Source organism: Homo sapiens, chromosome 12, assembly GCF_000001405.40.
Source record: "Homo sapiens chromosome 12, GRCh38.p14 Primary Assembly".
Taxonomy (NCBI): Eukaryota; Metazoa; Chordata; class Mammalia; order Primates; family Hominidae; genus Homo; species Homo sapiens.
The window spans coordinates 87,599,946-87,744,124 of NC_000012.12; the positions used below are offsets into that span (position 1 = coordinate 87,599,946).

Here is a 144,179-nt window from a genome sequence, read left to right on the forward strand (position 1 = left end):
AGGCACACAGAAAGATGAAGCTAGAGTGAGATCAATTTCAGAAACCCACAAAGTACTACCCCATGCCTTCCACTTTGAAGCCCTCCTAGGTACACATGGCTCATGCAGGCACCTTAAACCCTCTCCTAGATCACTTCCGAAATATCCAACATTCCATTTCTAAACAACATATCATATAACCTTTCTCTCTGCTCAGCTATTCATTCTTTGTCGTAGTGTTCATTACAGGATATCTACCTTTCTGCACACATATTCTTTTTCCAATTACAGTCAAGTTATAGCTATGATAACAAAAATCTTAAAAGCAGTGGAATAAAAAGAAACATTAACTTACTAAAAGGAGTTTGAGGGAAAAAATAAATTATTCAGTTTTTATGGCTGTAATTATAGAAAGGACAAAAAGAAGCAGTAAAATGCAAAATATTAGAAATGTGTTCAGTAAGACAAAATTTTTTATTGATATATGACTAAAAATTCTTGAAGGTGACATTCCACCAAATCGTTTAGCCAGCACATTGTGTCAATTCCAAAATTATATTGTAAATTACAAATAAATATGGTAAATTATAAAACACAAATTATGTTTTGCATAATATAATTACAAAATAATATTTGAAAACATAATTTACAAACAGCACCACACGTTTTCACAAAGGAACCTCCCTTCTTCCATGCTATGATTTCATGCTGCAAAGCATTTCAAAATGGGTCCTGTTAAATAGCTGATCTTTCCCTTCAGCAAGGATTAGATGATCAGAAAAACCTTAATTATCCCATCCCCTGAATCTCTCCATCCTGTTTTTAGATATATTTCCCATTTCAACTCACACTGGGGAAGACATCACCTATAGAGAAGGATATGCAAACGTTTGGGCAGCTTGATAGCTTGTCAGAAATATAGCTTGCATTGCAAGACAGAATGAGAACAACAAAGTTTGTCTGGCATTCACCATCCCAGGAGCTAAAGGAAGATGTAACTTTTTCTGTTGTGGTTGTTATTTCTCAGGAGACAGAAAGCCTCTTCTGACTCAATGAATCTAAATGCTTCCCAGAGACCATGCAACAGTGTATCATTACAAAATGAAAAATTGGTTTTTAAAGGAAATTTTTGATTGGTTCCAGTTTTGCTCTACTGAGTAAACTAGACCTCATCTTAACTATGAGAACTTTCTTGTGTGCAGCCTGCCTTTAATGATAGAAATCCGGAGTCTGAGGTTTTACAAACTGTTTTCTCATTCTTTCCCTACCCTTTCTCCACAGCCCTGATAACTTAAATGCTTTTACTGCAAACATAATTAATCAATTGCAGTACAAAGAAAAAGGATCATTTATATGTAAAGATTAAAACATTTTATTTGCTGGAAAACCATTGAAAAATGCCTTCTTATAGTAAAATCAGTCATTTATATAATGACGATAAATTGGAAGGTGGAGAAAGACCATAACTTACCTATGTTTGAAGTGATCAACTTGAAATTGAAATAAAACTCAGATTCTACAAAATGCCGCTATCTATACAAGTCACGCAAATTAGACCAAAAGTGCACAGCAGGAAAGAAATTATGTTTGTCTAAGGACAAATATAGAATAAAAGTAAAAATTACTAATATAAATGGAAAATGTGCTTAATATTGTATCACGTTTTACTTATGCCTAGCACTAGCAGGTGCACTATTACTAATACTTTGGTCACAATGTGAGGAGCTGATTAAAGCCTTGCCATTTATTCTTTCCAGATGATTGATTTTAGTCTCTGACTTATCTGAATAGGACACTAACTTTCTAAGTAGAAAAACTTGATCATGGATTAATTGCTGTAAATTTTCCATAAAAATAGAAATAACTACCTTTTTAAAATTTCTTTTCTGCTCAACTGTACCCTTTCTTCTCCAAAATGAAATGTATACCAAACTTTTTGGGAGAAAGGTTTTATGCCATACTATCCTGGGATCTGTGTTGTTATTGTTCTTGTTGTTTTCACACAACACTCTAAAATAGAAAACATGCCCTAATGTTTCTAATTCCTATAAATATGAAATGGGAATTCCAGGTCCAATCTGTGGATATAAACTTTTAAAATGTGTTTTGACAACTCTTTTGTTTTATCGAATATTTATTCTTGAAAATCTCTTTTGAGAGGAGATCCTAAACTGTACAGATGACCACCCACATGGTATTCTCTGAATGTCTCCGAAAAGGACAAATGCATTTTACTAAATGAAAGTCAATTGCCTCATCTGTAAAGGTGAAAAGGAGACAGTTAATATGAGAGTCTTACTGAATATGACTTAGTTAATAATTGGAAAGCTCTCAAACACACATTAAAAAGAAGAAAAAGATTTCTTCAGAATGTCTGTGGTGTGTTTTGCTAGTCATCTTAATTGATTTTCTCACTTCAAAAAGCAAATGTGCAAAGAAGACAAAAGCAAAGAGCTACACCTCCGACATTATGCATCATTAGATGAACACTGCTCCATTTTAATGTGCCTATAATTGATTTTGCAGCACCAGAAATGTACAAAGAGCAACGATTGTGGGTTTCAAGAAGCACTAACTTCTTGAAAAATACATATACCCTATGAGCACTTTGGTTTAGAAGAAAACATTCCGTTGGCACTTCATCTTCAGCTGTAAGTGCAAGTAAACCTGTAACTGAAGTCAATGGGCTCTTTACTTCCCTGGTCATCAGGGCTAAATTCATGGTGAGAAATTCAAAGCATACAGTGTCCTTAAACACTTTGTAACCTTCAGAAAAGAAAAGGGCAACATCTTAATTGACAACTTGATCTTTTTGCTCAATGTTGGAGCTATTTTATATAAGCCATCACTACATAACAATCTCTATATCTCACATATTCTTTCTCCTAGGTTTATATTAATTTATTTATTTTCAATTACATGTCTTGTTATAATCTGTTTTACAGAAAAGAAAAACACAACCCACACAACACAAATAAAACAGAAATTCTTGCTTTTTGAAGTTTACAGTGAAATACAAGCTATAAGAAATATTAGTATATTCACAGCATCTACCAGTTGAAAGTTTTTATGACTGCTTCTCAAACAAATTTGTATTCAGATTACCAATTTATAAAAGTCCTATTGTTTTTTCTTAGAGGATTGGCAATAGCATAAAATAGAGACTGCTGCTTTCAAAGGAAGTTCAATATCAGTTTAAAATATAATTCAGCAGCAGTGTTAGTATTCCAGATCTGTAGTTTAAAGGAGTGTGATTTTGTATTCCATTCCTGTATTGCTCACATGAATTTTTCCCATTCTTTCTTTTTGACAGACAACTTGCCTTTACTTTCTGTGTTTGTCTAGTCAGACTAACATTTTTGTAAACTGATGATTTCAGCTCCCTTATTATTCCACATTGCACTGCTGCCGAATGCTGCACATTACGATTTTTTTTCACTCCAGCTGTGTTGAACCACAAGTAGATATGAAGTAATTGACCTTGTTGTTCATTGACTTGTACGATGCTTTGCTACCTACTGTTTTGTGCCACTCACTTCACTTCACACATCTTCTAAAGCCATGACCTTTGCAGTAGATATTACTCTCTAAGCTTGTTTTAGGAAAGCAAAACATTAAATACAATATGGCCAGCATTATGAAAATACCAAAGACAAGCAGAGCTTTATTAAGAGTAAGGGAATGCAGACCCCCTGCTTTCTAAAAAGAACACAGAACAATAACTTTAGACAATTTGAAAAATGTTGTTGTATATAATAATTTTTCATATTTTTTAAAAGTATTAACTTACCTGTTTGCTTATTGATTTGGTGTATACACAGTTAGTACTTTCTGTTCTGTTGACTCTTCTATTGGATGGTCAGATGGTGGTGATAGGGTGGATTTCAAACATTCAAAAGAAGACATATATGATATGCCACAAATAAGCATATGAAAACGTGCTCAACCTCACTGATCATTAGAGGAATGTGAATCAAAACCACAATGAGATACCATCCCACACCAGTCAGAATGGTTATGACTAAAAAGTCCTAAAATAACAGGTGCTGACAAGGCTGTGGAGAAAAGGGAACACTTATACACTGCTAGTGGAACTGTATATTAGTCCAGCCACCGTGGAAAGCACTTTGAAAATATCTCAAAGAATGTAACACAAAGCTACCATTCAACCCAGCAATCACATTATTGGGTATATAGCCAAAGAAATATAAATCGCTCTACCATAAGGACACATGCACACGTATGTTCATCGCACCACTATTCACAATAGCTAAGACATGGAAACAACTTAAATGCCCATCAGTGGTAGACTGGATGAAGAAAAGGTTGTACATATACACTGTAGAATATTACACAGCCATAAAAAGGAAGAAGATCCACCCTCTTGTTAACTTGGTATTCATATACACATCATTTAACCATATTTAAGTCTAAGGGAACACAATAAAAAAGTTAGATTTCCACTAGAAGAGTGTAACTCTCATTCATGAAACCAAAAATATAGTAACCCTCTTCTCTAAAGATACAAAATGTCTGTATTTCTTTTTTCCATCTTTGAGTGCTGTTAGTTCTTTTCTAAGCAGAACCTGTACTTCTCAGGGAGTTTCCTCATTCTTTCCTTCTGATAGACAACTTGAGTGGTAGTTCTTCTCTAAGTGGGTACATACTTGCCTTCAATATCCTATAACTTATATATTGAGATTTAGGGTTACTGTAATCAATTCATTTTTTTTTAGATAAGAGGATAGTGCAAGAATAAATGAAATGCTTAAGGGCCTGTATTACACCATTTTCATGCTGCTAATAAGGACATACCCAAGACTGGGTAATTTATACAGGAAAGAGGTTTAATGGACTCACAGTTCCATATGGCTGGGGAGGCCTCACAATCATGGCAGAAGGCAGGAGGAGCAAGTCATGTCTCACATGGATGGCAGCAGGCAAAGAGAGAGCCTGTCCAGGGAAACTTCCCCTTATAAAACTATCATATCTTGTGAGACTTATTCACTATCACGAGAATAGCACAGGAAAGACCTGCCCCCCTGATTCAATTACCTCCCATTGAGTCCCTTCTACAACACGTGGGAATTGTGGGAGCTACAGTTCAAGATGAGATTTGGGTAGGGACACAGCCAAACCATATCACGGCCTCTGAATATCTTCACAAGTTTAAGTCTGGGAATTCATTAGGAGGCCTTAACTCTAATTTGTGTTAATTCAACACAAAATTCTTTTACAAAACATAGATTGCTTCTGCTTCTATAAATCAAATAAAATGCCACAGTAGACTACCCAACTATTTCAGTAGTGGAAACACCATAAACAACTAGTCAAAACCAAAGGCTTTATCAAACTATTCTGATTAAATAGTTCAGTCATCATGCCTACATTTTCACTGCAGGTTAACTGTTGCCAATTGGTCCCTGACACTCTGGGTTCCCATGATTCCTATTGAATCCAAGGAGGCCATTTTAGTGGCAGCTTCTCCCGCTGTCACTGCTAACCTAATAGACAAGAGCCACCACAGAACTCTTCAAGGATGCCAGTGCTCCCCTCATCAATGCATGTGTCAAAGTCTCTGTACCCTCCTGGGGGACAGGGAAGGAGACAGAAGAGCAGAGCAAGCCAAACAGCAATGACATCCTAGCATCCAATCTCCCTAAATTTTAGTATGTCTTCCTCTACCTTACATCAAGGAAATTCTGACACTTCAACTTAATTTATCATAGTTCACCTTTGTGTCCAGTTTCTAGTCAACCAATCCAGGAAACTGTTGGAACCACTTCAGTTTGATCAACTTAATTAATTGAATCAGAATTGCCAGTTAAGTATGCCCATATCAGCCCTCTCCAACATCACATCTTTTCATCTCTATCCAACTCCTCTAAGATATATTCTCATACATATTCCTCCTCAACTATAAGAGTCTTGCAATAATTTTGATGTGTAAGATACCTCCTACTAATGACACATTGAACCTAGCCTCTTGAAGCCTAGTAGAATTTGAGTTTGCCTATAGTTTTACAAGCCACAGAGGTACTGCGAGTATGTCTTTAACAAGTACAGCATTCTTCTACTGTATTGGTTTTCCAAGGCTGCTGTAGAAAAACTACCACAAATGCGTGGGTTAAAACAACAAAAATGTATCTTCTCACGATTCTGGAGGCCAGAAGTCTGAAGTCAGTTTCCCTTGTTAAAATTCAAGTATCTTGCTCCTTTTAGAGCCTCTAAGAGACTATCTGTCCCTTGTTATTTCCAGCTTTTGCTGACTGCTGAAATACTTTGGTGGCTGCACTACTGCAATTTCTGCTTCTGTCGTCACATAAACTTCTCCTTCGTATGGTCTTTATTTCCACTGTATTTTCAATGGCAGCAGCTACATAGTCATCCAGAGTCTAGCCTTCTGCAGGCACTTGACTCCTGAGAATTAAAAGTGATTATTTCAGTAACTATTTTGACACTAAATGCCATGGACATTCAATGTCCCACCTACCTCTGGCAAAGGGGATCATTAATGTCTTTTACTCTAATCAGATCAGAGAACCATTCCAGGATTATAGCCTTAAGGTTCTGAGTCCTTACAACCAATACATAAAATAGCTATCACTTAGGGCAACCAGAGTCCCTAACAATATTGTGAAAGTAAGTAGTTTGCTACAGGAATTATAACATACACAAATATAGGAGGAACTAAGGAAGTTCCAGAAGAGAGGGATGTTGGAGGATCAGAGTCATTAACCATGATACCTGAAGCAGGGGTCTTTCAGAGCAGATCTGAGCTTGCAGGAAAATCTCATGAACCATACAGTTATATCTGCATAGTAGCAAAAAGGATAATAGAGGGATAAGTAGTCATGCCGAAGTCCTTGGAAGTTGTTTTCTGTCTACAAAGTGCAATCAAGCCCTTGGTGATTAGCATAAGACCTCTGTTTGTTGCCAGGGCCTTTCCGTGGGAAGAAAAACTAAAAGCTGAAGTCTGCTGACACCATATGAGACAACCATAACCTTGTGAGACTAATGACTTCTGATTTAATTTCACCTTTCAAATACTGCACAAATTGTTTTCTTGGCTAACTGTAACCTACACCACACAGGAAAGAGGACTCTGATAAATATAACTCCTAGACATAGGCAAAAGAGGTGATCTGTTCACAAAACGGATTCTAACACACTAATCATATTAATAAGTAGGGCTTAAATTGTGGGAAAAAAACTAACAAAAAAATCTTTCACTTTGAAAGCAGGAATTGATAATAAATAGGCAATTAGGTAGTTGTTAATAAGATTGGTTCCATTGTTTTCTATCCATTTACTTCCATGCTCAGTAGAATGTGTAAAAAACAAAATAATCATTCAATTCTCTTTCCAAATTTGAAGATAAAACACACAAAGAGGTAGCAAAACAATGGGAATATGTGTAAGCTATAGCAAAATGAAATGAGAGTGGGATGATCTAAAGGGAATTCATACCTATTTTAATTGGAATTCTCAACCTCTTAAGTCTCATGCAACTTCCCATGACAATAATGTTTTCTGAGCTACCTCAATATGAGATGCCCTGGTGGATATACATTGTATTTGGGTCATAACTACTTGTTCTTCTATCTTTTTAACTGAGCCACAGCATAGAAGTGCTAAAAATTCTCATTATTTTCTTAATTATTTTCTTAAGTTGTTTTACAGTGATTCCTCAAAGGTGTTAACTCTGAGCAAAAGATACGTCGATCCTCATCTTTCTCATGAAACCATGCAAAAAGGAGCAAGATACATCTACCTTATCCAGTTCTATTTGCAATTTCAGCACTATTCCAAAATGTTCAACTGTCCCTACTCACAAGCTTGGGGAAGGGACTGTCTAGAAATTTGCCTTGTGGTGGCCTCTTGTACTATTTTACCTTCTAATTATTCTTGGTTCATGCCAGAACTTATCCTGTTAGCAAGGAGGAAGATGTAATGTGAACAGGTGGAAAATTTCAAATGGTAAGAACTGACTGTTTTGGGATACAGCAGCACCAGAGATAGCACTAATTTTATGCTTCCCAGTCTAATATTAGCTAAATATTATCATCTTGACAATATAAATTTGGAAGCAGGAGGCAAGTCTCTTTCCTGGTCTTCACTTTCTAAAATCAAGATGAATATCAACACTGTACATGCAGAAGACATGTTTCCAGTAGTTCTGTTTTCACCCTACCATCTTTCTTCTTTGATACTGCGTGCCTTCACTCCTGCCCCATGATTTTCTTGTCCATAGAAGGAGCCTAGCAAATGGAAATCTCAGGGATTGGAAAATAGTCCAGGAGTCAATATTTTTTGACGAAACTAATTTTTTCAATTTCTTAATGCTAAGAAACTTATTGTAGCTATACTGAATTTGTGATCTTAAGCCCCTTCTATGATCCTGAAAATGTGCTGCTGTTAGCAGTCAAATCAAAGGATAGAAGGCAGAGTTTTATAAGGAACAAAAAATTTGAGATACTTTGAACATCAATCCTTCTTCTTTCTCTCTTGTAGACCATGATGAAAGTGACATATTTGAAATCTTGAGGCATTAGTCCCTATGCCCTCTGTAATTTTTCTCTCTTTTTTCACCATATCTGAGGCCTTGATCTCTGGCCATCTGCTTATTCTCATGCTGTGGTGTACACCTTTCATTTGTACTTCGGTCACCTTCTTTTCAGGCGTGCACCCTCTCCATCTTACCTCTGAACTAAAACAGTTTTTGAAAAGCCATGAATCTACCAGGAGCTACAGGAAGGGAAAGCAAAGGGAAGTTCACTTAAAATAAACCATAGTATTTTTCAGATAAAATTTCACAGAAGCTTTTTTGATTTTTTATAAACTATCTTCTGGAATAGTATATACAAACTGTAAAGAGTTCTCTTTTGTCTTTCCTCATTTCTAACTAGATGGTTGATATAGTCAAATGCAAGTTGTTGTGATCAAGCAGAATATAGACAGGGATATACAGCTAAATAGCTAGGATAATGACGTTAATTAGCCTAAAATAGTGGTTAATAGTAATGCAAATGTTTTAGAGTTTCTTTTAAAACAGCTCTTTCATATCGGACTTAAGTAGGGAAGTGCTTTTCCAATGTAGCAAATACAATAGGTGTATTTCATAATATTATTACCCTCATTCTAAAGATTAGAAAATAGCCTACTTATAGACCCCTACAGATAGCAAGTAACATAGCATTCTTACAACCAGTTTACCTCTCTATGGGAATTCAAGAATGCATATTTAACTAAATTTAATTTAAACTTAGGTATTTTTTCCAAACTATCACTTTTTTCATAAAGAATGGAGATACACAGGCTCTCAATTGAGCAGTTGTACATTCATTGATTTATGCAAAAATATTGAGAAACTAGTGCTAATCATTTATTTGCTAGATGATGGGGATACAAAGGTTACTAAGACAATAAACAAAGGAGAAAAGATGATAAATATTGTAAGTGAATAGGGTGACAAGATAATGCAGGAGAAGATGGTAGTTCCTTTACATGTGGTGACTGATCAGTAAAGACTCTCAGAAGTTATTTAAGCTAAATCCTAAAGGACATGAAAAAGCCAGCTATACAAGAAGGGGAAAGTATTTTAGGTAGAAGGCACGTAAATAAGAAGGTAATGAGGCAGGCAACAGCTTGGCAAGGCTCTAGTGACTTTTCGGAAGACCAGCAGGGATTTAGCACAGTGGGTAAGAGTAGCTCAGTGAATTGGAAAAGGTGGTCAGGGATCCTGCAAGCCTCCATGGGCCATCAAAGTGAACAACATGAAAGTCATTAGTGACATTTTTTTTTTTTTGCCAGGAATTGTAATAACATGGCAGAAAACACAAACTGAAGATATGTAAGTTTGAATATGAATTAGAAGTGAGAAAGTGGCAGCAACATCTCTGTGTAGACAATTCTTTTAGAAATGTTTGCTATAAAAGGCCCTAAAGGACAAAAAGTTCAAGCAGATATGCATTTATAATCAGGGTTCTGTTAAATTGTATAGCTGAACAATATAATATAAAATATATTCAGTGAATTTATATAGAGAGGAATACATCTAAAGAAAAGCACTTTTTATATTCAAAATTTCAAGAACTTATATGGGGTTTATGAAGATGAAAAAGAAATACTGTAATTTATTGGCTTGGTATTAAAATAAATAATAGAATATCTGCTACATATATTTTCTTAGACTTTCATGTGAAAATAATTGCCCATGGAGATAAAGACTAAACAAGGAATTACTTTGGTCTTAGGTCTGACATAAAACCTGTGGTCTTGAGCAAGTTCCTGTGAGATTCAATTCTATAATCTTTAAAATCAAAGAGTAGGAATAAGTGAAGCTAATTACTTTGTAGACCCTAAAATCGATTATTTTATCAGATCATAAATAGATATTTGTTTCCATCTGTTTCTATGATTGCAAGTAACACAGACCCATAAAGTTAGCTGAAGCTGTTTGTTTCCCCTGAAGATTTTTGAGCAAATGGAAAAATAGACTACTGTTTAGATAGGACAGCTCAACATCATAAAGGTGCTAATTCTTTCTAAGACAATTTATAAACTTAATACATCACGATACACATAGAAACAACTTGAGTTTGTTTCATTTTGTTTCTTTATATCTAGATAAATTAATTTTACAGTTCATATGGAAAAATACTATTTCCATACTGTCACTTTAATAGGACTTGGAAGTAAATTGAATAAAATATATGTGTTTATTCCATGAAATTAAGCTAGATCCCTCCTAAAAAGACCAAACTCTTAAGAGAGGAATGTGTTTGAATCAAGTCATTTCTCTGCAGCATGATGTAGAACATACTTTATTAATTGATGCTTCTTGTGTAAGAGGACCACTACTGGCCAAATAATCTATGGTCAAGAGAAAACATTCATGTAGGAAAAACATGGATACTCCTCCTTTGCAGTACCATGGAAGGGAGGGTGGAGGATGGAGCAGGCATTGTGGCAGTGTAAGTATAAAATGGCCATGAAATGAGCAGGAAGGCAAAATAGCAGAAAAAATAAAAGGTAAGTGATCACTTACAACTTAAAGACTTTTCATCATTTTGTCAAGTGTAGTTTTACTTTCTTTTTTTTTTTTTTTTTTTCCAAAATGACAGCCCAGTTTAACAGTAAGTTTGGTCTGAAATTCCTGAAAACTTTTTTCACTTAGATTGGCCTTTAGAACAATGTCTAAACTATCATACCTTCTTATCTTTAAGTGACATAGAGCTTCAATCACTTTATTAATGTCATTAGTTATGTTTTAACTTACGTCTTTGCATTTTAACTCATGTCATGAGAATGCTCATAGTTTTTAAATTTGTTCCCCCTGACCCTAAACTTTGCCATGCTCATTAATAATATTTAAAGTTCCTTGGTTACATTTAGATTTGGAATCGTGTCAAATCATTCTATACTCTTATGTCACATTCAGCTAATGGCAAAAAGCATAGATGTTTCTGTTGAATACTTTGCTTTCATTTCTTCTTCATTTTCCTAGTCATATCCTGTTCTAGTATGGACCCATACTCTTCTGCTCAGATTAATGGTATCAGGAGGTGCTACTCAAACAAATATGACCACCTCCTGCTTTATATTCTCATGTTCAGGAAAAATATTCTGAAAGGCTGCTCCCCTATACAGGTGTGTAGTGACTTACTGGAGAGGATAGGCAATTCAGGGATTTCAAATTTCGAATTAAATTGTTACTCTTTTGTATCAAAGAAATAAAAATATAACAAAAGGCAATATCAAGGTAACTTAATTCAATACATTTCTCACTTAAATGATGAAGGGCTGCTCACAGAGTCAGTTTATTTAGCAAAAGTTCTTTTTTTAAGACACAGTACTCTCAATCAACAACTACATGGCTGTTGCATGAGTGCCATGACTTCTTAAAGGCATAGTACACTCAATCAACAACTGCAGGACTGTTTTTATTTCCGACAATAGACTGAAGGCAATAGAACCATGTTCATAAACCAACACAACAGGGAGATTTGTTTCCAGGAAGTAAATAATTTAAAACAGATTTTATTAAAATAAGAAGATAGAATAGAATGCACAATCCACATGAATATTTTAGAAGAAGACATACAATTATAAAGAAATTTCACATTTATGGTTAGTCTCTTGGGGATTTACTCACAAATACCCAGGGATATTCATGTTCTCCTCTTTGTTCTTTCTTATTGGTTGGGGAAGTTTGTAAAGTATTGGTCTAACAAAAAAATAAACTATTTTCTTTAAAATTAAATATGCAGGGAATTCAGATTCATGCAGACTCAAGTTAAGCATTTTTTTAAGTTTTAATAGAATGCTCAGATAATTTAAGAATGTAGTAGCTCATAGAGGAAGAAGCATAATTTTTCACAGTCATATTATTGGGTGGTTTTACCTGAAATTTTAGGAATACTTTCATAAACATTGATATTTGTGAAAAATCAAACCTGATATCGGAGAAGGAATTTCCAATTCATGTTTAACCTCTCTTAGATCAATTGCATATCAATATTTTAAATTCTTAGGTAACAATGAGAATATTTCAAGAAAGTTGATAGACATTATTTAAATTATATCTATAAGAAAATAGCTCAAGCTTTAGAGTCAGTTACAACTTTCATACCCTCATATTGTACCAGTGTGAAACTGAACAAGATATTTTTCTAAGTTTCTAATTTTTCATGGGTAAAACACAGATACTAATACCTTTGTTAATAGTAGGAATACCTCTAAGTGGTCATCTATATACTCTGTGGGTTACATAAGTAACGCAGAGATTGAGATATTTTAAAACTCCTTGTAAGTAGTTCTTTGTTTTGTTTCATTTAGGTTTGGTTTTGCCTTCTTTCATTGACAAAGAGGAAGATATGCAAAGTTCAACAGACCACTTAGCTTGAGTGCCTTTTCATGTTCTCTGGTGCTCCTTCCTTGGTGCTGTTAGGAAATGTCACATCTTTAACCTGAATTACAAGAAAAGCAAAAACTAACCAACAAACAAAAAACATCTATGTATTCTTAAACTATTTTATTACCCTCTGATATTGCCTATACTCAATTGATCTAATTTAGTATCCCCAGGTTTAGATTCTGTAAAATTTCCCTCTCCATATAGAGTCTTGCCATCCTGCATTCTGTTATTTCATCACTGATCTTAGGTCCTACCCAGAATGATACCATTTTCTTAGGGACTGAAAAGGTCTGAGGAAGAAAGAACAAATGCAGGATAGCAAAATGAATGCATGTACAATGCTGGGCTTAAGAGATAAGCCGTGGTTATGGTGATGCGTACACTGTACATGCATACTATACTTAAGAGATAAGCTGTGCTGAATTGTAATATGCAGGGTTTGAAAGATAAGTTATACAACAGTTTGAACTAGAAGTAGAAAATCTGTGTGTAGGCTAATTGAACTTTGCTTAAATGCATTACAAAAACAGAAACAACTGAAATGGACATTCAGTTCATATTCTGGCCATTCAAGTAAAGCAACACCTACTGTCATTTCATAGACTAAAGATATGGAACTATGTTGACATTGTAAAGGTTTTAAGTTCAGAGGTACATGTGCAGGATGTACAGGTTTGTTACAGAGGTAAACGTGTGTCATGGGGGTTTGTCACAAGGATTATTTCATCACCAGCTATTAAGCTTAGTACCCATTAGTTATTTTTCCTGGTCCTCTCCCTCCTCCCACATTTTACCCTCCAATAGGCTCCAGTATGTGTTGTTCTCACCTATGTGTCCATATGTTCTCATCTTTTAGCTCCCACTTATAAGTGAGAACATGCAGTATTTGGTTTTCTACTCTTGCATTAGTTTGCTAAAGATAAGGGCCTTCAGCTTCATCCAGGTCCCTGCAAAGGCCATGATCTCATTATTTTTATGGCTGCATAAAATTCCATGGTGTATATGTACCACATTTTCTTTATCCAGTTTATCATTGACGGGCATTTAGGCTGATTCCATGGCTTTGCTTTTGTGAATGGTGCTGTGATGAACATTCATGTGCATGTGGTTTTTATAATAGAATGATTTATATTCCTTTGGGTGTATACACAATAATGGGATTGCTGGGTTGAATGGTACTTCTGTCTTTAGGTCTTTGAGGAATCGCCACACTCTTCCACAATGGTTGAACTAATTTACACTCCCACCAATGGTGTATAAGTGCTTCTTTTTCTCCACAACCTCGCCAGCATCTGTTATTTTATTGACTTTTTAAAAATAACCATTCTGACTGATATGAGATGGTATCTCATTGTGGTTTTGATTTGCATTTGTCCAATTATCAGTGATGTTGAGCTTTTTCATGATTCTTGACCGCATGTATGTCTTCTTTTGAGAAGCGTCTGCTCATGTTCTTTGCCCGCTTTTTAATGGCTTTTTACTTGTAAATTTGTTTAAGTTCCTTATAGATACTGGATATTAGACCTTTGTCAGATGCATAGTTTTCAAAAATTTTCTCCCATTCTGCAGGTTGTCTGTTTACTCTATTGGTAGTTTCTTTTGCTCTCCAGAAGCTCTTTAGATTGTCATTAGCTTGAGTTTGTGTTTTTTCTGTATATTTTTAATGGTACCTGGAGAGCTGGACCATTTGTTGAAGGGATATTTGATATGCCACTGTCTAAAATGCAAATCCTATGATAACACTTACCTGCTTGCAATCTTTCAGTCTCCACACAAATCCTTCACAACAAAGTCAAACTTCATGGGAAGATCCATCATGGTAAGGGCCCCTGCAAATGTATCTAGCCTTATTCCAACTATTTCTCTGACACATACACATACATGCATACACACCACACTTACATGTATATATACTAGTTACATTCAATATGTACACAATTCTTGCAATAGGATAACTTTTTATACCTATACATTTCATACCTTCACATAGGCCCTTTTTAAAACTTAAACTCAGCACAAATATTTTTCTTGCCTCTACAATCTGGGTGGAGTACACCCGCTTAGTGTTACAATACCAGCTTATTCATGTATATACCATTATGTCTAAGTCATTCTACTGTAATTGGAGGTATACATCTTGATGATAGGATCATGAATTATTAGTTTATGGTGTTCAGTACATAGAATATAAAATATGTAAATATATAGGATAAATGAATGAATGATTGAATTAATGGAATTTATTTCTTGACACTATATACAGCAATTGATATTTCACTTCTGATTTATAGATTTTTATTTTTAAAACATTTATAAAATGCTTTAAATACAAGCACAACTTAAAATAATCTTATATCCTACTATTCAAGAAATAAATGTTAGCATTTTGCTTTATTCCCTGAATTCATTCACATATCCACATGTCTATAATTTAAAATAAAAACAGAATATTCTAGAACTGCAATTTTGAATCATTTATCTTTAAAATGAGGCAATAAGTATTTTAATAAGTTGGCTAAATCCATTTAAATTCTAAGAAAGTAGTGGGTTATTTTTAAAGAAAAAGACCACTTTTTTTGTTTGGAAGAAATGTTAATGAGCCCTTTAGTTATTCTAAGGAGAGACAAGAGTAGATTGGAGAGGCTAAGACAAATTGGAGTTAATTTGCCCAGTGAAACAATGTAAAAGAAACTCTCCTTTTCACATTATCACAAAATTGCTGATATTTAGCTGGACACATGGCTGCCTAGAATAAAAACATTTCTCAGTCTCTCATGTAGTGTGACTGCACAGTAATACATAAGACAAAGCTTCCTAGAACTGTCCATAAATGACAGCTGCTGTATGTTCCTAGTCCTTTCTCCTTCATTCTGCTGGTGTGACAGTTGGAACTCTACTTATATATAAACAATTTTATAATGACCTAACCTGAACATGAATCTGATACATGTATCTGATTGTTTTGTAGGGGAGCATTTTTAGAAAGAGAACCTGTGCTTAATGTATTCAATACAAATTGTCAAATTGCACTCTGAAATAGTAGTGGCAAAATATAATCACATAATGGAAGAATGTCTGAATTCAAAATATTCTGAATATCACTGAACATTCTTAACATTTGAATCTTTGCTAATTTTTCAACAAAAGCATTTCACCAACATTTTAGTATATATTTTGTATTACTAGTTAGGTTAAATTTTACTCAGGCTTATATTGGCCTTATGTAAGTTTTTGCTCTTGGTCTTTTCTTTATATCAACTTTTCTGTTTTAGTTCATCTTATTCTCCTAGTAATTGAAATAGTTGTGTATTTTAAATTTTCATTATCTCTTCCCTTAAAAGTGAAAATACTTTTATCCTAGTTTGAAATCTGTCTTTAATTCTCATTATGGTATGTTTTAAGGTACTAAATTTTAAATTATTGATAAAAATATGCTTCTAGGCTATTGTTAGTAAAGGGGGAAACTTGGATAGTTTATTGTTTTATTTTAAAAAAAACTTTTTATCGATGTATGTTTAAACACAGAGACAGAATAGAAAATAATGTCTAACATAGGCCTTAACTTTAAGTGGAATCTTCTAATCCACATTGAAAACAGCTTGCCTTCATCCACACAGCTTAACTGGATCAAGAACTCAGCAGTTGTAATTAACAAGACCTTACCATCTTACCATTCAAAGGAATTCTAAGTCAGGAAGACAAGTAGTGGCAAACTTTATTATTTATTTCAGAAACTTTTCAAAAATTCATTTTTCTGAACAATATATTTCTCTACTATAACTCTCTTAGGACAATAGAATCTTTTTATGGTAAATAGTCCTCTTCTCCAGGTATAAATCACTCGAGTGGGCAAACCACTTGCTTATCAAAATAATTTACTCATCAAATGCTCACTTCGTTGTGTCCACCAATCCTAAATATCTCTATCATGGACTCCAGCCAATCCTAACCAAATCTCTCTATCAATCAACTTCGGCCTAATACCAGATCCCAAAACCCTATGAATATGTGGCTTTGACCTTTACACACTTCAGAAGCACTATCAAGAAAATATATTGAGGTGGCAAGGTAAAGTCTCCTTACTGCCAGTAGGTGATAAGCTTGGTTTTCATTCAGTGACAGATTATTAGCAGGTTATTTGGTGATATTTTTGGAGAGTTGACAATAGATGATACAGACTCCCCAAAAGGCTGAGTCTTGTATTAGTTAGGGAAACAGAAACAACTCAGAGAAACAAAACCAATAAATATATGCATTATACAGGAATAATGTATTCTATATTATATATAAATCTCTTTTTATATATTATTTATAAACCTCTATATATTATATATGTACATATTATTTATATTTATATATTATATATTTATGAAGAAAGAGAGTGAGAGAGAAAGATTTATTAGAAGGAATTGGCTTATGCTATTATAAACGTTAAGAACTTCAGGCCCAGGAGAGTCAACGATATACTTCTGTCTGAGTCCAAAGGCCAGAAAAGATCAATGTTCAGCTCAAATCCAGGCAGAGAGAAATGATGTTTTTTGTTTTAATTTTACTTTAAGTTCTGGGATACATGTGCTGAATGTGCAGGTTTGCTACACAGGTATACATGTGCCAGGGTGGTTTGCTGCACCTTTCAGCCCGTCATCTAGATTTTAAGCCCCACAAGCATTAGGTATAAATTTTTTTAACTAGCTTTTTTTTTTTATTAAGGCCTTAAATGGATTAAATGAGGCACACCCATATTAGGGAGGGCAATCTGCTTTACTCAGTCCATAGATTCAAATATTAATTCTATCCAGAAATACTCTCACAGACATATCCAGAAATAATGGTTAACCAGATATACAAGTATCCAGTGGCTCATTCAAGTTGATATATAAAATTAGCCATCCAAGTCTACCCTATGTCAACTTGGCACTCACACATATTTCCTTAAGCCATACTCAATCTCTAAACAAAGGCAATAATAAGGTCATAATTCTGCCTAACATGATACAACTATTCAGTGTACAACCCAAATTCACAAACCCTTTCCCCAGATAGAGAGGCAAAGTAGTTATATTTGCTCATCTCCTTCATATTCCATAACTTAAATAGTATGATGTGAAATAAATGAACCATGCCTGCAAAGTACTATCCCTTCGGTGATATAACTGAGACTTCAAAAGGCAATTCCACCATTCTAGCAAATTGACTGCTTTAGAATAGTGGGAAATAAGATAAGACTAGTGAATTTTATGAAAATGGACCCATTGCTACATGATTTTTTCTTTGAAGTGAGTTTATTTTTTTAAATCAGAACCAATGCTGTGTGGAATATCATGAAGGTGAATATAGGATTCTGTAATTACATGGGTTGCAGTTTTGACAGAAACATGTGTCTGTTCTGGTAAGAACAAAATGCTGCTCTTTCCTTAGTGGAAGCAGTCCAATGTGCTCAACCTGTCATCAGGTAGCTGGCAGATCACCCTGGGAAATGATGCTACATCAGGAACTCAGTGTTGATCTCTGCTTCTGGCCAGCTGTGGTAATAGCCATGTCAGCCTTGATGAGTGGAAGTACATGTTGCTCAACCCATGCATAACTTGCATCACTACCACCTTGGCCACTCTGTTCATGAGCCCATTGGGCAATGATAGGGGGTGGTATGGAAAAATAGGGTGACTGATATCTACAGAATGGGTCATCCTATCCATCTGGATATTAAAATTCTCCTCTGTTGATGTTAATTTTGTGAGCATTCACATAGGACACAAACATATTCATGTTCTTTTGCCTGTTCAGACATATCTATCCACATATCTCTTCCCAAAATTTTATTTCTACCAGTTTTCCAATCATATTATTTCCAAGTTCCTGACCATCTAGCCAAACCATTGGCCACAGTCCATGAATTGTAATCCAATCGCATGTCTGGCCATTTCTCCTTCCAAGCAAAGTGGACAACCAGGTTCAGTGCTTGAAGCTCTGCCAACTGGGAGAATTTCTCTTCACCACTGTCCTTCATGGATGTCCCACAAAGGGGCTATACAGATATAGCTGTCCAATTTGAGGTGGTGCCTGCATATCCTGCAGAACCATCTGAAAACAAGGCCCAAGCTTTCTCTTTCTCTGTCAACTGATCATAGGAAATGCCTCATTAGGTCATGGATGTAGGCTGACAGAAATAAGGCAGGGTAGCAGAAGCAGGAACCATAGGCATTTGGGCCACTTCTTCATGTAACTTACTTGTACATTCAGGGTTGCTCTGGTCCTATCATGTCTATACCACTTCCATTTGATGACAGGGTGTTGCAATGCATGCTCAACTTTATGGCTTGATTGGTCAGATCATATCCCCTTCATGATGGGCAGCTCAGATTTCATGGTAACTTGGTGGTCAATGGTTAACCACTTAGTCCCTCCTAAGACCCAGTGGTGAGCTAAGAGGTGTTTCTTAAAAGGGGACTCGTGTGGGTAAGACGGTAGGACCTTAATCTAAAAACCTGAGAACTTATGTTGTTATTCACCTATAAGGGCCTTCCAAAGGCTCCAATCAGTATTTCTGTCTACCATAAACGCTTCAAGTGCCATTGGATTGGCTGTATTAGATGGCCCAAGCAGCAGACCAGCTTGCACAGCAACCTTGGCCTGTTGCAAAACTGTCCCTTGTTCTAAGCCCCACTAAAACCTAGCATATTTGGGGATCATTCATTAAATGGGCTGGAGTAATGCACCAAAATAAGGAATATCTTTCCTCCAAAGCCCAAAGAGGTCCACTAGGCTCTTAGACTTTGTATCCTCCACTGGATTCTTAGAAATTGTATCGTGGTAGAAGGCTCATGGAATTTTGCTAAATTTATTTCTCACCTTCTGACAGGCAAATGTCTTCCTAATAAGCCTATGGTAGTTGCTAATTCTAGCTCACTAGGTCCAATCAGCATAATGGCATCAATATAATACATCAGTATGATAGCTTGTGGAAGAGAAAGGTGATCAAGATCCCTGTAAAATAATGTATGACATATCGCTGGAGCAAACTCTCTGCTGGAAAGCAAACTGTTCTGGTGGTCTTCACTCACAAGTATCAAGAAACAAAGCATTTTCAGGTTAATAACTGGATACCAGGTAAAAGGAGACATGTTAGTTTGGTTAAGCAATGAAGTCACATCTGATAAAGCAGCTGCAATTGGAGTTACCACCTGGTTAACTTAAGATAATCCACTGTCATTCTCCCAGATCCTTCTCTCTCTTCTGCACAGGTCAAATAGGTGAACTGAATAGGGTTGTGGTGGGAATCACCACCCCTGCATCTTTCAAGTCCTCGATTATGGTACTAATCTCTGTAATCCCTCCAGAAATGTGATATTGTTCTTGGTTTACTATTTTCTTATGTGGAGACAGTTCTAGCGGCTTCCACTTAGACTTTCACCCATATTAGTCCTTGACCCAAAGGTCAGGGAACCAATATTGGGATTTTACTAGCTGCTGAGTATGTCTATTTCAACTGTACATCCAGAACTGTAGAAATAACTATAGGATGGGTTCAGGGAACAACTGGATCCACGGTGAGAAGACAGAGCTGAGCTAAAGCGCCATTGATCACTTACCTCTACAAGCTCCTATTCTGACTGGTAAACTATAGTGATGTGTTAGGTCTCCCATAACTGGTGTTTATGTTCAGTAGTTCTCCAAAGGTCCAATTATTTTTATTTCCTACATGCACAGTTAACCTGGTAGAAGACTATAGGTCCCTTTGGAGTAGTTTCAGAGAAAGATTAAGAACATAAACATTTATCCTTCCACAGTGTACTGAGTCCTTCCTTAAGGTAACACAGCCTCTTCTTTTTAGGGACTTCTGGTACTGTAAACTCGTTCAAATCTGGAAACTGATTGAAGGGTAATGACTCTGTTTTCATGAATCAAATTACACCTTTGTTCACCTGAGCTAGAGCCTTTCTGCTTATACAGATCAAGTAAGAAGGCTTTCAAGTAGTAGGCTTTCTATCTATTTTACTTCTAGGAACACCATGATCACCTAACCAATGCCATAAATCTGTACAAGTCAGACTATTCTAATTTCTGCATTGAATCTGCTGACCATTATGACAACCACCGCACCTTGCCTTTGGCAGTTGTCTGTTGCCACTTGGCCTCTGCCACAACATAATCCAATTATTCCTATTGCATTTAGGTTTTCCAATTCAGTGACTGTAGCCCCACTGTAAAGTCCACCTATGGATAAACATGATCATGGAGCTCTTTGAGGATGCCAGCCCTTCTCTCACATATTTATTCCTCATAGGAATGGTAAAAGGTATGTCTTCTGGACCTCCCAGTGTAGGTAAAGTTTAACTACAAATTATCTCTAACATTCCAATCTCCCTAAGCCTTTGAATCCATATATATATATGGATCCATATATATATATGAATCCCTATACATATGAATCCCTATATATATATATGAATCCATATATATATATTTTTTTTTTAAAGGCAGGTCATGTATTTGTAATTCACTCACTTTGGGTTCATGTTTCAGCCAAAACTAAACAGTGAGAACCCTTCCAAACTCCCTGAGCTGAAACATTAGATGGAGAATCTACTCTTAGACCATAGTAGTAAATTCAGCCTGATGCAACATTATGATACTTCTACCATTATTCCATGTTTTAAATATTCATCTCTGTACATGTTCCCCCAACTTCCGTCTGTATAAATTGGAAAATTAAAACATTTCTTTTAGAGTACAGCACACCACATCATGGGTCCCACTTTGTACCTTACCTTCTATGTCCTGCTTGGACTTGTATGTAGTTATAGGTATAGAAGCCCAAAGAGGTGTTGGAGGTAGGCCCTGAGGAGAAAGTACATTGTCTTGCATGGCCATGTCTTAAAAGAGGCAATTATGCTTTCCTCAGGCAATGCAGGTTTCTCACATGGGAGTGGAGAGGCAACTACCACTCGGGGTGGGGAGACCATGTCTACTGGAGATAGGGGGCCTCTTCCACTGGCAAAGAAGACTCATTAGAATGTTTGGGCTCAGTGACCCCAGTTGCATCAAGGTCTTTCCGCAAGCCCCATTTCAACTTATAGGATCCCATTCTCTCCCAAACAACACTCTCATTTAAAAAATGGATGCCCCATGAAACTAAAAGTTCAATTTGCACTGTGATCAGCAGCAACAGGATAGGATTTGGGGTTTAATTTTCAGTAATCTCAGTTCTGGGGCTGGAAGAGATAGGGATCTCCTTCAAGGTACATATGGAAGTTTTCAGGGCAATTATGCAGCCCTTGAGCTGGGAAACCAAATCCCTGAGCTCATTCTTTTCTTTCACTACTTTGTCCAGTGATAATAGGAGCAACTATTCTACCTACTTAGTTATATTGAATTATATTTCCAAAAATATGTGAAAGTATTACATACACGCTCATCTCCCTGCTTCTTGCAAGCAATTGATTAGGAGGTTTCCAATGGAGCATTTTACATATCTCTATTATAAAGATATTGGAATATTGGTGCTTTCTTTACAACTGGAAAGTCATTAGCATCTTTAAATCTAATCAGATTAGAGAGTCAATTCCAGAAAACCAGAAACCCAAGAATCAATTCAGAAAACTGATCCCTAAGTTTTGGTCTGTTTAGAACCATTCTTGGTACCAAAATCTGTATTACCTTCAGGGTTGTCCCAAGAAACAGATATGAAAGGATAAACAGATAGACAGATATAGATATAAAGATTTATTATAAAGGATTTATATAAGGAATTGTGTTATAATATAGTCAGCCCTTTGTATATGCAGGTTCCACATCCATGAATTCAACTGCAGATAGAAAATATTTAAAAAAATAAAAAAGAATATGAAGTACAGCATAGCAACTGTTTCCATAGCATTTACATTCTATTAGACATAGTAAGTAATCTAGAGATTTTTAGAAGTATACGGGGGATATGCATAGGTTATTTGCAAATACTAATCAATTTTGTATGAGCAACTTGAGCATCTGTGGATTTTGGCATCCGCAAGGTACCCTTGAACAAATCTCTCATGGATATGCAGGACTACTCTATATGTATATGCACACACGTGCACACACACCCACACACACAGACACACACACACACACAGACACAGAGAGACACAGAGAGAGAGAGAGAGAGAGAGAGAGAGAGAGAGAGAAACACATACAGAGAGATTTATTGTAGGGGATTGGCTTATGCAATTACAGAGGCTTACAAGTCCAAACCCAGAAGAGCTGAGTATATAATTCCAGTCTGTCCAATGGCAAGAGAACACCAATGTCCCAGTTTAAAGACAGGCAAAAACAAAGAATTCTTTCTTACTCAATCTTTTATTATATTTAGGTCTTTATAGGATTGAATGTGGCCTACCTACATTGGGAAGAACAGTCTACTCAGTCTACATATTCAAATATTTCTCTTGGCCAGGTGTAGTGGCTCACACCTGTAATCCCAGCGCTTTGGGAGGCTGAGGTGGGCAGATCACTTGAGGTGAGGAGTTCGAGACCAGCCTGGCCAACATGGTGAAACCCCATCTCTCCTAAAAATATAAAAATTAGCCAGGCATGGTGACACAGGCCTGTAATCCCAGCTACTCAGGAGGCTGGGGCAGGAGAATTGCTTGAACCCTGGAGGCGAAGGTTGCAGTGAGCTGAGCTCACACCACTGCACTCCAGCCTAAGTGCAGAGCGAAACATGGCTCGAAAGAAAAAAAAAGTTCATCTTTTTGATAAACACCCTAATAGACACGCTCAGAAATAACATTTAACCAAATATATAGGCACTCTTTAGCTCAGTCATGTTGACACACAAAATTAACATCATAAGACTTAATGTGTGGCTCTTCCCCATTTAATACTCCCTCCTCGTGCCTTACTTTAATATATATTTTGATGTCAAAAGAGGATATTTTCATTTCTAGTCATTGGAAAATTCATATCTCCTTTAAAGATGGTGTCTGCTTTTCCTTTTACTTCTTTCATCTCTTTTACATCTCTGACGCTAACAGAGACTTCAGTTCTTTAGACTCTTTAAGATCCATTCTTGGATGTGTGGGCTTTAGGTAGAATGGTGAAGGGGTCATAAAGAGAGTGGAATTACACAAATGTAGAATTATCACAAAAATGAGCTTTTAAAAACACTATATTTCCAGTTAGTTAATTATGCTTCCTCTCTAATGGTTCACATTCCCTAATTCCCCATTTTTTAACTCTGAGATAAATTTGAAGAGTTAGAAAGCTACATCCCATCATTTGTAGTGTTGTTCAAACTTCATAGATTCTATGTCTCTGAGCCATTGGGTAGACAATGAGAGAGACCCAAAACACTTCTTTCCATTTCTGCAACCTAGAATTTTTCTTTCTGCCATTCCTTAAGTGTGTGTCAGTCACTAACCTTCTTTGCATTTCAGTATTTCAACAAAGAATTTCATCTGTATTTTGGCAACAGGTAGATTGCCAACTTGATTTGTCAAAAGCATTTTATAAGTTTTGAAGTGCATGTTTCATGTGTTTATTTAGATCTTCCTAAAGAGTGTTTCAGTTTTATTGATGTGCAATTGTAATGTTTTTTGAGTTTCAAATATGTTAAATTAGTTGACTACTGTCAGCACTTTCATCAATCCTTATTTTATCTTGTCTCATCATTCAGGTATGAAAATAAAATTTTTATGTTCTATAAATATAATTTTTACATCATTAAAAAAACTTTTTATCATCCATAATTGTACATAATTTTGGAATACATGTGATATTTGATATATGCATACAATGTATAATGATCAAATACAGGTAATTGAGATGGGGTATCCATCATTTCAAACATTTATCATTTCTTTGAGTTAGGAACATTCCACCTCTTTCCTTTTAGCTGTTTTGAAATATACAATAAATTATTAACTATAGTTGCTTTATTGTAATATTAAACACTAGACATGACAAAATATTTCTATAAAAAATAGGAAGATTAATCAGACATGGTGGTATGCGTCTGTAGTCTCAGCTACTCAGGAGGCTGAAGTGGGAGGATGGCTTGTGCCCATAAGGTAGACGTTGCAGTGAGCCAAGATCATGCCACTGCATTCCAGCCTGGGTGACAGTGAGACCCTGTCTCACAAAAAAAGGAAAAAAAAATGTATGCCTGAGTAAGAAGGTATCTCCTTATTCTTCCGTTTTCTTTTATAAATATAATGTACTGGATATAATTATAAACCTGTGTCAACATTCAACTCAAAAAAATATTTATTGAAAACCGCCTATGTGTAAGATACCCTGCAAGAAACATGTTAGAAGTAAAACAGCTCTTGAGTCAAGGAGCTACGTTGTCATATGTGAAAAAGAGCTGTTAGCTAAGAAAGCACTGGTATCTAAAATGCTGTAGGAGATGATCAAGGGTTTTGCTCAGATTTTTGGTAAAAATTGAGAAATTGAATTTGGACCTTACTTTATAGCAGGGGTCCCCAATTCTGAGGCTGTGGACCAGTACCTGTTCGTCGCCTGTTAGGAACTGGGGTACACAGCAGGAGGTGAGCAGCAGCTAGTGAGCATTAGCACCTGAGCTCCATCTCCCGTCAGGTCAGCTGCAGCATTGGATTTCATAGGAGTACAAACCCTATTGGGAACTGCACATGCAAGGGATCTAGGTTGTGTGCCTCTTATGAGAATCTAATGTTAGATAATCTGAGGTGGAACAGTTTCATCCATTCCCCGCTAACCACCCCCCCCACCAAGTGTGTGGAAAAATTGTCTTCCATGAAACAGGTCCTTGGTGCCAAAAAGGTTGGAGACAGCTGATTTACAGGATACCGAAGACCTAGACCAGTGGAGTTGGAAGGGTACAATTTGTTGATGGGCTGTGGAAAGAGAACATTAAGATCCACAGTGCCTTTTGATAATTGACACAGATATTCTCATCTTTCAAAAACATTTGCTGGTTTTGTTGTCATTTTTTCTATTGTTTTTAACATGACATGCATTTTGTAAACTTATGTGTGATGGGCAGATTATCTTTAAATGGCCTACCAAACTCCCAGGAATATTGCACAGGAAGAAGGAGAGGAAAAGGGACTTATAGTTGAGCACAGCTGTACTGCAGAACATGAACAAAGCAATGATTGACAATAAATCAAAAAAATTATTAGGCTGTTTTATGGAGAATTTCACATGAATCTTAAGGGTTGTACCACATTAGATTATTGTTCACAAGATTATTGTTGGGATAATAATGCATTGCAATTGGCTTTATTACCAGATGTTTCTGTTAAAAAAGTTGGAGAGCTGTCCTGTAGTCATATGCCCAAGTTATTTTTTTTTGTTTTGAGATGGAGTCTCACTCCATTCTGTCACCCAGGCTGAGTGCAGTGGTGCAATCTCGGCTCACTGCAACCTCTGCCTCCTAGGTTGAAGTGATTCTCCTGCCTCAGCCTCCTGTGTAACTGAGACTACAGGCGTGCACCACCACGCCCTGCTGAGTTTTTTTTTTTTTTTTTTTTTAAATAGAGATAGGGTTTCACCATATTGGCCAGGCTGGTCTCGAACTTCTGACCTCGTGATCTGCCTGTCATGGACTCCCAAAGTGCTGGGATTATAGGCTTGAGCCACACAGCACCCAGCCCATATGCCCAACTTCTAAGGCCCAACCCGGGATAAGTGAGACTCCTTGTCAGAAAATGATTTTTTGTGTGTTTAATTGACAAATTATAATTGTATGTATTTATGGATATATGATATTTGATATATGCATATATTATAGAATGATTAAATCAAGCTAATTAACATATCACCTCACATGCTTATTTTTGTGTTACATTTAAAATCTGCTTTTAATGATTTTGAAATATACATGACATTGTTTTTAACTATAGTCACTATGCTGTGAAATGGCTCTCAAAGAGTTATTTCTAACAAATTTTATACCTTTTGGTCAACATCTCCCCATCTGTCCCCCATCACCATCCACCCACCTCAGCTTCTGGTAACCACTATTCTACTATCTGCTTCTATTAGTTTGACTTTTTTAGATTCCACATATAAGATTCTGTAGTATTTATTATTTTATTTAGTATAATGTCTTTTGGGCTCACCCACGTTGTCACAAATGACAGAATTTCCTTTTTTTAAGTCTCAGTAGTATTCCATTGTGTATGTATACCATCATCTGTTGGACACTTTAATTGATTTCCTATCATAGCTATTGTGAACAGTGCTGCAGTGAACATGGGAGTACAGAAAACTCTTTGACATACTGATTTCAATTGCTTTGGATATATACTCAGGTGTAAGATGCTGGGACATACGTTAAGTTTTTATTTTTCTTTTTGAGGAATCTCCATAATGTTTTTCATAATGGCTGTACTGATTTACATTCCCATCAACTGCATACAGAGTTCCCTTTCTCCACATCCCCACTAACTTGTTGTCTTTCATCTTTTGGATGGTAGCCATTCAAACAGGTATGAGGTGATATCTCATTGTGGTTTTAATTTGCATTTTCCTGATGTTAAGCATTTCTTCATATACCTATTGGCCATTGGTGTTTGCTTCTGAGAAACCTCAGGCCTTTTATACATTTTTGGATATTTACCCATTATCAGATGTGTGATTTGTATATATTTCCTTCCATTGCATAGGTTGTCTCTTTACTCAGTTACTGTTTTCTTTGCTGTGTAGAAAATTTTTAGTTTGATGCAATAGTATTTGTTTATTTTCACTTTTTTTGCTTATGCTTTTCAGGTCATATCCCAAAAACTATTGCCCACACCAATACTGTGAAGCTTTTCTCCTATGTTTTCTTTTAGTAGTTTTATAGTTTCAGGTCTTATAAAAGTATTTGTTTCTGGTTGATTTTTATAGATAGTATGAGATAAGTGTTTAATTTTATTCTACTGTATGTGGATATCTAGTTTTCCCAACCCCATTAGAGACTTTTTCCCCATTGTATGTTCTTGGTGACTTTGTCAAAAATCAATTGATAGTAATGTGTAGGTTTATTTTGGGCTCTATATCCTGTTCCATTTGTTTGTGTTTCTTTTTTTATGCAAGTACCATGCTATTTTGATAATTATAACTTTGTAATATATTTTGAAATCAGGTAGTGTGAGTCTTACAGCTTTGTTCTTTTTGCTCAAGACTGATTTGGCTTCTTTGTGGTCTTCTGTGATTCCACACAAATTTTAGAATTGCTTTTTATATTTCTGAGAAAATTGTCATTGAAATTTTGATAGGGATTGTAGTAAACATTTAGATTGTTTTGAGTAGTATGGACATTTAACAATATTACTTCTTCCAATACACAAATGTGGGATACCTATTTATGTCTTCAATTTCTTGCATCAATATTTTATAGTTTTCAGAATGTAGAACTTTTATCTTCTTGGTTAAATTTATTTCTATGTATTTTATCCTTTCTTTCAAAAGATATTTTTGATATCACCCTTTAACAAAGACAAATGCTTGCTTTAGCTGCTAACTAATTCAAGAACTTTTCTCTAATTCTATTTAGAAAATTATTGTGATTAGTCTCTGGATAAAATTGCATGTTCTGATCAGGCATCTCAGTCATCTTTATAACAGCTGAATTTTAGTGTTATAGGCAGTCAGCCATTGCTCACTCTGTATTTTGTTTGTGTTAGCCAATTGTAGCTTTATTATCTGTAGAGGATAGAGCTATGTAAGCATGCTATAGACATAACTTTGACTGGCAAGGAGACTAGGTAACAAGTGCTGCGTAGCATTCCCTCTCTGAAACTTCTACAAAGGATTAGATCTTGGAAACAGAAACAGTTCCAAGAGATGGGGCCTGATCTGGTGTTCTTGGTAGGCAATGTGAAGAAATTGAAATTTTTTAAGCAAGAGAATAATATGATCTGAGCTGAACACTGCAGAAAGCAATTTGGCAATAGTGTCAAAGTTGTATTAGAAGGAAAATATAAATTATTTAAATAGACCAAGTACAAAGCAGTAAAAACCAGCAGGAGGCATCAAAAAGGCAATGAAGAGATTTAACAGACAGAGGTAGAATGCACAAGACACTGTTACTAACTGGAAGGGAAGAAATGGTAAGGGAGTAAAAACTAAGTTTTCAAGTTTCAGTGGCTGAGAAAATAGTTTTTAGACAGAGGCATTCAGGAGAAGAATGTAGTTTTTGTGGTGGAAGCATTCAAAATTGGGTTTGTACTCAACAGGGAATATACACAAATATGTCCAGAACAAAGAAAAATTAGATATAACTTATGAAAGAGAGATGAAAATCAGATTCAGAGGCACTGACTTGGTTTATATGTACAAGATGAAAAATCCCGACTGCAAAAGTTATAGTGAATCTCTTATTAGGAAACATGTTTGTATTTGGGAAAGAAACAGCAGGTGGTTATTGCAGATATCTAAAAATATTCACTTTCAAACAAATCTTTCCTACTTATTAAAACTATAAACACGATGCTTAATTTTTAAGGGTAATATTGGGATAAGAAACAAAGAAAAATATAAATGGGACTAATATGCAAGTTTTGGGAAGTTCTTAGGTTACTTTTAGTTTAAAATAACTTAGAAAAGTAAAAATAAATTACCCTCAGGTTTCACATATTGATGCCCATTATGCTTACTTATATCAGCAAATCAATTTATAGCTTTGAGTTCAAGTCTGTTGAATCAAAGTAGGAACATTCACAATGAAAATATCTACAGATATTCTTATATTTTAAATCAAGCACACATGAAGAATTGCAAAATATGTATTTTAGCATTTTCAGCCAAAAGTTCAATTTTTTTATTTTATTTTATATTATACTTTAAGTTTTAGGGTACATGTGCACAATGTGCAGGTTAGTTACATATGTATACATGTGCCATGCTGGTGTGCTGCACCCATTAACTCGTCATTTAGCATTAGGTATAACTCCCAATGCTATCCCTCCCCTCTCCCCCAACCCCATAACAGTCCCCAGAGTGTGATGTTCCCCCTTCTGTGTGCATGTGTACTCATTGTTCAATTCCCACCTATAAGTGAGAATATGCAGTGTTTGGTTTTTTGTTCTGGCGATAGTTTACTGAGAATGATGATTTCCAATTTCATCCATGTCCCTACAAAGGACATGAACTCATCATTTTTTATGGCTGCATAGTATTCTATGGTGTATATGTGCCACATTTTCTTAATCCAGTCTATCATTGTTGGACATTTGGGTTGGTTCCAAGTCTGCTACTGTGAATAGTGCCGCAATAAACATACATGTGCATGTGTCTTTATAGCAGCATGATTTATAGTCCTTTGGGTATATACCCAGTAATGGGATGGCTGGGTCAAATGGTATTTCTAGTTCTAGATCCCTGAGGAATCGCCACACTGACTTCCACAATGGTTGAACTAGTTTACAGTCCCACCAACAGTGGAAAAGTGTTCCTATTTCTCCACATCCTCTCCAGCACCTGTTGTTTCCTGACTTTTTAATGATTGCCATTCTAACTGGTGTGAGATGGTATCTCATTGTGGTTTTGATTTGCATTTCTCTGATGCCAGTGATGGTGAGCATTTTTTCATGTGTTTTTTGGCTGCATAAATGTCTTCTTTTGAGAAGTGTCTGTTCATATCCTTTGCCCACTTTTTGATGGGGTTGTTTGTTTTTTTCTTGTAAATTTGTTTGAGTTCATTGTAGATTCTGGATATTAGCCCTTTGTCAGATGAGTAGGTTGCGAAAATTTTCTCCCATTCTGTAGGTTGCCTGTTCACTCAGATGGTAGTTTCTTTTGCTGTGCAGAAGCTCTTTAGTTTAATTAGATCCCATTTGTCAATTTTGGCTTTTGTTGCCATTGCTTTTGGTGTTGTAGACATGAAGTCCTTGTCCATGCCTATGTCCTCAATGGTAATGCCTAGGTTTTCTTCTAGGGTTTTTACGGTTTTAGGTCTAACGTTTAAGTCTTTAATCCATCTTGAATTGATTTTTGTATAAGGTGTAAGGAAGGGATCCAGTTTCAGCTTTCTATATATGGCTAGCCAGTTTTCCCAGCACCATTTATTAAATAGGGAATCCTTTCCCATTGCTTGTTTCTCTCAGGTTTGTCAAGGATCAGATAGTTGTAGATATGCTGCATTATTTCTGAGGGCTCTGTTCTGTTCCATTGATCTATATCTCTGTTTTGGTACCAGTACCATGCTGTTTTATTTACTGTAGCCTTGTAGTATAGCTTGAAGTCAGGTACTGTGGTGCCTCCAGCTTTGTTCTTTTGGCTTAGGATTGACTTGGCGATGCGGGCTCTTTTTTGGTTCCATATGAACTTTAAAGAAGTTTTTTCCAATTCTGTGAAGAAAGTCATTGGTAGCTTGATGGGGACGGCATTGAATCTATAAATTACCTTGGGCAGTATGGCCATTTTCATGATATTGATTCTTCCTACCCATGAGCATGGAATGTTCTTCCATTTGTTTGTATCCTCTTTTATTTCATTGAGCAGTGGTTTGTAGTTCTCCTTGAAGAGGTCCTTCACATCCCTTGTAAGTTGGATTCCTAGGTATTTTATTCTCTTTGAAGCAATTGTGAATGTGAGTTCACTCATGATTTGGCTCTCTGTTTGTCTGTTATTGGTGTATAAGAATGCTTGTGATTTTTTTACATTGATTTTGTATCCTGAGACTTTGCTGAAGTTGCTTATCAGCTTAAGGAGATTTTGAAAAGCACTAAACATGGAAAGGAACCACCGGTACCAGCCACTGCAAAATCATGCCAAATGGTAAAGACCATTGATGTTAGGAAGAAACTGCATCAACTAACGAGCAAAATAACCAGCTAACATCATAATGACAGGATCAAATTCACACATAACAATATTACCTTTAAATGTCAATGGACTAAATGCTCCAATTAAAAGACACAGACTGGAAAACTGGATAAAGAGTCAAGACCCATCAGGGTGCTGTATTCAGGAAACCCATCTCTCGTGCAGAGACACACATAGGCTCAAAATAAAAGGATGGAGGAAGATCTACCAAGCAAATGGAAAACAAAAAAAGGCAGGGGTTGCAATCCTAGTCTCTGATAAAACAGACTTTAAACCAACAAAGATTGAAAGAGACAAAGAAGGCCATTACATAATGGTAAAGGGATCAATTCAACAAGAAGAGCTAATTATCCTAAATATATATGCACCCAATACAGGAGCACCAAGATTCATAAAGCAAGTCCTGAGTGACCTACAAAGAGACTTAGACTCCCACACAATAATAATGGGAGACTTTAACACCCTACTGTCAACATTAGACAGCTCAACGAGACAGAAAGTTAACAAGGATACCCAGGAATTGAACTCAGCTCTGCACCAAGCGGACCTAATAGACATCTACAGAACTCTCCACCCCAAATCAACAGAATATACATTTTTTTCAGCACCACACCACACCTATTCCAAAATTGAACACATAGTTGGAAGTAAAGCACTCCTCAGCAAATGTAAAAGATCAGAAATTATAACAAACTATCTCTCAGACCACAGTGCAATCAAACTAGAACTCAGGATTAAGAAACTCACTCAAAACCACTCAACTACATGGAAACTGAACAACCTGCTCCTGAGTGACTACTGGGTACATAATGAAATGAAGGCAGAAATAAAGATGTTCTTTGAAACCAATGAGAACAAAGACACAACATAACAGAATCTCTGGGACACATTCAAAGCAGTGTGTAGAGGGAAATTTATAGCACTAAATGCCCACAAGAGAAAGCAGGAAAGATCCAAAATTGACACCCTAACATCACAATTAAAAGAACTAGAAAAGCAAGAGCAAACACATTCAAAAGCTAGCAGAAGGCAAGAAATAACTAAAATCAGAGCAGAACTGAAGGAAATAGAGACACAAAAAACCCTTCAAAAATTAATGAATCCAGGAGCTGGTTTTTTGAAAGGATCAACCAAATTGATAGACTGCTAGCAAGATTAATAAAGAAGAAAAGAGAGAAGAATCAAATAGACACAATAAAAAATGATAAAGGAGATATCACCACCAATCCCACAGAAATACAAACTACCATCAGAGAATACTACAAACACCTCTATGCAAATAAACTAGAAAATCTAGAAGAAATGGATAAATTCCTCGACACATACACCCTCCCAAGACTAAACCAGGAAGAAGTGGAATCTTTGAATAGACCAATAACAGGCTCTGAAATTGTGGCAATAATCAATAGCTTACCAACCAAAAAGAGTCCAGGACCAGATGGATTCACAGCCGAATTCTACCAGAGGTACAAGGAGGAACTGGTACCATTCCTTCTGAAACTATTCCAATCAATAGAAAATGAGGGAATCCTCCCTAACTCATTTTATGAGGCCAGCAACATCCTGATACCAAAGCTGGGCAGAGACACAACCAAAAAAAGAGAATTTTAGACCAATATCCTTGATGAACATTGATGCAAAAATCATCAATAAAATACTGGCAAGCCAAATCCAGCAGCACATCAAAAAGCTTATCCACCATGATCAAGTGGACTTCATCCCTGGGATGCAAGGCTGGTTCAATATACGCAAATCAATAAATGTAATCCAGCATATAAACAGAACCAAAAAACAAAAACCACATGATTATCTCAGTAGATGCAGAAAAGGCCTTTGACAAAATTCAACAATCCTTCATGCTAAAAACTCTCAATAAATTAGGTATTGATGGGACATATCTCAAAATAATAAGAGCTATCTATGACAAACCCACAGCCAATATCATACGGAATGGGCAAAAACTGGAAGCATTTCCTTTGAAAACTGGCACAAGACAGGAATGCCCTCTCTCACCACTCCTATTCAACATAGTGTTGGAAGTTCTGGCCAGGGCGATCAGGCAGGAGAAGGAAATAAAGGGTATTCAATTAGGAAAAGAGGAAGTCAAATTGTCCCTGTTTGCAGATGACATGATTGTATATCTAGAAAACCCCATTGTCTCAGCCCAAAAAGTTCAATGTTTATAGGCCTCAGGCAAATGCTCAATGCCTTCCCAAAGTATTAGGAATACAGTCAAGAAGGAAATTCACTCTCCATTGGAGGTTACTAAATCAACACTTGTTATATGAAATTCCTCATCTATTTCTACTGCTTAGAAAATTGAAAGACTAATCTTAATGTGAAAGCTCAATATAAAAACTACGTGTTATTTATGAAGCAGAAATTATGGTAAATAGGGCAAATCAAAGAGCAGTTATCAATCATGACTTACTTTAGCAATCTAGACTAATTTAAAATACAAAAATGTTGAATAAAAATATTTTATAATTGAAGGGATAGTCCTAAGAGATTATTTATACCAAAAGATATATGACTGAATTCTGGGAAGACATAAAAGAAGCTTGAGTTATTCTATAATTGTTTATTTAAACTTTATTTTTAAAAACTTGTGGTACCATAGTAATATCATACACCAGATATCAACACACTATTTCTCATTGGTTTTGAATTTATACTTTGAAGGTAATTCAATTTAGAGAGGAACTTGGGACAAAATAGCTTCTGGTTGTGTATTTAATTGAAGAATATGAAGAAATTTCAAATTCAGGTTTAAAATTGTAATCACACAGTAGAGAATAGCAAGCTTAATACTGGATCCCCTACAAACAAGATGGCTAAATGTAAGTTGTTTAACAATTTTAAGGGCATACGAAATAATAAATGTAAAGGGCAAATAAACAAAATAGAAAATAACAAATGATAAAGCTATAATAAAGTGGTGGCATATCTTTAACTCCCAGTTTAAAATATTTTCATACTCTTCAAAACTGATTTTTAATCTAAGAGACTGACTTTATAAATACTATCTTATAAATTGTACATATGGAATTTAAATATACAAATTTTGCATTTCATTTTAAACACATAAGCCTTTCCACCTATAGGTATTTGATCAGGAGTATCCAATGACAATATTTTATGTATCTCTATTTCACATTATACCATAAACCACCAGTGCCCTTGTTACCACTGGAAACAGAACCATTATTACCTTTAAACCTAACTACATTAGAGAATCATTTCCCAAAACCCCAGAATTCTGAAAACTTACCTTTAAGATCCTGTTCTTGTAGAGCTACTCTTAGAAACAAAATCTGTATCGGTCAGGATTCTACCAGAGAAACACATATAATATATACACACAAATATGCATATACAGAGAGAGAGAGAGATTTATTTCACGGCATTGGTTTATGCAATTGTGGGGTCTGGCTTAGCAAGTCTGAAATCTGTAGAACAGAACGGCATGCTACAAGTTCTCAGGCAGGTGTTAATGTTCAAGTCCACAAGTGATGTTTCTTCTTATTCAGAGACATTTCAATTTTATTCTTAAAATCTTTCAACTGATAATATAAAGTGCACCCAGATTACCAGTGATAATATCCTTTCCTTAAAGTTAATTGGTTATAAACGTTGGCCACATCTACTCAATACATACAAAAAACACTTAAATTAGTGTTTGGTTAAATAACTCAGGCATATAGCCAAACCAAGGTGACACATAAAACAAACTATCACAGGCAGTGAAATGAACAAATTAAGAACAAATGGGACAAATAGAGAAAAAATAATATGGTAGACTGAAATCCAACCTAGTAAGAATTACATTCTATGTTTTTTACTTTTATGTTTCAGACTTTTTGTCTAAACACAAATTAAAAGATAAATATTGTCAGGCTTGATGTAAAATAAGACCAAACTATATGCTATCTATAAGAGACAGCTTTTAAAAAATTCTTTTATTGTTTACAGACAAGGCCTTACTCTGTTACCCAGACTGGTGTGCAGTGGCACAATCATAGCTCAATGCAACCTCTTGGGCTCAAGTGATCCTTCTGCCCCAGTCTCCTAAGTAGCTAGAACTACAGGTGTCTACCACCATACCTGGCTAATTTTTTGAATTGTTTTTGTAGAGATGGAGTCTCACTATGTTGCCAGACTGATATTGAACTCCTAGCCTCAAGTGATCCTCCTGTCTCGGCCTACCAAAACACTGGGATAACAGGATTTGGGATACAGGATTGCATACCTAGTCTATAAAAGACAACTTTAAGGAAAAACCAGAGATAAGTTAGAAGTCAAAGAAAAGACACCGTTTATCATGCAAATTCAGATAACAAGAAAGTTAGAGAAGTTATATTAATTTAAGATAAAATGGGCTTCAGGAGAAAGATTACCAAAGATAAAAAGGGGCATTTCATGATAAAAGTGTAAATTCATCAAGAAAACATATCGAGCCTATATATGTATGCAACTAGTAACAGAACTTAAAAATAATGACTAGAACTGGAAAGAGAAAAATGGATAGCTGCACAATTACAATAATACTTCAGAACTGATTTTGCAAAATTGATAAAACAGGTAGAGAAAAAGGATAAAAAACACTTAATAACAAACTTGACCTGATTGATAATCACAGTACAGTACACCAAAAACTACAAAATATGCATGATTTGCAGAAACAAAACAGTCTAATAAATTTACAAAAGTGGAACTGATACAAAAATATATTCTGAGACTACAATGTAATTAAATTAAAAATTCATAACTAAGATATACTAAGAAAATCCCTAAAATTGTATGTTAAACAAGCATAGTTTAAAATTACACATGTATTAAAGAATTTGCAAAGGATAATAAAAATATTTTAGTTGAATCAAAATGAAAATGCAAAATACAAAATTTCTGGGATGTAGCAAAAAGTGTTAAAAAAATGGATAGTTCAAGAAAAGTTCAAATTCAATGACCTGATCTTTCACTTTATAAAAGTAAAAAAAAAAAAGAAGAATGTTGCCAAAATGAATAGAAGAAATAAGATAGGAACCAAAAAAAAAAAAAAAGAAAGTATATCAACAATAGAAAAAAAAGTCAACAAAGAAAAAAATTCTCTAGCTAGCTTAAGAGAAAACACACATCAACAATATCTGGAATGAAAGTGGGAACATTTCATCCTATAAACCTTAAAAAATATAAAATAATATTATGAACAACCTCATTTTAATAAATTCAATGCATAAGATGAAATGTAAAAACACCCTAAAAGACAAAAATCACTGACACTATTACAAGAAAAAAATGTAAAATTCTGAAAGTAATGCATTAATTAAATAAATTAAATTTGCAATTGAAAACTTCTCCACAAAAAAACTTCATGATTAGATGTTTTTACTGGTAAGAACTACTAAACATTTAAGAAAAAAATGTTACAACAGCTATAGCAACTCTTCCAGAAAGTATAGGAAAATAATAATTTCCATTTCATTTTATAAAGCCAGAAATACCCTGCTAACAAAACTAAAAGCATTATAAATATTTAAAAAAAAGAAAAAAAGAAACAAAATGCTATAGCCTCAAATCTTTTGTAAACAGAAACACAGAAAATGTTTTAAAAATATTTGCAGATTGAATCCAGCAAATATAGAAAGGATAAAACATAATGCTCAAGTGGGTTTTGAAGATTTGAGGTTGGTTTACCATGCAAAAAAAAAAAATTCTTTTATACAATCTTGACAGAAAAAAAATAGAGAAACCATGTGATTAACTCAACAGATAATGAAATGGCATTTGAAAATATGCAACACTTATTGATAAAAATTTTCCAGCATACTAGGAATAGAAATTCTTCACCTACAAAAAGGCATCTACAGGTAACTTACAATTCACATTATACTTGCCAGGGAGACACTTCGTGCTTTTCTCAATAGGAGTGGAGTGAGTTTTCTAGTTTCTTGTTCTAGCACAAAAACACTCTTAGTTCTCTATCCAGGCAACACACATCCTTTATTTTTATAATATCCTAATTATAATGAAGGACATTTAATTATAATGGAGCATTTCCTTCATGCTAGCAGGCAATTAGAAGTAACAGAAACAGAAAACTAGAGCTGGATTCAAGAAAATCAACTCTTTTATTTTGGTGGTCATAACTTTTTGTCCTTCATGTTCTAGATATTTTCATTAGAAATATACGGAGTTTGTTCCTGTCCTTGCTGATATCCTAGGAGGATTCTGCAGAGCATTTGCATAAACCACTTTGCCTCATTCAGAAGACAAGGATTTTTACAGAGAAAACATTATTATTGTTTCCTTTATAGTACAAGCCATGTCACATGATAAGTTCTGCTTCCCAAAGGATTGTCTATTAAAAGGGGAATGAATTTCACTTGAGCAGGAACACAGGAAAGGCCTCTCAGTAAATACTGCTTTGAAATTCTGCCCTTAGTGATCATATAATTTTGCTGCATTTTCCCACTTTAAAGCTAGCATTGTAACGTTTCTTATAAACTGACACTCTTTTGCCAGTGCCAAAATTACTTTGCAGAATCAAGTCATACAATACAGTGAAATCATATCTGGTAAATAGTTTTGCGTATAACTAATTTACTTTCAATGTGACTGGTAGACACAGAGCATTTTCTATTTTCCTAGTCAAGGGTAAGAAACAGTTTTTAACATTAAGTGTGACAAGCATGTGAGAGGTTAGAAATGGCAGCAGTGGACTCTTTCCCCTCCCTGTCACTTACTGCACACTGAACTAATCTCAGCGTAAACAAAACGCACACCAAAACAAGGGACTCTGGACACAAAAATAAATGAGCTTTAAAGAGATATTTTGGGAAGAAAATGTGATTTCCACATGATTTCTAAAATCCCAAAGTGTTAATTAACATTGACATCTCAACACAAGTAGAAATCAACTTGACTGGCCGGGCGCGGTGGCTCACGCCTGTAGTCCCAGCACTTTGGGAGGCCGAGGCGGGCGGATCACGAGGTCAGGAGATCGAGACCATCCCGGCTAAAACGGTGAAACCCCGTCTCTACTAAAAATACAAAAAATTAGCCGGGCGTAGTGGCGGGCGCCTGTAGTCCCAGCTACTTGGGAGGCTGAGGCAGGAGAATGGCGTTAACCCGGGAGGCGGAGCTTGCAGTGAGCCGAGATCCCGCCACTGCAGTCCAGCCTGGGCGACAGAGCGAGACTCCGTCTCAAAAAAAAAAAAAAAAAAAAAAAAAAAAGAAATCAACTTGACTGACAACACTCAAGCCCCATTGATGTAATAGTTGCAAACGTCCAACCGATTAATATAAAGCATGTAAAATGTATGCATTGCTAAGCTTTCTCTGATTTAGTTTATATGTCATTTGGTTTAAAAGGTTGTAACACTGACAGACACAAAAATGTTATGAGAAAGGAGATGCTGTTGTTATGATTCACAGATTTCATTTTATATTTGGATTAGAAAAATAAGTGACATTCTGTTGTCAGGTGGTGAATGGTGTTCTTCCACAAACAGGAAATATTGAACAAGAAGGGGAGGGAACAGAAAAGAAAAAGACACCATGAGCATCAGTTCCACATGCTTCTGGGGAAAAAATAAACCAGTTGTTGGGCTATCTCATTTCTATCCTGTAACATAAATTTTTCACAATCAAACACATATTGATATTCACTTGCTCTCTCTGTCAATGTCCAGGGACAGAAAAGTGTTGCTCAATTAAATTCCCATTGACTTTTATTAGAAATCTAACAGATACCAGAGGTTTCTACATATCAGACAAATTAGTTTAAAAAATCTAGTAGAAATGAAAACTACAAATATTTGAAGTTCTAAGTCATGCTTCTCATACTTTAGCATGCCTGGGAATCACCTCAAGGGCTTACTAAAACAAAGACTCCTAGGGACCAGGTCTAGATTGGGCCATGAGAATGTGCATTTCTGAAAAGCTCCCATGTGATACTGATGCTGCCAGTTTGCAGATGATGCTGAGTAACACTGCTCTTGTCATCACCTGATAATATGTATGCCCGGGCAGATTAAATGAATACCTATATTAAATTCTATTACTATTAAAAAGCCAGATAGGTTCAGCCTATAAATTTTTAGCAAAGTTGTCTTTTCTTATACAGCTATCAGAGACAACTAGGAAAGCTGGAAACTATTTTTCAGGTTCACAGCCCTAATCAAGGATCTCTGTCTTTATAAAGTACTTAGATGGTAGAACAATGGGCTTCATCAGAAAGATGACCATTACAAAAAGTGAGAAAAACATCAAGTGTTACATAAAATGTTTATCTCATAGTCACCAATTTCACAGCTGCATATCTATATCTAGATTTGTTAAATTTGCCCCTTCTGACAAAACAGTGTACTGGTCTTGATTCCATTATCATAAGTGCAGAGGCTGAGAGGTGGAGTCAGGATTGTGATATAATCAAGACATCTCAAAATCTAAACTACAGCTTTTTATAATAATTTTAAAGTGATTATTCTGAAATTTCTATATGAACTTTGACATTTATCCATTTATTCATCATAGCAATCTGAGTCTAATCAGGAGCTAGAAATCCACAGTAGGCTATACAGGGGAAGTTTAATATAAATTATTATGTATAACAAAAGTGTAATTATAAGGAAACTCTATATGGTACCCTGGGGCTGAGGGAGAGTACTCAAGGAAGGACAAATCAGACCTTTTGGAAGTATGGTTCAGCCACAAGATAGCAGAGAAATTCACTGGTTTAACCAGGCCAGAGTTAGTCTGAAGTTACTGAGTGAGCAATAGCCTACTTTCCAGGATTCAGAAAATCAGCAATTGATGGCATGAGCATGCAGTGGAAGTTCTGGTACCAACAGGGACAAATGGCCTTCAGAGAGTGCAGGCCACATGAAGACTTATAGGAGTAGCACTGAGGTACATCTCCCTCTTTGCAACAGGCAGCTGTGAGCAAGTTGCATGGTACTTACAGAGAGTCTAAGTGGCGCTTGCTTGAACAGGAGACTGTCAGAGTGCACACTGTGCAGAGGCTCTGATTTCTGTGTCCAGGGCACTACAGAATGGTTATCTCCAGACTAACATCATGAGCTCCCATTTGAACCATATTTTGGGACCGACTGGGACAGTGCTTCATCTAATGTTGTAATATTCATACCCTCCCCTTCCTATACAGCATTTGTTTGTAAAGGAACACCATTCCCCACCTGACAACAAAAATGTCACTTACCTTTCCTAATCCAAATATAAATTGTAATGTGGGAATCCTAAAAATGACATCTCCTTTCCTATAACATTTTAGCGTCTGTCAATGTTATAACCTTTTAAACCTATAAACAAAATCAGGGAAAGTTTAGTGATGCATACATTTCACATGCGTATGTATATTAATATGCTGGGTACTTGGGACTGTTACTTTGAGAAAGCTTGAGTGTTGTTATTCAACTTGATTGTTGCTTATTTCATTGATTTTTCTCTATCTTAATATAGTTATTTCTTTTATTGTTACTTGGTATTGTGTACCTCATTCCACTTTTTTGGATTAAATGTACTTTTTGTTTTTTTAGTTTAAGGTGTTAGAAACTTAGATCACTGGACTCAAACTTCTAAGTACCTAAAGCATAAATTTTCTTTGAAATATTGCTTTTACTGCAACTTACAAATTTTAGTAGGTTGTGTTTTGATTTTCACACCATTTCAAATATATTCTAATTTCCTTGTAATTTTCTCTTTGACCTATGGGTTGTTTGAAAATGTTACGCGAAGTTCTGAAATATTTGAGCTTTTCAGATATATTTTAATTGATTTCTAATTTAATATTTTTATTTTCAGAGAACACTCTGAATAATTTCAATTCCTTTAAATTAATTGAGACTTTTACAGCCAAGCATATGGTCTATCTTTGTAATGTTCCATTTGCATTTGAAGGTAATATGCATTCTGTAATAACTGGGTGTACTGGTCTATAAATGTTAATTAGGTTACATTAGTTGAAAATGTCCTTCAAGTATTCTACTTCCCAGTTTTGTGGTTTTTACTTGTTTTGTTACTGACAGAAGAGTATTAAAATCACCAACTTTAATTGTGAATTTATCTATTTCTCCTTTCTGGTTTATAAGTGTTTGCTTTAAGTGTTTTACAGTTTTTTTTTTTGTGAATACATATTTAGGCTATTATGTTCCTGATTAATTTGCTTTTTTATCATTGGGAAATGTCATCTTTATCTTTGGTAATATTCCTTGCACTAAAATTAATTTTGTCTCATATGAATATAAGCATTTAAGCTTTCTTATTAGAGTTTGTACATTATATCATTTTCCATCCCTTTAGTTTTAAATCATCTATCTTTATAATTAAAATATGTTTTCTGTAGAGAGTATATAGTCTGGCATTGCTTTGTTTTATACATCATTTTTGTGGATTACTACCTTATAATTGGTATATCTAATTCATATACATTTAACGTAATTATTGATATAGTTGAATTTAAGTCTTTGTCATTGATTTTCTATTTTTCTCATAGAATATTTTCTTTTATAATTTAAATTAATTGAATATTTGGAATATTAAATAATATATTCTCTTCGGCTTTCTTTTCATTATTTATTTTTTTACAAGGTGATCCATTGGGCAAATAGGCATCTAACTTATCACAGTCCCTGGACGCATCCATTTTGCAATGATTGTCATAAATTTTACTTCTCTGTATGTTAGAAAGCCCTTTTTTTTTTTTTTTGCATTCACCAACATGTTTACCATTTGTATAGATCTTCTGTGTAGATCCATCTACTTTATCTTAACTCCTTTGTCATGGCCTGAATTATCTTTGGAATTTCCTGAGTTAATTAAAAGGCCTCTCTTCTGACTGGCTAGACTTGAGGGGCTCTCAGCCTTGTTCCAAGTCTGATAATTATTTAGTTTGTAGGATCCCTCATGGTGGTTCTTTCTCATTTCTGTTTCTTTGTATGGGCCTGTAAAATCTTATCCTTTCCGTGTATAACTTAGTACTCAGTAAAAAACTCAAGGAGATCCCTATGCAGATTTCTGGAGTTATTTTTCTCCATAGTTTAAACAAAAACTGAAGCTGAACTCTACCTACCACTACCAAAAAAAAAAAAAAAAAAAAGGCTAGGCTAACTATTTAAATTTAGTTAATCCACACTTAATTTGTTTACTCTTTCTTCAGCATCTTTTCTATCAAATAAATCAGGAGTATGAGTAAGGGGGCCACGGCAGTAAACCAGGTGATGGACAACAGTCTTGTAGTAGGTGATAGTGATGGAGACGAGAAGTGGTTGAATTTGGACTATTATTTAAAGGTATTACAAAATTTGTTTAGAGAGGAAACATGAATTATTACAGATCATGAAGAGTCAAAACAGACTCTAGGCTTTCTTGGCCTGATTAATTGGTAGATTCACGGTATCATCTATGAGGGAAAGCATCATGGGAGAAGCAGGTTTGAAAAGTGGAAGACATGAATATGATTTTGGAGGACATAAGTTTAGTGAACCAATGAAGAGTAGAAGCTGGAAGTATAAGAAACACAGCAGGAGCAATATCCAGGAATAGTAAGTGGCAAGAAGGTGGAGGGAATAAACTTAGACAATCATTTAATAGGTAAGAAAAGAGAGTGTGGAGATACAGAAACAATAAGTTGATAAATTTGATGCAGAAGTTTGTGTAAGTTTTCTTATGATCACTACTATTTTACTAACGTCAGGAAGGAAGAGGAGGTGATTTTAAAGTCGATTAGGGGTTTTCCAGGAATTCCAGGTGAAAGAAGATAATTCTGGCTAAAGACATGGCCCACAAATGCCCTAAGTATGAAATATTATCACTTGCTGGATTTACAAAGGCATGCTCTAACGTAAAGGCAATGTTGACTTAGTTAGATATTCTTAAATTCTCTAAAGATCTAAATTGACTTTAAAGTAACTTTGAAACAAAAATTTTTAAAGATTAAAATTGATGTATCTTTTTAGCTATTCTTATGATAGGTAAGTTTTGTTTTTATAGAAAATGTAAATAATGCAAACTGAGCTTCCTTATAATTACTAATCAGAATACAGAGTCATCCTGTAGAGAAACACTTTGGGATTTCAGGAAATTAACCGATTTATAAACTTTGGAAAATTTATAAAGGTGGAAATGTCTTTTATTCCTTAATAGGTTGCTAGAGAATAAAACAGGAGTCTAAAAATTCTCCAAACACCCTCCTGTACAATTTCTGAAGGTGAATTCATGACCTAAGGAAAATGGGAGAAGAATACAAATGTTGCCCTGTCAGTAATGAAATTAAAACAGATGAAACAAAGACTGTCTCCTGACTCTTTTTTATTCGGGTAAGAAGGTTAACATGAAGATCCAGGCCAAGATGAAAGATAATGAACAATCATAATTAGAAATCTATTTGATATATTTTCTTTACTTTGATTCTGTTTAAAAGGAATAATGATTCATAATATATTCAGAGACTGGGTTTTTGCTGCTAGCTTATGATTCCATAAGGAATTAACTTATGATGGCAGCATAGCCTACAGAGCTGCTGGTACCCTATTTGCTGGTTTCTTTGAGATTTTGCTTTTTTCTTCCTTATTTTTTAAATAAAATAAAAGTGTACATGCTCAAGGATTTTTAAATTACATATAACCTTCAGATTTTCATTTCAGCATTTGTATTTATGAAATAATTGTTTTATGTGTGTGGTGAGTTACACAAAGATAAGTGAAATTAAACAGAGTACATTTTTGTGAAAGCATATGTTTGGGGACTGGGAAGTCAACAAGCTCCCTGAAGTGAACAAAGCCTCCAGGATAACATGGAATGGGTATTTCCCACATTACAACCAATGGAGCAGGGAATGGAAGCAGTTTGCTCAGAAATCAGTTGTAAAGAATAATTATTTCACAACGAGCTACTCTCCATGTCTCAGACATACTTAACAAAACTAAAGAGTATCCAACCCACGCCTAACCTCAATAATATGAAAATAATTATCCATATATACAGAGAATATGATTAAACCTATCCAGATAACTCAAATTAATAGCACATTTCCAGAAACAGGTTGCTGTGGTCTAAATGTGTCCCCCCGGCCAACTCCAAATTCATAAGTTGAAATCTCATCACTAATGTGAAGGTACTAGGAGGTGAGGTCTTTTGTTACAGCAGCACAAACTAAGACACAAATTTGTCTAGATAATCACTTAAATTCTTCACTTCTTTGACATGATTGAAACTGGATTCATAAGATTATACTGGAAAGCAGTGTGCAATAAATTATCTGGGCAATATCAGTAATAACCCAAATTCTTTACAAGGTTGCCCTGAAGACTCCCATAGCCATCCCCCATGCTCCTGTCATCCAGTTTTCTAATATTGTAAGAAGTTCAGAAATAGACTTTTATTCCCAGCTTCCAAAAGTTCTCTATGCCTTTCAAAAAAGATTTTTTAAAACAATAGTTATCCAATAGCCATTGTTGAAAAATCAGTCAATTTATAATAAACCTTGTCTACATTTATCAGATTTAATTTTTTTCCCAGTTACTAGAAAAAGCAGTGATTTTTCCCCCTAACAATCACCACCTCTATGGCATTTGGTCCCAACATGTACCTCCAAATGAACTTTTTCCCAGAATTCTTTTAAGTCATGCTATGATGAGTGATATCTGTAATTAAATCTTATCTTATTCAAACAGTTATCAAAGTCTTTCTCTTAATTTGTATAATATAATTTGTATTTATATGTTATCTATGATTCTATGCTTTCTTAAAATATTAACATATTGACAGATTATTTCAGGTAATAAAATCATAATTTCTTCTTAGAAGTGTAACTGTTTCCCAGCAGAATCTGACTTCTCAATCATATTGGTATTTAGTAACATAGAGCCTTTTTATATAAAATTGACTTTTTATTTTCACTCTGTTCACTTTGCATTTCCAAGTAATTCTAAATGTCCACCCTGCAGGGCTGATTCTGGCCAGGATCCATGGTCTTGACTTTTCCTAAATCAAATATAAGTCTGTATCTATCAAAAGCTGGGAAAATCAAAGGGAAAAGGGACAACAAAAATGAATCCTTAAGGATGTGGTGAATTCTGTAAACCCATTTCTTAGAGTCAAAACCAAAACTTTGGCTTTTGGTTAATAATTATGTTGGAGGAGAAATTTCTGGAGCTTACGCAGTGAGATGATTAGGTTGAGAAGCTGAGGATATTGTAATGGCTATCCAAAATTTGTCTGTGATACAAACAAAACTAATTTTTCTCTGCCTGAACATCTTTCCATTTCTAGTAACCCTCACAATATGTACCAGGCCAATCAAAATACATTCTCTTGTCCAATTGATTCTTAAAAAGAAAACTTATTTATTGGAAAATTAGATTAGAAAATGTCTCTGCATCGCATGTAACTTTCCCTACCTCCTCAGTAAAAAAATAACTGATTTCCTATTAATGGAACTCCATAGGCTTATGGGTCCCACTGATGTAGATAATGAAAATAGCTAATACAAAAAAAATCTTAAAATTAGCCTTGATGCCTGAACATCACTGAGTCCTCAAATTTATTTTCTGAGGAAGCCTCCTGAATTAGGAGAGATTAGGCTTGGTAGTGCTAAAAAAATTATTCTGATACTTGTTAAACTGATAAGGAAGACTTTATTCAAGACTATTGCAATAGGTATCAAGATGATCACAATAGAGAAAATAAATAGAAAAGATAGCTGAGGATCTATAACCAACTAGCGGAGAAAGGGGGATCAATAGATGGAAAATTATTGAGACATTAAGGGTAGAAGAATTCTTTCTAAACTGACTTAAGAGTCTTGCTTAAGACAGGTCAAGGATTTATACATCAAAGGTGGGAGATGAAGAACTTGAACATTTATAGAGGATTATCAGATATCAAAAGTTGAGGGGAGTCTCACTAAACTGACTTAGCAGGATTCTTGCCCAGAAAGAACAGGACAGAAAGGAAGGCCAAGGATGAGACCTACTCAAGAAGAGGACTCGGAGGAACCTAAAGTTGGTCAAGAAGAGAGTCTGTCAATAATATGTTTTAGGGTCCAAAATGACAATACTTCAACAAAATATAGATTCATTTTCCTTTAATCTCAGCCTGGGGCTAAAATAAAGCTTCGTCACTTAAGGAAAACAGGCTGTTTTTAGCGTGTGGCTCTCTCATCCTGAAGACATGGCTTACAATTCATGGTTCAAAATGGCTGCTTGACTTCTAGCAAAGAGGATACACATTCCAGCCAGAAGAAAGAAGAAAAAAGTGAAGAAGTCTACTCTTATTCCATAAGCTTATTTCCTGGAATTCACACATACTTTATCCCCTTATAGTCTCATAATCAGACTATAGCCCAATAAACATTTTCATCTTCAAAAGATGCTAGGGAATATAGAATTTATTTTGACTAGCTGTATCGCCAGCTAAAAGAGATGAGGAATTCTACTATTAAGAAATAGAGGGTGAATATATATTTGGGAAAAGAGTTAATGGATATTTGGAGACAACTAGCTGCTTCTGTTACAAAATCAAAAACAGTGGTAGAGAAAGTGCCTTCAGAACAAGCAAAAGACACCCTCACTAACAGTTCTTTTTCATAAACTCAACAAGAGCTTTATGCATCAAATATTTGCCTTTTTTTTCTGAAAACCTGGAGCAAAGAATATCAACTGAGATGAGAACGGAAGATTCAGTGGTTTACCAAGATAAACTCCACTTCTGTCATCAACAAAGATAAAAGTTTCCTGTTACTGGCTTCGATTTCACTTTAAAATCATGATAAGTGCTTTGATACAATGTCTTCTGTTGCCCCAATAATATTATTTTGTAGAAAATACAAGATGCAGGCACAAGAACAGACTTAAAAATACATTGAATTGAGGGAGGGGAGTATCATCTATTATAAAAAGTCTATCTCATAACTTTTCTTATAATTTCAATGATCTATGCTACTTAACAAAACACTCTGCAAACCTAATGACTTAAATAATAGCCACTACCCTTATTTGATCATTACACATTGCATACCGGTATTAAAATATTACATATAACCCCAAATAAGTACAACTATTATTTATGAATTAAAACCAAACAATAGCCATATTATTTGCCCATGATTCTTTGGTTAATGAAATCAGGCAGGACTCAGCAGTCTTGATTCATCTCTGTTCCATTTGGTTCTGGCTAATGTGGCTATCCTGGGGCAGGAGGATTCAACTTGACCTCACTCCCCTATCAGCCTGCAACTCTGGGGCTGGTTGCGAACTGGGACACCCAAGCTCTCCTCTATCTACATAGTTTCTCTCTCATGTTTTGTCATCTTCTAGGTTCTCTGTATGTACATTTCAGAAGGATAACCCAAACTTCTTCATATAGAAAGCATCTGTGAAGAAAGTGCATATGAAGATGAAAGAATTCTTGACGCATTAAACCAGAATTCAAACAGTATTCTTGCACCATATCTAACTGGTCAAAGCAAACTACTAGGCCAGCCTAGATTTACGGGACAGGAAATAGATTCCACCTCTTGCTGGGAAGAATGGCATATACATGTAAGGTTGGATGCAATTGGTAGTGGGCATTTTTTGCAGATAGTCAGACTTGTAGCCACAATAGTTTATAACCTTATCCCCAGTCAGAATACACTGACTACCTCCTAAAGCGACAAAGTCTCACCCAATTAGTCAGACTTGAGGTCCAGTATCTTGTGATCTACATCAAGTCTGGATGTGACTATGGCTTATCTTGATCTGATAACCTAAAAATAAAAGTTTATTTCTCTTCTCCTGACCCACACAAAGAACATGCAAAGGGCAGTGCAGCTCATCTCTACTGCACATATAAGTGGCTTGAATGGTTCTACCATTGTTGGATTATTCAATATGGCCTCACCTACTTATCTGGGGGACTTGGTGCTAGTTTTGTATTAGGGTATCTTGGTTCTTCTCCTGGTGCCTTTCTCCATCCTGTGATCTCTCACCCTCTAGGGCTTTTCTTTCTCCACATAGCCACATAGGAAGAAGATCCTAGACTTCTTTATAAAAATGCTGGTTTCCAAAAAATAAAATAGAAAACTTACATGAAGCCAAAAAGTCATACGATATCACTTTCACCACATTCTTTCTGTCAAATCAAGTAAAGTCCAGCCCAGACTCAAGAACAGAGGGAGATAAATGCCTCTGCTTGATGGGAGGAACACTGTCAATATATAGAAATGAAAAGAATTGTCAGCAGCCATCTTTGCAGACAACCCACCAAGTTAATCTTCAGGCCTTCATGTTCACTCAAAAAACTCTATATTTTTTTCACTTTTGCCTAAAAGAAGACTTGGGGGGCCTTTTCATCATTTCCTCTTACACATTTTTGACACAACCCAGAACCTCTTTATATACTCTATGTTTGATCAGCACCATATCATTGGGGTTTTTTTTTTTTGCCCCATCCCATATTGATTTACCTATCAAAGAATATTTCAAGACATGTATGCACAATGATTAATATTTTAATATCAAATTCCTGTATAAGAATACTCATTAATGTAAGGTACTAAGACAAAACATGATAGAATAAATAGTGAGGTATATGTAAAAGGAGAGAGCTTCTGAAAATTATTTGCATCCCATTATAGCAGTTTAGGATTATATCTTCCTTAGAGAAATATAGTAGAATACCAAATTACTCAACTTATAGGAATTTCAAACCCATATTTTAATAACTTACTGTAATAGAACATAATAAGGGCATTAAATTGCATTATTGGAACTAAAAAAAGTTATGATGTAAACTTAAGCTACCTTAGTCAGAGTCATGTCCACAGGCCAAGAAGAAAGATTTCCTCTGAATTTTGTTCTGTTCAGAGTACATATGTAATATTTTGCCAAGTCCTAGGATTATATTCAAAAAAGAACACGGATAATGACAAGATGGTCACTGAGGTAATCTTAAAAGAATGTGTTATGATTTTTGCATTTGAATTTATATTACAGAAGAATGAGAAATAAGGTAGTTATATTCTTACTTATAGGCTTATGTAAATAGTAATACTGTGTGTCGTTTCAGAAAGTTAGTGAAAATCAGTGGTAGAAATTTCAAATCAGTATATTGCCTCTCAAATTAAGGAAGCTTTAGACCACCAGAGGCACAAAACAGATTAGACTTCAGGTAATAATTTAATAGTCACAAAAGCTATATTTCTAGTTTGAAAACTGGCATGGCATAGAAATACGTACATATATATGTATGTATACATTATATGTATGTAATACATACATATTATACATATGTATAAATTTGTATGTATGAAATAGTGAATACCCACCTAAAAGGGCAAGATGGGAAAAGAATTCCTCAATGAGCAGTAGGAATGAATAAAAATAATGAGTAAAAATAATGAAAATAATCTCTAAATTATTTCCTAACTTTGTAATCCTATGATTTGCAAAGGAGACAGAGTCTCCTTGTATCCCATCTAAAAATGTTAATCAGTGAAAGAAACAAAAAGGTCATGTTATAAAACCGTCTAATATTCTGCCAGTCTGTGCCTTTGAGGAAATTATAGCACACCACCAGCACAACAGCCATGAAAGGAATGTTGGAATAGTAATGACGTTTTCTTCATACTATCTATCATTTCAATTCTTCTCATGATTTTTTTTCTTTAGATGTGTTTATAATAAGGTGTATGCCTTTTAAAATTTTTATTCCATTTTCATGCTTATTAAAACTCATGTGCTACCAGCCAATGACCATATCTACTTTTCTCTATATTAAGCTAAGTAAAAACCAAATAAATGTTAACTCAAGATTATTTAAGATTATTTTATCTTAGATGATTATTTCAGTTTTTCTATAATGTCATGCATTAAAACTAATATTTCAAGCCTGGATAATTCAATATAAGAAGATGCTTATTATCAATGTATAAACACATATACATTCTCTTTCACACATTATATACATACCGTAATTTCACAGATATGTGATTTCACAGAAGAAATGGATCCTATCTTTCTCCAATCTCTAACATTGAAGATATTAATTTAATAGCAAAAGTGAAATTAACCATACAATATCTCAGAAAAAAAGAGACCCATTAAAGCTCATGAAAGTTTTATTCTGAAATAATTTTTGGAACTACAGGAGTCTGGATTAAAATAAATAAGCATTTGAGAAGTGCCAGCTTCATCTTTCAGATGCACAGTTTTACTTTTGTTGTGGTACATTGTACTTAGGTAGAGATAACTGAGAAATTTTACTTTTATGGGTCAATATTAGAATTCTTGTCCATCATACATGTAGGCATACATAATACTGCTCCTTGGATGCAGAAGATAATAATAATCAATATTTACTCTTATACCTACTATCAATATTTCAAACTGAAATTTCTTGGAGTTAATGTAGGGAAGTTTCTCTTTTCTCCCCTGTGAAAGGATAGCATTTGTAAATACACTTGACAGATCATTGGCAGTGTACCACCTATAAAACTGTCTTTATAGAAGTTATGTTTGCTTTACCAACCAACAATTTATTATTCTTGTCAATAAATTTCCATTAAAATATTTTCCTGAAGTTGAAATTTTCAAAGCAGAATAAAGACTGTTTTATTGACCCATTCATTTATACTATTAAAACTGGTATCTTGACTGGCATGAATCAAATAATCATTTATCGAGTAGAAGAAGCATAAATAGGACATTGCATAATATATATGAAACACTTTAAAAATAAATCAGTGAATTTAAACCTCATTTAAACTATAAATTAGAGCACTCATCATCAAAAATCAGAAAAAGGGGTTATTAAGTAATTTTAGTGTAAGGTTAAAAGCACAGCCTCTGAATATGAGATAAAATAGCTCTGCTTCTTAAAAATTATATAACCCTGGGAAAGTTCATTTCTTTCAGCCTTAGTTGCTTGAAATGTCAATATGAAAGCCAATACTAAACTCTTAGGTCATTATGTGCATTAAATTAGATAATATACATATGTTGCTAAACTCAAAACATGGCAAACAATAAGCTCTCAATACATGGCAACCATTAGTAGTAGCAATTCAAAATTGCACTATTCTCATAACAAGCAAGTAAAATTATCCAGCTAGTTATAAATAGAAAATGAATTGAAATATTGCTAATTTAGGCTAGTTCTCCTGAGATAGTCCATTTTTGCCTAGGTTATCTAAACACAGCATCCATATTTCACTTTACAGTCCTAGCTAATGGCATAATTTTAATAAGCTGTTTCAAATGCACTTACTCAGCTCCACTCCTGAATTCACAGGACAGAGGTCAGTTACAAGGTTATGGTGAGAAACTACCCATGGATTTCAGCTGGATTACCATAATTTGCCTTCATCTCTACAAAAAAAAGTAAAGTACGGATTTTTACCTCCTTCCTTCCTACAGAGAAAATATTGTATCACCCTAAGGAGCCAAAAGAAAAATAAATGTCCTTTTGTCTTTTCTTATTAGCAACTTTAATTTCAGGGTTAAAGAAAGATTGGTTGGGCAAAAAAGACACTCTAAGTAAAATGATTTTAGAAGATATTGAATAAAAAGTATATTTTCCACAAAATATTTAATGACATCATACATAAATCATCACACTAAAACCCAAATTGTAAATCAACTCAGGGGAAGTTACAAAGGTTAGAGCTTAGACAAGTAATAAATGAGGAGAGTATCTTCATTACCTTAAGGGGAGGTGTTGTATCACGACGAAGGTTTTCTGCAGATCTGATTTATTAGTGCTTTCAAGCAAAAATGTACTAAGAATCTTGTTCATAAAATTCTCCAGCTGTTAATTCATGCTGTTCTATTTGCATGGATGCTGTGTGTGTATATTTGATTCCTGACCACAGATTTTCCATTAAAAGTAACATGCAATCTTTTTCCTAAGTAGCAGAGAATCACAGTGATATGGTTTGGCTGTGTCCTCACCTAAATCTCATCTTGAATTGTAGTTTTCATAGTCCCCACATGTGGTGGACGGGAACCAGTGGGAGGTAACTGAATCATGGGGGCAGTTCCCCCCATGCTATTCTCATGATAGTAAGTTCTCACGAGATCTGATGGTTTTATAAGTGGCTTCTCCTTTCACTCGGCTCTTACTCTTCTCCTTCCTGCCACCATGTAAAGAAGTATGTGTTTGCTTCCCCTTCCACCATGACTGTAAGTTTCCTGAGGCCTCCCCAGCCGTATGGAACTGTCAGTCAATCAAACATCTTTCCCTTATAATTTACCCAGTCTTGGGCAGTTCTTTATAGCAGCATGAGAATGGACTAAAAACATAGGAATTTTACACATCATTGTTCTCCGTTTTAACTCTGTTCAAGAGGGTTACTCAATATCTGTATTTCAAATTCTGTAAGTACTGTGGTGTGCAGCTGCATTTCACATCAAAATGAAAGAAGCCACCATCTCTCCTTGTCACCCAAGCTCAAAATGTTAGAATTATTTTTTATTCTCTTGCAACCCCAACCCCATTTAGCTATTTGTCCAGTCTTGTCAATCTCACCTCCAACACATCTCTCATGTTGACCCTCTCTTTTCCAGGCTGTCTGAAAAAATAAGAATGCAGATCACATGACCTTTTGCCTGTTATTACCATGGTGTCCTAAGTGGTTTTTCTAACATCCAGCTTCCCCTTATCTAGCACATTCTTTTTACAAAGTTTAGTCTTCCTAAAATACCTCACTGATCACACCACTTATCTGATCCAAAGTTTTTATAGGTTCCCTGTGGCGGAAAAGAGCTTATTATAGATTCAACACGTAGTCGGAGCTCAGAGAAATTAGGAATCTATAAGCCTCACATTATTTAATTCATACAATAATTCTGTGTCAGGAAAATACAAATGTTAACATATGTATTATTACTTAAGGTTGTAAACTGGATGTTTATGGAGGTGATAATTAACTTGCTATGACATCACTGAACTAGAGCTAATTAGTTCACCCTCCGTCAAAGGACTTTGGATACTCTTTTGAACACAGGTGAGGCAGAGTTGTGAAAAAAAGTGCTTAAAGGTAAAATGAACATATTTCAATAGATTAATATCAAATCAAAAAGCAGAACTTTCATTTGCCAACACAGCTCTTATGACACATCTCAAATCTAAACCATTTCCTAAATGCTCTCCTCTCATTCTTTTCAAACAGTATCATGATACCTTTGTACTTTCCTCTCCCAGATGTAAATTTTAAGGGAAACACAGAATTTTAAACTAACCCTATATATAGAAGAGAAAGCAGGGAAGGTCCACATATGTTAAGTTTGAGATTTTGGTTTCTGGTTTGACTTCTGGTTTTGCTTGCATATTTTTCTTCTGTTTTGCTTTTCAGTGAAATTTCTACTGCTATTAGATAGGTTATTTAAAATGTTATTATGCAGAATTAGAAGAAAATAAGAGAATGAAGGGAATAAAAAAACAAGAGACTGCTTGTGTAGGCACATGCCTAGACTGCTTGTGTAGGCTAATGTCTAGGAAAGGAAATGACTCAAGAAATTTGGATAAACTAGAAATGTAACAAAAGTAGATGTGACAATCTAGTTTAGTGGAATATGTTGCCTGAGGTCTCCTTTGGACTGTTCTTCTGGAACTATCAACAAAGATGCCTTCTCTTCTTTCTGGAATTATACATTATAAAGCCAATGTAAGCTTGAGCTGCATGCAGCTATTTTCCCTGATGGCACAGACCTAGCCCTCTTAAATTGGAGAAGATGAGACCATGCAGAGAAAATGAGGCCAGGGATGGAGGGAAAACCCCCAAAACATAAGATTTTTCAGTCAACTATGTGGACCAGTTTATCCCATTGACTTTTCAGTGTAATGAACTAAAAGTAGTTCAGTGTAATGAACTATTCTTTTACTTTTAAACTTAACCTGTTTTAAATTATTTTTCCGGATCCTGTAGTTGAAATAATTCTAATTAACACTGAAATAAAAAGACACTTGGGTGTTTATTACAATGGGTGTGTGTATGAATTGAGTAAATCAAAGAGAAATGAATTATTTTGAATATATTTTTCATTGCTGGACTATGTTCCATTAATAACAGCACTGCTCTGGGAATAGACCTTGCAGATTAATGTTTTAGTAAAGTTAGAAATTAGATATAGTCTAATTGTTAAAGCATAAAACTTTTATTTAACAAGAGTTGGGGTTGATTTCTGGCTCTCATTTATTTGTCCCATGGTGTCATGAAACTCCCTGAACTCTCCAAGGCACAGATCTCTAAAATATCAGATAAGTCCAGGAAGTTGCACTAGACAATGGCCAATATTTTATTGAAAAAGCCGCTCAATTATTATTTTTTTGCCTATTTCAAAGCATTTTTTTCTAACAAAATGTTAAAGAAATTTTGCCTTATTAGCCTATGAGGAGTTACTAACATGGGAGCGCTAACCATCTTTGAACTTTGTAACTCCTGTTTTATTATCCTGAAGTTCTCCCTACTTCTGAAACTAAGAAAAGCAAGGTTGGTTCTGTTCTCCATAATGGCCTCTGAAAATGCAAAGTTTCCCCATGACTATAAGTATTTGCTTTTCTGAGATCTCTAGATTAGTTGATGCTTGTAGCACTGATAATTCCTCATTCCTGGAAAATTTGGCTTTACCATTTCTACACCCATAACAAAAAGTATTAATTGTTTAGTGTAACAGTCTTCTGTGACTGGTCCCAACCTATCTTGCCAATCTCATGTATCACTGCTCTCCCTACTTTACATAAACTTGTGTAATCTCTGTTCACAGCACAAATCCCGGGCTGTCCCGATTGTCAGTTTTCATGATGTTCCGTCATTCAGAATATCCATTTATTCACATCTGTACACATAAGAGACTGGTCACTGGAATTTGACCTCCTAGTTAAAAATCCTGATGCTGTTATTATTTTTTCGTAATTTAACCTCTCTGTATCTCAGTTTACTCATTTGTACATGAGAATAATAATAGTCCTTCTTCAGAGGGTCCTTAGAATTGAGATAGATAATAAATTGCTGGCACCTAATTAACACTCGTTGTTAGCCATCATCATCATCATCGCTGTTATTATTCTCCAAGGCCTAGCACAATGTCTCACTTAAAAATTTTGCCTTTTTAAATGGAAAGAAAAAAAGCTTTTGTCTAAGAATCCTCATAGTTCTATCGTTCTTAGGCAGGGAAATCTTATTTGAAAAGATGGGTAAGAGGTATAAATTCAAAGATCTTTCAGCAAAGTAGCTCTCCACTCCTGTCACCCCTTTCTAAAGTAGAATATAACCTGTATAATAATTACAATAAATATATTTGACTTTCCCTTGTTTTTCTACTAGTTCAAACCATGGTGATCATAATCTTGGCTGCCCTTTGGACTCACATGCTGCCACTCAAATCTGTTAGTCTCAGGTGTTTTTATTTGTTGTTTTCATGTATCTTTTTTGTGGTCTGATGATTATTAATCTCATCTTTATGGCACAAAGAAAATTGAAAGAGAAGACTACAATCCAGTATTTTTAGTTCTCAACCAGATGCCTACCACTGCTATAAGTTGAGGGAGACATGGAAAGGAGTTATTCTATCTAAGAACTCCAAACATCAGGGTAGTGTCCAGGTGAACCAGAGTGAATCACAGAAAGCTCTGGTTGAGTTAGTGGCAGAAATTTTCTATTACCAAGGAATGCCATTCTTTTGTATCTCTTGTATACAAGTTAAGGGTTTTTCATAAACTCCTCATTTAAAAACCCTGTCCTAGGCCCTTAGCTGATCATGGCCCTCTAGATGCCATACTTCAAATGGCAAAGAAAAAGAGAAGATGAGTCCCAAGACCTAGGATTAGCCAAGCTTAAGGGAGGCACAGCTAGGCATTTCCAGGTGGGGTTAACCATCCCAAGCAGAACCTGGGTAGTTGTTTCCATAGCAACCAGCTGTGAGAAGCCAGAGCAATCTGAAACCTGTGAATTCCCAAACACTACATCTAAATGTTCATGCTGCGAAGACTTCATGGCTTCTATTCTCTTAAAATGAATCACTCTTTCATTTGATAAAAATTTATTAAAGGCAGAGTTACCATGCTAATAGGAGATAAAATAGTGAACAAAATAGACATGATGATATACATACTCACAGGGCATATATTTCAGGAAGGAGTTAGACAAGGAAGCTAGAATTTACTTTCAGAAGAGTGAATAGGGCTTTGACAAAGGTACATACAATGCGGTACAAATTGAGGACAGAAGGGGGTCAAATAGCAGAAGCAACCAACCACGCCAAGGAGGTTTAAGCAAAGCATTCTGGAGGAAATGCCATCTAAGTTGAAATCTACTGAGCACATAAATATTAACGCAGTTAACCTTGAAGGAAGAGTAAATTATGACATAGAACAGGGATAATATGATCAAAGATGCTCATATCCCTAAACATTCTACTTGTCACAAAATGGCCCTTTAGCCTTTCCCCACATTTTACAGTTTTACTAATCTCTGAAGCATTTATAATAAGAAACAGAGTAGGGATTAACATTTTTGCCTGAAGTACAATAGAACTTTGGAGTTAAATTAGCTGATATAATTTTACAAGCCATATCATAGATTTTTAGGTCAAAGACTAAACCCACTCACCAACATTTCAAGAAGAAATAAATGAAGAAAAAATGTTTGCCAATAGGATAGTGGATTCATATGTGTTTGAACAGGACTGTTAATAAACTGTAGATGTTCTCTCATTTGATAAGAGCTTGTGGCTCTGTGTAGTAGAGCTGTGACTCTACTATAAGTTACCTAGTTCAACCCAATGAGTCAGAAAGGCTGGTAAATACTGGATAGTCAGGGATAGTGATGACCTTCATTTTTCTTACCTGATATGACCATAATGGGATTTCCACTATAGTAAGCTCCTTGGCTTGTTTTCAACATATAACACACCCCCTGCCAAAAGATACACACACACACATACCTACAAACACACACAAAATTCTCATAGTAGAAGAAATAACAAATGACTCTGTCGTGGTGAGTTGAGAAAAACAGCTATGTTCAGCCCAGTCAATTTTTCACTCCTTAAGGAGAGTACATTCTAGTCTTCTTGGGACCATGTGGCAATTTCCCTGCCCCTATGAACCATGACTGAGGTGGCCTAGCTGTCTCCATGATGCAGCCCAGGAAATAGGGGGAAGGAACTATCAACAAAGGGATACAGAGAAGGGAACAGGGGTATGCACTTTTCTTGGGAGCTCAAACAGGTTATGAACAACTGACCTAGAAACCACTGCAGATTTATTCTGTGGCAGTCTTGTAAACCTTACAAATGCTAGCAAAAGATGAGTTACAGAAGGAAATTTGTGAATAGCTTAAATTTTGAAACTTTAAACAGAAAAACCTTGGGAAAATTTCTGGAGCATCAGATGCTTTCTAAATTTAGAGGTTGTTTCTAGTCGTCCTTAGCAGAATAAATTTCCATTCATTTTTACAATAAATATCTATTTTAATATTTATTATTTTTCCTTTTGTGTTTCTATCGTCTGCCAGATATTGTCTTAGGTATTGGAGATAAAGCAATAAACAGATAAAAATCTTCATACATGTATGTGTAGGCATAGATAAGTGTGTACACATAGTGTTAGTGATGAGTGCTAAAGAGACAAAAATAATATGGAGAAGGGGATTATAAAGTGCTGGAGATGGGGTGTGTTACTGGGAATGTGGATCTACAGTTCTTGTCTTCTTGGTGAAAAGAATTAAAGCAAGAGAAACACAGCAATAAAGATATCAGTGCAAGGCAGTTTATTGAAAAAGCAAAAGTACACTCTGAAAGCCAAGTCAGAACAGGACATTTGAAGATGAGATGATAGTGACTGACACTGGGGAAAATTCCCTTTATGGGAGTCTTACATGATTATTCACCAAGTGGGAGAAAGAGGTGTTACTAATAAGCATGTTCTGGGTGGTCCTCTGGGTGCACATGTGCTGTAGCTGTACATGGCAGTACATATATTGTATGTTCCATTCTTATCTTTAATCTCCACACAGGGGTGTGTTTTTTTACTATTACCATGAGTGAAAGGTCACTCTTAGAACAAGCAAAAGTTCAGGTATTTCTTCATAGCAATGCAAGAACAGACTAACACAGAAAATTGGTACCAGAAGTGAAGTACTGCTATAAAGATATTTGAAAATGTGAAAGCAGCTTTGGAACTGAGTAATGGCAGAGCCATTGCACTCCAGCCTGAGCAACAAGAGTGAAACTCCATCTCAAAAAAAAAAAAAAAAAAAAAAAAAAGCATGTGGTACCTCCCTCATCTCTTCTTCCAGCTTCAGCCATGTAAGATATGCCTGCTTCCCCTTCACCTTCCGTCATAACTGAAAGTTTCCGAAGGCCTCCCCAGAAGTCCTATGCTTCCTGAACAGCCTGCAGAACTGTGAGCCAATTAAAACTCTTTTCTTTATAAATTATACAGTCTTGGGTATTTCTTTATAGTGATGCAAGAATGGACTAATACATTGCCTGACTTACCTATTTATTTGGCTCTGGGTAAAAGTATTGAGTGATGTCTAGTTTCTATTTCAAATGAACATGCACAAGGAGCATCTTCAATCTGGGAATAGAAGTAGGATGTAGGGAAGGCTTGTCACACAAGAAAGGAAGATAAATACAGGTCAAAAATTCACCAGTTTCTAATCTGGTCAAGTTCTATCCCTGTACATATAATTACTAACACATTTTTTCATTGGATATCTCTAAGTTATGCTAAATAGCCCTTTTCTGTGTCCTAGTATTTCTTTTTACATGAAATTCTAGAAAGTGCACCTCTATATCCTATTTTCCACAGGCATATGCCTCTGTTTATTTACTGCCAATGTATTTGTTTGCTAAGTAGAAAGAGTCATGATGATGGCTTCCAGCTTTGCTTTATGTGCAGCTTCAATTATCAATTGCAGCTGGTGGAAAGCACCTCTTACACTCCCCCATCCATTTTTTCCAAGCAAAACTTGTAAATTTTAGCTCTCTTACTATCAAATATACTAAAATGATTACTTCTTTTTTATGTCTGCCTTTGCATTCACAGCAATTTCTTAACCTCTTTTGTAAATTTGCCAGAATGTTAATTGCATTTGAAAGGGCAAGCAAACTAAAATGTATGAAACAGTATACCAAAAATAGACATTTGAGGAAAGAGAAAAGTAAAATGAAACAAAAAGAGGAACATGTAAGGCTCATTTTAAAAAAAATCCAATTATCATATTATAATATGGGTAAAAAACTTCAGTTGTCTGCAGAAGAATTTTAAAAATTACACCACATTCTTAAAATTCTTAAAGTTAACACTTTTAAAGTAGTTCTCTATCTAGTTGGTTTAAATCCTGATAATTTAGTGTTAATACCAGAACAATTAACGAGATAAGTTACTCAGTTTTGGAGAGTCTGAAAAAAATTTCCTAAGAAATTTTAGTTAATTCCTAAATTCTTAAAATTTTATTATGTAAATCTTCCCTGGGATTTTGTTTTACATTTCATATCTTCTACATAATAAATTTTATAATATTCAGTTTGATGTGTAAAGAAAATATTGAGGAATACACGCAAGTTCATGGAAAAAAATGAATGTTAAAAAACCATCAACAACCATCTTTCTCTTTTTAAAACAGAAAGGTGTTGAATCAGAGTAGATACAGGTCCTACATGATTCATAATAGAATAACTCATTTATAACAAAACATCTAATATAAAACAGCAGAAAAATTTAAAAATATCAAATCTTCATTCCAAGCTGAAAAGATATATTTGCCTAAGAGTAAGCATTCTTTAGAGTTGGTTTGAAACTTAACATCTGAATGAGAATATAACTTGGCTATAAAGACGCATTCCAACTTTTATATCTTGTGAGCTAAGAAAACCTAATTCTAGATAACCTTCCAAGAGCTCAAAGTAAAAGCCAAGTAACATTTGTAATTATTTTAAGTCATGTTATACTAGTTCTTGTAATTTAAGCAAAATCTGATATCCTTAAAAATCACTCAATTATTCATCATTAGTCATTTCTCATTTTATATTTGAAGGGATGAGCCCTTAACGATCTTCACATTTGTAATAATATGAATTTTTAAGTTATTGCTGTGATTGGAAGCTCTTAAACTAGTAAGCAAGTCTTTTAGGATCCCATTTTATCAATTAAGATTTTGTGTTTGAAAATGACATAAGAATCAACCCAAAGTGGATGAACAAAAACAGTTCAGATAAAGCTTCATACAGTTTTATCTAAGACTCAAATTAGGTGTGGTAGCTAGCCATAAAGATGACCCCAAATACTTCTAGCCTCCCAGCATTTATGCCCACCCATAATGAATCAGGGAATATTTGCATCATCAAAAGAATACTACAGAAATTCCCATGCGGAAGTTTCAAGGCAGCTCATAAAAGACACAACACCTCCCACACTGGCCTGTGGATAACACTTTGAGAGAAGCCTGCCACTATATTGTGAGAGTACTAAAGCAGTCTTCTGGAGAGAACCACCTAGAGGAAAACTTACACCTCTTGACAATAGCCAGCTTCAACTTGCCATCCACGTGAATGATCCTGCCTGGAGGCTCAGTAGATCCTCAAATGGCTGCAACCCTAGCCAACTTATGACATTACTACTACAGGAATCTCATGAGGCCCATAGCCAAAACATCCCAGCAAGCTGCTCATTAATCCTTACCCACAGAAACTGTGACAAATAATCAATTATACTGTCATTCTGTTTTCAGATAATATATTAGGTAACCATAGATAAATAGCAAACTCTGCTACCAAGTACAAGTCTTTGTACATTTCTTGATTCTGTGTCTTCATGTTAGTGGAAATCTCAGGCCACAAAAAATCTCAGGATATCTTCTAACAACTTGAGAGTGGTGGGACTTAAAATTAGAGAGGTTGTGAGGGGCCATAAAGAGCATTGTAAGGATGAGAGTGATAGAGATGGTGAGAAGTGGTCAGAGTCACACATTTACTACTTGTGATATCTTCAGCAAGTTACTAAACTCTCAATCAGTTTTCCTAAGTGTAAACTTGAAACAGTAATATCTTCCTCACAGTGTATTATAGTAGCCCCCTCTTATCCATGGGGGATAGATTCCTAGATCTCCAGTGACTGCCTGAAACTTCAGACAGTACTGAACACCATTTACACTATATTTTTCCTTTTTAAATCAAAAACGTTCACCTTTTCACTTAAAGGAAGCACTTTATATCTACTCTTTGGCATATCCAAGCTGCCAGCTTCACTACTCTTATGCTTTATGGCCATTAAGTTAAATAAGGGTTCCTTGAACACAAACGCTGTAATACTGCCACAGTCAATAAGATAACTGAGATGGCTACCAAGGGACTCACAGGCAGGTAACGCAGATAACATGAATACAGTGGACAATGGGATGATTTATATCCTGGGTGGGATGGAGTGGAACAGCACGAGATTTCATCATGCTACTCTCAGAACAACACACAATTTAAAACTTATAAATTATTTCTGTAATTTTTCATTTAATATCTTTGGACTGTGGATGACCTTGGGTAGCCGAAACTGCAGAAAGTGAAACTGAAAATAAAGAGGGACTAGTATATACAGTGTTATATAAAAGGAGAATAGAAACACCTCTACTCCTACTCACACCTCACTCTCTAATACTCACAATGTATGAGTAGAAAAACACATGTGGAGGACAGGGAAAACAGAACTTTGAAACTGTAGATCACAGGATGAAGAGGACTGGATAAACATTTAGCTAATCTTGTTTGTATATGTGAATACTTTAAAGTTAGAAAAATAATAGAACATTGTGGATAGAAGGAAATGAGATCTCTTCACTTTATTGAAATTTTACATTGGAGTAACTATAGCATAAATGAAAATTAGGTTAACCTATAGACCCATAAAAATAAAAACATGTCAATACATTTTCATGACAGCCGCTATATCATTGGTGATTGAAGTCTCCAGTCTTTACTAGTATAATTCACAGCCTTACAAAATGCAGAAGTCAGTGTTGGTCTAGAAAACCAAACAAAATTCCTGAAACAGAGGATCAGAGGTAAAGCCATGAGGATCTCCTGGTTTAAATAAGTATTGTTGCTTTCAACAGGATAAAATCTGGATCTTAAGTAGGTGCCAAAGGCCTCCAGCTTTAGGGAGAAGAGTGATATTAGAAATAAGATGGAGCTAGAGCCTGGCACTGAACTCTGAATGTTTTCCAATATATTTATTTGCCAACAATTTTGAGTTATGAAAAATTAAGGAAATTATGAAAGTTTAAAAAATAGAAGCAATACTTTTCAAAATATTCTTTATGAGAACTAATCCATTTATTACATTCTGATCCATTTGCTATGGTTTAACTGATTTGGTGTGTAGTGAGCAAGGTTTGCAAGCCATTGTCATCTGCCCTTCAGAAATTTGTAGCCTTCCCTACTTCTCCAAATACAAAAACCCAGATTCAAATAGAAATATACACCAAATAATGCAAAACATCATCCAAAATATTTATACAACAAAAACAAGGACAACACATGGAAAGATATGCAAAATCTCTTTAAAATAATTTTCAAAAGCTGGGTAAAAAGATGAAATAAAAATAATATAATCCTAAATTTACAGATGAAATTAGCATGGCTAAATGTGGACAGTTACTTACTTTTATGCTGTTACTGTTTCATGTGTTGCTTTTTTGTCTAATGTATGTATATCTGATCCATCTTCATCTTCCATAGAAGATGTAATAAAAGCACTGTGTTATATCTACACTGTAAGTTTGTTTAAAGGTGCATTTTCACAGCCAAAATAGTATAATACCTGCAGACTTCTGAAATAAGAAATGATTGTCATGAAGAATCTAACATGTTGATTTCATCACAAACTGTCCAATACAGTGACCACTTGCTACTTGTGGTTCTCAAGCACTTGAAATGTGCTAGTCCAAACTACGATGCGTTACGGGGAAAAATGCACATAAGATTTCAAAGACTTAATATAAATTATGAGAGTCATATTTCTCAGTAATAATTTTATATTGATTATATGTCTTGAAATACTTTGTGCCTGGTGTAAACTACCACATTAAAATAATTTTCACTCATTGTATTCTTTTAATGTGACTATTAGAATATTTTAAACTAAGTATGTGAATCACTTTTGTTACTCTCATTAGCTTCCATCAGATAGCATCATCGTAGTGGTTTGTCCCAGCATTTTCACAAGCATGATAGATTTTCAGTAGTTTAAAAGTTTAAAAGACAAAAATACATTTTAATCTACTAAGAAATGACTTTTTCTCTCTGGCTTTCTAAGCTGGGATTAACTTGAGGATGTAATAAAAGGAAATCTATTCAGATTTATTCCTTGAATTTCTTCAGACTGTGACATTTGGCATCAAAAAGAGGGACAGCATCAATAGAAGTGGGCTGGCCAGTTAATTTACTACTCCAGACAGGTTAGGGGTTGATCACTACTTGTTTATGCCACGGGTTTATCTATGGAAGACGCCTGTTTCTGAGCAGTAGTATCTCTCCACTAGTGTGCATTCCACTTTTCCCTGCTTAATATATGGATAAAGGAAATTCCCAACCCATACAAGCCTCTGAGTGCCTCTGAAGCCCCTTCTTGTCTCCCATCAGCCATGTATGCTATGACATATTTGGTGAACACAATTCTCCATGCCCAGCCCGCAATAAGTGTCAGAATTCTGCTTGTCAACACTGAGGACTCTCCTGAACCCAAATGTCTTGGAGCTTGCCACCACTTCTGCACCTTTCAGGCACACACATTCATCTCTCAGGAGTCAGGTACCCTATAAAGCACCAAACTACCTTCAGCACCGGATTCTAAGCAGATGTCTATAAATGGTAATGTGTTTTCTAATTCCAATGTCCTAGAATTTCAATTATATTTCCAATCTTCAATATTTATCTCAAAAAAGAGAACTCCAGAAATGCATGTTTTCTGTTTTACATTTAATCACCTCTATGATAACTCATTTGCATAAATTTGAGATCCATTTTTTTTTTTTTTTTAAAGCATGCTTTGTGACCTAAATGTTGAGCATATGGCATGTAATTTCATGAAGGAAATTGCTTGGTTTTTCAAATTCTCATTTCAGCATTTCCCTTGAGTTATCATATCAGCAGTTCCTGACAGTAAAATAAATATATCACTGTGTTTTAACAAAGCAAAAGTGATGCTGCCACTCTTGGTTCATGAAACCTTTAAAAAACAAGGCACAAAAATTTATAGAAAACACTGACTTCTTCAATGGTGAAGTGCTCTATCTCTTTCATGTTTGACTATAAAGTACTGTGGCATTTTATCAAAATATCTTACAAGACTAAACTGAGAAATATACTAAATTTTTCCTTTATAAAAAAAGTATAAAAGGCAAACAAAATAAAAATGTTTCACAAGTTCAATTTGTCCAGCTCCTTTTAATAAAGAATAAGTCACTGATAGAAAAATGAGCAAGATTGCCACAAATAGCCTGTCAGTTCACGATATATTGCATCAGTGAAAAAATCCCAAACTGTATAAAGAGCAAAAAGAAATTGGTGAAACCTCAGTGGATTTACTTTAAGAACACCAGACAGCAACTGGGGATATTTAAGCTATTTGAAGAAATGGAAAAAGAAAGGGATTTTTTGGCCAAAGAGATAATTTTTTTCTAAATATCATATTTTACAAATAAATTCAAATAAAATTTTTAAATGGAATTTAATAGCATGAGAATATTTTAAGATGATAAAAGAGACAGAGCCCTCAGAAATAACGCCGCATATCTACAACTATCTGATCTTTGACAAACCTGAGAAAAACAAGCAATGGGGAAAGGATTCCCTATTTAATAAACGGTGCTGGGAAAACTGGCTAGCCATATGTAGAAAGCTGAAACTGGATCCCTTCCTTACACCTTATACAAAAATCAATTCAAGATGTATTAAAGACTTAAACGTTAGACCTAAAACCATAAAAACCCTAGAAGAAAACCTAGGCATTACTATTCAGGACATAGGCATGGGCAAGGACTTCATGTCTAAAACACCAAAAGCAATGGCAACCACAGCCAAAATTGACAAATGGGATCTAATTCAACTAAAGAGCTTCTGCACAGCAAAAGAAACTACCATCAGAGTGAAAAGGCAACCCAGAAAATGGGAGAAAATTTTCGCAACCTACTCATCTGACAAAGGGCTAATATCCAGAATCTACAATGAACTCAAACAAATTTACAAGAGGCAACTAATACAATTAATATTATAAAATACTGAGTAAATATATTTCATATTATATTTTTAAAAGGGCTAAAAGGATAGATAACTAAAGCATTGGTTTCATGTGTTCTAGAATACTTTCAAATAAGCTTATACAAGGAAATAGTTACTAGCATAGTACGTAAAGCCAATAATTATAAAATCTATATTTGCTACACTCTAAACGCAATATCTGAGTTATTCCTCAGAAACCAAAACATTGTTCCTGTTTTGTTAGGAAGAAACCCTACATATAAAGGTTAAGTGACTCTTTCAAAGTCCACCCAACTAATATAAGTGACAGAACTCAGATTTAAACTTAAGAATTAAAGGTCCATAGCTCAAATTCTTTAGCACCATTACGTACTGATGAATATTCCATGCCTGGATAACTTAAAACTAACTTAAAAAAAAATTGTCAGGAAAAATGATCTCTAGAGTAGGGATTTTAGAGGAAGCCACATTCTTAGAAAACTATCTGATATAAACCAAAACTTTCACATATTAGTACACTTGCCCATGGAATTTAATGATTTAGGCCAAAGGTGATTTTTTATTAGAAACATTTTGTTCAAAATTCAGTGGAGACTCTCTCATCCTTAAAAGATCTTAAACTCAATAAAGTACTAGTTGAAATATTCAGACATCATTCCAAAGAGAAATTTTATTTCTTTAGCTTTTCTTAAAGTGGAATTTTGTTGCATATAATTGGGCTACTACTAATCATGTGTTTTAGTCCATTTTATTTGTTGATTGATGTGGTAGGCAGAATTCTAAAATGGCCCCTAAAATTTCCTGCCCTTCTGGTATATGTGCCCTACAGTAATTAACTGGAGCTGTGAATTTGATGGTTTTTACTCCTGTGATTAGGTTATGTGAATATGGCACAGACAACCTTGAGACAGGAGATTATCCAGGTACGCCTTAACTAAATATATGAGCTCTTTAAATATCGAACTTTTTTCCAGCTGGTTGCAGAAGAGAAAGTAAAAGAGTCAAAGACTGAAAAGGCTTTGTGAGGACTAGGATGCCAAGGGCGGGAGCCTGAGTCTGTTTTATCTTGGCGAAGGCTTCCCTCATTTCTGGGGTCCACGCCATTGACTCATTTCCTGGCTCCCTTGTTGTTTAATAAAGAGGTTTTGCTATGAGCCCAAAATTTGGTACCCATATTCTACAGAACCTAGCCACTTCCAGAAAGGAACAAAACTGTTGCTTGGGGGTGGGGGGTCCCAAACCACATACAGCTTGCACCCGTTCTGGGGATACCTGCCAGTCTCTGGGATTTGGGGAATTTGATATTCCCCAAATATTGAACCCATTGGGGTGCAATTTGAGCCTTCTTTTTGAACACTTTGTATCCCTGATTGGCCAAAAAATTCAAGGTCCTTATAGTATTTTTATCAGATATCTCCTGGGTTGGGCTACACACAAGAAGGTCATCTACATACTGGAGTATACTCTTGTTTTTCTAACTGAAGATCCTTCAGATCCCTTTTTAAGGCCTGGGGGAAAAAAAATCGGGGCTGTCCTGAAATATCTGTGGGAGTACTGTCCAGTGTATTGTTCTTTTTCTTTCTCTGCCATTAGAATATTCCCATTCAAATGCAAAAAGATATTGAGACTCTAGTGCCAGAGGAATGCAGAAAAAGACATTCTTTAAGACTGAAAACAATTCTGTGTTCCCAGCACCTGAGTCAAAAGAATATGCAAGTCTGCCACCAATGGGTGGACAGAGATCACTGCTTTATTAATTATCCTGAGATCCTGTACCATACAGTATTCTCCTGAAGGTTTCAAAAACGGGCAGAATAGGGGTATTGCAGGGAGAATTACAGGGTTTTAGAAGTCCATGGGCAAGCAACTCCTTAACTATTTATGCTAGGCCCTTTCTTGCTTCCAGCTTAATTGGGTATTGTTTTTAGTTTGGAAAATGATTGGGGTCTTTGAGTTGTATTTTGACTGGCACTACTGTCCTAGGCCCTTCCAGGCCTCCTAGTATACCATGCTAGTGGGTTGACCCATTTGTTGACATGGCCTGGAACACTGTTTGCATCACTGACCATTAGCAATCTTGCCAGGTTGTGCTTAAATTTTAGCAGTGCCCCTATTTTAACCATAATATCCCTTCCCAACAGGGGGACTGGTCAGCTTGGTACTGTTAGAAACTCCTGCTGCAAAATTTGTTTTTCAAATTGGCAAATTAAATGTGGGATGAAATGCCTGATTTTATTTTTCTCTTCCATTCCTAAAATAGTTGTGGTCCTAGTGGAAGATTTTCCTGCATACGCAGTAAGGAGAGGGTAACTTGCCCCTGTATTAAAAAGAAACTGAATTTGTGTACCCATCACATCAAGTTACCCGGGGCTCCTCAATAGTAATGATGATGTTCCTGGACAGGGGTGATGAGGAAAGCCCTAGGCCCCTTCAGTAGTCATCTACGTTCTCCTTTTGCACTATGAGAGTCTTGACTGAGCCCCTCAGTGGGAGTGGGGGTAGTCAATTATCCAGTGCTAGGGGTCATGACTGGTAGGAGCAAAGGCTCTTGCAGGGGCCTGGCAGGGGCTTAGTATAATCCTTTGCCTAATGTCTTTTTTTTTTCTTGCATTTAAAGCAAGAGCCTTTGCTGACATTTTTCTTATGGCCCTTTAGATGCTCTCTAGGCATTTCCAGTGATGGCTACCATAATTTTAGCTTGCTGTTTTTCTTTACGCTCTTCCCTTTTTCCCTGCTCCAGGTCAACATACCCTAAAGGTGGTATCAAGAAGCTGATTTGGGTTAGTTTGTGGTTCCATTTGCAATTTTTGGAGTTTGTGCCTGATGTCCAGGGCAGACTAGCTAATAAAATGCTGGACCATTAGCCTCATGCCCTCAGGAGAGGAAGGGTCTAAATTTGCATATTTTCTGAAGGCCTCTTCTAACCTGCTATAAAACATAGCTGAATTTTCTTCCTTCCCTTGTGTGACTTCCCTGACCTTATCATAATTTACACTCTTGGTTATCCCCTTTTTCATACCTCCAAGGAGTACCTCAAGAAATTTGTTTTCCTATTCATTTGCACAGGGGTATTACAATCCCAATTAGGACCAGTGGTAGGCACTGCGTCTGGGCCTGAGTGACTGCCCTGGGGATTTTGGGCAAACATATCATCTGTCTCATGGGGGCTAGTCTCAAAAATCCTTTCCTTTTTCACAGGAGTGAAGCAGATTGCTAAAATAAATTGGACATCTCTCCATGATGAGTCAAAGGCCCAACTAAGGTTTGGAACCCATCTGCAAACCTGTCACGGTCCTCAGAGCACCTTCTCAACTTTTCCTTACATTATTGGATATCAGTTATGGAAGATGGGACTTGTGCTCAAACTGGCCCTTCTACTCCTGCTACTTCCCTGAGATGTAATAGTGCCAGAGGAGCTGCTGAGCAGGGTGTTCCACTCCAGGTTTGTTGGGGGCTTAATATAGTTCTTTTCTTTTCTGGCTGGCATTGCATGTTTGGAGCATTTGACAAGGGGTTATATGGGGGGTGGCTGTAGATTGCCCTGAGAGACAAGTTGTCCTTATAAGAGGGGCATCATCCACAATGTCTGGCTCAGTCTTTTTAAGGGCAAGTCTTAGAAGCTTTACAGATTGAAGGATTCTGAAAGGTGTTTCCCATAGTGATCTGGCCTAAAGAGGGCCCATCTGTTGCAGACATCTCTGTCCTTAGGGTGTCAGGCGGCGTCCCCGACCGTGGGGTGGGCATCAGTGCTGTTTTGGATGTTCTGTCTCCATAGGCAATGGAATGGTCTACTCTGAGCTTTACAGATTAAAGGATTCTGAAAGGTGTTTCCCATAGTGGTCTGGCCTAAGGAAGGCCTATTTGTTGCAGGCATCCCTGACCCTAAGGTGTCAGACATACCTGTGGATGTTTTCCCGCTATAGGCGATGGAACGGTCTATGATTCCCTTAGTCCCGAGATGCAGTGCTCAGCTTTTTGCGTCCCGCCAAGTGAAATAAACTTCAGCCTGTAACACTCGTGAAACAGGGACCTTGCAATGTACCTTAAAACTATTCACAATAAAGTTCGGGACTTATCCCTACAATTAAAAATTCCGGGTTCTCATGCTAAAATAATTCATACATAAAAGTGAAATCTTTTTTCCTACTCTGAGAAATGGAATATAAAGTAATTCGGCATGACCACTTCCCCACAAATCAATAAAACATCGAAATCAGAAAATGAAGGGTCTAACCTCCTCAAAAACATTTTGCCATACATACAAAAACCTGTCACATGGATTTGTCTTGAACTCAGCAAGACCTAAATATCCTGTTCTATGACCTAGTTATCCTGTCTTGGGAGACTTTAAGCAGCAGGTGCCCTAGTGGCTTTTAACTGCCCGACCCCTGCATGCAGATGACGGCTTTGACAAAGAAAGAGAAGAAAAAATAAATCCCAAAGTTTGGGCTTACCTCTTGGCTGGCTCTCCAAAATGTTACCAGAGTTGTGCAGGTTCTTGGGTGTTGAGCAAAGAATTGAACAAAATGAGCAAACAAGGTAACAAAAAAAATGAAGCAACGAAAAACAAAGCAACAGAAGAAAGAAGTAATGAAAGCACAGATGTATTGAAGACAACGCACAAAACAAGAGTAAGCTCGAGCAAGCGGCTCAAAATCTTCTTCCGTTAGGATTTTTTATTAAGCTGAAGGAACCCAGCAACACCCCTCGGTGCCCTTTAGAGGTCTCCAATTGGCTACACCCCATGAAGGACTGGCCTGTGACCAATCAGAGGCTGCAATGGAGGCCCAGCCCAGCAGCCAATCAGAGGTGAAAGTGGTTTGTTATCATGAGAGAGAGGATGTGTCCTATATGCTTCACCTGCTACTCTCCTACCTATACGAACTGGCTTCACCTGCTGTTCTTTTGCTTATGCAAACTGTCTGCACCTGCTGAATCCCCGTTACACTAATTTCCTAGTCTCCTGCTACACTGCCCCCTCTTCAATATCCCAGATGTTATTATTTCTTACTTTTAAAATTCATGATATAAATTTTAGATGTCTATATATGTTTATGTATTTTATATATGTCAAAATTTTATTTAGACATATATAGACATACACATAGATGTCTATATATATAGACACATATACAGACATCTATGTGTATATATGTATATATGTATGTATATATATAGACATCTATGTATATATATAGACATCTGTATGTCTATATATGTCTAAATAAAATTTTGATGTCTATATATCAAAATATGTCTAAATAAAATTTTGTTTACAATAAACTGTTCAGTCTTGATTTACTTTAAACTTTATAAAATGGGTATTATTATGATTGAACTTTTCCAAGAATTCCTATTTTCACTGAAAACTGCATTGCTAAAATTCATTTATATGTTGACTTTTATGCTTTCAGCTTATATTTTAGATAAAAGGGATACCTGTGCAGGTTTGTTACATGGGTATATTGTGTGATGCTGAGGTTTGGGGTATGACTGATCTCATTAACCAGATAGTAAGCACAGTACCCAATAGTTATTCAACACTTACCTCCCTCCACCACTCCCTCTCCTCTCTAGTAGTCTCGTCTATTGTTGCCATCTTTATGCCCATGAGTACCCAATGTTTAGCTCTCACTTATAAGTGAGAACATGCAGTATTTGGTTGCCTGTTCCAATGTTAATTCACTTAGGATAATGGCCTCCAGCTGCATCTATGTTGATGCAAAGGACATTAACTTATTTCTTTTTAATGGCTATGTAGTATTCCATGGTGTATACTTATCACATTTTCTTTATCCAATCCACCATTGATAGGCACCTAGGTCGATTTCATGCATTTGCTACTGTGAACAAAGCTGTGATGAACATAATGGTACAAGTGTCTTTTTGGTAGAACAGTATATATTCTTTTGGATATATGCCGAGTAATGGGACTGCTGGGTTAATTGGTAGTTCTGTTTTAAGTTATTTGAGAAATCTTCAAACTGCTTTCCACAGTGGCTGAACTAATTTAAATTCCCACTAACATTGTGTAAGTGTTTTATCTGCGGCCTCACCAGCACTGTTATTTTTTGACTTTTTAACCACAGCCATCCTGACTGGTGTGAGATGGTATGTCATTATGGTTTCGATTTGCATTTCTCTGACGATTAGTGATGCTGAGTATTTTTTTTCATATATTCTTTGGCCACTTGTATCTTCTTTTGAGAAATGTCTCCTCATATTGTTTGCCCACATTTTAATGGGGTTGTTTTTTGCTTATTAAATTGTTTGAGCTACTTATAGATTCTAGATATTAGACTTTCGTCAGATGCATATTTTGTGAATATTCTCTCCCATTCATATGTTGTCTGTTTACTCTGTTGATAGTTTCTTTTGCTATGCAGAAGCTCTTTAAGTCCCACTTGTCAATTTTTTGTTACAATTGCTTTAGAGGACTTACTCAATTACTCAATTACTAAATTCTTTCCCAAGGCTGATGTCCAGAATCGTGTTCCCTAGGTTTGCTTCTAGGATTTTTATAATTTTAGGCCTTACATTTAAGTTTTTGATCCATCTTGAGTTAATTTTTGTTTATGTTCAAAGATAGGGGTTCAGTTTTATCCTTCTGCATATGGCTAGACAGCTATCCCAGCACGATTTATTGAATAGACAGTCCTTTCCCCATTGCTTATTCTTGTCAATTCTTTCAAAGATCAGATGGCTGTAAGTATGCAGCTTTATTTCTCTGTTCCCCATTCTGTTCCATTGGTCTGTGTGTCTGTACCAGTACTATGCTGTTTTGGTTAGCGTAGCCTTATAGTGTAGTTTGAAGTCAGGTATTGTGATGCTTTTAAAGGATTTACTCTTTTTGCTTAGGATTTCTTTGCCTATTTGCACTTTTTTTTTGGTTTCATATGAATTTTAGAATCATTTTTCTAAGTTTCTGGCTAAAATTCATTTATATGAATTAAGTCATACCTTATCATTCCATTTCATGATCATATCAGAATGTATTTATTTTTATTGATCATTTATATTTGATTTTATTTCCTTCTCTCTTTTTTTTTTTTCTATTTAAAAATTACATTGGGCTAGGCGCGGTGGCTCACGCCTGTAATCCCAACACTTTGGGATGCCGAGGCGGGTGGATCACCTGAGGTCAGTAGTTCAAGACCAGCCTGGCCAACATGGTGAAACCCCATCTCTACTAAAAATACAAAAATTACCTGAAGGTGGTGGCACACATCTTTGTAATCCCAGCTACTCCAGAGGCTAAGGCAGGAGAATCGCTTGAACCAGGTAGGCAGAGGTAGCAGTGAGCCAAGGTCATGCCACTGCACTGCAGCCTGGGCAACAGACAAGACTCTCTTTCAAAAAAAAGAAAAATGACATGCACAAGCATGTCTCCAAGTGCACATGTACAAAAGTTTGTCTTGGACATACCTAGGAAAGGAGTTGCTAAGTTGTAGGAAATACGAATGGTCAAGTATAAGACACTTCCAAACTATTTTCAAAAGTGATTGTACAAATTTACTTTCCCACCAGCAACAGTAGGAAACTTCCCCATTTTCTCTAACGTTTAGTATTGTTGAACTTGTTAATCTTTGCCAATAGAATGTCATCTGTTTTTCACCTGTTTTGTATTTACATTATTAATGAGGTTTTGAGTCGCATATGACTTTTGGCCAAATATGTTTTCTTTTCTTTGAAATACCTTTTCATGATTTTTCTCACTTTTCTCATGATTGCTGTTATTCTTCATTGATTTTAAACTTCTAACAGTCCTCATAATAATGTAACATCAGCTAATGCTGCATATTCTCACACTTTCTGTCTTTTCGTTTTCTTTAAAGTCTCTTTTTATGGCAAAAGTTCTTAATTTAAAATGTCAAAGTGTCTATGTTATAGTGATTTTTCCATTTGCATCTTAGGAATTCTTTCTGACCCAAGATCAGAAATACACTCATCTATGCCTTCTTCCAAAATTTCTCAAAATTTTGCTTGGCACTTTAAGGCTTGAATTCATCTGAAGTTGAGAAACAGGTGACATGGGTGTCTGGGTTACCTGTTTATGCATTTTATTTGTGCCACCTGGCCCTGTTAATGCTTTATCCTGGATGTTCCACTTCCATCTAACAATGATTTCTCCTGGACTTGCCTGATCATATGATTTGGTAATATCTAATAGAACCCAGGTTAAAATTAGCAGTTCTGGTTTTGTGGTTACTTTGTGCACCATGTTCAGACACCCTACCTCTGCCAGGGCCTGGTAACATATGAGGAGCTTATTTTTATACAGGTATTTGATTTTTATGCTGCAGATAACCTAGGGGTCTCCTTTGTGATTCTCCCTTGTGACATTCCATACAGGGTCTTTTCCTACCTCTATATCTCCAATGTCATGGGATTTTCTATGTTATAAGGCCTGCTGCAGAGCACTTTCTGTTTTGGGTTCCCCTCAGAGCTGCAAACCTTTTGTACCACCCAGTATATGGGTTGGAGCGTTATTTCCAGATGTGGAATGTGTTGCCTGCAGAATCTGAAGAGGGCTACTGCTACTAGCCATTGTGTTTCATTTTCAGTGTAGGTATAAGAGATAGGACTGTACCACCATTCCTCACACCACCAGGCATCCAAAAGTTTTACTGATGTAGCAGGCTCATTAAAGGGTTTACTTCCCACCATTTAGAGAACACTTTTCAAGGCCAGTGGCACACTAGCCACTAGCTCACGTGATCCAGTGAACATGATACTTGTGATGGATGTTAGTCAATACAAGTGTTTCTGATTGTGCTGTGGCAGACAGCAAGTTAGTTAATATTGTCCTGGGGCAATCATGTAAATTTATAAAGTGGTTTATTTCAAGTGAATGCAAACTGTTTCTGATCCTCCTTTAGCATAGCAGTGGGTAGGTACACATTCACTAGATCAATGGCAACATACCATTAACCTGACTTTGCATTAATCTATTCTAGTGAAGATATTATACCTGGCTCAGCAGCGGCCAGTGGAGCTAGTACCTAACCAGTTTGGTTGTTGAAGGTAGCCCATTATCTGGCTTTTTTAGGGGTCAGAGTGGTGAAATAAGTGCAAATGTTAATGGACCACCACCACTGGTCTTTTACGTCTTTAAAGCCCTCCTGGCTGTCATTTGGACTTGGCTTCTTGAGGTTAAGTGCTGCCCCTGACTTTGTGGTTTCAGTATTATTACAATGAGTACTGAGGGTGAGCGCAGTTTGTAATGGCACCTGCTATCACACCCCTAGTGTGCAGAGGAAAGCCACCACAGAACTTCGTTGTAAAGCAGGCACTTTCACCAGCATATCTCATTGCTTTGGTAAATATTCTATCTTACAAGCTCCCATATGGAATATAAACAACTGACAGAGCTCTGGTCTTTCTCTGGTCTTTTTTTTTCTTTCTTTCTTTCTTTCTTTTTTTTTTTTTTTTTTTGAGACAAGGTTTCACTCTGTCACCCAGGCTGGAGTGCAATAAAACAATCACAGATCACTGCAACCTCGACCATCTGGGTTCAAGTCATCTTCCCACCTCAGCCTCCCAAGTAGCTGGAACTGCAGGTGCATAGCACCATGCCAGGCTAATTATTATTATTATTATTGTTTTTAGAGGCAGGCTCTTGCTATGTTGCCCAGGCTTGTCTCAAACTCCTGGATGTAAGTGATCCTCCCGCTCAGGCCTCCCAAAGTGTTGGGATTAAAAGTGTGAGCTACCACACTTGGCAGGCCCAGGGTCTTAAAAAGTGTTTTGGTGTAGCTTTCTCTCTACTATGAGCTTTCTAATCTCTTCCACTATCTGCCACAGCTACACTGTAATTTATATCACACTTAATGAGGACTGTTGCTTTTACCATACTTCTAAGAGCCATCCAAATAATGTGTTTGCACCATCGTCTTTAATAGGGTGTTAAATCCAGTGTATTCAGAGAGTGCTTTGAAATCAGTATTTCCCTTATGCATCTTCATGTTACATCCTTTTTGATCCAACACCCTCTTAGAATCCAGTCCCATAAACTCTCTACATTCTCTGGTGGAAGGGGTGAACAAGCTCATTCAGGCCTCCATTATGAAGACACTAATCCCAATCATGAGACTGGAGCCCTCAATAGGTTTCAAAATACGGATTTTGGCATGACACAAACATTCAAACCATAGCAACAAGCTTTCTCTAATGTCTAACAGCAATAATTCAAAGTAGCAAACATGCAAAACAATCTCATGAGATAAATTCATATCTATAGACTAAACAAATGTTATTCTTTCATTGAATCTCTTTGTTTTAAATAGTACAGATCCTTTTTTGGAAATGTAAAGGTCAAACTTTGCTGTACCAAGAAATAATGAGAGTTAATTAATCCACCTTCAAGATGCCACATGAATGAAGCTTTGCCCTATGGCAAAAGACAAAAGAATTTGCTTAATAATATTGGCCAGTGGTCCTGGCCTAATAATTTTAGCAGCAGACATAAAACAGAATATATATCCTATTTTCCATTATAAGATTTATTTACAACTGATTTTAATTTGTGTTCATACTTAGCATGAACATACGGAAAACAGCCCTTAAGTGCAGAAATCTCTGTACAGGTATTTATTTCTTTGATGTGCATAGCACAACATCCTCCTCATTTGTTTTTTTAAATTAATGGCCCTGCGTTTTTCTACAATGAATTCATTTCGGCTTTTTTTTATGTTCTCACCACTGACTTCTTGGGTAAATGGGCTAATGGCACCACGTTGTAGGACTAAGGAGGGGTTGATTTTGATATCCCATTTATTAAGACTTATTATTTAGAAAGAAAATTTAGGTAATAGGCTCTCTAAATTGGCTTTATGATGCATAATAAATTATTAAAGAATTTTTTAATGCTAAATATATTTTTTCCAAGAGGTTTCTTCAGCAAATTAATTTACTAGATGTAATAAACATTTTCTGTAAAGAATCAGAAAGTATTTTAACCTTTGTAGGCCATATGGTCTGTGACACAACTATACAACCCTGCCATTATAGTGCAAAAGCAGTCACAGACAATACACAAATGAATCAGCATGGCAGTGTTCCAATGAAACCTTACAAAGACAGATTCTGGGGCAAATTTGGCTCCTGGCTTGAATTTTGCCCAATCCCTGTTCCAGACAAAGGTTCTTAATTAGTTGCTTTATTTTGGCTCTGTTCTTCTATTCCAATACACTGTAAATTTAAAAGCAGGTGAGGGATATAGAAAAGAAATGAAGGACAGTATGTGTTTGTCTGTCTCATGTGGCACAAGCACAGCTGTTTCCATCTTGAAACTGCTAGAGGTGCTATTAATGAAGAAAACAATTAAAAACACAAAGCAAAACCTACATACTAATACTCATTTTGCACCATGGCAGAATCTATGATTTCCTGGCTTCAGAAAATGGCCATTATCAACTGGCAATTAGATCAACATCTAAAGAAATGTACTGAGGGAAACGTGTCCAGTTTGGTAAATGGATAAGGTTTGGATATCACCGCAAGCCTCATGCTGTAAGCACACTGAACCCAGCAGGGATCAGAAGAGAGTGGAACTGGGCAAATTCTCTTCAACTACTACTAGAAGAGCAATTCACATCATATGACTTACAACTGTGTTTCATTAACATTTTCTTGGAATTCAGCTTGCATTGGATTTCATAGATTTGTCTAGAATTTGTCATAAGAATTCAGAGGTAAATAAGGCATATAATGTGGCCATCCAATACTAAAAAACCTAATCCAGAGACAGAAAATACACTTCATCTTGGGCTGGGTGTGGTGGCTCATGCCTGTAATCCCACCACTTTGGGAGGCCAAGGCAAGCAGATCACTTGAGTTCAGAAGTTCCAAACCAGCTTGGCCAGCATGGTGAAACCCTGTCTCTACTAAAAATACAAAAAATTAGCTGGGCGTGGTGGTGCATGCCTGTAATTCCAGCTACTCAGGAGGCTGAGGAACAAGAATCGCTTGAACCTGGGAGGCAGAGGTTACAGTAAGCCAAGATCACGCCATTGCACCCCAGCCTGGGCAACAGAGCAAGGCTCTGTCTCAAATTAAAAAAAAAAAAAAAAGAAAGAAAGAAAATACACTTCATCTTAAGTGCCACATGTAAATTGATCATTGTTATCTCTAAACTACTTTAACAAAGATTCTGAGTTCTTTTCAGGCTTGAGGGGAAAATCTGTCACAATGGTCAAGTCATATCTGCCATGAATAGGTACCCAGGTGCCCAACATAATTTTTGTCCTTGATCTATCTAATTATTTGTGCTTGAAGAATAATTTACTCCTGATTGCATTATTTCCTTTATTAACTTTATTCAATTGAGTATGACACTAAAAATATAGAGATGAATAAGATGATTTTTTTTACCAAGTCCAGTTAAAGGGTTAAACATGAAAAGAAATAGTAATGTACAACCTACAACTGTGTCAAAAACACACATATTTAAAAGTGGTATGTGAGAGTAGATGCAGAATGATACAGTCTTTGGAAAATCAGTGAAGACATAACAGAGTTACAAATATCAGTTTCCTCTGTTTCCTATGCATGCAAGTATTGTAAATAGCCCAGCCTACACTGTGTGACCATGAGACATAGTTCTGGCCAATGGAACACAATCATAAGTGATTAACATGATTTTCAACACTGACCTGTTAAAAAACAATTACAAAATCCTATCCTCTAGGAGTCAGCAAACTTGCTATGTAAAAGGCTAGATAGTAAATATTTTAGGCTTTGAGGGCCTTGTGAGCTCATGCACAATTGCTCAACTCTGTCATTGTAGCACAGCACACAAGTAGTCATAAACATTGTGTAAACAAATGGCATGGCAATGTTCCAATAAAACTTTATTAACAAAAACAGGCAGTAGGCTAGATTTGGCTTTAGCCTCTATGTCTTTTAATTTTTCTATCTGCAACAGACAAAGTCAAGGGATTGAAGGCTTAATAAGTGGGAAAGAATTTTATGCCAGTGAAAACTAAGTTTTCATTGCATTTGGTTAAATAACTCAGTAGTTGGATTACTGGCTTACATGGTAAGTGTATAATTAACTTTTTATAAGAAATTATCAAACTGTTTTCCAAAGTGGCCGTATTATTTCGCATTCTCATTAGCAGTTGATCTGCATCCATGCCAGGAATTGGTATTTGTAAGTATATGCTAGAATGTGCCAGGGGAATAAAAAACACACACAAAAAGATTCTGCAGTTTTTGATTTAAGCTTTTCTCAATAAAGCCATGAAACTAAACTTATATTGCAAAAATGCTATTTGCATGAGATTGCAAAAATAACCATAATTCTTTATCTCTTCCTATATCCACTCCTCTTTGTATAGCAACTTTGCCACTCTTTCTTCACCCCTTAAATCTTGTCTGACCTTATAACTTGCATTGATTAGTAAAATGTGGTAGAAATAACAGACTAATTTTGTGCCTAGCCCTTGAAAGATTTTGCATATTTCCCATTTTGCTTTTGGATCTCTATTACTGTCGTGTGAATAAGCCTCAGAAGATACTTAAATGTAAAAAAGCAGAGTCAGGTCATCCTAGCTGAAGTCATTTCAGATGAACCAGCCTCCACCCAGTCTGGCAGCTGATCACAGATGCATGAATGACCTAAGTCAAAAACAAAAGACATGCTTAGCTCAACCCAGACAACATTGCCAAACTGGAGAATCCCAATTAAATAAGTGGTTGCAGTTTTAGGCCACTAAGTTGTGAGGTCGCTTATTATGCAGTAATAGCTAATTGATATACTGTTTCATCTCTAATCTAATCTACATAACCCAAAATAAGATATATGCTTCCATGATTAAATAAAATTAATGTTTTTTTACTGGCTCTTATTTTCTGTAACCATTCAAATTTGCAACATAAAAGGGTTTGCTTTAAAAATAAAATGGTACTTCATAAAAGCGTGCATATTGGTTTCTGTAAATAATTTATAGTCAGTACTACTAGAACTAAAGCTATGTGGCTTCAGAAAAATCATTTAACTTTTGTTTGCCACAAAAATCTTCATTTGTAAAATGAGGATATTTGGATAAGCCACATTTCAGGGCAATAAAAAGTGTGTGTGTGTGTTTTATATGCATATACGATGTATATATCAATATTATACACACATACATATTTATGTGCATGTAAGTATTATTTTATATAGAGATATACAGATACATAGATAAATTTTAAAAGCCTTTAAAGAACAAACTGTAAATGAAGCTGAGTCAAAAGTGGTGTTAGTGGTCCCGAGATACGTAAAGTAAGTGGCTTATATTTCTGAACCATCTTAGTAAACCTTAAATATATATTAGTCTACAACTAGCAGCAAAAGATTTTTTTTAATTTATTTATTTATTATTATTATACTTTCAGTTTTAGGGTACATGTGCACAATGTGCAGGTTAGTTACATACGTATACATGTGCCATGCTGGTGCACTGCACCCACTAACTCGTCATCTAGCATTAGGTATATCTCCCAGTGCTATCCCTACCCCCTCCCCCCACCCCACAACAGTCCCCAGAGTGTGATGTTCCCCTTCCTGTGTCCATGTGTTCTCATTGTTCAATTCCCACCTATGAGTGAGAATATGCGGTGTTTGGTTTTTTGTTCTTGCAATAGTTTACTGAGAATGATGATTTCCAATTTCATCCATGTCCCTACAAAGCACATGAATTCATCATTTTTTATGGCTGCATAGTATTCCATGGTGTATATGTGCCACATTTTCTTAATCCAGTCTATCATTGTTGGACATTTGGGTTGGTTCCAAGTCTTTGCTATTGTGAATAGTGCCGCAATAAACATACGTGTGCATGTGTCTTTATAGCAGCATGATTTATAGTCCTTTGGGTATATACCCAGTAATGGGATGGCTGGGTCAAATGGTATTTCTAGTTCTAGATCCCTGAGGAATCGCCACACTGACTTCCACAATGGTTGAACTAGTTTACAGTCCCACCAACAGTGTAAAAGTGTTCCTATTTCTCCACATCCTCTCCAGCACCTGTTGTTTCCTGACTTTTTAATGATTGCCATTCTAATTGGTGTGAGATGGTATCTCATTGTGGTTTTGATTTGCATTTCTCTGATGGCCAGTGATGGTGAGCATTTTTTCATGTGTTTTTTCAGCACCACACCACACCAATTCCAAAATTGACCACATACTTGGAAGTAAAGCTGTCCTCAGCAAATGTAAAAGAACAGAAATTATAACAAACTATCTCTCAGACCACAGTGCAATCAAACTACAACTCAGGATTAAGAATCTCACTCAAAACCATTCAACTACATGGAAACTGAACAACCTGCTCCTGAATGACTACTGGGTACATAACGAAATGAAGGCAGAAATAAAGATGTTCTTTGAAACCAAGGAGAACAAAGACACAACATACCAGAATCTCTGGGACGCATTCAAAGCAGTGTGTAGAGGGAAATTTATAGCACTAAATGCCCACAAGAGAAAGCAGGAAAGATCCAAAATTGACACCCTAACATCACAATTAAAAGAACTAGAGAAGCAAGAGCAAACACATTCAAAAGCTAGCAGAAGGCAAGAAATAATTAAAATCAGAGCAGAACTGAAGGAAATAGAGACACAAAAAACCCTTCAAAAAATTAATGAATCCAGGAGCTGGTTTTTTGAAAGGATCAACAAAATTGATAAACCACTAGCAAGAGTAATAAAGAAAAAAAGAGAGAAGAATCAAATAGACACAATAAAAAATGATAAAGGGGATATCACCACCATTCCCACAGAAATACAAACTACCATCAGAGAATACTACAAACACCTCTACGCAAATAAACTACAAAATCTAGAAGAAATGGATAAATTCCCCGACACATACACTCTCCCAAGACTAAACCAGTAAGAAGTTGAATCTCTGAATAGACCAATAACAGGATCTGAAATTGTGGCAATAATCAATAGCTTACCAACCAAAAAGAGTCCAGGACCAGATGGATTCACAGCCGAATTCCACCAGAGGTACAAGGAGGAACTGGTACCATTCCTTCTGAAACTATTCCAATCAATAGAAAAAGAGGAATCCTCTCTAACTCATTTTATGAGGCCAGCATCATCCTGATACCAAAGCTGGGCAGAGACACAACCAAAAAAGAGAATTTTAGACCAATATCCTTGATGAACATTGATGCAAAAATCCTCAATAAAATACTGGCAAAATGAATCCAGCAGCACATCAAAAAGCTTATCCACCATGATCAAGTGGGCTTCATCCCTGGGATGCAAGGCTGGTTCAATATATGCAAATCAATAAATGGAATCCAGCATATAAACAGAACCAAAGACAAAAACCACATGATTATCTCAATAGATGCAGAAAAGGCCTTTGACAAAATTCAACAACCCTTCATGCTAAAAACTCTCAATCAATTAGGTATTGATGGGACGTATTTCAAAATAATAAGAGCTATCTATGACAAACCCACAGCCAATATCATACGGAATGGGCAAAAACTGGAAGCATTCCCTTTGAAAACTGGCACAAGACAGGGATGCCCTCTCTCACCACTCCTATTCAACATAGTGTTGGAAGTTCTGGCCAGGGCAATTAGGCAGGAGAAGGAAATAAAGGGTATTCAATTAGGAAAAGAGGAAGTCAAATTGTCCCTGTTTGCAGATGACATGATTGTATATCTAGAAAACTCCATCGTCTCAGCCCAAAATCTCCTTAAGCTGATAAGCAACTTCAGCAAAGTCTCAGGATACAAAATCAATGTACAAAAATCACAAGCATTCTTATACACCAATAACTGACAAACAGCGAGCCAAATCATGAGTGAACTCCCATTCACAACTGCTTCAAAGAGAATAAAATACCTAGGAATCCAACTTACAAGGGATGTGAAGGACCTCTTCAAGGAGAACTACAAACCACTGCTCAAGGAAATAAAAGAGGATACAAACAAATGGAAGAACATTCCATGCTCATGGGTAGGAAGAATCAATATCGTGAAAATGGCCATACTGCCCAAGGTAATTTACAGATTCAATGCCATCCCCATCAAGCTACCAATGACTTTCTTCACAGAATTGGAAAAAACTACTTTAAAGTTCATATGGAACCAAAAAAGAGCCCGCATCGCCAAGTCAATCCTAAGCCAAAAGAACAAAGCTGGAGGCATCACGCTACCTGATTTCAAATTATACTACAAGGCTACAGTAACCAAAACAGCATGGTACTGGTACCAAAACAGAGATATAGATCAATGGAACAGAACAGAGCCCTCAGAAATAACGCCACATATCTACAACTATCTGATCTTTGACAAACCTGAGAAAAACAAGCAATAGGGAAAGGATTCCCTATTTAATAAATGGTGCTGGGAAAACTGGCTAGCCATATGTAGAAAGCTGAAACTGGATCCCTTCCTTACACCTTATACAAAAATCAATTCAAGATGGATTAAAGACTTAAACGTTAGACCTAAAACCATAAAAACCCTAGAAGAAAACATAGGTTTTACCATTCAGGACATAGGCATGGGCAAGGACTTCATTTCTAAAACACCAAAAGCAATGGCAACCACAGCCAAAATTGACAAATGGGATCTAATTAAACGAAAGAGTTTCTGCACAGCAAAAGAAACTACCATCAGAGTGAACAGGCAACCTACAAAATGGGAGAACATTTTCGCAACCTACTCATCTGACAAAGGGCTAATATCCAGAATCTACAATGAACTCAAACAAATTTACAAGAAAAAAACAAACAACCCCATCAAAAAGTGGGCAAAGGATATGAACAGACACTTCTCAACAGAAGACATTTATGCAGCCAAAAGATTTTTTTAAAAGAAAGTAGAAATGTATAGCAAATGTTTGATAAAAATTATCTCTGTGAGTGATAATGAAAGCCAACTGGCCATTAAATGGCTAATACACAGTGAAAGATGTAAGCAGAACTGTTGTATATAGCACAGGGAAAGCAAGCCACAACTGTTGGTTAAATTAATTATCATAGAACTTTAGAGATAGCAGGAACTTTAAAAATCTCCAACTCCAACATTCAGAGTTTATTTATTTGAATCGATTCAACAAACAATTAGTGAAAATCTCCACTCTGAAACATAGTATGCATATGTTATCAAAATTCTATTATAGAAAGATCAAATAACTTACATAAAATCAACCAATTAATAGTTGAGAGTAGAAAACACGTTTCCTCATTTCCCTTTCAGTGCTCTTTCTACTTCACCAGTTAACTACTCTAAATATTGACAAAATATATGACTATCTCTGACAGGTTATAATTATTTATTAATTATGCATTAAATAAAACAAAAAGGAATTTTGGTATACTGTCAGAGAACAAGCTCTTTAATGTAATTTTATTTTGAAAAGATTTTTTAGAGGAAATGAAGTGAAGAACATTCTCTAATTTAACCAAAAGACCAGTATAATCAAACTCCTACATCTTCTTTGGATTTCTGGGATCCTATCTATGTAGAATCGAAATTGTCCTGCCAATCACAGCTCAGAACTGGGTTACAAGCTGCTGAAATCAATTCATGCCTCACCCACTTTGCTTCCTATCTTAGAAAGGATGCCTTAATCACCGTAATGGTAGGAAACTTTTTTCTGATACCTCTTTCTTTGTACTATGAAACTCTCAATCTTCCTGTGCCACAAATGTCACTTAAAATTAACTATTTTCTCTCAGTCGTAATGGTCTCCTTTCTCCTCTTCTCCTTCTCAAGTCATCTATTCCATTTTGTTCAGCTTCTCCTTTAATATGAGATTACGTTCCTATTTGGGGAAAGGAGTGGGGAAAGACTGTCAAATTGTCCTGATTTTGCGAAAAAAAAAATGGCGATATAAAGACAGCTGTTGCTTTTTGATGTTTCTATTTCTGGAAAAAAAAAATAAAAGTTTGTAAGGCTAATGGTACATGCCCTTAAATTATTTGTCTCACTGATTCAGGAAAGTCACAGTTCTAGGACGCAGACTGTAGGGCTTGAGATTGACAGAGGTTCCAGGTTGGTAAAGCAGATATATTTACAAACTGTCATAACCATTAGCATACTTTATCACTTGTTGATTTTAGTCCCACCAATTAATTAAGCTGCATATATAAAACCAGAGGATGTCTGATTTAGTCAATTCAAATAAAGGCTAAATTAAAAAAAAAAAAAACCTTAGTCAAATCAATTGTTGACACTATTGACTAATAATAATATTTCTAAAATATTTCACAGTTTCTTAAAAGTTAGAATAAATGTTACCTCCTGGGTAAAGCCAGGCAGTATTTCTAGTCTTATTTAACATTTGAAGAAACTGGGATTAACCGGGTTTAAGTGATTTAATAAGAAAGAATATAATCATTGGAGGATACAATATAGATTTAATGACTTAATAAGGGGTTAAAATAATTATCAAAATTGGAATATAGGCATAAATATCTTAACTTTGATTCTAGTGTTGTTCCTACTGCTTCCGGCTGCCTCATGTCAAGAAGTTCTCATGGCATGTTTCACTGGCTCAAAATCATATTAGATTAGGAAAGAAATACCTAAGACATGTATGATTATACAGTAAAACTAGATTGCCTGAATGTCGGAAAAAATGTGGGCATTTTATTCCTTATAGTATGCCCATATTACTTAAAGTATGTATCTCTCTTTGTGAGAGATGATCAAACTCAGCTCAATGATTAAATGCATTTCAAATGCTAAGTTGCAGTATATAGCAAGCTGAAAATCACCTTCCAATTTGTCTACCACTCTAAATCTAGGGACCTTAGGGTAAATCGTGCTGTAATCCAGAACATTTTTTCAATTAGCTTCTTTTTCACTCTAGGAAAATATTCTTTGATACCAGAGCTGTATCTCTACCAATTCTCTTTACCAATTACTATGCCCTTACCCTAAGAGGCCCTTTTGAGCTGTAAGCATTCTTGGGAGAAAGATATGCCCATGAGCTTTACATTCTGCATATTATTAAATTAGGTATTATATTACTTTGCCTATAAAAGCACTCTTTCCAAAATTGTCAAGTCATTCTTTTTATCTGAAATGGTACAAGAAATACACCATTTTTAGATTTAGTTTTAAAAGGATATAGCTTTTAAAGAGATGTAAACCTTTACAACTCAATCTTTGAAGTCCCATTTTGCTTTCTACCTTTACTGACATTTCTTGATTTCTTTAAATATTGTGATGAGACATACTTGTACTTAAAAACAATGAAGCAATGCTTTCAAAGGAAAAACTACTCCACACACCATTGTATAGCTACATAGATTTTATTTCTTCTTCTAAAAAAAAAAACCTATCACACCAGAGGGATTGCAACAATAAGTCAATAATTCCTTAACATTTATGGAGGAAGTTAGTTACAAAATGCTGCTGCATGGTGTGTCTGTGAGTCGTATTTGAAGAGACATTATTGGGCACTATTTTACTCTATTTGGAATATTTTCTTCCTAAATATGATTTCCACAGATCTGGAAAGAAATTCACAATATATAAGTTGATATCTTTCTAGTTTACCAGATGAGGGGGAAAACTGAGACTTGAAACAACTCAAATGAAAAGGCATTTTTGAAGCTTGCTATATGCTTATACTCATCCCATCATCATTTATTCATTTAACAAATATTTATTGGAAACTAATTATGTGTCAGGCAATAAGACAGGCCTTCAGGGTACATCAATGAAGAAAGAAAGTTTATTTTTTCAGAACTGACAAGTATAACAGGAAATACAGACAAGTTTACAGTTATAATGAGAAAGACATTATAACAAGAGTAGATTCAGAAAACAGTATAACCGGATAAAGAGGTATAGAAACCAGATTAAAGGAGTTAAAGAAGGCTATAAATAAGGAGAATGACTCAGGAGTATGATTTAAGCATGCAAGAGAGAAAGGGCCAACCATTGTAAGAATGTGGAGGTTGAAGTATGATAATTTTTAGAAAGTCACAGGTTTGGTATAAAAGCACTGGAATGATCTTTGGGCACAGGTAGTTACTACATGGTTTTAACTAAAAAGGTGAAGGAGTTTGAGAGTATTCTCAATAGTAGCTGGTGACATAAATTAGTACTAAGTGGAAGTGAGAGAGAGAAGATAAGAAATCAAAGAAATTAACCTTGTAAGGGGGGAAAATAAAAGATAGAAGAAAATTGATTTTAAAAAGTGGGACATTTTAACTTAAATTTTAAATTAAAGTTTCAGAGTTAGAGCAGAAGGAAATAACTTTTTTTAAAATTTAAGACCATTTTAAAAGAAAAGTAATCAGAACTTTGAAAAGAGACATAGTGGGTTATCCTTCAAAAACCAAAGAAAATGCCTCATTTACAAAAAATATTTCAGGAAACAGAGTAAAATGCTAGAAGACTTCTAGTTAGTATTTTCAATAGTTGTATCTAAAAATATAGAGAAGATTATCATCAAGGGAAAACCAGCTGAAATCTCAAAAAGATTTTTCAGAATTTAAAAACTTAACTGACAAATTATAAGCCACAGTGAAAATAGTAGAGTAAATATTGTAAAAATCGTACCAGTAACATTAAGAGAGAAAAATCAAGAAGTACTCCTAGGCCGGAAGTCAAGGCACATTCCTATAATTCCAGCACTTGCAAGGTCGAGGCGGGAAGATTGCCTGAGCCCAGGAGTTTGAGACTAGCCTGGCAAACATACAGAGGCCGTTTTTTATACAAAACATTTAAAAATTAGCCAGGCATAGTGGTGCACAGTTTTAGTCCCAGCTGCTTGGAAGGCTGTGGTGACCCGTGATTGCACCACTGCATTCCAGCCTGGGTGACAGGGCAAGACCCTGTCTTTAAAAAAGAAAAAGAAAAGTACTCCTAGAATTCAAAGTGAATTAACTTAAAAAAAAAACTTCTTAAATTGAAGAACTTCATATTAAAGTTAAATGGGAGAAGAGAGTTACAATGTGTAAAATCATTATGCAGCATATGCCTTCTTCAAATGAACAACAAAAAGAGAGCACAAGGTATGAAATGGCAATTTACAGATGGCTAACAAAAAGCTAACAAGTATATGTATAGATAATCAACTTTTGCACAGAAATGCAAAATGAAACATAAATTATACTGTTCTTTACATTCATCAGAGGGGTGAATGTTTGAAAAGTAGATAATGTCAAGAGTTAGTAAGGATGCTTGGGGACTGGGAGCTTCATGAATTACTGATAGAATTGTCAACTAGCGGACGGGCACATTGGCTCACAGTGTAATCCCAGCACTTTGGGAGGCTGAGGTGGGCGGATCACGAGGTCGGGAGATGGAGACCATCCTGGCTAACATGGTGAAACCCCGTCTCTACTAAAAAAAAAAATACAAAAAATTAGCCAGGCGTGGTAGCGGGCGCCTGTAGTCCCAGCTACTCGGGAGGCTGGGCAGGAGAATGGTATGAACCCGGTGGAGCTTGCAGTGAGCCGAGATCACACCACTGCACTCCAGCCTGGGCGACAGAGCGAGACTCCGTCTCAAAAAAAAAAAAAAAAAAAGTCAACTAGTATGGCCATGTTGACATGAATTTTGCCAATAATTTAGTGACACATTAACCTAGTATCCCATGCAAACCCAGTGAATTTTGGCAATAATTTAGTGAAATATTAATCAAGTATCCCGCATAAACCAGCTATCCCATTCCTATGTATAAACAGTAGGGCAATTCTTCCACTAGCCTATAGGAAACACATAGGAATATGTCTTAGTGAAGTATTTATAATAGTGGGTAATTTGTGTTTATCATTAGAGGAATATTTATATGATATATGTACACCATGTATTACTATGTCCCAGATGAAACAAATTAATAATATAAACTTTAGAAAGAGAAAAATCTTAAAGCAGAGCATGTTAAGAGAAAAATTAAGAAATAAAATAGTAGATATGACACAATACACTTATGTAAACTAAAAACACATATGAACAAAAATAATAAATATTTTATAAGGATATGTATAGACACATATCCAATAAAATAGATCAAATACTTTAGAGTGAATATCAGTGTTAAAGAAGGGAAATAGCTTACTAAAAGAGAGTAATCTTGTATACATCTATAATGACAGTTCCCCATAAAGAATATGTCTAACTCAAGTGTCTCTTAGTTCCAAAAGGAAAAGCATGAGAAAATAATTAGAGAAATTATAAAATAAATTATGAAAAATAAGAAATACCTATCCAGAGGAGGCAATGAACATACTCATGCATATTATACCTTGACTGTAAATCAAAACATATATTTTATTCTTTATCTATATTACAGAACAAAATAGACAAAGCAAAAATAATTCTCAAAGGAAGAAAATGAAGCAAAATATTTTCTAAGCTGAAAAAAATCCAAAATCTGGCAATCAAAAGAGCTATATGAAAATACAGTGTATTAGATAGGATTGATTGAGTTATATTGCAAACAACCTCCAAGTTAACTATCTTAACCCAACTGAAGTATTTTTCTTGCTTCTAAAAAGTCTGCTAAGGGTCTAGTAACATTTGAGGGCAGCTGTTCTCCACACAGTGGCTGAGTGTTCCAAGCTGTTTCTACATTGTGGCACTCAATTTCAACATGAGCATCCACAATTCATGTGGTAGAGAAATAAAACTCAGAGAATCAAAGACCAACTCTAAAATGCACACGTCCCTTCTGCTCTCAGCCCGTTAATTAGAACTCATGACATGGCCAGTTATCAAGAATACTAAAAAATAAAAGGTTGCATAAGCCCAGGAACAGAGAAGAAACAGATATATGGGTAAGCACAAGTAATACTTCTTCATACAGTATATAAATCTCTTAATTGAGGCAAATTGATAATTTAAAAAATTAGTGAATAAATATTTATAATGATTCATCCAAAATGAAGTTTATGTGTAAGAAAGGAAATCCTTCAACTAGAGGTTTGAATGTTTTCAGTATACTCCAGGTGCATGCATTTATTAACGATGTAATTATTAATAAATAAATAAATTTCTTAGAGTCACAATCTAATTATCCTGAATATAATAGTTGATAATAGTACAAATGTTCTCAGTGCTTACCCTGTGTAAGTCATTCCTCTAAATGTTTTGCATGTATAGCTCATGTAATCTTCACAACCACCTCTGAGGTTGGATTAAGTATCCTCATTTTGTAGTTGAGCATACTCAGAAAGGTTAAATAATTTTTTTGAAGTCACAGAGATACAATAATAGAGTAGCAGAAATCAGAGCCTAGGCAGGTTGACAACATCCCAGCATGAAGCTTTTGTCATCTTATGTCATTCCTATCTTCTCAATGTCACATGATTGTATTAGTCTGTTTTCATGCTGCTGATAACGACATACCTGGGACTGGGAAGAAAAAGGTTTAATTGGACTTACAGTTCCACATGGCTGGGGAGGATTCAGAATCATGGTGGGAGGCAAAAGGTACTTCTCACATGGCAGCAGCAAGAGAAAATGAGAGGACGAAAGAGGAAACCCGTGATAAACCCATCAGATCTCGTGAGACTTATTCAGTATCACGAGAATAGCATGGGAAAGACCATCCCCCATGATTCAATTACCTCCCCCTAGGTCCCTCCCACAACTCGAGGGAATTCTGGGGGATACAATTCAAGTTGAGATTTGAATGGGGACACAGCCAAACCATGTCAGTGATCAACTGGAATAACAAATGAGATTATAAAAGTACTTTACAAATTACAATGCTCCGCACAAAAAATAGATGATTCACAAAAATCTGCAGATACTTTTCTCACATTGTTTGGCTACCATACCTTTGAGTCATCTTATGTCATTCCTATCCACTCAATGTCAGGTGATCAATTGGAATAGCAAATAAAATTATAAAAGTACTTTACGAGTTACAAAACTCTGCACAAAAATAGATGGTTTACAAAAATCTGCAGATACTTTTCTTTTTTATTTTATTTTATTATTATTATACTTTAAGTTTTAGGGTCTGAAGATACTTTTCTTACATTCTTTGGCTACCATACCTTTCAGACATAAAATATTCAGTTAAAAATAAAAACAGTAAGATTTGTTATTTCTTGCCACCCCTCACATCTTAGGATTTTTTCCATCATAGGTATAGATTACTCTTGCCATTATCTTTTTAGAAATAGAGAATTATAAAAGTATACTAATTATTTGAGCTCCACTATAAACAATGCTATCCAGAAAAAGATAAACTTTTCCAAACATCACTTAATCTGTTCAAATCTGTATGGAAATACTTTTTTATTAAAATCTACCATATTAAGCTTGCAAATTTATCCTGTGAAAATATGAGCATTTTACCCATAATTATACTATTTTCATTGTGTCAGACAACTATATTTTGTTTCATAATTTGATTTATTTATGCCAAATAATTGATTTGATTAAGTATTTTCACTTTCAAGCAAATGTTTTGTTTCCTCTTCTTCATATTTCTTTCTATGTCAACCTAGTGAAAGCTACCTCCTTAGATGGGAAGATACCACTCGTAATTTGATAATTACAATTGGTTTGTATCTAACCTGTTAACTGAGAAGTTTTACTGGGCCTCTGCTACTCATGGCCCTTAGAGTCCAGAAGCAGGAGTTAACTCTAATCCTGTAAGCCTTCCTGATCTCTGAACTTTATCCACTCCTTACAAACTATGTTTGAAAACCAAACAATTCATACCAGAACTCATATCTTCTTGTAATATCTTGCTAAAGGCAGCCAATATTAGCCAACAATGGCTCTCATATTCTAGTTCTTCATAACAATTCTCTTCCATCTTTAGGTTCACTGAGCACATGGCTGCCTTCAAAGTTACCACAGGCAACAGCTGCCTTACAGCATCACAGAGCTTTTGTGCCTCCTACTTTATTTTATTTCTTCTTCTTTGTTGACTATCATTCAACTACAAAGTCATAACCACACAGTTTAGATATGTTATGGCAGAACCCCATTATTAATTTTTTTATTAGTTAGAATAATGTTAATAAACATATCTGAAATATGAGTGGCTTGATATAACTACATTTCTTGTGTGTGTAAAAATCCAATTTGTAGGCATTCCAAATTAGAAGGAGGGACTTTTGATATGTACTCAGGATAACAGACAATGTCATATTTAATACATGAGCTAAGGTTACCCTGCACATTGACTTCTGTCCAAGAGAGGAAAAGAGTGTTTGGAGAAGATAATCTTTCTTCTTAACTACCTTGGCCTAAAAGTAGAACACATCATTTTTCTTAGCTTTCCCCTGTAAAAACAAGACACAGGTACTGCCTAGATGCAAAGATTATTGAAAAATATAATCTCTGCATAGGTAGACAACATGAAGCAGTAACACCACATGACAGAAAGAGAATGAATATTGTCATTCGACAGCCAACCATTTCTGCCAAGCAGAAACAATCAGACATTTACTGCTCAAAGTTTATTGGCTATTTTTTTTTTTTTACTGGTTACTGTTATATTGCTTTCATTTAGTCTAGGAAACACCTATACTTGCATCCCTGTTTTCTAGGGTTGGCTTCTTCTAACTCAATAATGATTTATTTATTTGTCATCATATTTGAAACACTTAGGAGCCTTAATGAATACTGATATCTGGATCTAATCATAATCTCTGGGTTAAAGACTTAGGTACAGTACTTAGTAAAATCTTATCTGGTGATTCTAATTGGCTGCCAGAGTTGAGGACCTCTGCCTGCCATGTGTGAGAAGTCAGAACTCTTGTAATTATATACCTCCTGAGTGGACTATACTCAATGATCAGTTGCCTCCTGTTCCTTTGCAGGCTTATATTCACTTTGCTGCTAAGTTTCCTGAAACCCCTTTTGCTTCTCTGTTGGCACCAGCAAAAAAAGTGAATGTGGGGTCCCCTAAAAATAATTACAATTTGGTGTTGGGTATGGGTGTGCAGGTGTAATGTGACATAACTTGGAGTTGGCTTGAAATCTTGCAAGTTGTTTTCTAATATTTAAAGGTTCTTTTGAGAAGATACAACTCAATGACAGAGAGGATAGGCAGAACTCTTTGTTATTTATGATCCAAATGGGAGAAGGTTGACAGGCAAGAACAAACAGGAAGTTGCATCCAGGGACAGGGTGACAGCAAGCAGTAGCTGCACGGAGGGTAGTTTATGTGTGGGAGTTGGAATGGGGAAAGCTAAGTTTCTCAAGCTCCCTATTGGTTGGTGTATTAATCCATTCTTGTGCTGCTATAAAGAACTACCTGAGACTGGGTAATTTATAAAGGAAAGAAGTCTAATTGACTCACAGTTCCACAGGGTTGGGGAGGCCTCAGGAAACTTAGAATCATGGCAAAAGGGGAATCAAGTACATTCTTCTTCATAAGGTGGCAGGAAGGTGAAGTGCTGAGCAAAGGGGGAAAAGCCCCTTATAAAACCACCAGATTTCATGAAAACTCACTCACTATCCTAAGAATAACAATGGAGTAACCACCCCCATGATTCGATTACCTCCCACTGAGTTCCTCCCACGACATGTCATGTGGGGATTATAGGAAATACAATTCAAGATAAGATTTGGGTAGGGTCACAGCCAAACCATATTAATTGGCTAGTTTGAATAATTTTGAGGACTTCCAGGGTTAGGGGCTTTCATTAGTTATGGCCCCAGGACAATTAAGTCAGCTACTTAGTGGACCTAGAGTGTAAGAGTCTGATAAGAGATGTGGTTGGGGTGTGAATTTAACCAGTTGCTTAAGAAGTAGAACCTACCAACCTCTAGCCAGAACCTCAAAACTGGGTCAAGGTAGAGAGTATGAAATGATGGTTCAGTAAGGTATAGGTAAAGGTTAGTGGTATGTGATTGCAGTCAAATAGTTGTGGTGGTCACGGTAAGCAACTTGGAGTGCGAGGTCATGGTGGAAGGCTAGATCGGTGAAATAAGAGAAGGTGCTGGAGAGTGAGAGATATTCTCCCAAGGGAATCAAGGAATGGGTCAATATGAAGCAGTTGCTTCCAGAGGAAAGCAATAATCTCTTTTTTTTTTTTTTTTAGGATGGCACAGATACCATTAATAGTGCCTTCTACAAGGTTTTTTAGGATTGGGAATGTAGGGGTGAACTTGCGGTGTGTTGCTTCCATAATTCAAGACATAATGGGAAGGTGGGTACAGAGGGTCACAGGCTCAGGATCTGTGACAGCCTTTATTTTCAAAAAAGAACAGTATGTGGGCAGCAGTTGCTGCTCTAATGGTGTATAGCACAGGATGAAAAAGAACCGTTTCTTGTATCAGAAGCCCATGGGCAATGTAAGGCCATCATAAGTCATCCAGAGACGCTGGGAGATTGCCAAAGCTTCTAAATTGAAGGAGTTTCTGAGGACGGTAACAGGATTGCCTGCTGGTTTTAATTCGGACAGATTCTAGAACGTTTTGTTGAGCCTTAAATGGCTTTCCATTTAAGATGGACTGATTTGTTAGTAGCAGCAGCAGTGAGATTAAATAAAATTTGTAAATGAGGAATCTGTTGCCTCCAAAATCCAAAAAAGACTAAGATATTGGACTTGCATGTCCTTAATAAGTATGTCAAATGAATCTCTTCAGGGGAAGATTCCATCACTGTAACATCCTACCTATGCTTCTAGAAAAGATGCTGCATGTAAGGTCTTGTCTGCGAAGACTGTGTGTGACGAAAAGCTATTGAGACACCCTCTGGGTAGCCCTGTGAAAGTGTGCTACATTCCTTCTAAGGTGAAAGCAAACTGCAGCTGAGACGCTGGTGTGAAATAGCCACTGTATAAAATGTATTATCCAAACCTATAATGGCAAGAAATTTATCAATTATTGATTGGATGAAGTTAGCAATTTTATTAATATTGGTTATTGGGTAGGAAGGCCTTAATGGATAGAGACACAGCATTTAGGTTACAGTAATCACTGTGTGGTGCCATTCATTCTTTCCAGGTTTAAGAAGACGCCTAATTGGACTGTCAAATAGAAAATCAGTGGCAAACCCATTGATTAATTAGGTCTTACATAGAAGAAGTTATCATCTTCAAAGTCAAGCTTCAACTTATTTTGGGCCATATTAACTGTTTTAACTGGGGATCTATGAGGTCCCATTTTGTCAAACCAGTTTGTTACTGTCAAAGATTTAATTTTAATTTCCTACTCACTGTGTCAGAGTGTCTATGCCTCCTATGGGATATTTTAGATCCATGAGTACTATGGCTGTGGGAAATTTAGGCAAAGCTATATAGTTAAAATGAAGCAAACCTATTTTCCTCTATTTTATATTTAGTTATTTTCCCATGATTATAGGGGATACCATGTTTATGCATAGTAGGATCCCATATGCAACTGTAATTTGATCCCCAGTATTGATTAAATCCATGAAGCTTGGCCAGTTGGTGCATTTTAGCAAATGTTCAAATTAATCCAGATTCTATGCTGTAGAGGCACAAAAGACAATCAGCAACCTTTCTGTTTGTTATTAATATATAAATTATTTTAATACATTTTGGATTCCCAATTGGGTCATATTATAGATCTTTGTTTCAATTTAACTGCATAATAATTAAACACATATAATATTTAAATATGTTTGTTAATGTTATATGGTTAAATATGTAATTAAAATGAAACAAAGGTCTATGACATATATCTGTGTATGTGTATGTGCTTTTAATTCCCTCCCCTTCTATCCAAGATATGTTTTATTCTTTTTTTTTCACTATTACTATACTTTAAGTTCTAGGGTACATGTGCACAATGTGCAGGTTTGTTACATATGTATACATGTGCCATGCTGGTGTGCTGCACCCATTAACTCATCATTTACATTCGGTATTTCTCTTAATCTATCCCTCCCCCATCCCCCACCCCACGACAAGCCCTGGTATGTGCTGTTCCCCGCCATGTGTCCAAGTGTTCTCCTTGTTCGATTCTCACCTATGAGTGAGAACATGTGGTGTTTGGTTTTCTGTCCTTGCGATAGTTTGCTCAGAATGATGGTTTCCAGCTTCACGCTTCATCCATGTCCCTAGAAAGGACATGAACTCATCCCTTTTTTTTTTTTTTTTTTTTTTTTTTTGAGATGGAGTCTCGCTGTGTCACCCAGGCTGGAGTGCACTGGCATGATCTCAGCTCACTGCAAGCTTTGCCCCTGGGGTTAATGCCATTCTCCTGCCTCAGCCTCCCAAGTAGCTGGGACTACAGGCACCCGCCACCACGCCTGGCTAATTTTTTTTGTATTTTTTAGTACAGACGGGGTTTCACCATGTTAGCCAGGATGGTCTCGATCTCCTGACCTCGTGATCTGCCCACCTCGGCCTCCCAAAGTGCTGGGATTATAGGCATGAGCCTCCGCGCCCAGCCACAACTAATCCTTTCTTATGGCTGCATAGTATACCATGGTGTATATGTGCCACATTTTTTTTCTTTTTCTTTTTTAAATTTTATTATTATTACACTTTAAGTTTTAGGGTACATGTGCACAGTGTGCAGGTTTGTTACATATGTATACATGTTCCATGTTGGTGTGCTGCACCCATTAACTCGTCATTTAACATTAGGTATATCTCCTAATGCTATCCCTCCCCTCTCCCCCCACCCCACAACAGTCCCCAGAGTGTGATGTTCCCCTTCCTGTGTCCATGTGTTCTCATTGTTCAATTTCCACCTATGAGTGAGAACATGTGGTGTTTGGTTTTTTGTCCTTGCGATAGTTTGCTGAGAATGATGGTTTCCAGTTTCATCCATGTCCCTACAAAGGACATGAACTCATCATTTTTTATGGCTGCATAGTATTCCATGGTGTATAGTGCCACATTTTCTTTATCCAGTCTATCATTGATGGACATTTGGGTTGGTTCCAAGTCTTTGCTATCGTGAATAGTGCCACAATAAACATATGTGTGCTTGTGTCTTTATAGTAGCATGATTTCTAATCCTTTGGGCATATACTCAGTAATGGGATCCCTGGGTCAAATGGTATTTCCAGTTCTAGATCATTGAGGAATCACCACACTGTCTTCCACAATGGTTGAACTAGTTTACACACCAACCAGCAGTGTAAAAGTGTTCCTATGTCTCCACATCCTCTCCAGCACCTGTTGTTTCCTGACTTTTTAATGATTGCCATTCTAACATTCTAACTGGTGTGAGATGGTATCTCATTGTGGTTTTGATTTGCATTTCTCTGATGGCCAGTGATGATGAGCATTTTTTCATTTGTCTGTTGAATGCATAAATGTCTTCTTTTGAAAAGTGTCTGTTCATATCCTTTGCCCACTTTTTGATGGGGTTGTTTGATTTTTTTCTTGTAAATTTGTTTAAGTTCTTTGTAGATTCTGGATATTAGCCTTTTGTCAGATGGGTAGATGGTGAAAATGTTCTCCCATTCTGTAGATTGCCTATTCACTCTGATGGTAGTTTCTTTTGCTGTGCAGAAGCTCTTTAGTTTAATTAGATCCCATTTGTCAATTTTGGCTTTTGTTGCCATTGCTTTTGGTGTCTTAGTCATGAAGTCCTTGCCCATGCCCATGTCCTGAATGGTATTGCCTAGGTTTTCTTCTAGGGTTTTTACGGTTTAGGTCTAACATTTACATCTTTAATCCAACTTGAATTAATTTTTGTATAAGGTGTAAGGAAGGGATCCAGTTTCAGCTTTCTACATATAGCCAGCCAGTTTTCCCAGCACCATTTATTAAATAAGGAATCCTTTCCTCATTTCTTGTTTTTGTCAGGTGTGTCAAAGATCAGATGGTTGTAGATGTGTGGTGTTATTTCTGAAGCCTCTGTTCTGTTCCATTGGTCTATATCTCTGTTTTGGTACCAGTACCATGCTGTTTTGGTTACTGTAGCCTTGTAGTATAGTTTGAAGTCAGGTAGCAGGATGCCTCCAGCTTTGTTCTTTTTGCTAAGGATTGTCTTGGCAATGCAGGCTCTTTTTTGGTTTTGTATGAACTTTAAAGAAGTTTTTTCCAATTCTGTGAAGAAAGTCATTGGTAGCTTGATGGGGATGGCATTGAATCTATAAATTACTTGGGCAGTATGGCCATTTTCATGATATTGATTCTTCCTGTCCATGAGCATGGAATGTTCTTCCATTTGTTTATGCCCTCTTTTATTTCCTTGAGCAGCGGTTTGTAGTTCTCCTGGAAGGGGTCCTTCACATCCCTTGTAAGTTGGATTCCCAGGTATTTTATTCTCTTTGATGCAATTGTGGATGGGAGTTCACTCATGATTTGGCTCGCTGTTTGTCTATTATTGGTGTATAGGAATGCTTGTGATTTTTGCACATTGATTTTGTATCCTGAGACTTTGCTGAATTTGCTCATCAGCTTAAGGAGATTTGGGGCTGAGATGATGGGGTTTTCTAAATATAAAATCATGTCATCTGCAAACAGGGACAATTTGACTTCCTCTTTTCCTAATTGAATGCCATTTATTTCTTTCTCCTGCCTGATTGCCCTGGCCAGAACTTCAGGCACTATGTTGAATAGGAGTGGTGAGAGAGGGTATCCCTGTCTTGTGCCAGTTTTTAAAGGGAATGCTTCCAGTTTTTGCCCATTCAGTTTGATATTGGCTGTGGGTCTGTCATAAATAGCTCTTATTATTTTGAGATACGTCCCATCAATACCTAGTTTATTGAGAGTATTTATCATGAAAGGCTGTTGAATTTTGTTGAATGCCTTTTCTGCATCTATTGAGATAATCATGTGGTTTTTGTCTTTGGTTCTGTTTATGTGATGGATTACGTTTATTGATTTGCGTATGTTGAACCAGCCTTGCATCCCAGGGATGAAGCCCACTTGATCGTGGTGGATAAGCTTTTTGATGTGCTTCTGGATTCAATTTGCCAATATTTTATTGAGGATTTTTGCATCGATGTTCATCAGGGATACTGGTCTAAAATTCCTTTTTTTGTTGTGTCTCTGCCAGGCTTTGGTATCAGGATGATGCTGGCCTCATAAAATGAGTTAGGGAGGATTCCCTCTTTTTGTATTCATTGGAATAGTTTCAGAAGGAATGGTAGCAGCTCCTCCTTGCACCTCTGGTAGAATTCGGCTGTGAATCCGTCTGGTCCTGGACTTTTTTTGGTTAGTAGGCTATTAATTATTGCCTCAATTTCAGGGCCTGTTATTGGTCTACTCAGGGATTCAACTTCTTCCTGGTTTAGTCTTGAGAGGGTGTATGTGTCCAGGAATTTATCCATTTGTTCTAGATTTTCTAGTTTATTTGTGTAGAGGTGTTTATAGTATTCTTTGATGGTAGTTTGCATTTCTGTGGGATAGGTGGTGATATCCTCTTTATCATTTTTTTATTGTGTCTATTTGATTCTTCTCTCTTTTCTTCTTTATTAGTCTTGCTAGCGGGCTATCTATTTTGTTGATCTTTTCAAAAAACCACCTCCTAGATTCATTGATTTTTTGAAGGGTTTTTTGTGTCTCTATCTCCTTCAGCTCTGCTCTGATCTTCGTTATTTCTTGCCTTCTGCTAGCTTTTGAATGTGTTTGTTCTTGCTTCTCTAGTTCTTTTAATTGTGATGTTAGGGTGTCAATTTTAGATCTTTCCTGCTTTCTCTTGTGGGCCTTTAGTGCTATAAATTTCCCTCTACACACTGCTTTAAATGTGTCTCAGAGATTCTGGTATGTTGTGTCTTTGTTCTCATTGGTTACAAAGAACATCTTTATTTCTGCCTTCATTTTGTTATTTACCCAGTAGTCACTCAGGAGCAGGTTGTTCAGTTTCCATGTAGTTGTGTGGTTTTGAGTGAGTTTCTTAATCCTGAGTTTTAATTTGATTGCACTGTGGTCTGAGAGAGAGTTTGTTGTAATTTCTGTTCTTTTACATTTGCTGAGGAGAGCTTTACTTCCAACTATGTGGTCAATTTTGGAATAAGTGTGATGTGGTGCTGAGAAGAATCTATATTCTGTTGATTTGGGGTGGAGAGTTCTGGAGATGTCTATTAGGTCTGCTTGGTGTAGAGCTGAGTTCAAGTCCTGGATATCCTTTTCAACCTTCTGTCTTGTTGATCTGTCTAATATTGACAGTGGAGTGTTAAATTCTCCCATTATTATTGTGTGGGAGTCTAAGTCTCTTTGTAGGTCTCTAAGGACTTGCTTTATGAATCTGGATGCTCCTATATTGGGTGCATATATATTTAGGATAGTTAGCTCTTCTTGTTGAATTGATCCCTTTACCATTTTGATCTTTGTTGGTTTAAAGTCTGTTTTATCAGAGACTAGGATTGCAACCCCTGCTTTTTTTTTGTTTTCCATTTGCTTGGTAAATCTTCCTCCATCTCTTTCTTTTGAGCCTATGTGTGTCTCTGCATGTGAGATGGGTCTCCTGAATACAGCACACTGATGGGTCGTGACTCTTTATCCAGTTTGTCACTCTGTGTCTTTTAATTGGAGTATTTAGCCCATTCACATTTAAGGTTAATATTGTTATGTGTGAATTTGATCCTGTCATTATGATGTTAGCTGGTTATTTTGCTGGTTAGTTGATGCAGTTTCTTCCTAACATCAATGGTCTTTACAATTTGGCGTGTTTTTGCCGTGGCTGGTAGTGGTTGTTCCTTTCCATGTTTAGTGCTTCCTTCAGGAGCTCTTGTAAGGCAGGACTGCTGGTGACAAAATCTCCCAGCACTTGCTTGTCAGTAAAGGATTTTATTTCTCCTTCACTTATGAAGCTTAGTTTGGCTGGATATGAAATTCTGGGTTGAAAATTCTTTAAGAATGTTGAATATTGGCCCACACTCTCTTCTGGCTTGTAGAGTTTCTGCCAAAAGATCTGTTAGTCTGTTAGGAACAGTTAGTCTGTTAGTCTATTAGGAATAGTTTCTGCCAAAGGAACTGATGTTAGGAAAGGGAAACGCCCCGACCCCTTGCGCTTCCCGGATGAGGTGACACTCCGCCCTGCTTCGGCTCACCCTCCGTGGGCTGCATCCACTGTCCAACCAGTCTCAGTGAGATGAGCCACCTACCTCAGTTGGAAATGGAGAAATCACCCATCTTCTGTGTTGATCACGCTGGGAGCTGCAGACTGGAGCTGTTCCTGTTCAACCCTCTTGGAACCAGAATCTATTTTTTTTTTAATTAAGCCACTTAATATATTTCACAGGTGTTCTCTTTGTCATGTATCTCTTCATCTAAATTTATAAATGTCTTCCTCTAGAGAATATCCAATCAGTATCATCAGGGTTAGGGACCTCCCTCATCGCAATGAGTATATGTTTTAAAGATCCCAGATGTAAGTCAGATTACTCCTTCTTTGTGACACAGGAGTACTAAAGGTGTTTTCTACTATAACCTTGAAAGTTAGTTTTTTTTTTGTTGTTGTTGTAACAGAGCCATAGTAGTACAGTGGCACAGCAAGAGTGCTAGACACTCAAACTAAAACTTATCAGAACAAAACCAACTTCCATTATGGCTTTGCTTTCTTAAGTAGTGGTTTTCAGCTTTTGTATTTGTCCAATGATTGTCATCTTATCTTCACCCAATAATTCACAGTAGAAACCTTCTAAGTATTACTGGGAAAAGGGGCAGGGGACCCCAATGGCCTGTCTCATAGAAGGCCATCCATCTCTCATTCCAAGGCTCTCCAGTCCAGCTCTGAGAGATTATGGTTTGCACTTAGAGAAGATTACAGCTGCTCCTTGAGAAAACACAGTCAGCCCCCTTGTCAAAAGTACCAGTGCCTTTGAATACTGATATGGAAGAACACTTAATTAAGCACAAGCATCCTGGCTGTGGGTCTTGCATTGTTATGCAGTTGGATAACTTTGACAAGTATTCCAAAGAGGGTGAGGGATGCAGGGATGAGAAATTCATTCTGTTGTTCTTTTGGATAAACATTGACTCCTGGCCTCGGAAGTTGACATTCACTAATCCTTGACCGTTTGGGGAACACGAAGATTGCCAGGGACAGCAGCAAGATACACAGCTGTAGAGAAGATAAGTGAATCTGCTACTCTCACTCAAGCAATATTACTCAGAGTAATAATAGTAACAATGTATTAGGAGATTATAGCTTATGAATAAGTAAAATGAATGTGATAAGATACTAGATAAAAGATTTAGGAATATATATATATATATTCCTATATATGTAAGGTACATGTGATTCCTATGAAGTGGTGTAGTGTTATGAGGATGGAATTAGATTCATTATAAGTGGATATTGCAAACTCTAGGGAAACCACTGAACATTATTTTAAAAGAAGTACAGTTTATATGGTAAGAGGATAGACAATATAATAATATAATATATTTAATCAAAGCCATGGAGGTCAGAAAAGGGAGCAAAAAAACAAAGAAACAAAGAACAACTGCAATAAACAGAAATAGTTACAAATATGGTATATATTAATATAAATATATAAATAATTATCTTAAATGTAAGTAGTATAAATGCAACAATTAAAAGACATAGAATGTCGAAGTGTATAAAAAGCAAGACTCAACTATATGTTGTCTACAAGAAACACACTTTAAATATAAAACCATGGCTAGGTTAAAAATAAAGAAAAAAAAACTATATATCATGCTCACATTATTCAACAGAAAGCTGGAATAGCTATACTGGCATGCCTCAGAGATATTGTGGATTGAGTTCCAGACCACCAAAATAAAGTTAATCACACATATTTTTTGGTTTCCCAGTATACATAAAAGTCATGTTTAAAACATATTGTAGTCTATTAAGTGTGGAATAGTATTGTCTAAAAAACAATATACCTATCTAAATTTAAAAATATTTTATTGCTAAGAAGTGCTAACAATCATCTGACTCTTCAGTGAGTCACAGTCTTTTTGCAGGTGAAGAGTCTCACCTCAGTGTTAATAGTTGCTAATTGATCAGGGTGGTGGTTGCTGAAGTTTGGGGTAGCCATGGCAATTTCTTCAAATAAGACGATAATGAAGTTTGCTGCATTCATTGACTCTTCCTTTCACAAAAGATTTCTCTGTAGCATGTGATGCTGTTCGATAGCATTTTACCCACACTACAACAGCTTTCAAACTTAGAGTTAATCCTCTCAAGCCCTGCCCTGGTTTATCAACTAAGTTTATATAATAATATTCTAAATCCTTTGTTGTCATTTCAACAATGTTCATAGCATCTTCTTCAGGAGTAGATTCCATTTCGAGAGACCATTTCCTTTCTTTATCCATAAGAAGCTACTCCTCATCTGTTCAAATTTTGTCATGCACTTGCAATAATTTAGTCATATCTTCAGGCTCCACTTTTAATTCCAGTTCTCTTGCTATTTCCTCCATATCTGCACTTACTTTCTTCATGAAGTCCTGAACCCCTAAAAGTTATCTATGAATGTTGGAATCAACTTTCAAGCTCCTGTTAATGTTTATATTTTGGCCCTTTCCCATGAATCACAAATGTTCTTAATGGTATATAGAATGGTGAATCCTTTCCAGAAGATTTTCAATTTACTTTGTCCAGATTTATCAGAGGAATCACTCTGTATAGCAGCCATAGACTTATACAATATATTTCTTAAATAATAAGACTTGAAAGTCAAAATTAATCCTTGATCCATGGACTGCAGAATGGAGTTGCTTTTAGAAAACATGAAAACAACATTAATCTCCTTGTATACCTCATCAGGGCTCTTGAGTAACTAGGTACATTGTCAATGAGCAGTAATATTCAGAAAAAAAAATATTCTTTCCTGAGCAGTGAGCCCTGACAGTGGGCTTAAAATATTCAATAAACCATGCTGTAAACAGGTGTGCTGTCATTCAGCCTTTGTTGTTCCATTTACAGAGAACAGGCAAAGTGGATTTAGCACAATTCTTAAGGGCCCTAGGAATTTCTAAATGGTAACTATAATGGAATTTCTAAATGGTGAATAACTATTGGCTTCATCTTAAAGTCTCCAGTCACATTAGCTCCTAACAAGGAAGTCATCCTGTCCTTTGAAGATTTGAAGCCAGGCAGTAAAATATCCTCTTAAGCTATAACAATCCTAGATGACAATATCTTCCAATATAAAACAATCCTAGATGACAATTTTTTCCAATATAAAACAACGAAAATTTGTTTTTTAGTGTAGCCCCCTTCATCAATGATCTCAGCTAAATCTTCTGGATAACTTGCTGCAGCTTCTGCATCAGCACTTGCTGCTTCACCTTGCACTTTCATGTTATGGAGATGGCTGCTTTTCCTAAACTTCATGAAGCAACATTTGCTAGCCTCAAACTTTTCTTTGGCAGCTTCCTCACCTCTCTCAGCCTTCGGAGAATTGAAGAGAGTTATAATCTTAGTCTAGCTTAGGATTTGGCTTGAATGAATCTTGTGGCTAGTTTGATCTCCTAACCAGACCACTATAACTTTCTCCATAACCGCAATAAGGCTGTTTTGTTTTCTTATTATTTGTGTGCTCACAAATAATAAAAAATAAATAAACAAAAAGTAGCACTTTTAAGGCTAGTTCAACATGTGCAAATCAATAGATGTAATCCATCATATAAACAGAACCAATGACAAAAATGACATGATTAGCTCCACAGATGAAGAAAAGGCCTTCAATAAAATTCAACACCTCTTCTGCCAGGGTCTGACCCTCAGACCCAGGCTGCACAATGGATGAATAATGTACTCAGACACCAATATTCAGTGAAAGAGTGGGCCACGAGGCCCGGCCATGCACAGAAAGAGGTGTGGCAGCGGCGTGCCAACTAGCTGGCCTTGCTGGCATTTATTCAGCACAGATTTAATCACAAAGGCTTTGAGTCAACACACCTGTGGGTAATTAATCTGGTTACCCTACCCAGAGAGAGCAGTCTTATGAACAATCAAAGGCTGGTCTGAGGACCACGTGAGTAAACAAGCTATTTAAACTTCCTTACATTCCTTTGTACCTACTCTAAGCTATTAACTCAAGGTAAGAGGATTAGGTTGCTTTCAGCCATAACCCTATCCTGAGGTTTTTGCAAATCAAGACTTGAAAACTGAATAAAAACTTTGTTGGCTAAAACGTCCTTAATTCTCTTAAGTTTATCAAAAGGGTATTCAAATAGGAAGTCAAATTGTCTCTGTTTGCAGATGACATGATTGTATATTCAGAAAACCCCATCATCTCAGCCCCACATCTCCTGAAGCTGACAAGCAATTTCAGCAAAGTCTCAGGATACAATTGTGCAAAAATCATAAGCATTTCTTTACAGCAATAATAGAAAGCCAAATCATGAGTGAACTCTCATTCACAATTGCTATAAAGAGAATAAAATACCTAGGAATACAACTTACAAGGGATGTGAAGGAACTCTTCAAGGAGAACTGCAAATAACAGCTGAAGAAAATAAGAGAGGACACACACAATTGGGAAAACATTCTATGCTCATGGACAAGAAGAATCAATATCATTCAAATGGCCATACCGCCCAAAGTAATTTATAGATTAATGTTATTCCCATCAAGCTACCGCTGACTTTCTTTGCAGAATTAGAAAAAACTACTTTAAACCTTATATGGAACCAAAAAAGAGCCCCCATAGCCAAGACAATCTTAAGCAAAAAAAAAAAAAAAAACAAAAAATACAAAGCTGGAGGCATCGTGCTACCTGACTTCAAACTACACTACAAGGCTACAGTAACCAAAACAGCATGGTACTGGTACAAAAACAGACATATAGGCCAATGGAACAGAACAGAGGCCTCAGAAATAACACCACATGTCTACAACCATCTGATCTTTGACATACCTGACAAAAACAGGTAATGGGGAAAGGATTCCCTATTTAATAAATGGTGTTGGGAAAACTGGCTAGTCATATGCAAAAAACTTAAATTAGACCCCTTCCTTACACCTTATACAAAAATTAACTCAAAATGGATTAAAGACTTAAACATAAGACCTAAAACCATAAAAACCCTAGAAGAAAACCTAGGCAATACCATTTAGGACATAGACATGCGCAAAGACTTCATGACTAAAACACAAAAAGCAATTGCAACAAAAGCCAAAATTGACAAATGGGATCTAATTAAACTAAAGAGCTTCTGCACAGCAAAAGAAACTATCATCAGAGTGAACAGGCAACCTATAAAATGGGAGAGAATTTTTGCAATCTACCCAGCTGACAAAGGCTAGTATCCAGAATATACAAGGAACTTCAACAAATTTACAAGAAAAAATCAAACAACCCCATCAAAAAGTGGGTGAAGGATATGATCAGACGCTTCTCAAAAGAAGACATTTATGCAGCCAACAAACATATTAGAAAAATGTCATAATCACTGGTCATTAGAGAAATGCAAATCAAAACCACATGGAGATACAATCTCACGCCAGTTAAAATGGTGACCATTAAAAAGTCAGGAAACAACAGATGCTGGAGAGGATGTGGAGAAATAGGAATGCTTTTACACTTTCAGTGGGAGTGTAAATTAGTTCCACCATTGTGGAAGACAGTATGGTGTTTCCTCAAGGATCTAGAACCAGAAATACCATTTGACCAGCAATCCCGTTACTGGGTATATACCCAAAGGATGATAAATCATTTTACTATAAAGACACATGCACATGTATGTTTATTGCAGCACTATTTACAATAGCAAAGACTTGGAACCAACCCAAACGCCCATCAATAATAGACTTGATAAAGAAAATGTGGCACATATACACCATGGGATACTATATAGCCAAAAAAAGGATGAGTTAATGTCTTTTGCAGGGACATGGATAAAGCTGAAAATCATCATTCTCAGCAAACTAACACAGAAACAGAAAACCAAACACCGCATGTTCTCACTCGTAAGTGAGAGTTGAACAATGAGAACATATGGTCACAGGGTGGGGAACATCACACAGCGGGGCCTGTTGGGAGGTCGGGGGCTAGAGGAGGAATAGCATTAGGTGAAATACCCAATGTAGATGACATGCTGATGGGTGCAGCAAACCACCATGGCACATGTATATCTATGTAACAAACCTGCACATTCTGCACATGTATCCCAGAACTTAAAGTATAATGACAATAATAATAAAAATAAAATGGTAGCACTTTTATTTTCCTTTAAGAAATTTTTCTTTGCATTCACAATTTGGCTAACTGTTTCATTCAAGAAACCTAGCTTTTGCTAGTCTTTGCTTTCAACATGTCTTATTCACTAAGTTTAATCATTTCTAGATTTTGGTTTAAAGTTAGAGACTTATCACTCTTCCTTTCACTTGCACAATTAAAGGCCATTGAGGGTTATTAATTAGCTTAATTTTAACATATTTTGTTTTAGGAAATAGGGAGTCTCAAAGAGATGAAAGGTGATTGGGGAAAAGCCAATCAGTGGTGCAGTCAAAACACACTCATTTATTGATTAAGTTCACCATCTTATAAGAGTATCTTACAAGTTCATGGTGCCCCAAAACAATTACAATGATAACATCAAAGATCACCTATCCCACTTCACCATTACAAATATAATAATAATAAAAGAGCTTGAAATACGGAGAGAATTACCAAAATGTGACAAAAAGACAAAAGTGAGCACGTGCTATTGGAAGAGTAGCATCGACAGACTTCCTAGTTGTAGGGTTGCCACAGACTTTCAATTTGTAAAAACTACAATATCTGCAAAATGAAATAAAGTGAGGTGCAATAAAATCAGGTATGGTTGTATTTATTTCATACAGATCATACTTAAGAACAGTAAAATTTATCACTGAGAAAGTGTCATTACATAATGATGAATGGTTCAATTATCCAAAAAGATATAACCATCATTAACATGTGTCTTTGCTCTCTTTGCACTGGTAAAATAAAATATCACAGACTGGGTAATTTATAATGAAGAAAAATGTATTAACTCACAGATCTGGAGGCTAGAAAGACCAATTTCAAGGTGCTGGCATCTGGTAAGGGCCTTCTTGCTACATCATCACATGGTGGAAGGTAGAAGGACAAAGAGACAAAAGAGGGCCAAATATGTTATTTTATTATGGCATTTATCCCATCCATGAGAGCACAGTTCTCATAATCTAATCTCTTTTTAAAGATTCTACCTCTTAATGCTGTTACAAAATGAGGATTAAATTTCAACATGATATTTGGAGGAGGCAAACATTCAAACCATACCATCATGTACGCACTTAAAAATGAGAGTGTCAAAATACATGAGGCAAAAATCTGATAGAACATGGGAAAATAGACAAATCTACTATTATATTTGGAAACCTCAGCATGCCTCTTTCAGTAATTGATAGGTCAAGCAGGCAGAAAATCGATAAGGATATAGTTGACCTAAACAAAATTATCTGTTAAGTTGATGTACTGGCTTTTGTAGAATATTCCATCCAACTACAGCAAAGCAAACATTTCTCTCAACATTTCCTGGTGCATTCACCAAGAAAGAGCACATTCTAGGTCATAAGAGACACCTAAACATTTTTTTCTAAATAGAAATTAGACAAGGTATATTTTCAGACTCTACAATGGAATTAAACTAGAAATCAATAACAGAAAGACTGCTGGCTGGAAAAATCCTAAAATACTTGATAATTAGACAGCACATTATAAAATAACACATGGAGTGAAAAAGTCAGAAGATGAATTTTTAAAATTTATAAAATAAATAAAAAGAAATATAATATTAAATTTGTGAGATACAGGAAAAGCAATTGTTAGTTTATAACATTAAACGCATATATAATAAAGAAAGAAAAACCTAAAATCAATAACCTAAACTTCTAATTTGACAACTATGTAAAGAAAAACAATTTAAACTAAAGTAAGCATACATAAAAAGAAATAATGAAAATTAAAGCAAATATCAATATTTAATACATAAAAATAATAAAGAAAATTAACAAAATCAAACACTAATTCTTTAAAATATTAATAGAGTTGATAATCCTCTAGTTAAAATAAAAAATTAAAATTGATGAAAATTACTAGTATCATAAATAAAAGAAGGGTCATCACCACTGATTCCATCCCATGGACATATAAAGGCTAATATTCAAATATTATAAATAGCTCTATGCAGTTAAATTTTTTAGCTTAGATGGAATGAACTAAATTTTGAAAGACATGAGCTACCAAAATTTATCTGTATTAGTTCGTTCTCACACTGCGATAAAGATACTACTGAAGAATGGGTAATTTATAAAGAAAAGAGGATTAACTGATTCACAGTTCCTCATGGCTGAAGAAGCCTCAGGAAATTTACAATGCTGGTGGAAAGAGAAGAGGAACATTTTATATGGCAGCAGGCAAGAGAGAGAAGTGTGAAGAGCAAAGGGAGAAGAGCCCTTTATAAAACCATCAGATCTCTTGAGAACTCACTCACTATCATAAGAACGGCATTTGGGAAACTGTCCCCATGATTCAACCACCTCCCACCAGTTCTCTCCCTAGATACATGGGGATTATGGGGATTACAATTGAAAATGAGATTTGGGTGGGGACACAGACACACCATATCATTATCCAAGGAAAAATATACAATCTGAATAAGCATACATTATTTAAATGAATTGAATCAATAATTAGTAATCCCTCAAATAAGAAAGCACCAAGCCAAGGAGATTTTATTACTAAATTCTACCAAACATTGAAGGAAAAAGTGATTTCAGTTCTCAACAATAATCTTTTCATGAGAACTGAAGTAAACACTTCCTTTTTTTTTTTTTCCACGGGATCAAAAAATACTTTATTATCTGGTGCAGAAAGTCAACATGATGAACTATATCAGGGTTTGGTCGGGTTACTTAAATCCATAAATCAATATTACTGTGGCTGCTTTGTACTGATATTTAGTACCCATGCTACATTTTGTAATCCCTAATCTGATACCTGTTCTCTCGGATTCACCCATGAATTAGAAACCTGGTTTACTTCCCTGTTTATCTACTTACCTTCCTCTTTCCACAAACTTTTCTTCCCTTTTTCTTTTTTTTTTCTTGTGCCAGTCATCCTTACTCCTCTAAATTTCTTACCCTTTCTGCTTTCCTAAAAAAAAATCCAAATCCCTTTAAAGAACTGACGGTTTCTCTATCCTAACTCTGTCATAAAAGCAGGGTGAGGAAATGTGACATGAGATCCTAATGTTGTCTACATTGCCTTTGAGGAAGCGTTGATCAATGCCTGTGATATAAATGCATATTTATTTTTTTATTTTATTATTATTATACTTTAAGTTTTAGGGTACATGTGCACAATGTGCAGGTTTCTTACATATGTAAACATGTGCCATGTTGGTGTGCTGCACCCATTAACTCGTCATTTAGCATTAGGTATATCTCCAAATGCTATCCCTCCCCACTTCCCCCACCCCACAACAGTCCCCAGAGTGTGATGTTCCCCTTCCTGTGTCCATGTGTTCTCATTGTTCAATTCCCATCTATGAGTGAGAACATGCGGTGTTTGGTTTTTTGTCCTTGCGATAGTTTACTGAGAATGATGATTTCCAATTTCATCCCTGTCCCTACAAAGGACATGAACTCATCATTTTTTATGGCTGCATAGTATTCCATGGTGTATATGTGCCACATATTTACAAGAAAAAAACAAACAACCCCATCAAAAAGTGGGCGAAGGATATGAACAGACACTTCTAAAAAGAAGACATTTATGCAGCCAAAAAACCATGAAAAAGTGCTCATCATCACTGGCCATCAGAGAAATGCAAATCAAAACCACTATGAGATACCATCTCACACCAGTTAGAATGGCAATCATTAAAAAGTCAGGAAACAACAGGTGCTGGAGAGGATGTGGAGAAATAGGAACACTTTTACACTGTTGGTGGGACTGTAAACTAGTTCAACTATTGTGGATGTCAGTGTGGCGATTCCTCAGGGATCTAGAACTAGAAATACCATTTGACCCAGACATCCCATTACTGGGTATATACCCAAAGGATTATAAATCATGCTGCTATAAAGACACATGCACACGTATGTTTATTGCGGCACTATTCACAATAGCAAAGACTTGGAACCAAGCCAAATGTCCAACAACGATAGACTGGATGAAGTAAACACTTCTTAACTCATTCTATGAAGCCAACATTATCCTGATAAAAAAAGAGATGTAGATATTTCATGAAAGAAAAATTATTGACTAATATCTGTGATAAATATTGATGCAAAAATCTCAATAAAATATTAACAAATCAAACAAAAAATATATAAAATTCAATAGTATCTAAAAGAATTACACACCATAACTTTATCCCAAGTATGCAAGGCTGATTCAACATTGAGAAATTAGTTGATGCAATTCATCATGCCAACAGAATTTTTTTAATCATATGATTATATCAATTCATGTAGAAAAAGCACTTCAGAAAATCCAACATTCATTTATCATTTTTTTATAAAAGCTCTGAGTAAAATGTAAATACAGGAGACCTTCCTCAACTTAATAAAGAACATCTAAAAAGAACCTACTGTTAACATCATACTTAATGATGAAAAAGTGGATACTGACCCCGTAGTATCAGAGACAAAACAAAGATGTCCTCTCTCAGCACCTGTATTTAACACTGTACCATAAAAACCTTATTTCATAGATTTGCATTAAATCAAAACAAATGTGTGTGTGTGTGTGTGTGTGTGTGTGTGTGTGTGTGTGGTTAAGAAGGAAAGCATAAAGCTGTCTTTGCAGACAAACATATGATTGTCCATATGAAAAATCTAAACAATCAATCACATACTTACTAAACTGATAAGTAATATAGCAAGGTCACAAGATACAATGTTAATATGCAAAAGTTAATTTCTTTTCTATATAGCAACAATGAACAGTTGGAACTTAAAATTAAAAACACAATATAATTTACAAAGCACACAATTTAAATACGTATGCATAAGTATAACAACATATGTACAAGATTTCTATGTGGTAAACAATAAAACTCTGATGAAAGAAATCAAAAAAGTTCCAAATAAGAGGATAGATATTCCAGGTTCATGGATTATAAGACTCAATATTCTTAAGCTATCAGTTCTTCCCAGCTAAATCTATGGATTTCATGTAATTCAAATCAAAATCCCAGAAAACTATTTTGTGGATATCAAGAAAGTGACTCTAAAGTTTACATGGAAAAGGCAAAAGACTTGCAATAGCCAACACAACCCTGAAGGAAAACAAAGTTGGATGACTGATATTACCCAATTTTAAGACAATGTAAGACAAATCAACAAAGACATCATGGTATTGCTGAAGGAAGAGACAAACACATCAATGGAACAGAATAAAAGGCATAGAAATACACACACACAAATATATTCAAATTTGAACAAGAAGAAAATGTCATTCAGTGGAGAAAGGATAGTGTCTTAGTCTTCTTTGGCTGCTACAGCAAAATACTATAAGCCAAGTAGCTTAGAAATAACAGGAATCTATTTCCCACAATTCCAGAGACTGAGAAACCCAAGATCAAGGCACTGGCAGATTCACTGTCTAGTGAGAACCCTCATTTTTATAGAGGGCACATTCTAGTTGTATCCTCACATAGTGAGAAGGGCACAGGAGATTTTTAGGGCCTCTTTTAGTAAGGGCACTAATCTTATTTATGAAAGTTCCACCCTTATGACCTAATGACTTCCCAAAGCCCCCCACTTCCTAATACCAACAACATAAGTGTTATGATTTCAACACATGAGTTTTGAACACATAACTGATAAATGACTTGTGTCCATAATATGAAAAAAACTGTTTAAAATTCAACAATAAGAAAGCAAATATCCAATTAAAAATGAGCAACAACCTAAACAGATACCTCACCAAATAAATATACAAATGGCATATAAACATGTGAAGGTATGTGTATCTTTTCTCATTAAGAAATTGAAAATAAAAACAACAATGAGATACCAATACACACCTATTAGAGTGGTGAAATTAACATTAGTACCAAATGTTAGAGAAGATGCAGAGCTACAGGAATGCGAATTGATTGCTGGTGGGAATGTAAAATGTTACAGCCACTTTGGAAGACAATTGCTAGTCTGAACATATATCTTATAAAATTCGGATCCAGCAATTGTTCTACATATTTATCTAATTGGCTTGAAAACCTATGTTCACATCCCAATGTTTATAGAAGTTTTATTAATAATAAATCAAAACAGAAAGCAACCAAGATGTCCTTCAATAGGTGAATGAATAAACAAACTAGGGTACATTCATACAATGGAAATTATTCAGCAATGAAAATAAATAAGCTACCAAGTCTTAAAAAAAAAAAAACTCAGGAAACTTAGATGCATTTTGTGGAGTAAAAGAAGTCAACAGAGAAAAATTATGTATTGTATGATTCCAATTATAGAGATTCTAGACAAAGTAAAACTATATGGGACAGAAAAATGACCAGTGCTTGCCAGACAAAGGGGAGGCAGGAGGAAGAAATAAGTGGAGCACAAATGATTTTTACAACAGAAAAGTTATTTTCTATGATACAATGATGATGGATACAAGACATTATTCATGTTTCAAAACCCATAGATCTTTATATAGCACAAAGAACTAATCTTACTGTATGAAAGTTGAAAAAAAATTCAGAATTTGGGAGAATCTGAAGAAATGCAGAATGTAACAAGAGAATCTAACTGTACTACAAATGTATGGAACAACTTCAATGAGAAAGATGGGAGAGAAAGGTACTTATGTAAGCAACTTTGGAAATGACAAATTCAGTAAAGCGAAAGACAAAAGGATCTGTGCATCTGCATTTTGTTCTTGATAAAGTTGTTTTCCAAAGATATACAGGTTCACAAGTCTGATACTGCTATACCTGTATACTAGAATAGAACAATTAAGTAAACGGATGGCAGATGGACAGAGTCAGGTTTTTCAATGTTGGAGTGGAAGTTTATAGATAAGCAAAATGAGGAAGTTATAATTATCCATGTTATAAGGGTTAAAGTTAAGAGATCTGTATGGATTCATGTCTAGCTTAATATAAATATAGATGCTTACATATAGAAATATTTATAAATATACGCATTTTATTAGTCAGTGTTCTCCAGAGAATCACAACCAATAAGATGTGTGCCTATGTGTGTATGTGTGTGCACAGATTTTATATGTGTGTGTGTGTGTGTGTATATATATATATATAGAGAGAGAGAGAGAGAGACAGAGAGGCAGAGAGAAAAAGAGTTATTACATGAAACTGGCTCACATAGTTACAGAGCCTGAAAGTCCCAAGTTCTATAGTCAGCAAGCTGGAGATCCAGGATGGCTAATTGTGTAGTTCAAGTATGAGTCTGAAGACCTGAGAAACAGAAAAACAATCATATAATGTCCAGTCCCAGTCCAAAGGCCTAAGAAACAGGAGAGCCAATGGTGTAAATTTCAGTCTGGGTCTGAGTCCAAAGACAAGAGAAGACTCATGTGCCAGATCAAAAACAGTCAGGCAGAGAGCAAATTCTCATTTCTTCAGACTTTTTGTTCCACGCATAGAACAGCTGATTGAATGAGAGCCACTCACACCAGGGAAGGCAATATGTTTTTCTCAGCCTACTGTATCAAATGTTAATCTCTTTGAGAAGTACTCTTACAAGCACAGCCAAAATAATATTTAATCAAATATCCAGACATCTGATGACTGAATCAAGTTGACACAAAAAATTAACCATCGCAAGTCCACTATTTATCAACTTTGCACCAATATGAATTTCTTTAAGTTATACTTAATCTCCAAATATAGACAATAACAAGGTCATAATTCCACCTAACCTTATACAAGTATCCCCCGTACAAACAAAACACACTAACCCCTTACCTGGAAGAAGAGGAAAGGTCTTTGAGTGATGTTCGCTCTTCTCCTTGATAACTTGAACCCTATGATGTAAAATTAACAATACTTAAATACTACAATATAAAGTTAATACATCTTATGTTACATGACAAGGGAATAAGAGAGAGAAAAACAGAGATATTTGCTACATACACACACAATATTAACAACAAGAGAAAAAGTTACTGTTTCTGTAACTGGTTTATATATAGTCAGCTGGTCACTGAGACTTCGCCATGAGGCTGTAGGTGAAGGTTGGAAGAAAAATAAGGCTGTGTAGGTGGAGTGTTCAACCATAGGTATTTGGGTCACTCTTTCATGCAACTTACTTGTGCCTTCAGGGCCTGCTCCAGCCTGATCATACACATATTACTTCTATTTGCTGCTGTTCATGCCCAACTTCACAGCTTGTTGGTCAGAATAATACCAAATTCATGATGAGCAGGTCTGGTCAGATGAGAACTTGATGTCCCATGGTTAAGTGTTCAGTTTCTAGTAAGGCTTAGATCCTCAAAAAGAGAGTAGTCATCTGCAAAGAATGGCAGGGCTTACACCCACATTTTAAAGGTCTACACTGCAATTCACCTATAGGGGCCTGCCAAAGGCCCTAACAGCAACCCTATCTGCCACTGAATCTTTGGGCACAAATTACCCTTACCTTAGAAGTGATATTTTGGCATGGCCTACACTACTGGACCACTACAGAATTCACTTAGGTAGAAAGCTTCTGAATTTATCATATTTATTTCCTACTCCTGACATGTAAATATCTTACCAGTAATCCTAGAGCAGTTGTTACCTCTTGCTCACTAGGTCCAATCAGCAGAATATCATCAATGTAACAAACCAATGGGATATCTTGTGGGAAACAAAAAGGTAATCAAGATGCCCATTACCTACATCATTCAAGCTGAGAACAAAATCAAGAATAAAATCCCATTTACGATAGATACAGAAACCTAGGAAAATATCTAACCAAGGAGGTGAAAGATCTCTACAAGGAGAACTTCAAAACACTGCTGAAAGAAATAGTAGATGACATAAACAAATGCAAAATCATTCCATTCTCATGGATTAAATGAGTCAATATTATAAAAATGGCTATACTGCCCAAAGTAATCTTTACATTCAGTGCTATTCCTATCAAATTATCAACATCATTTTTCACAGAATTAGAAAAACTAGTTTAAAATTCACATGGAACTGAAAAAGAGTCCAAACAGCCAAAGCAATCCTAAACAAAAAGAACAAACCTGGAGGTATCACATTACCCGACTTCAAATTATACTACAAGCCTACAATAACCAAAACAGCATGATATTGGTACAAAAAACAGACACATAGCTCAATGGAACAGAAGAGAGAACTCAGATATAAAACTGCACATATACAACCAACTGATCTTTAACCAATTTGACAAAAATAAACAATTGGTGAAGGATACTCTATTCAATAAATGATGTTGGAAAACTGGCTAACCATATGCAGTAGAATAAAACTGGACTCCTACCTCTCATCATACACAACAATTAACTCAAGATGGATTAAAGACTTAAATGTAAGACCTGAAACTATGAAAATCCTAAAATAAAAACCTAGGAAATACTCTTTCAGACATTGGCCTAGGCAAAGAATTTATGACTAAGTCTTCATAAACAAATGCAACAACAATAAAATTGGCAATTAGAACCTAATTGATCTAAGGAGCTTATGCATAGCAAAAGAAATTATCAACAGAGTAAACAGACAACCTACAGGATGGAAGAAAATATTTGCAAACTATGCATCCCACAAAGGTCTGATATCCATAGTCTATAAGGAACTTAAACAAATAAACAAGCAAAAACCAATGTTAATATTACAAGTTTTAATATTTCACTTCTAAGAACACCATGATCAATTAGCCAAGGTCATAGGTCAGCTTGAATCAAACTACTCTGATTGCCACTTTGACTCTGCTGTCTATTACAGAAACATATTGTCACTTGAACAAGTGTCATTTGACCCATTCCACCCTGGGGTCCAATTACTCCATTGTATCTAGGTTTCCTAATTCAGTGACCATAACCCCACTCTAAGGTCTACTTATGGGGAAGAGTGATCCCAGAGCTCTTCAAGGAGGCCAGGTCTCTTCGAGGCCAGGTCTCTTCTCACAGATTTACTTCTCGTAGCAGTGGTGACAAGTACATCTTCTGGACCCGTCCAGTTTGAGTAAGTTTTAACTACAAATTATATCTAACATTCCAATCTCCCTGAGCCCTTGAATACCTTTCTCTACACTAAACCAAGTCAGGTACTGCATTTCTAACTCACTCATTGTGGACCACCTTTTGGTCCATATTTCAACCAACCAATCAACCACACTAATTGTTAGAGCCATTTTTAATTACCAAGTTCCAACATTAAATGCAGAATCTGTAATTAGTAAGCCCACATCAATAAATTCATTCTGATCCAGCCTTATTATCCCACACCTCTAGTATTCATCCCATCAGGGGTAGATGCTATGGTCTGAATGCTTGTGCCTCCTCAATTTGTATGTAGAAACCCTAAGTCACAATGTGATACTCTTTGGAGATGCAGCTTTTGTAAAACAATTAGGTTAGATTAGATCACAAAAGTGGGGCTCTCGTGATTGGAATTAGTGGTCCTATACAAAGTTGAAGAGAGAGAGTTATCTCTAAGTATACACAGTGAATAATGACCATGTTAAGACATAGGGGGAAGGTAGCCATCTGCAAGATAAAAGGAGAGCCCTCACCAGAATCCAAAGATGCTGGCATTCTGATCTCAGGCTTCCATCCTCCAAAATTGTGAGGGAATACATTTCTCTTTTTAAGCCACCCAATCTATGGTATTTCATTATATCAGCCCAAGCTATGATATGCATACACAGAAGCTGTGATATATATACATTCTAGCTTCTGTATATGCATATCATAGCTTGGGCTGATATATACACACACATATATCACATATATATTTATATATATATATGTATATATATGAGATATATATGATATATATAGATACATATAGATATATATATATGTGACATCATATGAGCTCCCCTAAAAGAAATGCCTTCTCAGTCACAATGAGTACACCTCAGACCTTGGTTCCAATGCCACTCTCCAATAAAAATAACCAGGGATCTTTGGAGAAATGGATTATCGTAGGATGAGGAAAGAATAATACAAGATGAGTCTGCAGCAACTTGTAGTGCCAGAAAGTAAGAAAATGCTCAAAAAACAAGCACACAAACAAAAACAAAAGGGGATATTAAAAAAACAAAAACAAACAAATATGGTATCCTAAAAAAGGGATTTGGTAAAAACTAACAAAAGCTAAACAAACTACGGACATTAGTTAATAAAAATGTATCAACATTAATTTATTAATTGTAACAATGTATCATACTGGTATAAATGTTAATAATAGAAGAAGTTTGGTGGGGTATATGATGATTCTGTACTATATTCTCAGTATTTCTTGTCACATAGTGGGGTGTTCTAATTAGATCTGCTGCCTGATGTTGTGTAAATCCATGTGCATGGATAATCAAAAAATCACAAATGAGATACTGAACTGAACTACTTCTGTGTAATCCAGAGGGAAAAAAAATACATATTGATCTATCACATAGATTTTAAATATTTTAAAGTCAACTTAGATTTGGATTTAATACATTTCTTGTAGTATTAAAAGCAGGGTAATTGTTCGTTATGTAGAAGCTGAGTAGGAACATAAGTAAATGGAGTAATTACAAGCAAATCACCTTAATTAATACAAAGCACAGAACACTCAATAATAAAGATTAGAATTGATCCTATACAAATGAATTTGGATGACTTACACAAGATTCATAGTCAAGAGTCAAGGAATAATCCAAGCTGGTATTTTGACCTCATGAATGTAAATTTAAGCATGTAAATAATACCATGGTTCTAATATATTTGATGTACTTGTTCAATCAAATGAGCTTTAGAGAGATTATCTTAGCTTTTGAAATCATTCACTTTTGAGCAAGGGAAACAATGATTTTGTTTAACTTGTAACATAACAAAGATAGGGTATAGTTTGCTTCAAAGATACACAGTCAGAACGTTCTGACTGTGAGATATAGTCAGATATAGTCAGAAATAATCTATCAGGGCCATTGCAAGATATATTTCTCAAGTGTGGCAGTCATAGTTCCATCACGCAAGCAGAACCACTAGGTGTGAGGTAGAATATGTGATTTATTATAGAGATTAGACCTTGTCCAATCATGGCTACAGGAGAACTCCGTGGAAGGTTGTTTATTTCCAGTCAGGAAGAGGCTCTAGAGGCACAGTGGGGCAGCAGAGCCAAGAGAAAGGAAGAAAATCTGGCGTGAACCAAGGGAAAGCCAGAAAAATCTCACAACCTCAAGAAAAAAATGCAACTCACAAGGGCAAACAGAAATTACATTTGCCTTTCATAGTCTCCAATCTCATTAATGTGGATTGTGTGCAGGAACTGGTGCTTTCACCACAGAACAGCACAGAAAAGGAAATTCTGGGAAACCTAGTTCCAGCTTAACTACTTGACAGTGTAAAGCCACTTTAATAAGATTTTAATAACTCTTTTCCAAATGTTCTAGGGTCTAGGCTAACATAGGCAGTGATGCTGTGCAACAGCTTCCACTCAGAATCCGATAATCCAGCATTGGCACTTCAGCGACATTTTCTAGCTGTGTGACTCCTTTGAACAGTCTACTTAAACCTTTCTGAGTCTGTTTCTTCATCTGTTATCAAATTATAACATTATGCATTTAGCAATCTTGTTTTAAGCATTAAATAAAATTATATATATACATATATATATACACACATATGTGATGGCTAATATTAAGAGTCAACTTGATTGGATTGGAGGATGCAAAGTATTGTTTCTGGGGATATCTGGGTGTTGCCAGAATAGATTAACATTTGAGTCAGTGGACTGGGAGAGGAAGACCCACCCACAATGTGGGTGGGCACCATCCAATCTGCTGTCAGCACAGCTAGAAAAAGCAGGTGGAAGAAGGTGAAAGAATCTGACTTGCTGAGTCTTCTGGCCTTCATCTTTCTCCTGTGCTGGATGCTTCCTGCCCTCAAACATCGGACTCCAAGTTCTTCAGCTCTCGGACTCTTGGACTTACACTAGCGTTTTGCCAGGGGCTCTCAGGCCTTCGGCAGCAGACTGAAGGCTACACTGGCGGCTTCCCTACTTTTGAGGTTTGGGGACTCAGACTGAACCACTAGTGGCTCCCTTGCTCCTCAACTTGCAGATGGCCAATCATAGGACTTCACCTTGTGATCCTGTGAGTCAATTCTCCTTAATAAACTCCCTTTTACATACACATGTATCCTATTGGTTCTGTCCCTCTAGAAAACCCTGACTAATACAACATATATATCTTATCTAGTGCAATACCTTACTCATAGAAGGCGCTCAATAAATACCCAATCTATGTCTTGATACCCAATCTATGTCTTGAAACTTAAACATAAAATACATAAAATTTATCTGGAACTTTAGCCTCAACTTTAAGCTATGTATGGCTGGGCATTCACCCAAAGAGTTAATTGAGCTATAAAAACAAGTGATCTGGGACTCATTCTACATAATCAGTCGAAAATTGACCACATGCCACCTTTCTATTAAAGAAAAAGCTATCACAGAAATAAACTGCTATTTATTTTATGGTACACTTAAGGACATAAGGATACTAAATGTTTCCATAGAAAAGCGAATGTTTATAAAATCAGCATCTTAATCTTATCTAAGAATTATAATCAAAAGAAATTATTTATCATCTCCTGGGATGGCTGTTGGTGGATTAGTCGTTAATTATCCCAAATTTCCTTTGTGTACGGCATACTGGGATAAAATATTTGAGGATTTCTCTTTGTAGCATGACTATTAACCTTTGTCTTCAAGGTATTCTCTTCCTAACTTTGGGTACAATAGTCAAAACATGGAGCTTCATACTCTTGCCTTTTACAGCTATTGTTCTAACACTTGACTTTCCCTCATGGAGTTACTATTGCTTTTTTACTTCAAAATTGATCCTATTCTCCACTAATACACTTTTCAATCATTATAGAGAGGAATGTATAATAGATATTTTTGATCACTAGTAGTTGATTTCATTTAATCTTACAAGAAAATTGATATATCTATAGTAAGTTCTCAGTTAACTTTGTCAATCGGTTTTTGGAAACTGTGACTTTAAGGAAAACTACATATAATAAGACAATATTTTTTCTCATCAATGTTATAATAAAAAATGACATTAAAGGAAAGGATGTTATTCAAAGAACTGTACATTCTTATCTCTTAAAGTTGCAGTTTCCAAGAACCTATTACTTACCAAGGACTTACTGTATAAATAATCATCTTTTCCTAAATTGAAGCTCCAAGTTCAATAAACTATCCTGAGTTTCACATTCGTGAATTCCTGATTCATTATACTGTCTGTGATCAAAAAGCCTGCCCATAATCTGTAATTTGCATAAGCAATTCTACAAGCATGAAAGCCAAAGAAATAAAGTACAAAGTTACACAATCAGGAACTTGTACCAGAACTGGGAAGATTATAGAAGTGAGAGTGCTAGATCATTTCTGCTTATCTTTCTTCACACAGTGTAGCATAGAACTTTGCATATTTTTCGCTTAATATGAACGATTTCCTGATGATAACCTGGAGAGACAAACAAGAAAAAAATTACTTGCAAAAAAAGTCAGATCACATAAGTGGGAAGAGGCAGCTTTTCACAGATTCTAATACCTAAGAGATGGGGAAGCCTACTATATATTGGTAGATGCAATATCTATCTCAACTTACTTTGATCTAGATAAGATATAGAATAGCCCAAAAATTATCCACTGGCTGACTATCCATCTAGCTTTGTTAATAATATAATAGATTGACTTTGCTGATAGAAAAATTCCATGTCTTCGTAAATAGTAAGTTCCTTTGAATTTTTATGTCCTCTTTTAATTTGCCTCCTCAGAACCCTACTGCAGACATTACTGAAATCAATACACTAGTATTGTATAATATAATTTTAAAATGTTACAACACTGTGTAAAAAGCCTTTTTGAACAGTAACACGCTGATGCTAAATTGCCTTAATCCATATATTTAAACTAAAACCAGCTTTTCCAATATGCATTCCATAAAATTGAAGCATAGTTATGGAGAGTTAGGGAATCAAGCAGCAAATCTTGTTGAGTAAAAGTTTACCCAAATATGAGAATATTATCTTTCTGTATGTCATGTAGACTGATACAGGTAGAATACATATGTTACCTGACCATTGGGCGAGATTTTTGTTTTTTAATTTTTCAGTGACCTCCTGACTACCTTGGTGAAATCAGCTCAAACTAAACTGTTGATCCATATTTCACTGTGAAAAATATTCTCTGATTTCTTACTTCAAAAGGGTCTTGCAGGTAGGTTTTTTGGCTTATTCAAACATGACATTATTTTTGATTTATACGTTAGCAAGGAAAAAATTATAAATTATTGTTTATTCTATGCTTTTAAAAAGTCTGATATCTGTTTAGAGGTTGGTACATTAATGTTGATGTAAAATACTGCAGTGGATTCCTGAGATATTCGAAAATACTTACAGTTTATGAGAATGTTTAAATAGTGGTTTAAGAAGATTTGTCCAATGAATTTTAAAACATTTTGAGCACTTCTAAATACGTTGCCATAATTTATGATGTAGTCAATAACTTTTTATGTAGCAAAGTTTTACAAGAGCAGGTACCAAAATTTATGCAAAGATACATAATCAATAAGCTTTTCAAGCTCCTACTACAGCCCAAGAAATGTAAAAGAGCTAAATTTTAATGTTGTTCTTAATTCTGAACTTGCAAGATTATATGAAAGACTTGTTGATGATTTGTAATTACTAATTTATTGAAAAAGTATTAATGGAGCACTTATGCAGTACTGGAAGCTGGGGCTATATATATGCAGGTTAAATAATATTTATGACCCTATGATAGGCCAAAAAAAATTCTCCCAAAGAGCTTCGTGTCCTAATTCCTCGAATTTGTAAATATGTAATGTTATCTGACAAAGGAAAATTAAGATAACTAATAGAATTAAAGTTGCTAATCAGTTTATCTTAAAGTAGGGAGATTGTGCTAGATTATCTAGGTGGGCCGGATGTAAAAACAAGAGTCTTAAATCTGGAAGAGGGAAGCAGAAAAGTGAGTGTCAGGATAATGTGATGCAAGAAAGACTGACCAGTCATTACTGACCTTTAAGATGAAAAGCTGCAATGAGCCAAAGAGTTTGGGCATACTAGAAGCTGGAAAAAGCCTCCAGAAAGGAACAGAACCCCACCTATCAATACCTAGACTTTAGCCCAGCGAGACTCATTTGAAATTTCTGTTCTCCAGAACTATAAGAAAATAAATTTTTGCTGTTTTAAGCCAGATAATTTGTAATAATATGTTACAGCAGCAATTAAAAACGCATACTGACTCCATGTCAGAAATATGCTATAATAAAGGTAATCAGAGTATCAATGGGACCACAGGCGGGATGCTTAATTTAGCTGGTGGTGGTAGTTGGGGGAGGTCAAGAAAAAGCTTTCCTAAGGAATGACAGATACAAGAGTTGAGTTTTAATAAATGAGTGGAACACAAACATGGAAGAAAGTTATTCTAAGCAGAGAGACCAACAAGTGCAAAACTTTACAGAGGCAAAAAACATGGACTTCTTGTATACGTGGCTAAATAAGTTGGGGAAATAAGTAGAGACAAGTGCATGGTGGGCTCTGTAAGTTATACTGAGGTGAGTGGATTTTATACTGCGGGCAGAGGGGAACCAGGATGGACAGAAGAGGAGGAGTGCAGAAAATTGGTAAGAGATCTCATGAATAATTGATTTTAATTTCAAAGCTCTATTTAAGTTTCCATACTTTTTTCAGTAGTGTTCTGTTAAACCAGAAAAAAAAAAAGGCCACAATTCTAACTTGTAGCATTTGTCATTGTTTATTATGTAAAAATTCCCACCCTGGCCAATTTCAATATCATACCATTGAACGTACAAGCACAAAGATATGCACAAATGGCTTTCCTAGGCTAGTACAAGCCATCTTTAGCACGTCACTTCAATATCTTCCACAGTTAATAATAAATCTAGAAAGGAAAAAAAAAGACTTATCTTTCTACCATTTGAATGGGATTAGGAGTGCTTCTTATAGGATTTCAGGGTTCAGGAAGCTGCCCTATCTCAGAGACTCCCATACTATCATGTATTCAACAACATGGACTTATTACGAGGGAAAAGAATAGAAGCTGAACTATGGGTCTTTGAATCAAAAGCCATTATGTTGCCCTCTACAATCGGAGTCTACTTGCCTTCTCTGTAGTCTAGACTCCCTGCTTTTACAGTTCTTATTTTCCTACTGCAGATTGCTGTGCTTTTTCTTCCCTGTATACTATATCTGCCCCCAGCATAAATATCTCAACTAAATAATTCTAGCTGACTCCCTGCACTGACACTATCTTAGTTTTCAGAGGAAATATACTAATGCCATTCCTCATAATTTTTTTCAGGCAATTATTCAATATTTTCCCACACAGTGGGGCTTCCAATGATTGCAGATTTTCCTGTGATACCCCTCTGAATCACAACCAACATACAGATAATTTTTTTCTAAAGAGAGATAATATTTAAAGGCTCATACAATCATAATCTCATAGCATATGTAGCTTGGGCAAAATTTTCAGTTCAAAAATATTTCATGTTGCTTATCCCTAATTTATTTTAGAGGAGACATTTTTAAGATAAAACAAGCAATAAAATGTTTCATGTTTATACAGATAGAAAGGCTTGGAATGAAGACATCAATAAGGAAATATCAAATTATTACTTCATTCAGTGAACATTCATTAAGCCTTTACTATATCCCAGGGAGTGTATAAATTTACTATTTATCAGGCATTGTATAAATGTTAGAATTTCAGAGATGAAAGACACAATTCCTGTCCTCAAGGAATTAACAACCTAGAAAACCAGAAATATTTTAAACACATAATTGGCCAAGGTTTTTCCCTTTTCAACCCATAAATTGTTTAATTTATACTTTGCAGAAGAAATTAAAATTGTGGAAAGTCTAAACTTTTGAGTTAAATATGGGAAAGTCAAAGTCTGTGACAAGTTTACACAGTATTTTAAAATTCTATTGTGTTCTAATTTCTCCTTTTCTTCCATCTCCTTTGCAATGCTGGTAGTTGTATGGAACTGACAGTGTATTATTTTTGTGAATAATTGAATGTTTATGCCATGTCAACAAGATTTTTGTGCGCAGTGAGAAGTGTATCAGTGTTTCCTCCAAATAAGCCATCGGCCACTAAGGTGACAGCTAATTAGATGTGTTTTCATTTCATTTTTAGTATTCCTAAGCATCACCAGCAAATTTTGCCTCGTCACTTTAGGGTCTCTTTGAAGGGAACAAATAAATATATCCTGCTTCAGCTTCATAACTATTAATTAGCAGACTAGCTGTCTGTAATTCCTGTAAGATTTTTATACCACATTAACAAATTTCTAAGCACTCGCTTAGAAATAAGGTACAATCTAATTGATATTTTCAAAGTGATGTTTTTAATTAAGGAAAATACACACAAACGCCACTGATTTCCATTCTGATCATTAAGGGCATATTGAGAGAGGCTATTCCAGGGAGCTTGAGGAAATGAAGATAGTCTCTTTTGCTAGCTCTTCACCAACATTTACTGGACACTGGCTGTATGTACATCCTACATTGTGTTAATTGCAAGAGGAAGGAGAGCAAGAACATAGCATGCGATTAATACTTGCTGAGTAAATCAGGAAACAAATGAAATTATAGTTCCTGTTCTTGAGGTTATGGTACCATAGGACATAGAGGACATGCGCAATAATAGCAGTAATATGGCATTCAATAAAAATTGATTTAATAAAAAGGATATAAAAAAGTAATGTGAGGCAAGGCACAGTGGCCCACACCTGTAATCCCAGCATTTTAAAAAGCCAGGGCTGGAAGATCACTTGAGGCCAGGAGTTCAAGACTACCCTGGGCATCACAGTGAGACCCCATCTCTATAAAAAATATATAAATAAATAAAAAATTAGCCCTATGTGATGGCATGTGCTTGTAATCCCAGCACTTTGGGAGGCAAAGACAAAAGTTAAATGAAATAATTAGCTAGGCACAGTGGCACAAATCTGTAGCTCCAGCTACTTGTGAAGCTGAGAAGGGAAGATCACTTGAGCCCAAGAATTTGAGGCTGCAGTGAGCTATGATCACGCCACTGCACCCAGCCTGGGTGACAGAGCAGGACACTGTCTCTAAGAAAAAATAAAAAGAAAAATAATAATATGGACCATTAAAAGAGTAACAATGCATTTTCCGAGGACATAGAGATTTCACAGCGGAATTAGTATTTTAGCACATTCTTAAATAGAACAAACTCATAGTAGATCCTCAAATTTGAAAATGAACTCAAACAGTAATGTAAAAATTTTCCTTAACTTCACTAGAGAACTAGAACCTTTCAAAATGTCTTGAAACTTCACTTGCCGGCTAGAGAAAAGTGTAAAACTTTACTTGGTTAATTAGAACTAATAGTTCATCAATACGTTTAAGAGGGATTCTGACATTGAGGCATAAGTCTGTAACTAAGACTAAAGCAAGGTCATCAGTCCAGAAAAAGATGGTTTAGAGTTTAAATTTCTAGGCATCACTAGATGCAATTCCAAAGGAATGGTATATTTTTATTGAATATTCCAATTATACTGACTCAGGCCCCACAATCTTGATTTCCAGAATTTTAGCTCCCTTACTACTACTACCTCTACCAGCAAATGTTTCATGTAATTAAATGCCCTCAAAATCTCTGCTATTTGGCCTGTCTCCTATAATATCACTTCTATAGCATATCACTGCTCTTGGGCACGAGCGTCCTATAGTGGTGACAGCAACTGCAACAAATTCTGACCATGTTAGCTTCTCTCTTTCACTAACCCTTCCCTAGTTCCGCAACATAACCCCAGGAGCAATCTTTTTCCAGAAGGACTGACATCAGAAACATGTCTTTAAGGGAAAAAGGATTGTCTCTACAAAGGGATTGTCTTTCTTTCTAGTTCAAGTAGGACAATTAAATAATAGATCAATACCAAAGTATTTTTGTTAGTCTAAATCTAGGGAATCAGTAGTATAGTTTATACTAAGATGACAAAGTGCTGGCCAATTCCTCTTAGTGTTTCTCTTTTTAATTAACAATTAAAGAGAAGAACAAGACTACACTTTCCTTAGTCTTTCTAGTTTCTCTTCCCAAACTACTTTGAGCAATACAGTAAGAATACACACAACTATCTTCTTAAGAGCTAAAGGAAGTAATAAAGTTATAAGACACTTTAAATCCACACTTTTAAAATAAATCTACTGTTAAAAGAAACAATCTTTAAAGGTGAAACTACTAAAACTGTACTCAGCTAATATCTCTATAAACATAGAGCAGCTTAACTTGTTGAACATCTCCATCTTCAAACATCTGTTTCGGTGAAAGATATTTACTTTTCCTTTATGTAACTCAAAGGACCATATAAGTTGTAGGTTCTTTGTGTATTTATTAATATTTTATTTCAGGGAGTATTATTTTGTTTCCCAAAACAAATAAATAGGTCCCCTAAAGATAGATTCAAACCTCAACTTATTGAAATTAGCATTCATTTTTAAAAGATAGTTTTGTTCATGATTAAGACTCTCTTAAGTATAGCAGGATCCAGGCTCAGTTATAACACCCAACTGAGTACTGAAAGCAGATATATAAAATGATTCCTTGAACAGAATCAGGCTTTCTATCCAAGCAAAGATGAGAAGCAGACAGTGGAAGTTCAAGAGCATCAAACAGGAGAAGGTACAGAAATTTGAGAACATGAATCCAATCACTTGGAGATTTGTTGTTTCAAGACAGCTCAGCCCCTGAAGAACTGGAAAATAGAAATGGAACTGGTTTGCCAGATTAAAAAGTAGGTTTTTAATCAGAACAAACTGACACATGGAACAGGACCGTGGGTCACAGGCAACCAACCTGGCTATCATGGCCACATCATAACTAGACACAAATTTACTGTGACTTTATGTTCCCCAAAGTTTTGACTGGTTTCCCATCCAAACATGTCTACCCATGAGCAGAGGTTGTGCAATGGGCAAGTATCCTGAAAGATAAAAAAAAAAACCCGGATGTTTCTTCTAATGTTAATATTCTGATTAAAAATCAAAGTCCTTTACCTATTTTCAAAGGTTTCAACAACGTATTCCAAGTACAAATTTACTTATATATTAGATTTAATAAGTGTTATTAAAATGCATCTGCTAAATCACATTCTTACATTACAACAGGCTCTTATTAGATTTAGAATTCTTGTTTAAGGTCATGACATTAGTTTTTAAACTTTCTTGCTCGAGGAATACTATAAATGCAATTTTCTTGGATAGATCAAGCTGCCTAACTTGGGCAGAATATTTCACTATAGCCCAGGGTGGAAATGTGAGTTCTTTCATAGCAGTAAACCTAATTATCTTTTATTTTTATTCTTCCTATCAAAAGGGCACATTCATACCTTTAAAAAGAGCTTATTAAAATAGACTTCTTGCATTTACATATTTCAGTAATACTATACATAATGTGAAAAAGCCAACAATGTTACTGTAGCTCCTGTTAAAATTATTAACTTCTTTCATAAGAAAAACTGTCAAAAATATTTCATTTAGGGTGAAAAGCTTTGACCCCCCTTGTCTCCCACTAGGCATCTTTATTTTATGGCAATGAATATTTGCATTCCCGCCAATCAACGAGTACTTACTGACCACCTTCAGGTCACATTCACCCATATAATGGGACAGCAAAGAAAGTAGGAATAAATGAAATTTAAGACCATTTTCAAACCTTATTAAATCAAGAGCTTCAGAATACTTTCCTAATCAATTAATGGATAGGTTTGATTATTTGAGTTTTTCTACTTCCAGAAGAGTCTAAAGATAGAGGGCCCAATATGAAAAATGGCATATGGGGTAGGGCAAAAATAAGATATTATCATCCGGGAAATTAGCTTGTTTTCAGTATTTAAAATAAGACAACATATATGTATGGGAAATAAAGTAATAACATTATTGACTTACTGTTAAAACATAATAGCTCATATAATAAACTCAGAGACAAATAAATGTTCTTACAGAAATAGCTCTCAGGAGTTGTCCATCACCATACTATCTAAATTTAACCAAGGAAATAATATGTCAATCAAAGGAATAGAATAGTAAACATCTGGCCAGCACTGGAAGTACAAAAAAAAATGAAATAATTCTGGAAACATGTTTTGCCCTGTTAAGCCCCATCTAAAGAACATTAGACAATAAACTTTATTTAAGTACTTATGATCCCATTAGCCAGCTAATACCTCTGTGGACTTAGCTAAGCTCTGTGGAACTAGCTGAACTCCTTCCAACCACAAAATACACATACTTCTCATGCTCACATGGAAGATTCAACAAGAGAGACCACATTTTGGAACATAAAACATAGCTTAACAAATTTGAAAGCACAGAAACCATACATTTTTATTAAATTCTGTTTCTGATTCAACTAGCTAAACTAAGTTCTGTGGTTTGTAACTAGACCACTATAAGAAACTCTGCTTACCTACAACTTCTAACCAGTATTTGGCTTTATACGCGGTCTCTGTTTAAACAGAGAATATGCTTGTCAATAAGCATTGAAAGGTTCATGTACCAGTTATAAATTAACAGTATTTTCTATTAGGACAAAGGTCACCCTACAACAATTCCCCACAGCAATGTGGCATAGTTACAAAGAGGCCAGCTTGATTTAGCAAAACAAACTTGAGTTTGTATCCAGACTCTGGGTTTTATCCTTGATTTGTCCTTCTTAGTTGTACTGCCTTAGGAAAGTTACAAAGACTCTCTAAATCTCTACTCACCTATAAATACAATAAAAACATTCATTGCCTCTGGAAGACATTATTACTTGCCTACACATCAGTCAGTTCCTCTTATTCTTGTTTAGCACAATTCTAGTTTTATTCAGGTATCAGGTAGCAAGGTCCCACACCAGGTGATATCTCTTGATTGTTGTTAATCCTATTCCCACTTGTAAGTTAGTAATGGGCTTATTGTTTGATATGTGATTCATTTAGTTCAAAGGAACCTCATAGGACAGATTCTAGAGATTTCTGGAAAATATTTCATTCCTTGAAAAGGACAGAGTGAGAGAGAGCATGAGCAAGATCAAGAGTGAGAAGCTTTCTTTCCTCTTGCCTTTGAGGACAGTTATGTGAGGGTATGATTCTTCGAGTTCTAGCAACCACCTTATCAATATGTAGAATGGAAAGACCAGCGGAATGACAGACCCACAGAGGTAGCACTATTAATTCACTAAACCATCTTCAGAACCACCTTCCTCCAGATCCTCCATTCCTTGACAAAAATCAATCCTTAATGTTAAATCCAATTTCAGCTGAGTTTTTGCAGCTAACACCATTATTATTGAAACGTTGCTCTGTGGGTTATTTGTAAGGACTGAATAAGGGACCCTTTTTAAACAAATGACAGATAACTTACTCCCCTACTCTAACCCATCCCATCGCTTCCCATCTCACTCAGAGTTAAACCCAAATACCTTACAACATTCACGGTTCGTTCTCCACTCTCCAATCCCGTCATTAAATCTGACCTAATCTCTTTCTACTTTTCTCCTTGCTCCCTATGCTTCACTCCTTCTGGCTTCCTTGCTGTTCCTCCCACAACCCAGGAAAGCTTCTTCCTAAGGATCTTTTCCTTAAGACTTTCCTCTACATTGACTGATCTTCCTCCAGATCATACACTTGAGTATCTCCCATCCATCCCTCTAATGAGACCTCATGTTCTCAATGGTACCTTCCTGACCACTCTGTCAGTACACTTGACCCCCTTAGATAATTCCCCAGTTCTATTTTCCCCATAGCACATTTTGTCTTTTTCATAGTGGATAATTTATTTATTTATTGGAATTATTACATACAATGTAAATATATGCAGAAGCTACATGAGGGCAGGATTTTTTATCTCCCTTGTTTAGTGATGTATCTCAAGCCCCAAAAGCAGTGCCTGACATATAGTTAGTAGGTGCTTAATAAATATATGTTCAATTAATGATGAATACATGAATATATTCAAATGCCTGGCACATCCTAGCTACCCCAAGAAATCTTCCCATAATCGCTGTGCACGTCGTTCTTTGTCCTTGCCTACCTTGTGGTCCAGGCATGTGGTAAGATCCGTCTGGCTGCTTTTCATGGTCCTGCTCTTTTTCTCCCTTTAATTTATATTTTCTTCACATTTTTTCTATATACAGTACTGCCACACTTCCTATGGTTTCTTCTTCTGATTTTCTCATTGTATACACATTATCTTTCTTGTTCATTCAGCAAATATTTATTGTGTGCCTACTACGTGGCAGGTATTGTACTAATTTTTAGACTTTCAAAGAACAATAAAACAGAGTTTAAGCTTACAGCTATTCTGTTCTGTTTTCTCTCACATGCCAATGTGGTTAAAAAATGTATTTATGATTTTCTGTGACAAATTCATGAAGGTTTTTATACAACATGCCCAGGTCCAGGGTGAAAGGTGTGTGATGGTTACTGGTCAAGAAAACAAGTAGATTAAGCATGCTCAACAACAAACCATGGAAAGAAAGGTCAAGAGAACTGCAGCATGAATTACTGTACAAATGGGAGTTCAGTGCTCTGCTACTAAAAAGATAGTAGGACAGGGGTCTTTTTAGAGCATTACAGAAGTTGTGCTAGGAGTAAAGGAGAGTACACACATTACAAATGTGTAGAACACAACATATTTTAGTCACAGATAAATGTATTTTTAATAAATCTATTTTCCCAAAGAGTTGTAAAATATGTTATATATTTTATATTTATAAAATTATTGAATTATCAAAAACATTTAAAAACTCTTCTTTAAAGAGTTATCCCATTATATTCTTTCCTTTGGCAAAGATATTTTCAGACAATTTTTTAATGCAAAAATTTCCAATTCTCAATAGCTGTCATAATGCCAAGTGAAGAAGTTATTCATCCATGAAAGCTTTCTTTGTTAAAATACAGATCGCATTATTTATACAATCTGAATGTTTAATGAATGCATACAAATTCAAATGTCAATGTAGATAAACTAAAATTACATTTCTATCAAGGAAGAAAGGCTTTTCAACAAAGAATAAGACTTTTGTTTTAAGGTGAAAAAGTTAAAGGATGAATTCTAAATTGTTTTCTAAGAATTAAATGACAGAGAAGTGTACGTAAAGGCTTCCTTAAAGGTTATCTTAAAAGCAAATATGACAGTTCTGCACTTAATATTTATACCTACTTTATTTTTTGTTTTGCTTTGTTTTATTTTTTTATTATACTTTTAGTCCTAGGGTATATGTGCACAACGTGCAGCTTTGTTACATATGAATACATGTGCCGTGTTGGTTTGCTGCACCCATTAAGCAGCTATGCCAAGCACATCGCCTGTGGGTTAGCCCTGCTCTTCAAGGAACAGTACCTCTGCTGCTGTACACTGCCACTTCAATAAAAGTTACTAACACCACCAAAAAAAAAAAAAAAAAGAAAAAAGAAGAAAAAGAAATTGCCTTCCTTTTACAGTTAAATAACTCTCTCAGCCTGCTTCCTGCCCGTAGGAAGTTGGGGGCTTGGAAGGTTTTCTTCATTAAAAAAAAAAAAAAAAAAAAAAAGCAAATATGAAACTATACCTTTAAACAATGAATAATGGTGTAGCCATTTCATCTTATAGTTTCTAGGATGAATTAAAATAACATATTTTATCCTATATTATGAAGAAAAGTGGTAAAAATCTTTCTCAAATTACTATAAGGATAATAAATATAATTTAAGAATTTTGTCTATGCATCCAGACTAAAATGGCATAGAGACATAAGCCCTTATCAATAAAAAAAACTCTTGAGCAGAATTGCCATTCATAGAAGGATTTGACCATAACAAAAGATTCTGTGAAGCTATTTTTTCAACTATATATAAAACTTTTCTCACATAAAATCATACACCCAGATTATTTTTTATTTCAAGATATTTATTTATTTACAGGTCAGATGAGGGGCTATAACAAACAGAAAATTATTTGATTCTCTCAGTTCCTTCCTGTCACAGCAGTGCAAGGAAGGACTTTTCGTAGAATGATTTTCAAAAGATTTCCCAGATAAAATAAAGTCACAAGGAAGGAGATTTAGATTCATTGCCTACATAGGCGCTTGCCAGCAAGGTTATTCTATTTGCAGACAAAGCAAATTTGTATAAACGATGTATATTATTGAGAACCTAACTGATGAAACAGTTTTCCCCCTCAGGCCTTTTCTAAATGCTCCCCTTTCACAAAAATCTTTATGACTAAGATATTTTCTGTGAAATAGTCGACAAAGATTTTGGCAGTATTAAAACTGAGATTTTTTTTCCCTTTGTGTAAGGCATATAGAGAGAACAAGTTTGAGGGACAAGGAGTCAGTATCTTAGTTTGGGCTACTAGAACAGAGTATGATGAGCTGGAAGGGGTTATCAACAGCAGAAATTTATTTCTCATTGTTCTGGAGGATGGAAATTTGAGACTGTGGTGCCAGCATGATCAAATTCTGGTGAGGGCTGTCTTCTAGGCTGCAGACTGCTGACGTCTCTTTGTACCCTCACATGGTAGAAAGAGGGGAAAGAGAGCTCTCTAGGGTCCCTTTTACCAGGGTATGATGCCATTCACAATTGGCTCTACCCAAAGGCCACATGACTCTAAGTAAATGCCCTAATACTGTCATATCAGTGCTTAGGATTTAACCTGCTCAGTGATTTCAGGAAAATCATTAATCATCATTGAACATATAAATCTCAACTGCTATAGGTCCTGGAGAAGCTATTCAATTGTCCCCATGAGAAACTGCTCAAGTAGAAATCAGTGTATACAATTTGGGACATTTGCACTTGTTAATTTCAATTTGAAGTCAGTATAAAGATGCTTTCAAATGTAAGATATGATATAAATTAAAATGATATAAGAAATAAAAGGTAATTATTTAACTCATATAACCAAGAATGGTAAGGTCAGTTCTAGGTCTGAGGGTTTAAATGATGCTGCAAGGGGACTGGGCTCTTCTTTGCTCTATAAGGTTTCATCCAGAAAAAGTGGCCCTACATAACACCACAACAGAGAGTTATGAACTTTTGCCCAGTTCCAAAACCTAATCCAGTTTACAAACCCAAGTCTCCTCAATAAGAAGTCAAGATTTCCTTGAGAAAAACATATACTATAAAACTTTGCTCTAGTTTTTTCCAGAGAGACCTGCAGCCACTTACCAGAAAGGACTATACATTGGAGAAGAGAATATAGGACGAAAGTGGATACTGGCTCAAAATTAATCTCCAAGGATCAAAATTTTACTTCAATCCATCAGAAATTCCCCTCTCTGTTAAGTATAAAACAAGACCATACTTCTTGAAGAAGAAAAATGTTTTGAGCTACCATCAAAGACTGAAGAGGCGAAGGTATGGTGTCTCCTATCACATCATGATTCAATTCTCCTATTTCAACCGTACAGAAGAGTGATGAGTCTTGAGTTATGACAGTGGCTTACTATAAGGACATAAATTCAAATTAACATTTATAGAAAACTGCATCCAACAACAGCAAAATACATTTTTTCCTGTTTACATGGAATAATCACAAAGATAAAAGATGTCATGAGTCATGAAAAAAATTGTACTAAATATGAAAGAATAAAAATGATGATGCATAGAAGTGTTTATAGTTTGTATTTCTGTGGGATCAGTGGTGATATCCCCTTTATCAATTTTTATTGGGTCTATTTGATTCTTCTCTCTTATTCTTTATTAGTCTGGCTAGTGGTCTACCTATTTTGTTGATCTTTTCAAAAAACCAGCTCCTGGATTCACTGATTTTTTGAAGGGCTTTTTTGTGTCTCTATCACCTTCAGTTCTGCTCTGATCTTAGTTATTTCTTGTCTTCTGCTAGCTTTTGAATTTGTTTGCTCTTGCTTATCTAGTTCTTTTGATTGTGATAGTGTGTCAATTTTAGATCTTTCCCGCATTCTCCTGTGGCATTTAGTGCTATAAATTTCCCTCTAAACACTGCTTTAGCAGTAGCCCAGAGATTCTAGTATATTGTATCTTTGTTCTGGTTGGTTTCAAAGAACTTATTTTTTTCTACCTTAATTTCGTTATTAACTCAGCACTCACTCAGGAGCAGGTTGTTCAGTTTCCATGTAGTTGTGCAGTTTTTAGTAAGTTTCTTAATCCTGAGTTCTAATTTGATTGCACTGTGGTCTGAGAGATTGTTTGTTACGATTTCCATTCTTTTGCATTTGCTGAGGAGTGTTTTACTTCCAACTATGTGGTGAATTGTAGAATACATGCAATGTGGCACTGAGAAGAATGTATATTCTGCTGATTTGAGGTGGAGAGTTCTGTAGATGTCTATTAGGACTGCTTGGTCCAGAGCTGAGTTCAAGTCCTGAACATCTTTGTTAATTTTCTGTCTTGTTGATCTGTCTCATATATTGCTCATGGATAGGAAGAATCAATATTATGAAAATGGCCATACTGTCCAAAGTAATTTATAGATTCAATGCTATCCCCATCAAGCTACCACTAACTTTCTTCACAGAATTAGTAAAAACTACTTTAAATTTCATATGGAACCAACAAAAAAAAAGCACATATAGCCAAGACAATCCTAAGCAAAAAGAACAAAGCTGGAGGCATCACACTACCTGACGTCAGACTATACTACAAGCCTACAGTAACCAAAAGAGCATGGTACTGGTACCAAAACAGATACATAAGCTAATGGAACAGAACAGAGGCCTCAGAAATAACGCCACACATCTACAACCATCTGATCTTTGACAAACCTGACAAAAACAAGTAATCGGGAAAGGATTCCTTATTTCATAAATGGTGTTGGGAAAAATGGCTAGCCATATGCAGAAAACTGAAACTAGACCACTTCCTTACACCTTATACAAAAATTAACTCAAGATGGATTAAAGACTTAAACATAAGACCTAAAACCATAAAAACCCTAGAAGAAAACCATTCAGGACATAGGCATGGGCAAAGACTTCATGACTAAAACACCAAAAGCAATGGCAACAAAAGCCAAAATTGATAAATGGGATCTAATTAAACTAAAGAGCTTGTGCACAGCAAAAGAAGCTATCATCAGAGTAAACAGGCAACCTACAGAATGAGAGAGAATTTTTGCAATCTATCCATCTGACAAAGGGCTAATATCCAGAATCTACAAGGAACTCCAAGAAATTTACAAGATAAAACAAGCAACCCCATCAAAAAGTGGGTGAAGGATAGGAACAGACACTTCCCAAAAGAAGACACTTATGTAGCCACCAAACATATTAAAAAAAGCTCATCATCACTGGTCATTAGAGAAATGCACATCAAAACCACAATGAGATATGATCTCATGCCAGGTAGAATGGCGATCATTAAACAGTCAGGAAACAACAGATGCTAGAGAGGATGTGGAGAAGTAGAAATGCTTTTACACTGTTGATGGGAGTGTAAATTAGTTCAACCATTGTGGAAGACAGTGTGGCAATTCCTCAAGGATCTAGAACCAGAAATACCATTTGAGCCAGCAATCCCATTACTGGGTATACACCCAAAGGATTATAAATCATTCTACTATAAAGGCACATGCACACGTATGTTTACTGCAGCACTGTTCACAATAGCAAAGACTTGGAACCAACCCAAATGCCCATTTATTTAGATATAAAAAAAGACGCAAATAAATAAATGGAGATATAGTCTGCATACCTGGATTAGAAGTTTCAAAGTTATTAAGATTTAAATTCTTCCCAAAATAGTCTACATATTTATTGAAATCCCAATCAAAATCCCAGCAAATTATTTTGCAGATAATCACAAACTGACTTCAAAATTTATATTGAAGACTGAAGACCTATAATAGCCTAACACAATCCTGAAGAAGATTAACAAAGTTAGAAGACTCACACAATACAATTTTAGCACTTACTATAAAACTACAGTAATCGGGATATTACTCTATTTGCAGAATAGATACCTAGATCACTGGAACAAAATTTTAAAAACCAGAAATACACTCACACAAATATAGTCAACTCATCTATGAATAAGAGCAAAAGCAATTTAAAGGAGAAAAGATAATCTTTGCAAAAATGATGTTAGAGCTATTATGTACTATATGCAAAAAAAATGAAACTAAACACAGACCTCCTACCTTACACAAATATTAGCTCAAAATAAATCAAAGACCTAAATGTGAAATGTAAAGCTATAAAACTTCTAGAAAAAAATCTATGTGACCTTTGTTCAGTAATGGATGTTTAGATAAAACACCAAATCCAAGACCTGTGAAAGAAAAAAAATAATAAGTTGGATTTTCTTAAAATTAAAACATTTTTGTTTTGTGAAAGATATGGTTAAAAGAATGAAAAGACAAGCCACATACTAGGAGAAAATATTTACATAACACATATTGATGAAAAACTCCTGTTGAAAATGCACAATGACTTAAATTTCAATATTAGGAAAACAATCCAATTTAAAAATAGATGAAGTTTCTAAAAAGACAAATCAACAAAAATGATATATAAATGACAAATATGAGAGAATTTATAACAGCATTTGTAATATTAAAACTATAATGAGATACAACTATACCCTTCTTAGAATGATTAACAAACAAACAAAAAACAACCTGACAATTCTGCTGAGGATATGGAGCAACAGAAACTCTCTCATTCATTGCTGGTGGAAATGCAAAATGACACAACTACTTTGAAAGATATTTTGTAGCCTTTTTCAAAACTAAACATAGTCTTATCATATAATGCAGTAACTGCAATTACACTCCTAGTCATTGATCTAACAAATTTGAAACCTTATGTCCATACAAAGACCTTCAGGTAAATGTTTATAATAGTTTTCTTTATAATTTTCACATGCTAGAAGCAATGAAGTTGTCTTTCAACAGGCAAATGAAGAAACAAACCATGAAATATTAATCAGCAATAAAAAATGAGTTATCAAGCTACTCAACAACTTCGATGTATCATAAATGTGTATTGATAGGTTGAAGAAGCCCATCTAAAAAGGCTACATACTTTATGATTTTGACTAAATGATGTGTGAAAAGACCAAAACTATAGCAAAAGTAAAACTAATTGAGAGTTTTCCAGGAGTTTGCAGGGAAGTGAAGTAGGATGAAACAGTGAAGCATGGGGAGATTTTTAGTGTAGTGAAAATATCCTGTATGATACTGTAATTGTGGATATATAACATTATGTCTTTGTCAAACACATAGAATATATGAATTAAAAAATAATCATTTAGGAGGTTGCAGGATACAAGAATGGAATTCAGAATGTGACAAAACAATCTAACAGAATTGCGTATGTATGAAACAACCTAAATAAAGGAAGTAGGGCAAAAAGAAGTGGCAAAAGTGGAGTCTGTAGGACTTAAGTTCAAAGAAACTATACATAGACAGTACTATTGATAAAGTTATTTCCCATGAGGATGAAGTTAATAATTCTGATACTGCTATACATGTACACTGGATTTGAATAATTAAGCTTATAGATGGCAGATGGTAAGAGCTAGGTTCTCACTGTTGGACTGAGAGTTTACAGGTTAAGGGGAAGAGGCTAGAATGACCTGCATGGTAATGGATTAACATTAGACACAGTATGAACTCATGTGTAGTCTAGCATAGATACAAATGGTTGTATAAAGAAATAATCATAAACATATATATATATATATATATATATATATAAGCATTGTGTATACATCTACATTTTTATGCTCTGTCAGCTGAAAAGCCTAGAAGCAACTACACACAATAGCAAGGAGCACACCTAGCGCTTAGATCTTAGATTCCAATAGCATTCTTCAATAACACAGAGTCAGAGCTTTTTGGGGGAACCACCTGAATGTAGTACTAGCGTCAGAAAATATTCGAGGTAACTCTGGATCAACTTGTAGTGCCAGGGAGTGATAAAAAATAAATAAATAGGATGAAGAAAAACAAAAAAGGAAGAAAGGAAACGATGATTGGAATATGTCAAAGAGACATGGAGTCAACTTAAAGGGCTACCAATGGCTGAAGCTGGAACAATTTGAAAAAACAAATTAAACAAAGGAGTATTGAACTACAACTACAACTCAAAATATACAATAATATGTATGAGCCTATAATAATATAAATAGTTGGTCGAATCACTAAATAAGGGGATGAGAAAAAACAAATATCTCATGAAGAATTCCAAATAGTTTAATGCAGTTATCTTGTAACTGCCCACCTCTTCATTGTGTGCTGAGTAACTGTTGGCTAAAGAGTATATGATATGGAAGGAGGGAGTGAAGAGAGCAACCTTAGATGGAGAAACCAAACAAAAATGACCTCATTGCTACCCAAGGGTAGCATGAATAGTGATAAGTCACATGGATAGTATGTTCCTTGACTGTAATATGATGATAATAGCACTTTAGCTCTGTAGTTTTTCTCCGAAGATCACATAAACCCAGTATAATCAAGAGCAACATCAGGAAAAAAAAATTGAAGGTCATTCTACAGAATGCCCAACCACTAGTCATCTGTTAAGGTCATTTAAAGAAAAGAAAGTCTGAAAAACTGTAAACAGTCAAATGGCTAAAGAGGCATGACAACTAGATCTATGCAAGACACCACATTACTAGACTACTAGAACTACAAATGGACATTAAGTAAACATAAAGAAATCTGAATAAAGTATGACCTTATAAAGTAATACTAACAAAACATATTAACATTGGTGCATTGTTAACATATACATCATATAAATGTGACATGCTAATAATAGCAAACATTGAGTGTGTAGGATAATGCAACTCTATAGTTCTTCAGGAAATATATTTTCTAAAAAATAAAGTTTACTAAGAAATAGAATTTTAAAAAATAAGCAGCAGTCTAAAATTCTTTTCCATTAGAAGCTGCATTTTAAACAATGTAAGTGAAAATTGACAGCAGTTTTATAAATTGCTTATAGAAAAGGAAATTCTCACACTGTGGTCCTATCAAAGTCTTCTTGACAGCAAAATAAACCTTAATGACATGACAAAAGTTCCTTTATTGAGGTGTTAGTGACACAGAAATAAACCACATTTGAGTCCTAACTTCTTAGCTTCTCTATATTAAACTTTTAATATTCTTTCTGCTGTCATATTATTTATGAAGACACTCGTTTGGTACTCTTTAAAATTACCGAACATCTTAATTTATGAGTTGTTATTAACTTTTGCCATTAGTCAAAAAAAGATTTGTCTTGGATTCTCTAGGAATGACAATGACTTGGTTTAGGTTTATTCACAATATATTCAAATGAGCAAAGATCGGGAAAATACTTCACATTATCAAATCCAAATATTCCAAACATACGGAGGAACATACAAAGAGAAGAAAGCTTAGTGAGGAGAAAGTTCAAGGAGCATCATGGTCGATTGCACAGAAAAATGTGGCCAAATATTATACTGGCTTCCCAAGTTCACTATAATTTGCTGCAGAAATGGCAGCTAAAAAGGCAATATGAGAAGACCTGAAAAAAGTATCAATATTTTCTGGAGAAGCAAATGAGGATATATATTGCATATGCAGTGAGTACATTATATCTAATTTTGTGCATAAAATATTCTATGCTATATCCTAAAGAGAAATATTTTGAGACTAATGTAATTACATTCTACCAAACTAAAATCATTCATACCTGATCACTGATACTGAGTTAAATTGAATTAAAACAAATTAGCTAAGATAGGAAGTTTTTTTCATATTGTTTGTTTAGTTTAGGTTCAAAATGTCTTTTGGCCTACAGAAAAGCCTCTTAGTCACTTTGAAATTAATGCCTAATCAATCAATTTCTCCCAGAATGTTTGCAAAAGGCCCATAAGTGAGTTGATACACATTAAATCATTAGAATAAAACTCAAGGGTTTTTTTTTCTTTTAGATAACTACTTGTTTTTATAATAGTAAAAAAAAATCCGTAAAAGTTACATTAAATCCAAGTAATCTTTATGAAGAAGAAGAAAAAGGTTACTTTACCAATGTTACATAAAATTTCAGAGTTTCAAATGAAAGAAACCCAGAGACGTATTTGATGAATTCTTTTGTTCAAATTCAGGCCTAATCATGTGTCTCATAAAGAAGGCTTATCAGCAAGATGTTCAAAAGAAAGTATCGACTTGCTCACATAAAGCCTTAAATCTCCAACCAGGAAATCTGAAAAGACTGAATAAGGATTTTGTCTTTTGGCGAAATGAAGGAATAATAACCTTGGGAAACTGAATACTTTCATTATGGATTACTGAAAAGACTTCTAAGATCCTTGTTCATCTTCTTCAAATAAAGTATATCTACAACTACGAAACGTTATTTTATCTGAAGCCTATGAATAAAAATGTTACCCAAATTATTCCAGATGTAATTTAGTATTTATTTTAAACAAAACTACACTTCGTCCCCATACACATTTTCTTAGCATCAGTATGAGTTATTTCTAAAAGATTGCTTAGTGAGGAATGCTGTTGAATTTGTCTTGTTTCTTTCTTTCTCTCTCTTCACCATCCTTTCACTTGCCTTTTCAACCTCATGCTTATTAGAAACATAGTGTTTATTCTTGATGATTTGGTCTGCTTGTAAACAAATTTTGTGGCAATTTATTTATATTTATTTCAGATAGAAATTTTTGTCAGGTTAAATTGCAAATTATAGGCTGAATAAAGCCATGGTGAATTTTTAGATAGCCAATAGCCTAAACTCTTTCACAGTCTAAAATCCTCACTCTTAGCAATTTGTTCGTGGAACCAGTCCGTAGAAAGCTGCCGTCAAGATGGGAATATACCACTTTGCTCTCAGTTCTTCTACAATATAACTATTCATCAAGTGATTCCTTTCCAGTACTTTACTGTGAACACTAGTGGAGAAGTAAAGCATTCAGATTATGGGTCTCTGTTTCAGAAATTTAGGCTTGCATATAACACCATGAGGAATTCCAGGAACTAAAGAAGTTAATGAGAAAACAGAAAAGGAAGGAGGCACAGAGTAAACAGAAGAGCTAAATTCTAAGAAAACTCAGGGGCCACAGGCAACTTCAAAATTTTTAAAGTTCCAAAGTTAAATTGTTAATTAAAGAAAGAAAACATGCAAGAAATAATTTTGGTATGGATGACCCAATAAGGTAGAAACGTGGAGCAAAAACTAATGCCAAATGAATGAAATTAAACAGATATACTAAATAAAATGTTTTTCTGTGTCCCGATTTGACACAGTAAGAAATAAAATAATTTTCACTAAGTTTGTAGGGTTTATGGAATTTATGAAATTCACTTGTTGAGATCCCTAAAGATGACCTCAAAGAATTAGACAATTGCCATTCAGGGAACTGGAGATATATTCAGACACCTGGTGTCACTACCAGTTGTGAAGGTCTCCTGATAGTATACTAAGATGCTGTGGTTGAAGAATGAGTTGACATCACCAAAAAAGTCTATCTCAAAGCTGAATTTATCAGCCTGTAAGTCATAAAAGAGCTCACCATGCCAGAGCAACTTTGGAGAGCTTCTCTGGGTGAAGAGTAAGAGAGCCAAGATAAAGCCTCTGAGTATGACTTTTGATTAGTTAAAAAGAGAACTGAAAGTCTCTTTCGGTAATTGTCCGTTTTTTTAATAATTATTTTTGTTTTGGAGACAGGGTGCCACTCTGTTGCCCAGGCTGGAGTGCAGTGGTGCGATCTCAGCTCACCGAGATCTCCGCCTCCTAGGCTCAAGTGATCCACCTGCTTCAGCCTCCCAGGTAACTGGGACTACATGTGCATGCCACCATTAATTTTTGCATTTTTTGTAGAGATAGGTTTTCACCATGTTGCCTGGGCTGGTCTTGAACTCCTGAGCTCAAGCAATCCACCCACCTCAGCCTCTCAAAGTGCTGGGATTACAGGCGTGAGCCACTGTGGCCAGCCAGGGATTTGTCATTATCCAAGTGTGGTGTCATTGGTTTATGCTCCAACCATAGACTCGGTTCCCAACAAAGCCTGAAAACGGGTTTGTATTTTGTTTTCTCAATGTTCTATGGATACAGAAAAAAAAATTAAAATGGCAAGAGCAGAATCTTTAAAATACAGGTGTGAATTGTAATTTAGCTCCTAGTTTTATTGGGATACTATGTGGAAGTGATTCCACAATTAATTTTTAACAAGCAAAGTAGAGCAGAGTTAATGGTAATAAAGGTATAAATTCTCCAATTGTAATCTAATTTAAAATTCACAGCAGCCCTAATGTTTGAGGTATCCTGTTTTAACACTAAAGAGACCAATTCTTATAGAACATAGACCTTCCCATCCCCACCCCCCTAAAAAAATCCTTCTTAGCTCCCTGGAAATTGAGAGAATGTAGGTTTATGCAATAATAAACTCTTTTTCCTCTACTGCATACTAATAAAGTAATTATTCTCCTCTCATCCTTTATGTTAGGCCTTAGGAGTATTTCTCTTTCTTTGGTCAGAGACATTTGTGGTGAAAAAAAGACATATCATTAAAAAATTGTTTATTTTATTGTCAAAAGTGGTTTAAAGTATTGTTTTGCTTCCTTCACTCAGCTACCAGCTCCAATCTGAACATTTTACTACCACTCTCACAGCTACCTCTGACAGTTTTTCTAGGCTGTGATCACTTTTCTTTACCTAAGGATTGCAGAACTGCAATTGCTCAAAAATTCAGGAAGACATTTTTCAGTTGTTTTTGGTAATGGTTTCTTACTAACTTTTACCTTATGTTGATGTGATATACTTTTAAATATCATACTTTTTTCCCCGGCTTACTTAAATTGCTTACTCTAACATTTTGTCCCAGGCAAGGGTTGTTCATTTTAAATGTATTACACATTGTTTAGAACAGTTGTGAAAAAAAGTAGAAATTATATCTTATTTCTACTTACTTTGAAACTTCAGGATTTGAGTATACATACTTTATTATTGTTTTTGCCAAGCATTATTCCAAGCCTCAAATAGAATATAGTCAATATCTAGCCATTTTCCTACTTTGTCATGCCTCTTTCCTACAAAGCCTCTTCTCAATTTTCCAAAATAAGCACACTGTAAAAACCTTGCAGAAATATCACCATTTAACACTTTCATAGCAAAATGCCTCTTTACTTTTCCATATCCTAATTTTATAGAAGGTATATCTGCCAAAGCAATATTTTTGGTCAATTTTTATATTGACCAAAAAATGTAAATTTTTATTCCTCAAACTCAATACAATATTTTTAATTAAGAAGGGAAAAAATCTGGAAGTACATTCCAAATGGAGTTATTAGAATGTCAAATCAG

The 144,179-nt window shown here is 35.5% G+C and overlaps 1 long non-coding RNA gene across 1 annotated transcript; it reads right to left on the reverse strand.

Moving 5' to 3' along the window:
* Positions 1 to 12,271: 12,271 nt before the first annotated feature.
* On the reverse strand, positions 12,272 to 70,577 carry LOC105369881 (uncharacterized). The gene is made up of 5 exons (XR_945161.2): positions 70,380 to 70,577; positions 51,938 to 52,038; positions 49,474 to 49,563; positions 48,572 to 48,726; positions 12,272 to 12,950 (listed from the first exon to the last, which is right to left on the reverse strand). It is a non-coding gene; the product is annotated as an uncharacterized LOC105369881 (long non-coding RNA).
* Between the last annotated feature and the right edge of the window lie 73,602 nt (positions 70,578 to 144,179).